Source organism: Lepidochelys olivacea (assembly GCF_965140295.1).
Source record: "Lepidochelys olivacea isolate rLepOli2 genome assembly, chromosome: 12".
Lineage (NCBI taxonomy): Eukaryota > Metazoa > Chordata > Testudines > Cheloniidae > Lepidochelys > Lepidochelys olivacea.
The window spans coordinates 2,227,067-2,329,666 of NC_140422.1; the positions used below are offsets into that span (position 1 = coordinate 2,227,067).

At 49.7% G+C, this 102,600-nt stretch overlaps 1 protein-coding gene across 1 annotated transcript; it reads right to left on the reverse strand.

The window, feature by feature from the left end:
* Window positions 1–10,754: 10,754 nt before the first annotated feature.
* On the reverse strand, window positions 10,755–84,320 carry CALB2 (calbindin 2). Its single transcript, XM_084644936.1, has 11 exons — window positions 84,151–84,320; window positions 48,137–48,213; window positions 43,078–43,167; window positions 26,905–26,985; window positions 22,235–22,291; window positions 20,222–20,299; window positions 17,970–18,025; window positions 17,005–17,044; window positions 16,852–16,905; window positions 15,347–15,418; window positions 10,755–11,304 (listed from the first exon to the last, which is right to left on the reverse strand). The coding sequence occupies exons 1-11, from the start codon at window positions 84,239–84,241 to the stop codon at window positions 11,188–11,190; spliced, it is 813 nt and encodes a 270-aa protein (XP_084501062.1). The 5' UTR covers window positions 84,242–84,320; the 3' UTR covers window positions 10,755–11,187.
* Between the last annotated feature and the right edge of the window lie 18,280 nt (window positions 84,321–102,600).

The following is a 102,600-nucleotide window of genomic DNA, read 5'->3' on the forward strand; positions in this document are numbered from 1 at the left end:
TAAGTGGTAGGGTCCCTTTGATGTGGCATGGCAGGCAGGGCCCAGGGATTATGAAATCTGTTTGCCCAGGCAGCGAAAGGTGATACGAATGTACCTTGTGAACCTCCTGAAAGCCTGGAAGGCCAATGAAGGCCTCCTGATTGCCCTTTGCCCTCTGAAACCAGAACTGGGGCCTCTAGTCAAGGGACCTGTGGATACGAGTGTGACACTGCACCCCATAATCTTCACAGTGATATTATTATGATAGGTTAATGGCATAATTATGTTGCATTTTGCACTAGGTAAGTCATGTTAGGTGTCATAGGAAAAGTTATGATTTACTTAATATGATTGTCCTATGTGTATGCCTGTATAACTTTTGTATCTGAAGTTATGAATATTGATTATGTATCTGTACTTCAAATGTAGTTACATCTGGGTAACGCCCACTTGACAAGATGCTGTCAGCCTCGATAGTGGGTGGGGAAGGGCCTATTCAGGGCAATGGGCCATAAGGAAAAAACAGGTCTTGGGAGAAGCTTATCTCCCACCTGGTGAGCCTTCCTGTGAATACTACAGACAGCCTGTGAGTGATGGCTGCTATGACTCTACAAGGACATGTGACCAGGCTACATGATGCTGGACTTCATCTTGGGATGTCAGTATTTTTCCACAGATTGGTCTGGGAACCAAGCTTTGGAACAGGGTTCCCACCACATGTAAAAGCTTTATAAGGCAGGGAGTGACATCATTTGTGGTTCTTCACTCCCCACACAAGAGGTCTCCTGAAAACACCTGAGAAATAAAGACTGAAGGGAAGTGGTGGACCAGGCTAAAGGGATTTCTAGCCAGTGTATGAAACACCTGGGGATTCCAAGCTGCAAAGCAAGTGTGACTTGCCCCTTAAGCATCTGTGCAGCCTGTTTGTATCATTTCTCAGAGTGAGAATCTGCTATTCATATCCAATCTAGCTAGTATATTAAGCTTAGTTGGCATTTTTTGTTTATTTGCTAGGTAATCTGCTTTGATCGGTTTGCTATCACTTAAATCTATCTTTTGGAGTTAATAAACTTGTTTTATTTTAATCTAAACCAATGAGCTTTGACTGGAGTGCTTGGGGAAAAGCTCTGCTTGGTTACCACAAGTGTGCATTGTCCTCTTCACATTGAGGGAGAGGTGGACCAGGTGTTAAACCCACATACTGGCCACATTTGACCAGACCAGTCCTGCTCTGGGGTCTGAGGCTGGTGGTTAGAAAGCCTGCATGTGACTACAGCTGGGTGTGTCCCTACCTGTGTGGATGCTGGGGAAAGTGCAGGCTGGAGAGCTTTGCAGCTTGTCACAGCAGCACAGTGTGAGAGGGAGCCCAGGCTGGTGGGTCAGAGGGCTCCGTGGTACCCCAGTTCCAGGTGGCACCCCGGAGGAACTGGTCACAACGAAGCCCATGACAATTGGCCAAGAGCTCAACTCCGAGCAGCAGGAACAGCTACAGTGGTTAGTGCAGGCCTTCTGAAATGTCCTGTTGGCCCTGGACAAATGTAATGAGCCACCACATCACCAGGTCAGAAGGTATTCAACAACCACTGGCCCCTCCCTAAGAAGATGTGGGAAGCCATCCAGAAAGAGCTAGAGATGATCCTGGGGGTTGTGGAGGAATCAGGGAGTGAGTGCAGCGCTCAATAGTCTGTTCCTAAATCCAATGGGGTCATCCAATTTGCATTGATTTCTGGAAAGTCAACGCTATTTCCTGATTCAACACCTGCCCCATGTCCCAGGTAGAAGAGCTCCTGGAATGGTTCGGCGGGGCCAAGTTCCTTTCCACCTTAGATTTGACCAAAGGGTATCTGCAAATATCCCTGAGGCCAAACTCGCAGGCAAAGACAGCCTTCCCTACGCCGTTTGGCCTGTTCCAATTCGTAACAATGCCATTCAGGCTTCATGGAGCAGCTGCCAGATTCCAATGGCTGATGAACCAGATACTGCAGTCACATGATCAGTATGCTGCGGCCTATATCAACAATATTGTGATCTACAGTGCCAGCTGGGAAGACCACCTCACCAACATACTGCAAGCCCTCAAGAAAGCAGGTCTCACTGTGAATCCAGCCAACTGTCATTTTTGGGCAAATGGAGGTGATCTACTTGGGGAACACAGTGGAGGAGGAAAGTTACAGCCCTTGGTAGATAAAGTACCTGGTGGTGTGGACCCTGTTTAAGGGCCCTAGACACCATTTGACCCTTTCTCTCTCTATGGCATAATAAAAGAAAGCTCATTTAGATTCAATGGAGAGTCTTGTTACCTGCTGCAGAGCTGAAATCACTGGTACCTAGGTCTAAGTATTAGACCTACTTTAGGATAGCACCTCTATTGCAATAGACTGCCCAGAGTGCAGGAGCCTCACTGCTGATGCACAAACAGCTGAAATCACTGAGAACTGTGTTAAGGGGGGGGCCCTGAAGACATCTTGGCAAGTGGCCAGTAGGGAGGCTGGTGGAGAGGGCCAGAGCAGAGCCCACAGAGAGGTGCGGCAATCGGCCGTTGGGGCGATGAGCGAGTGACCAAGCAGTAGAAAGTGTAAGGTGCCTCCTAAACCCCTTCCACCTAGGGTTGGAGGTGAACTCTCTGGATGAACTTCTGAACTCTGGGGCTTCACTGGCCAAGGACAGCAACTGTGAGTGGGGTACAGAGAAAGAATGGGCACATTAAAGGGACTTTTGGGTGGCTGGACTTAAGAACTTGAGGGGAAAAGGACACTGCCCAACTTACTTGGGGGTGGGTCTTTTGCTCATGGTTTATGTTATGAACCCTAATTGTGGTGTTTTCCCAAGTTAATGCTGAGTTACTTCCCTCCTCTTATTAAAAGTTTTTGCTACACTCAGACTCTGTTCTTACAAGAGGGGAAGTATTGGCTCTTAGAGGCACCCAGGGGGTGGTGTGTAATTGTCCCAGGTCGCTGGGTGGGGGCTCGACCCGGTTTTGTGTTGTATTGTTGAAAAGGAACCTCTAGATACTGAACCTGGCCCTTGTTGCTGCTGGCTCCACCTGCCAGAAGGGTTACAGATCAATGGTTTGGGGATCTGTCTGAATTAGCAACAATTATCCATGTAGAGGGAAATTATATGAATTCAAAGAAATTTGGACCCAGTTTCTTGATAGATTTGGATAAAATATGTGGAGACAGCGCAAATAATGCCAGACTTCCATTCCACATGACCCCTTCTATCCCCCAGTCACCTCTTCCCTTTTTGCCTACTTGATTTTGTCTTTTTCTTTCATTGTCCCCCTCCCTAACAGGTTGTGTCTGAACTCTGGTCTGATTTTTGTATTGTCTGGTCTTGCAGCTTTGACAAGTTTGTAAAGTTGCGTAATTACAGAATTTCATTGGCTAGGCTGTGAAATGAGCAGCATTTGGTGACATGTACAAGCAGTAAGGCTTTCCTATTGTTTGGCGTTTCTGTTTGTTTATGAAAATTAATTTTAAAAAATCACAAAAAAGAAAACCTGCCTTATTGTGATAGACTGAAGAGCTCTATCTATTTAGTTTCACAAAGAGAAGCTTGAGGGTGACTTGATCACAGATCATGAGTATCTACACAGGGAACGAATATTTGATACTGGGCTCTGCAGACAAAAGGTCTAACATGATCCAGTGGCTGAAAGTTGAAGCAATACAAATTCAGATTGGGAATAAGGTGTAAATTTCTAACTGAGGGTAATTAACCATTGGAACAATTTACCTGGGGTTGTGGTGGATTGTCTATCACTGGAAATTTTTACATCAATATTGGCTGTTTTTCTAAAAGCTCTGCTCTAATAATGATTTGGGGTAAGTCATGTGGCCTGTGTTATACATGATGTCAGACTAGATGATTGCAAGGCCAGAAGAGTCCATGGTAATCTATGACTCAAAAAAGGTGTGGTGTGTGTGTGTTTGTTTTTTTTTTATCCCCCCTCCCCCCCTTTAGAGACTCTCTACAGCTAAAAGGAAAGGGAACAGGGGATATTGTTAAGGCTTTCATTTGACTTAATACTTGCCACTGCAAATGCTTTAACTGTTTTCCCTTCTTTTCTGTAGTATTAAGAAAAGGTTAAACCTTTTAATGATCTTTGCCATGGTAACTAAGCAAGGTAAGTCTCTGTAAACCAAAGCCCAAACCTTCTTTAAAAGTGTTTAATGCTGGACAGTTACAGGATCAGGTTAGCACCTTTGACCCTGTTGTGTGATGGGGATTAATCCCCTATACTGTCAGAGAAAGTGTTACCTGAAACCAGAGAGCAATTAGCACTCCTGGTTGCACCTCCAGGATGGGTCAGACCCAATTCTGGATTAGGCCCAGCTGGGCAGGAGTTGGGTATCTAAATGAAGGATGAGTCCCAGCTGAGGATAGGGTTGCCAGGTGTCTGTTTTTTTAACCAGAACGTCTGCACCCCCAGATGGAGCCCTCACCCCCTCCTGCATCCCAACTCATTGCCTCAGCCTGGTGAAAATAAGCGAGTGAGAGAGGGTGGGGAGAGCAAGCGACAGAGGGAGTGAGCTGGGGGACAGAGCCTCAGAAAAGGGGCAGGGCGGAGATTCGGGAGGGTGGGGTAAGGGTGTTCAGTTTTGTGCGAGTAGAAAGTTGGCAGCCCTAGGTGAGGAGTTGGGTGACTAATAAAGGAAGCCCCTCAGGGCCATAGAGGAGAGGCTTGGGGGAGCATAGCCTTTGGGAGCTGCTCCTGAGACAGGCATTCTGGCAAAGGATAGGAGAGACACGGGGAAGCTACAGGGATGAGGGAGCCTTGACAGAAAGGCAGGGAGGTAGCCTGGAGGTTGGGTTTCCAGAGGAAAGCGACATGGACACACAGACTTGGGAGAGCCAGACAGGAGCTGTCCTCCATTGCTCAGAATGAGAGCTGGAAAGAAGTCCTAGGAAGGGGAGAAAAGCCAGTGCAGGAGTGAGCCAGGGAGGGCCTGGGGAAAAGGACCTAGAGACAGGCTGAGGGAGGAGGTGGGCCAGAGAGGCAGTGGGGAATCTGAGGAAGCAGAGATTAGCTGCTTATATAGGGTCCCTGGCCTGCAACCCAGAACAGAGGGAGGGCCTAGGTTTCCTTCCCAGCCACCGGGCAGCTGGTATGATGGAGTCCCCTGAGACAAGGAGTATAAGGACTACTGGGCCCTGTGCTGGGCTGAAGCCCTGGCATAAAGTCATTGGATTAGTGTATGTGTGTGTGTGGGGGGGATCTGTCTGCTACCCCAAAGGGACAGGGCTGAATGTGATCTGGGTGGAGGACCAAGCCATGAAAAGAAGCAGACCACTGCAAGGCTGGAGAGAGGCTGGTGCCAGAGGAGAAGCTTGCTATGCCATACATGGCCACGAGTGGGCAGCTGGCTGGCTGGTGAGTCACGCTCTTCTACACACTGTTTACATCAGTGGAATTCAGGAAGCATCGGTAGTTTCCACCACTGCAGGTGGCCATGTATACACAACAGGGACCACATTGCTGCCAGTCCTTGGCATGGAATGGGCATGTTTTGCCATTAGGTTTGTCAAGACCCCAGACATAGGGAAACATGCCAGCCTCTCACAGTGCCAGACAGCTGCTCTCTCTGCTCCCATTGCAGCTGTTTTCACCTGCTGCTGCTCCTCTTTATATCTCAGGCCATTCAGAGATTCCAAGTCGAGAAGGGACTCCTGTATTACACAAGCTAGAGACCTTCCCTGTATTGATTCTGGTTTGAATTAGAGCAGATCTTTCAGAAAACACCCAATCTTGATTTAAACATTGCCTGTGATGGAGAATCCACCCCTGGTAAATCATTCCAGTGCTAAGTACCCTCACTGTTAACATTTACACCGTTATTTTCTGTCTGAATTTGTCTAGTGTCAACTTCCAGCTGTTGGAGCTTGCACCCTCCCCAGGGTGAGGAGGGTGACAGACGTTCTCTCTCAGCCTACTGCAGGTAACTTTTTCTGATGACTAAATCTACATGGAAGAAATCCCAGTTGCCAGTCCTCAGGTTCAAAGGATTCACCTAGCCAGGGGCATGCACAAAGGGGGGCACAGGGTGGGGGGGCACAGCAGGTGCCCCTCCAAACACAGTAACATTTAAATTCCTGCACATGCCCCTCCACCTATCTGCCTGCAAAGGGTGGGCCTAAATTGCCCCTTCTCTCTTTGTGATGGTCCACATTTCCAGATTGTGGGCAAGTGCTCTTAGGGGATGCCATGTCTCTCGTTACTGAAGAGTCAGTTAAATCAGCCAGTGAAACCCACGATTCTGAGCTTTATTGATCACTTTGGCACTGCAGGGGAAGCCACATGGTGCTGACTAAGGCCCAGGTCCTGCAAACACTGAAGCATGAGCCTAAGCATCTGTAGCACTGGGGCCACGCACAATTCATTTGGTGTAAAAGCTGGACTCAGTCCTTCGGGGAAGAGCTCTCCTTTCATCATCCCAAAATCCTGGACAAAAGTCTAAGGAGTTATCCCCAGGATGTTACTGGGGACTAGTACAGAAACAGTGCCAGCGTACTTTGGATGTAGTCGCTCTGGGCTCATCTACAGAGCGAGTCTAAACTTGGGTCTACCGACTTGGGCTTGCTTTACGGCCCTAAAAATAGCCATGTCGTGGTTCCTGCTCAGGCTGGAGCTCAGGCTTCGAAGCCGGGGAGGGGGTCGTTTTCAGAGTCTGGACTCCAGCACTGTAGCATGAGCCCTGCAAACCTGAATCGGTAGACCTGGGCCCTGGGACTTGCTGCTGCCAGTGTTTATTTTGCAGTGTAGACATACCCAATATGGGGAGAGATGGAACAGTAAAGATAGCTGCTGCCTCTGCAGTCCCAGCTGTGCAGTGTCTAATGCAGGACAATTTCCATGTACTTCTAGCCCCTAGACTGTAAGTTCTCTGTAGCCAGGGCTACCCTCCCCTTTGCCTTCTGAAGTGCCAAGCACACTGTGGGTACTTAACAAGTAATGTTGATCCACTCCAGTGAGTCACTCCAGTTGCCACCATTATGCAGGACACAGGGCAATTCTGTCAGCATTGGGTGTTAAGAGATGGATACTATGATCCATCCTAGACACTCATGGGGGTGTAGGAAGAGTCGATGGGAGCGGGAGGAGAGTTCTCAAGCAGGATATTTCACAAAGCCCCTGGCCGGTTTGTTGCCTGTACAATGCCCAGTCATGTCAGCAGGTGGGATTCCAATCTAATGATGATCTCATTTCAATAGCATCTTTGATCCAGGAGGGTCCCAATGTATTTGTGGCCACATTCTCTCCTGGTGTAAATGGGTAAAACTCCACTGAGATCAGTGGAGCTATGCACTTTCACCCACAGAGAACTCATTTAAAAGATAGAATCATTTCTCCCAATCACTGAAGTGCAGCCACCTCTGGGGTGGATTAGGGCAGTATTTGAATAGCACAGAGCACCAGCTGTTTCACCATAAACATCCAATTTTTAAAGTAAATGACACCATCCCAATCTGCCATCCCAGAATGCAGGAAACTAGCTGCAGAGTTTAGGTTCATGGTGCACCTTTCCTAAGAGCTCAGAGCATTGGCTGTAACATACCTCTTGGAGGGAAAGTTTTTATCTACCCCTGGAATGGAGTGATTGGCTTATCCCCTGGCACATGCTGGTTTATGCTGGTTATTGACGTTTATCCTTATTAAAGATTTTGTATTTGAGGCCTGTGATGGGGTGACCAGCATCTGGGAGAAGTGGCACTGACCAAAGAGTAGAACAGAGGAGTGCCTGGGACTATTGTCCAATAGGACTTTGTTACCCTGAAAGAGGAGGACGATAGTAATCTGGCTAGAGGGCCAAGCCAAGAAGAGAGGGTGCGCTGAGTTGCAGAGAGAAAGAGGTAGCAGGGTGCACATATAAACAGCAGAAGCTGGAAGGTGCTAATCCCCAGAACAGCCAGGAGGAGGTGCCCTAGTGGTGAGTGAGTCCCATGACAAGGTCATATTTAATTAATAACTTTTTTGGCATTGACTGGAAAACAAAGTGGAGAGGAATACACATTTTTTGAAGAAAATTTCCCTTCCACTCAATATTTGATCAAGCTGGTCCAAAAAAATAGGAAAAATGGCAAAGATTTTTGTCATCTTTCCTGGTTTTTCCCCAAATTTCAGAAAGTTGCTGGAATAACATAAATGAATTTTGTTGAAATATAGTGGGCCAGAGCTGGTGCATCGTTCTGGTTCCTTGTACCTGGTACATCCCTGGCAAAATGCAATAGAAGCTGTTCAAACATATGACCTGCCATGCTGGAATAGACCAGAGATCACTGGTCTGTCTAGACTGGTACCGTGCCTCTGACACTGCTCACTCGTGGAAGCCTTTGTAAGGTAACTTGCAATTAACTTATTTTGTAGCTCTTGACTTTGTCATTTTAAATGGGAACTTTAGTGGTGCATTAACTTAGTTTATGTTTTTGGTTTTTTGGGTTTTTTTTTTTTTTTTTTGCATTTAATCTATGGCAATATCACTCTTAGAATTGCACTAAGTTATTTATTTCAGTGTCCTACAATAACAAGTTCCATAAATTACTATGTTGTGTATAAAATATTTTCTCTTATTGGCATTCAAGTGCATCTCTGATCTGCTCTGAAAGCAATTTTGTAGTCTGGCATTGTGGGGTTCCATACTTAGGCCTTTACACTAGAAAGGGTTGCTGATATAACTGCACGAGCAAACCCTCCTAGCATAGATGCAGCTAATGCTAGCAAAAGTTTCTTTGCAAGTACAGCTTATATCCACTCTCTGAATGACACCAGCTACCCCAGCTAAGGCCTTTTCCCCCTGGCATAACTGCATCTACATTCTGGCTTTTATTGGTGTCGAAATGTTATTAAAACACCCCACGTTCCGATGGGACATTACAATTCCAGCAGTGTCAAGTGTAGACCTTCCTGTAGCTTCTCAGTGACATCGGGGCAAGTATGCTTGGGTTACAAATTAAAGTATGTTATTTATAGGCTATGGCTACACTAGAGTTTACAGTGGCAGAGCTGCAGCGATGCAACGTCACTGCTGTAAGATAATGTAATCGCTCTAAGCTGATGGGAGGGACCTCTCCCGTCCGCTTCACTACTCCAGCTCTGTGCGTGGTGGTAGCTATGTCAGCAGGAGAAGCTCTCACGCCAGCATAGTGCTTCTAACCCACTCTTAGGTTGGTGTAGCTTACGTTCCTTTTTCACACCCGAGTGACATAAGTTATACTGCAGTAGGTGCTAGTGTAGACGTGGCCCTGCCGTCAGCTCACTCAGCAAAGAGAATCAAGGTGGGATCTTTCCTTCTCCTGCATCATCATCGGTGAAAATGTTCCTAAGGGCAAATGAGACCCCCCCTAGTACGTCTGCAACCCTGTTGTCTTCAGATCAGGTCCTCGGTTACATTTGTACAATCACCCTGCCATCCCTGGGTTTGCACAGGTGTCAGTGATTAGAACTTAGAACAGATCTATTGATGGTGCACGTGGGAGAATAGACCACGCAGCTCACTCTCTGCAGTGTGTTGACATGGCGGGGCTAGCAGCAGAAACAAGATGAGAGCTTATTTTTATCCGCTAACTCAAGCAGATGTGCTGGAGAGAAAACCACTCAGGCCCCAGTTCTCCCTTGCCTTGCTCCTTGTGTTCTCTCATATACCTGTGCTAAATGAGTGTCAGATGCTACCAAATAACAGTTGTTGGGCTAAATTCTCTGTAGGCATATTAGTACTGACCTCAGTGGAGTTATATCAGCAGATAATTTGCCTCTTGGTGATATGCCCCCCTCAGACAAGTATAAGTGATGACAAGGAGAAAATCTGATTAAGAAATCATTCTTGCATAGCTTCTTTTCAAACTAGAACCAGAGTTTTAAGACACTGGCAGTGGGACAAGCCAGCCCTATGGCTGCTGCAGGACCATAGAAACACTGACCAGCCTTCAAACCTGATCATGAATCTGAATTTCAGATGGCAAAAAATAATAAAATATCCCCCTATGGATTCAGATTTTCAGAAGAGCTCAGGGCTGGAATTTCAAGGGCTCAACACTACAGCCAGTGACTCTTTTTTTGCACTGAGACGGTTTTGAGGGAAGATTAGGTTTTTGACTAAATGACATTTTTAAACTAAAAGTATCTGCTTTCCACAGGGAAATTAATTCTTCCCCTCCCCACCCCTGCCATTGAAAAAACTGAAAACCCAAATACTTCAATTCAGAATTGCTGCCATGGTGCCTCATGGGAGTTGTCATTTCAGAGTCTCAAGCTTCTGTTCTCTTCTATGGGCTGGCCTCTCTGGTCAGACTATATTTCACATGATGCACCAAATCTATCAACTGCCATGATGTGCCACCTACCTTCACCAAGAGAGGAGATGGTGATGCATCATGGGAGAGGTAGTCTGACCAGGGAACCCAGCCTATAAATGAGAATGGGATCACAAGGCATCTGAACTACAACTCCCACTATACACCACAACATCAGTTTTGGGTTTTTTTGCAAATACCCCACCTCTTTCCCCCTCCCAAAACCTCTCTATTTTATGTGGCACCCCTCCCCAAGCACCACCACTTTCCAAACAGTTCTATTCAGTACCCAGCACCTTCTATACCCGTGACTCTTTAGGAGAGATTTTCAACTGAGTGCAGCACCCAGTGTGCTGAGCACTTAAGCACCAGTCGGATTTTTCCACACTGGAAACTGAGCTCTTTTGAAAAACCCAGTGCTTATTTGCTTGCAGGTGTGGCCTTCATCGTCCCGGAGAAAAGAGATCCAAGCGCAGCCTGTCAGCCCCGATAGCAGTACTAAGTTTATTTGTAAACTGTTCTTTGGTAAACAATAAGACAGAACTCGAAAAGACCAAAAAACAAATTATTCACTCCAGATTCAGGTATGTACAGGAAACAAACTACGCCAATGCAAGAGACACAGGCTGTATCCAGGAAGAGAACTGGACTATCACCCTACTGAACACTTAGCCTAAATCACAGAGCCACTGGTGGATGAGGTCATGCATCACTGTCCCTCTCACTACTGTTGGCGAAGCTTCTGTGACCCGGGTCACAAGCAGATCAGCAAGTCTAGCCTGGGGGGTTTGGAGTTTATTGGTCAGAGACCCATCCAGTTGCTCTCCCTCCTCATCCACTCACGCTTGCCCTCTCTAGTCATCTTTGTAGAAGGTGGCAGGGTGGGGGAGGTTTTGGAGGAGTGGGGCTGGTGCCTCTTTACATGGGGGGCTCGTTGCAGAGTACAATTTCCAGTTCCGTGCGGTATAGCTTCCCCCCATCGGAGAGGTTCATGATGCTCTTTCTGTAGTTGGTGAGCTGCTGGATGTTCATTTCCTGGCAGATGGGAACAGAAAGGAACATGATATAGAATGGCTGCACACACAGGACTAGATTTCAATGGGATGAGCTGGCCTTTGAAGTGGAATTCAAGGACCTCCCAGATAAGGTTGCCAACCTGGTAATATTTAAAAACTGGACACTCCACCAGGAGTGCCAGAACCTTCCCTGTCCCCCTCCCCCCGGTCACTCACTGCTTTTCCTCTCCCACCCCTCCTACCTGAATCAGGAGGGACTCGCCCGTGGAGCCGGGGCTGGGCGCTGCAGCTGCCCGACATAGGTAGGAGGCAGCCACGGCTGAGTATGGGGGGGCTGGAGCAGGTGAAGACCCGGCACCTCCCTCATCTACAGCAACCAGACTTTGAGTACCTGCCAGTAGATCTGACTGGACACTGGTCCCCTTTTTCAACTGAACTTTCCGGTTGAAAACTGGGCACCTGGCTACCCTACTTCCAGAGCAGAAGGATTCGGGGGATTGTAAGTGGCAGAGAGCATGGGCATTGTAGACTGGTAGCAAAGCATGCTGGGAAGAGAGGCAGTGTAAAGGTGGCTTGTGGCAGTCCCCCCTAGTGTGGGGGGAAAAAGAGGAGAGTTGGACCTCTCCGTGGGAGGAAGCTTGGAAGTGGGGAGACCTTGAGAAGGAGGGAGCAGAACCCCTCATAGGAGACCCTTGGGTGGAGGGCTAATGTGACTCAGCCAGCAAGGGGAAATGGACAGCGGTGGTGTCTGAAAGCAAGAGGTGAGCTGCTTTATTACTGAGTGGGGGCCAGGCCCACAGACTCTAACTCCACCGTGGTAGGCTGCTGCAACACCACTGAGAGCAGGGCAGTTTCCCCAGTGTAAAGCAGGAGTAAGATGGGTAAATCAGGCCCAGTCTCTGCATTTGTCCTACAAACTTGCTGTAGTTCACTTTGTACTCTTTCCTTAAGTACTTCTTGGACTCTGAAAAACAGCTGGAGCAGCTGTTTGTACTTTGGCCACAACTGCTTGGCTAGAATGACCCTCACCCCTGCACAGAGAGTCAGAAGCATGAAGCTTCCTCCCACGGACTCCTTCTTCCCCACCGCGGAGAGATCCAACTCTCCTCTTTTTTTCCCCCCGCACTAGGGGGAACTGTTCAGGAAGGACAGGCAGGGCAGAAAAGGTGGGGGAGTTGCACTTTATGTAAGGAAGCAGTATGACTGCTCAGAGCTCCAGTACGAAACTGCAGGAAAAGCTGAGAGTCTCTGGATTAAGTTTAGAAGCGTGAGAAACAAGGGTGATGTTGTGGTGGGAGTCTGCTATAGACCACCGGACCAGGGGGATGAAGTGGACGAGGCTTTTTTCTGGCAACTCACAGAAGTTACTAGATCGCAGGCCCTGGTTCTCATGGGAGACTTTAATCACCATGACATCTCCTGGGAGAGCAATACAGCGGTGCACAGACAATCCAAGAAGTTTTTGGAGAGGGTGGGGGACAATTTCCTGGTGCAAGTGCTGGAGGAACCAACTAAGGGCAGAGCTCTTCTTGACCTGCTGCTCACAAACAGGGAAGAATTAGTAGGGGAAGCAAAAGTGGATGGGAACCTGGGAGGCAGTGACCATGAGATGGTCGAGTTCAGGATCCTGACACAGGGAAGAAAGGAGAGCAGCAGAATACGGACCCTGGACTGCAGAAAAGCAGACTTTGACTCCCTCAGGGAACTGATGGGCAGGATCCCCTGGGAGAATAACATGAGGGGGAAAGGAGTCCAGGAGAGCTGGCTGTATTTTAAAGAATCTTTATTGAGGTTACTGGGACAAACCATCCCAATGTGTAGAAAGAATAGTAAATATGGCAGGCGACCAGCTTGGCTTAACAGTGAAATCCTTGCTGATCTTGAACACAAAAAAGAAGCTTACAAGAAGTGGAAGATTGGACAAATGACCAGGGAAGAGTATAAAAATATTGTTCGGGGATGCAGGAGTGAAATCAGGAAGGCCAAATCACACCTGGAGTTGCAGCTAGCAAGAGATGTTAAGAGTAACAAGAAGGGTTTCTTCAGGTATGTTAGCAACAAGAAGAAAGCCAAGGAAAGCGTGGGCCCCTTACTGAATGATGGAGGCAACCTAGTGACAGAGGATGTGGAAAAAGCTAATGTACTCAATGCTTTTTTTGCCTCTGTGTTCACAAACAAGGTCAGCTCCCAGACTACTGCCCTGGGCAGCACAGCATGGGGAGGAGGTGACCAGCCCTCTGTGGAGAAAGAAGTTGTTCGGGACTATTTAGAAAAGCTGGACGAGCACAAGTCTATGGGGCCGGATGCGCTGCATCCGAGAGTGCTAAAGGAGTTGGCGGATGTGATAGCAGAGCCATTGGCCATTATCTTTGAAAACTCATGGCGATCGGGGGAAGTCCCAGATGACTGGAAAAAGGCTTATGTAGTGCCCATCTTTAAAAAAGGGAAGAAGGAGGATCCGGGGAACTACAGGCCAGTCAGCCTCACCTCAGTCCCTGGACAAATCATGGAGCAGGTCCTCAAGGAATCAATTCTGAAGCACTTAGATGAGAGGAAAGTGATCAGGAACAGTCAGCATGGATTCACCAAAGGCAAGTCATGCCTGACTAATCTAATTGCCTTCTATGACGAGATAACTGGCTCTGTTGAGGGGAAAGCGGTGGACGTGTTGTTCCTTGACTTTAACAAAGCTTTTGACACTGTCTCCCACAGTATTCTTGCCAGCAAGTTAAAGAAGTATGGGCTGGATGAATGGACTATAAGGTGGATAGAAAGTGGATAGATTGTCGGGCTCAACGGGTAGTGATCAATGGCTCCATGTCTAGTTGGCAGCTGGTATCAAGCGGAGTGCCCCAAGGATCGGTCCTGGGGCCAGTTTTGTCCAATATCTTCATTAATGATCTGGAGGACGGCGTGGTGGAATCTCCTTCCTTAGAGGTTTTTAAGGTCAGGCTTGACAAAGCCCTGGCTGGGATGATTTAGTTGGGGATTGGTCCTGCTTTGAGCAGGGGGTTGGACTAGATGACCTCCTGAGGTCCCTTCCAACCCTGATAGTCTATGAACTCTTCAGAACAGAGCAGATGTGGGACTTCAGTGGAGCACAGGCCTCTGCACAGAGGCCAACTTTGTGCATTGAGTGGCCTGCAAGTAAGCACCCATGTCCTGACTTGGCAATGGGCCATATTCACCACTGCACAGTGCAATGGCTCCTTGGCTGGGTCATCTGCAGGGATTGAACCTGGAACCTGTGGATCTAAAACCATGAGCCTCTGCTGTCGGAGCTGCTTAGTAATAAACCTGCTTACTGGAAGTAGCAGCTTCCTTGTGCCACTCTGATTTAGCAGCACCTTGCACAGGGCCAAGCAAGCGCAGGGCAACAGTGATTCAAGCGCCTGGCCTCCACTGCTCCTACATTCCTCAGGGCAGACATTGCTGAGCACTGTGCAGGCTTATTACAGAATATCAGGGTTGGAAGGACCTCAGGAGGTCATCTAGTCCAACCACCTGCTCAAAAGCAGGACCAGTCCCCATTTTTTGCCCAGATCCCTAAATGGCCCCCTCAAGGACTGACTCACAACCCTGGATTTAGCAGGCCAATGCTCAAACCACTGAGCTCTGCTTCCCCCAAACCCACCTGATCAGTGTTGATCCGGTGCTATGCAAACCCCAGCTGCCCAGCACTAGCACTCTGGCCTACCTTCTGCACCCTGCAGGATTGAACCCTAAATGACCGGTCCAGCTAGGGCTCCAGCATGGCAAACTTTGGGCCAGATATTCCAGTGTACCTTCTGTGCACCACATGGGTCTGCAGCCACCATCCGGCTGGCCCCAAGAGGATTTCCCCATGCTTGCTGCTGGCATAAAGATGACGCTGTGATGCGCTTATCCGTGCCTAAGGCACTGCCCTGCACTTCATCCACCCATAAAACAAAGACTAGTCATGGAGGACGCAACAGCTGCTATGGCAGACCTAGGGAGCAAAGCTGCTCTAGTGGATTTGCCCACTGACTTTAACAGGAGCAGCCCTTAGGTTTGTCTCCATTTGTTCCTTGTCAGCTCACCTTCTTGTTCTTCTCATAGAGGTCTTTCAAAAGGGCATCCAGCTCGTTCTCATCAATGAAGCCGCTCCCATCCTGGTGAGCAGGAGAATACACACACATTAGGACACACTTCATCCAACCCACAGGGCCCTGCAATCATCTCCCTGCCTCTGCTCCCTAGGGCCGCAGTGGCCTTGCTGTCAACCACCCAGGAACAGCTCAGACCTGCCATTCCCCTGGATCACTCACAGGTTTGGGGGCCTGGAAGCTACAGGAAACCTGACACAGCTGGGAGCAGCACTCTCCTGAGTCCAGAGGGCAGCAGTGGGGAATTGGTTTCACTTTTGACTGTGTTCATAATGTGATGATGCAGCCATTGCAAACATTGCCACTCTCACTGGGGTAAGGCCCTGAGTCAAAGCTCATTGCTAGCACCAGAAAGGCTTTGAGTATATGGCCTGGTCCAGAGCCCATGGGCATGACTCCATTGAAATCAAGGGTGTTACACTGGTATAAGTGACAGGAGAATCCTGCCCTATATACAGGCTGGTGCCAGCTCTACTCACTATAACGGCTAGCAGCAGCAGTGGTCCAAAAAAGCAGGATTTCATTCTCCATTATTATTCTGTCTCTAAATCCACAAGTCAAACAAAAATGATTAGGGGACTGGAACACATGAGTTATGAGGAGAGGCTGAGGGAGCTGGGATTGTTTAGCCTGCAGAAGAGAAGAATGAGGGGGGATTTGATAGCTGCTTTCAACTACCTGAAAGGGGGTTCCAAAGAGGATGGCTCTAGACTGTTCTCAATGGTAGCAGATGACAGAACGAGGAGTAATGGTCTCAAGTTGCAGTGGGGGAGGTTTAGATTGGATATTAGGAAAAACTTTTTCACTAAGAGGGTGGTGAAACACTGGAATGCGTTACCTAGGGAGGTGGTAGAATCTCCTTCCTTAGAGGTTTTTAAGGTCAGGCTTGACAAAGCCCTGGCTGGGATGATTTAACTGGGAATTGGTCCTGCTTCGAGCAGGGGGTTGGACTAGATGACCTTCTGGGGTCCCTTCCAACCCTGATATTCTATGATTCTAAGTCCCCTGTGTTCAGGTGGGCAGCAGATCCCAGGATTCATAGGCTCTTTAAAATGTGCTCTTCTGTCCTCTACAGACAGAACTCCCCTACTCACATTGGAACAAGAGTCTCCTCCACACCCCCTCCATGAGCAGAGCAGTTGTCTACATGCTGTGGACTAGAACCCCAGCTAGCCTCAGTTGGCATAATTATGCTGCAACTTCATGGAGCCCTGCAGATTTAGACCAGCAGAGACTCTGGCTAGAGGATCTTTTATTCTGTGCTGGTTTTATGACGGTGAATGGGAGAGAATGCCAAAATGCCTTTCCCAGTTGCAGCAGGCTAGAGAGAACAGGGGAAATAAAGTGCTAGGAAGAGTTCTTCCTGAACCAAGCTCATAGGATTTCAAATCCCCTTGTGCTTCCCCTTCTTCCCCACCCCATCCACACAAGCCTCTTACCTTGTCATAAAATGCAAAGATAGCATTGAATTCCTCGGTCGCTAGTTTCATTCCCTGGACAATGACAGAAAGAATAAAGAAATGAGCCACGCACACAGGGAAGGATGCAAGGAAATACAATCACATGGGAAAAAGAAGAGCAATTTTTTTTACCTGAAATTTAAGTAGGAAGTTCTCCTGCACAGGTAAGAGTCTGCAGAGAGATTGTGAAAGGGTAAATAGGGAGCTGAGAGGAGACACTCACCCGGCACATGTGGCCACCGGGCGTATCATCCTCAGAGCTCTGCTCAGATGCTGCCCTGGAGCGATCGGCCTTGCCTGCTCTTCTGTGGATGTACTGCACTCAAGCTAGTTAGTGGAGCCCTGTAAAGATGGGCCTACAGCCTGCACCAACCAGCTTCTAAAAGGGAGGCCTCACTGTTTTGCCTCTCAGGAAGGGTAAGGTCTTCAACTCAGGGAGACCGAGGGTTAAAAGCTGTTGAGATTGATAGGATGGTCACAGCCCAGACTCCAGTGGATGTCTGTCTGCAATCTGATTTGGCATGATTAGGGGAGTCGGGCCAGAAGTGGAATAGCAATGGGTGCTACAGGTTGGGATTGAGGTGTATGGACAGAATTGGGCAGGAAGCAGTTTGTTTGTCCTACAGTCTGCCAGGCTGGAGCTATTGGTGATTGCTCCCCACTGCCCAGGCCTGGAGATTAATGTTGTTCTTTTTCAGAGGCCATAAGGCCAATGCCATTAGGCCTCATGGAATGCTTTTTCTGCAGTTGGGCAAGCCATAGTCGTCTCTTCCATTCCTGGTGCTGATTCCTCTCTGGCACTAGTGTGAAGGAGAAGTAACTCCGTGGAGCTCCATTGGTGCAAATGGGAAGGAAGCCAGGCCCCTGGACTTCAATAGCAGTCGGGTCTGAAGCCCTTTGTTTGGAATGGCTTTGAGGCAGGACGGGAGTGGCTTGTAGAACAAGTTCAGAGGATGCCTGGCTGCATGCAGATGGAGCTGTAATTCAGCAGCGGGGGAAGATGGGTTTGACTGGGGGGAGGGTCTATATTTTTCTTTGGCTCTTGCAGGGGGAAGACTAAGAAGCCCAAGTAGCAAGCAGTGCAAGAGGACCCTTACCGGGACATCTCCGACAGGCCCAGCTTCCCGTCCCCATTCATATCGAACATCCGCAGCTGATGGGACACAAACCAGCAGTCTGTTAGTGACCGGCTCTTCCCTCCACCAACAGCCCCAATTGGGATTGCAGCTAAGCCTTTGGCAAAGCAGGGGGTCAGCTGCCACAATGCCAGCTTTCTATTGGGGACTGGGAAATGGGGCCTGTTTAATTCAGTCACGGAGGAGGTAGGGTTGCCAGATGTCCGGTTTTCGACCAGAAAGTTCAGTCAAAAAGGGAATCCTGCAGTAACAGGACTCTGCCCGTACAGGGCGGGAAATGCAGCAGCTGGAGCCTGGAGGAGCTGTTCTCTGCTCGCGGAGAGAAGTGGCTGGCTGGCTCTCGGCAATCTCCAGCAGACAGACTGGGGTGTGTGTGGGAATCCTGTCAGCCCCCACCCGCCCCGCTCTGCCCTGATTTTCCCACCCTGGCCTCTTGCTCCAGGGACTGAGCCCCCTCAGCCCCGCCATGCCCCAAGCTGGGCGGGCGGGCAGGCAGACAGGCACCACATCAGCTCCTCCCAGCCCAGCTCTCCAGGTGGTAGGTGAGTCCCAGGACATGGGGGAGTGAGCAACAGGGGGGAGGAGCGAGCGGGAGGCAGGGCCTGGGAAAGAGGCAGGCCTTGGGGGTGGGGTCTGGGGGGAAGGGGCAGGGAAAGGGCAAAGGGTGGGGGTGGGTGCCCAGATTTCAGCAGTTAGAAAGTTGGCAACCCTAGGAGGAGGGCAGGCCTGGTTTAGGGTGTGTTAGGAAGAAAGCTCTCATCAGCCAGATAAGCTTGATTTTATAGCTAAGTGAACTGTAGGGAGAAAACGTAGAGCCAAACTGTTCCCTAGCGTAACTTCAATGGGCAACCCCCAGGGATAGATTGGGCCTGTTACGTGTGCGTCTTCATTTTACACTCAGTAAAGCCTGTGACAGGTTTAACAACACCAAGCTCTCACATAGCACTTTCAATCAGTAGATCTCAAAGCAATATAAACAGGAGGCCACTATCTTTATCCCCATTATACAGACCGTGAAACTGGGGCACAAGAGGGGAAGGGACTTGCCCAAGGTCACCTCACAGGTAAGTGCCAGAGCTGGACTAGGACCCCGCTCTCCACACTTCCAGTCTAGCGCACTCTTCGTTAGGACAGTCTCACCCCACTTTCCACATCACATGCCACTAGCCCGATTCTGTTGGCAATCTCAGCAGAGAGGCCAAGGAATTGCTGGGGGCCTAGACACTGACCTCCCCTTTCGTGCGAAGAGCGGACCTGATGGGGCAGTGGGGGAAGCCATTCTGTGGTTAGACACAGGCTAGTACCAGAACCCTCGGCGCTGGCCCCAGCCTGCCCTTTCCTGTGACTGAAGGGCCCAGCCCAAGGGCGTGCTGCTCATGCTCCTATAGCAGAGTCTCTGCTCCAGATTTCTTTCTGCCTGGGGGAGTCAGGGCAGGGAGTGCTGCAGAACGAGTGCACCAGCCCTCTGAGGGCCTACCATTGCTGTTAGATCGAGCAGCACTTCTGACAGGCTCTGGGAATCCCATCCACTCTTTTGGCTGGAAGATGGTAGCGGTGACGAGGGCTAGTGACCCTGGGGAGTCTCCGAGTCCTGAGACAGAACTAGAATGGCCCCAGCCCAAGCAGAAGAGATCATTCAGCCCAGTGCTTCTGCTACAGTCGCCATAAGCTCTTTGGGGCAGGAATTGGCTTTTCGTGACGTGTGTCCAGTGCATAGCACAGCGGGGGCCTGAGCAGGCCTCTTGGTGTTACCACAACACCGGTAAGAGAGAGTTCCCGGTGAGGCCAGGAGCTGCACTGCGGCACATGGGCTCCGGCACTGGTGTGGAGGGAGGAGAGGGCGAGGGACACATTCCCCACGTTGGCGAAAGGAGTGGACACAGGCTGGGGGAGCTCTCACTGCACCCGCTGAAGAGGAGGAGGGGTGTGTGTGTGGGGGGGCTGTTTGCCCAAACCAGGGGGAGGATGGGGGAGCATCTCTGATTTTAGCAGTGGGAAGAGGAGCTGTGTTCCCTAATCTAACCCCTTTGCTTTTCACCCTTCTGCTGGTGTCCCTCTTCAGGCAGCTGGACTCACGCAGACTGATTCCTCGTCCCCACAACTTCTCTGAGCTGGTTCCGCAGGCCGAATGGGCTCTGAATGGAGGGAGCTGGGGCAGCTGCCACAGGGGAGGCAGCAGCAGGACCCCCTCCCCTGGGATTGGGGTCACTTACTATGGTCTGTGTATATTCTTGCAGCTTTGGCTCATCGTAGGGCTTGTTCGCTTTCTTTAAGAGGTCTGACAGGAATCCCTGCGAGAGGAGAGGACCGTGTAAGATTCGTCACAGTTACAAACCCTGGCTTACCAAGGCAGAACTCCACCTGGGTTGCTGTAGTAACAACAGGCCCTTTGTTTTTCTTCACTGGCACGTCCACTGCTGGGCACTCTAGGAATGGCACTGATGGGTTGCAAAGAGACGCGTCACACCTGTCCAGTCAAGGGCTATAGCCACAACGCAAGAGCATGTCTGAAAATGTTAGTGTGGGAACTTCACGGGGACGCAGTGGTCACTGGCTAGTACCTTGGCACCCCCATCACTGTGCTAGTCTCAAAGCAGCAGAGTGCTTGGCACAAATTCCTCTAGGAGTAAACCTGGGAATGAGTGCCTATAGGGGACTGCCTCGTCCTCACATTCTCCATAGGAAGTAGCATCTCCTCCTGCCTCTTGGGGTCAGATTTAGCCCCAGTATACGTGGACATCAATGGGGCTGGACTCACTTCCACGGGGTGGAATTTGTCTTTAGATTTGTTGGTGTGATCCACAGTGAGCATTTCTTTCTCACAGCATCACTCTGGAGATTAGGCATTTCTCACTCTGAATCACCCCCAAAGGAACCTTCTTCAAAGAGCTCTAAATTCCCTTCCAGAATGGGAATTGCCTGATCCCCGCTTCATTCTATGTGCCTTGAGAAATACCCTGACCCAAAGGTAGTGTAAATTGCAACACAGCTCTAACGGACTCCTGTGCAGCCATGCTAGTTTACACCAGCCGAGGAGCTGGCTCAAAATGTCCTGCTGGCATTATCTGGTTCTGGCTCTTCACCCTCTGAAAGGTACATGGCACCCAGCCAAGGGGACTGGCCCAAATTATGTGCCCCGTCTCTCACAAGGGTTCTGAGATCAGGAGCACTTCAGCAACCCACTGAGTAAGGCAAACCTAGGCGTATGGGGCAGCTTCCAGCATTGTACATGTCTAATATCCTAAGATACAGTGAGAGCGACCGGAACAGCTGGTGTTAGTAGGCTCAGGTTTGTACGGTGCAGAGAGCCCTCAACAATCCTGGATGCTGATGGCAACTGAAGCTGCTAAGCACTTCACAGGAACAGCCCATTAGTTAAGAAGGGAATGAAGCTTTCTTGAAATGAGGCCACGGGCGCTGCAGAAGCCAGTCGATCACAGTCAGTGGAATTTTAAGATCAATATGTTAACACAGGCAGTCTGCAAACAGTCTTATAATGTGGGGTAATATAGACAATACACAGTGAAACCTGCCTTCAGCCACCACCCACGGGGCAAAGCAGAAACCAGTTGCCTACCTAGCAGCAGAGGCTCTTTAAAGACTACACCAAACTGCCATGGAAACTTTGGGGTTGCTTTACAGTGGTCACTTAAGACAATGCAGTGCCATCATGGAGTGGGTCCGTAGTGCAGATTCTACTGCTTGCATTTGTGCAACCCCATTGGCATTCAGTGGTGTTGCAGAGAAGTCACTGGGCAGGATTCGACCCTGGGTGTGTTTAGTGAGCTTTATTTCTAGTTGTTTCTGAACAGTTGCAGACCGCTGATCTTTATCAGCTCATCTCCCCAAGCTATTCTAATGGGAGACTCTGACTGAAGCTGTCTTACATCTGCCTGAGAGCCCAGCTCTGCTTCTGCCAGTGTCAATGACAGTTTTCCCATTTGACTTCAATGGCAGCAGGAGTAGGCACTATACTGTGAAGTACAATGCAGGCTGAAGTGATCAGGAGCTGCAAAGGGACAGTGTAAGCGATCAAGCCTAGCTTCTGATAGCCTGAGTAATCATAAGATATACAAGAGCTGCGGACATGCACACAAACTGCTTTTCTCAGAGAACGACTCTCAGGAGAGCTATGGTATGGTCTAAATGCCACCCTAGAATAGCCTCCACCAACAGGACAGCCCTTTAAAGTCATATCTCCAAGACACTCTTCAGTCATTCCCCACCTTGAGTTCATTGGCTTCTATATACCCGCTGCGGTCTGTGTCATATTTCCGCCAGGCCTGCAATGGAAATGCCACACATTAGTACAAGTGATCCCCCACTGAAAAAAGTAATAGATTTTGGATAGTGAGACAGTGATAGGTCTTTGATCTAGAAGACAAAGGTATAAATGCGATCTAATGGCTAGAAGCTGAAGCTAGACCAATTCAGGCAAGAAATAAGGAGAAAATTTAACATTAAGGGTAATTAACCACTGGAACAACTTACCTAGGGCATGATGGATTCTCCATCACTTGAAGTCTTTAAAGCTAGACGGGATGTCTTGCTAAAAGATCTACTATAAGTCAAACAGAAGTTATGGGCTCGGTGCAGAAATTACTTCATGAGTTCTATGGCCTGTGTTATACAGGTCAGACGAGACAGTCATAATGGTCCCTTCTGGCCATAGCAGCTTTATGACATACTTGTCAGGAATCCACTGATTTTACTGGGAACTGCATCCACTTACCATCCGGGCTGGATCTGGCCCGAGGCACATATGGAGACAGCAGTGAATGTACTGGGACTACTTCTGTCAGCTTTCCCTGTTCAGGTAGCCCCTCTCGTGGTACTGGGAATGGGAATGGGAATAACTAAAGCTGTCATGGCAACAGACCTACAACATGAGGTCCATTCTCCTAGTGATTTGTGTGTTGCCTCAACATCGGCACATCCATCTCAAATACAATAAGAACCACCCCACAACTATCTGCACCAAACTCAAACGAAACCCAATCCGTTAAGGAGTTTGGCTCACTGAGTGTGAACCTGTTCTGTAGCCGTGGAGGAGACAGACTGTTCCCCATGAACAACAGAGGTGACAAAGAGGGAGGGAAGGGCAGTAGAAATGTGCATTTTTCCCCACACTTGGTTCGCATTTATTGTAAGTTTCTGTCTATCTCAGGTCTAACACAGCATCCTTTACCATGACACCTGAGTCCCCAGTTGAAGTCAGGCCCTATAGATCAGGAGTCTGTTTACAGTCTCTCTCTGAGGAGTTGGTTGATCAAAGTATTTTCCTGCTTCCTGTGAAGACACTACCTTGTATCCCCCACACGGTATGTCAGAAGAGGTCTCCCTAAGTGCTTTTCTACTGCCTACTGTAGATTTCCATCACCATCTGGCATGAGGAGAGCCCAGCTCCTCATTGGTCTCTTGCGTTTTCTGAAGAGACTGGTTTTTGTCATGAGGGGAATTGGTTTACCAGAGCTGGGTGTACTCAGGTGAAAACAATGTCAAGAGTTCATGCTCATTATTATACTCGATATGGGTGGAGTGGGCTGAATTTAATATTTAATTGAATGTGCTTATTAAGCAATAAATCCACTTGTCTATTAAATGGCAATAGGTAGGCTCCTGTTTCATCGAATGGCATCACATTTGCATGTTGTACTCATTTTCCCATAATTGTTTTACACTCTTGCATAGTGTTGCTGTGCGTGGCTAAACAGCGGCTACATTTCACTAGCTGGTGAAAATTTTCATGTACATATCATATTTATGAAGAACTTTGGAATCTGTTAGACAGAGATGCCATATCACTTTATAATTTGAGAGGGTCTTTTATCCTCTCCTCTTAAAGAACTTTTCAAATATTAACTACTTACACCCAGAAATGTCCCTCTGAAGTAGATAAAGGAGATAAAGGTCATTTTACCCTCCTCGAAAATGCTGTCACTTCTGTGTGGAACACAGCCGCTGTTCGAGGGCACAAAGTAACACTACACGGTTTAGGACAGAAAGCGAAGAGGAGACCATCCAAATAACACTGGGAGTGAAATGTACGGAGGCAGAATATAAATATCTAACCTGCAATTTGGGCAAGTCACAGGGACTAACTTCCTTACTCTTCTGAGAAGTGACGTAAGACCCTTGATGATGACAAGGCTTCTGCACCTCACTCGCGTGTTTGGACCACACCTCCAATAGCACAGCAGCCATCGACAGCTGTGCCTCTGGACATTAATCACCTCCCGCAGCCCAGATCTATCTCCTTGCTCTTCCCCTCCTCTTCACATTCTTGGAAGAGGCTAAAGAACTGATTTAAAGCACCTGGCAATTTAGAACATTCTCTGGCAAAGTGAATTTCAGCAGCACAACACAAGGGAAGTCCTCCTCCCCTTCCACAAGGAAACACATCCCACTAATGAGCAGCACCTGGGTGTCAAGTCCAGATTCCTGGCTAGGACTTGGGAGTGATCAAAAAAGAGAGCTCCTGCCCAAAAACTCCATCCCAGGTTTTACAGTGTGACCTGGGCCAGTCCTTTGGGATTAGTGAGTGTTCATGGATGCCAGTGTTGTGCAGGTCTGATCAGTGAAGCTCCTCGATTGAAGGTGCGCCTTAGTCATTGGGACTTGGGGGTTAGAAACCAGCCAACCTATCACTCTGGGATGAGGGAGCAGGGATGTTCCCACAGTCCACTTTGTGCTTGTCATGAACTATCTGACTAGCCCAGGTACTTGCAGAATACCTGTCCCCTTAACAAAGTGCAGTATGACACCAGAATTATGCTGTAGGCTCTTTGTGGCAGGTCCTGTCTGTCTGTTTGTACAGCACCTCACTCAATATGGCCCCGATCCTGAACTGCTTAATACAAGCAACAAAAAGGACAAAACTACTGTGTGGATGTGTAGAGCTAAATGCCGCTCCCACTGAAGTCTATGGCAAAATGTCCCTGCACTTGAATGGCCTCAAGGTTTGGCCTGTTGTATCCATAGCTATAGCCTGCCTTCAGTGGGAGGATAGAATTACAGCTGGCATGTAGCTGTCTCTCCTCCAGGTAAAAACATTCAGAGGAAGCCAGCATGGCTGCTGGACAGAGAAACCACTCACCTAGAGAGTATGGCCGAGGATTTCGCCAGGCTGTATTCATTAGGAATAGCTTGTTACACAGTATGCCAACATTTTTATGGCTGACTTAGAACAACGCTTCCTCAGCTCTCATCCCCTAACGCCCCTACTCTACTTGCATTACATTGATGACATCTTCATCATCTGGACCCATGGGAAGGAGGCCCTTGAGGAATTCCACCAGGATTTCAACAATTTCCATCCCACCATCAACCTCAGCCTGGACCAGTCCACACAAGAGATCCACTTCCTGGACACTACCATGCTAATAAGCGATGGTCACATAAACACCACCCTATACCGGAAACTTGCTGACCGCTATTCCTACCTACATGCCTCCAGCTTTCATCCAGATCACACCATACGATCCATTGTCTACAGCCAAGCTCTATGATACAACCGCATTTGCTCCAACCCCTCAGACAGAGACAAACACCTACAAGATCTCTATCAAGCATTCTTACAACTACAATACTCACCTGCTGAAGTGAAGAAACAAATTGACAGAGCCAGAAGAGTACCCAGAAGTCACCTACTACAGGACAGGCCCAACAAAGAAAATAACAGACCACCACTAGCCATCACCTTCAGCCCCCAACTAAAACCTCTCCAACGCATCATCAAGGATCTACAACCTATCCTGAAGGACGACCCATCACTCTCACAGATCTTGGGAGACAGGCCAGTCCTTGCTTACAGACAGGCCTCCAACCTGAAGCAAATACTCACCAGCAACCACACACCACACAACAGAACCACTAACCCAGGAACCTATCCTTGCAACAAAGCCCATTGCCAACTGTGTCCACATATCTATTCAGGGGACACCATCATAGGGCCTAATCACATCTGCCACACTATCAGAGGCTCGTTCACCTGCACATCTACCAATGTGATATATGCCATCATGTGCCAGCAATGCTTCTCTGCCATGTACACTGGCCAAACTGGACAGTCTCTACGTAAAAGAATAAATGGACACAAATCAGACGTCAAGAATTATAACATTCAAAAACCAGTTGGAGAACACTTCCATCTCTTTGGTCACTCCATTACAGACCTAAAAGTGGCAATTCTTCAACAAAAAAACCTTCAAAAACAGACTCCAACGAGAGACTGCTGAATTGGAATTCATTTGCAAACTGGATACAAATAACTTAGGCTTGAATAAAGACTGGGAGTGGATGTGTCATTACACAAAGTAAAACTATTTCCCCCTGTTTATTCCCCCCCCCAGCCCGCAACTGTTCCTCAGACGTTCTTGTCAACTGCTGGAAATGGCCCACCTTGATTATCGCTACAAAAGGTCCACCCCCCCGCCCTGCTCTCCTGCTGGTAATAGCTCACCTTACCTGATCACTCTTGTTACAGTGTGTATGGTAACACCCATTGTTTCATGTTCTCTGTGTATATAAATCTCCCCACTGTATTTTCCACTGAATGCATCCGATGAAGTGAGCTGTAGCTCACAAAAGCTTATGTTCAAATAAATTTGTTAGTCTCTAAGGTGCCACAAGTCCTCCTTTTTTTTTTGTTAGACAATGCATTCCCCTGGTAATAGTTCAAGTATATTTCCCCGGCTCTGCCTGACTGCCTCATTCTCCCCCCACCCCCAGCCTCCTAACATGCAGGAGAAACATTCTACCTAACTCATCAGAATTAAAGAAATTACAGTCTGAATTCCTTATTCAGCTTTTGATGTCAGTGGAAATTTAGCCTAAGGATGGCTTCAGGAGCTGGTTCTGTTAGAATAATAATAATAAAAATCTGCTCTCTACTCACCTCCATGAATTCCAAGCTGGATCCAACATGCTGTCTGAAACACAACAGGAAGTTCTCCTCTGTGGGCAGGATCTGAGCCAGCTGGGGGCGGGAGAGGGACAGCAAAGCCATCAGTGAGCAGAGTAGAAGGTTAGTCACACAACATACACAGAATCCTTGGCCCATCCCACTGGTGCGTGTAGACGGTGACAGAATAGGATTGTGTTCCTTCTTACTGCATCTTTGTAATTCTTGCTGCTTTCACAGGCCACTGCCATTTTGTGAGGGAGAGTCAATGCAGCATGTTGCAGAGGAGACACATAATAATATGGTCGCTCTTTCTGCATGGAAAGAGCATAACAAGTCCCATCTCCATTGTTTGCAATAATTCCCTAGCGTCTCTTTCTGATGAAACACATTAGCAGAGTGCATGTTACATTCCTCTCTAATGGCTAGTCCACTAGGGAATAACAGCCTACTGCCGCTACCAGCTAACAGAGTTAAACTATTAGCTTCAGTGATTGAGGTCTGTGCTTTTGTGTTAAGGTCCTGGCCTTAAATTCTGCTGACAGCTAAGAATGAGGTTTGTTACAGTGTAATGCAACACACTTTCTCCATGCATTAATAAGGGAGTTTGAAAGTATTGTGGCTCTTTTTTACTTCCTTGTTTGTTGCACCTGCATCCTTGATGATGCTGAGCCCAGCTCTCAGAATCGTGTTAGGCAGTAAAGTGCTGCCACAGAACGAACTGGGGGAGGCTAGTCACACGAAACACTTTCTATGGCTAATAAATTTGTTAGTCGCTAAGGTGCCACAAGTCCTCCTCATTCCTTTTACTAAACACTTTGTTCTACCTAAAGCTTTTTTAAAAGTGACTGTTTTACACTTTAATTTTTGGTGATCAAGAAAAGGAGAATTTAAAAGTGGGGCAAAAAAAGTCCTTATGTGTACTATTGACACCACCTAGGATTACTGAATGCAAAAGAATCCTAAAAAATCCATTTTCATCATTGACACTGTTTACAATTTGAGCTTTTTTTCCATTTGGACTGGAAGCTAGACAAGTTCACATGTGCACTCCTAGTCAGTTTTAGACAGAAACTGTTTGGGTTTCAAGCACAGGAGGGAACTGTTTACATCCAGATAAAAAACTATTTTTAGTGACATTTTTAAAGGAAAACCCATGAAAACATTAGCAATGAGGTTGGGAACTTTTTAACAAAACCTTACATTTGAAGATCAAGGCAGTTAGGACCAAAGAGAATTGTTCCAAAGAAGATTAATAATTTGAAAGGACCATAGATAAAACTGAGACCTAAACTTTGTGAGGGTCCTCTGTTTTTTCAGTCAATTCAGTTCTCCTTGTCTGTCTGCCTTTCGGTGCCCTTTTCACAGCTGTCTTAACTTTGAGTCATTTCTCCCAAGATAGCGTCATTGTCTTAATCAAAGGGCTGGACAACTTTTAATAAGGCCTGGGCAAGCGAGCAGCTGGACAGAAGATTTCTTTAGAAGCTCAGATTGGCAGGAGCCCCCTTTTTATTAGGAAAATAATAAAGTGGAGCTTCCTGGTAAATCGAGAGAGCGGGCAACAGACCTTCAGGAGACAGTGACTGGCTTCCTTGATTTTTTCATTTAGCGGTAACAGCTGAAAGGAACCATGTCCTAGCCACTGAGAACATCCTGGCTATATAGCTGGCTTTGTCATGACAGCAACTCACCAGAGCAATTTCATTCCCTCTGCAGGTAGGGAAAATTTAGATCCGGTGTCACTCCACTGACTTCAATAGGGAGGACTTTGTCCTGACAAGTTCTCAGATACTATAAAGCTACAAGGATGTAGACTGCGGAGCAAAAGATCTTATAGCCCCCACTGCCCATGGTATGTACAAAAAGAACAGGAGGACTTGTGGCACCTTAGAGACTAACCAATTTATTTGAGCATAAGCTTTCGTGAGCAACAGCTCACTTCATCGGATGGTATATACAGTATCCCTGCCCCCCAGTCAGAGTCCTCCCCTCGGAAAGAGAAATGAAGTCTGGTTCTGCAAACCAACAGTGGATTCATGCAAATCCCACCCATTATGGATGTGACTGGCTTCAGCTGAATTGCTGCCATCCTAAGCCCTGCTTGGCTTCTGCTGTGCCCATGAGCAACTGTACATGAGATGCAGTTACATGAATACTGGTAATTCGTTGGTATGGTCATCAGGACGCACAGTGCGAAGCATGTTGGGATATGACAGAGTCAGGCCAATTACATATTACTGGTCCCCTCTGCATGTGCTGGCTCAAACGCAAGGCCCAGGCCTGGGGCCTGACTCATGCGGAGTAGCATTTTGGTCCACGAGTAGTTAATGGTACTAGTCAGTGTGCGTCAGGCTAGCAGGATCCGTGCTGACACAACAGTGCCTCCTTGATGGTCACAGGGAGGAAGCGGGTGGGAGGCAAAAATGCACAAGGCACAAGGGTGGGGAAAGGGATGAGGACAGGCGAGTCAGAATCACTGATGGCAAAGTGGGGAAGGGAATGTGAGGAGAGGCAGAGAACAGAAGGTAGAGACTGAAATACATCCTCTGGGAGCTAGTGCCTCATCACTCACAGGAAGGGAGGGCAGAGTACAGAAAAGCGAATCCACCTCTAGGGAAGCAGCCAGCTGGACATGCTGCCCTTATTTTAAAGGGACATCCCTTCCTTGGTGCCTAGCCTCCTACAGCACAGGGAGTTGCCAACATCGTCACAGTGTGTGGACCAGGGCCGGCCCACAACATTTTGGCACCTGAGGCGGGGAGCTCAAATGATGTCCCCATGCCCCCTCGGTTGGGCCAAAACTTTGAAAGGTCTCAATTCTTCCTTCTTCCTGTTCTACTCCTTTCATGGTGCTGCTCTGCTACTGACCCCGATAAAGGAGAACTAACAACTTAAAATGCCTTGTTCAAAAATTTTAAGTAACACTTCACTTTCTAATGCCAGAACAGCAAATGTAACTTTTCTTGTCTGGCATTTTAATCTTTTTGAATAATCAAAGTGGAGCTTTCCATGCCTTCTTGGTTGCAAAGATTTGAACTGCTTCCTGAAGGTCCACAGTCTGGGCCAGCTCATGCTCTGTTGAGATGGTTGCAAGGCCAATCAGCCTCTCCTGTGTCATTGTGGAGCGTAGATGTGTTTTTCTTAACTTCAGCTTGGAGAAGCTGCGTTCTCCACTGGCAACTGTTACAGGAAGTGTTAGAAGTATGCACAGAGCAACAAAAGCATTTGGAAAGAGGGTGGTCATCTTATTTGTGCACATATATTCCAGAACAGCCTTTGGAGTTGATCCTGCTGAAATGTATCTTGAAAGGACTTTCAGTTCATCACCTAAATCACTAGCATCAATATTGCGCATGTCATCATGTGTCTCTAGTGCCCTGCATTGCTGCTGTAGGTCTTCTTCAGGTATAGCGAGGAGTTTTGAGCTGCATGACATGTTCTTCAGCTGACTGTATTGCATAATCTAGCACCTGGTTAAAGAATTCAACTTTGAATTGTTGTTTGGGGTCTGTGACAGGGTCAGGCCAGATGGCTACAGGAGAGTAATCCTATTGGGATCCGGATGCTAAAGGATCCCCCCCCACAGCCAAAGAGGGGGATCCACAGGACCTGGACACCAAATAAATCCCAGGGACAACTAATGAAATAACAGGGACAGGAGACTGGTCAAAGGGTCAAACACAGGGAACCGGATGGGGACACCGAGCAGAGAACCCCAGACAGCGCCCACAGCTCCTCAAAGGCGTCAAGGGAGTCAGTGGACACCGCCCAGAGGAACTCTGCCCGGATACGTGAACGGACGGAGGATCAGAAATAGGCCCTACAGTCACAGGAGACTCCATCGGCCAACCACCTCACTCTGGTTTTATAGATGGCCATTTTAGCTAGGGCCAGGAGGAGGTTGACCAGGAGATCCCGTGACTTTGTGGGGCCACGGATAGGGAGTGCATAAATAAGAAGGTGAGGGGAAAAGTGCAACCAAAAACATAACAAAATATTTGTGAGGAGCCAGAATAGGGCTGCAGCCTGGCACACTCCAAATATATGTGTGCCAGGTTTCCCTCACGCCACAAAAGGGGCAAGTATCCGGGACGGGGTGAACCGCGCCAAGTACATGCCCATGCTCACGGCTCCGTGAAGGAGCCGCCAACTGATATCCACGGTGGGCCTCGGGACCAAAGTGGAATATAGGCTGGCCCACCGGGGCTCCTCACCCTCCAAAGGAGGCAGGCAGGGGAGGAGGGCGCCAAAGAGGGTGGGCTGGATGGGGGGACAATCAGGGGTTAGGGGTCAGTCGCCGACGTGGGGTGGAATTCTGGCTCCTCTAGCTGCACTGGGGGAGGGGGGATACAACAGCATTGGGGGTGCAGTGAAGAGGGTTTAAGCTAAAATGGGGAGTGGCACAAGTGCACGGGAGGGGGCATGGGCGCACGGAGCAAGGGGCTGAGCGGGCTGGAGTTAGGGCAGGGAAACCAAGGGGCTAGCTTCAGAGGCTGGGGCGGGGCAAACAAACAAAGGCTGAGGAGGGAAAACGGGCGGGGCAGGCAAACAAACTGAAGCTAGTAAGGGGGGGCTGGGGCTAAAGGGAAGCAAAAGCTGCAAGGGGCAAATGGGGCAGGTGGCAAGGGGAAAAGCTGTGGGGTGGGCAGTCCGGGGGGGGGGGCACCCACGTGTGCTTGCACAGAGTCAGTTGGGCTGGCTGCTGCTTCTGGCCCGAAGGGTGGAATCGGGGCGTGGGAAGCCAAGCAAGCAGCTGAGTCCAGAGGCAGGAGCTGAGGCAGATGGTAAACAGCCAGTGGGGGAGGTGGAGGGGGCAGCAGTGGTAGGGGCTGGGGGTTGGGGGGGACACAGATGGATCGGGGGGGCAGCTCCACGCCACACCCCTGTGTCCCTGCAAACACAGTCAAGACCCCCGCCACAAGAGCACAGTTCGAAAGATACTCAGTTCCAAAGGCCCCTCCATGGTGGTCTGCAAAGTCTCCAGGTGCTCCCCCACTGGTAGATGGTCCCCTTCTTCTCCTCCTCGGGGCTTCAGCAGCTCCAGGCAGCAGACTCCGCAGCAGCAGCTCCAGGAACTCCAGGTGATGGTCCGGGTTGGCAGAAAGGACCCCTCAGGTGGTGGTGGTGTCCACAACAGCAACAGCTGGGGCTGGGGTCCCTCACGCCCCCCTTCTGGGGAGCAGGCCCCCCCCAAGGGGCTGCAGTTGAAGCAGTAGCAGCACCCAAGGTGGGGGGTCCCGCAGCCGGGCAGCAACCAGGTAGCAGAGAAGGGGGATGGTATCTGGCCCAGCCAGGGAAGCAGCTGGAGCAGTAGCAGCAGAGAGAGCCCAGGGCCGAGCAGAAGCAGCCCTCTCCCTCCAGGCCAGAGGGCTACAGGAGGGGTATTTTTTGTTGTTGTTGTTGTTGAAGCAGAAAAGAATTTTATTTGTGTAACACTTACAAAGAATCACCAAAGAGGATAAAGCAAAACTATGCAACAAAACAAGAGCAAACAGAAGATATAACACAGCAGCCTTCAGGAGGGAGAAGTGTTCAGGCTAGCCTGGGCCCAGAGCGGGGGGGCTTCCTCGACACTCCTGGTCTTCCACCCCCTTGAGTTACCTAGTGCCATGCCCAGTGTCACTGATTATTCCTCTCCTGAGAGTGCCCGACAAGATGGGCACAGCTGCGGGGTGGGCGGTTTGGGGTGGGGAGGAGTACACCCACGTGTTATAGGACCCCTCCTAGGTGACAATGATGATGGTATCCACAGCGGCAACGGCTGGGGTTGGGGTCTCTCGCTCTTCCCCTCAATCAAGGGGTCAGGCAGAGGGAACCGGATGGGGTCACCGAGCAGAGAACCTCGGACAGCGCCCACCGCTGCTCGAAGGTGTCAAGAGAGTTGGTGGACGCCGCCCAGAGGAACTCCGCCCGGATACGTGAATGTACTGAGGATCGGAAAACGGCCCTACAATCGCAGGACACTTCATTAGCCAACCTCCCCTCTCTGGTTTTATAAATGGCTGTTTTAGCTAGGGCCAGGAGGAGGTTAACCAGGAGATCTCGCGATTTTGGGGGGCCACGGATGGGGAGTGTGTAGATAAAAAGGTGAGGGGAGAAGTGTAGCCAAAAGCGTAATAAAATATTCGTGAGGAGCCAGAAAAGGGGCTGCAATCTGGCACACTCTAAATATACGTGTGCCAGGGTTTCCCTCACATTGCAAAAAGGGCAAGTATCCGGGATGGGGGTGAACCGTGTCAAAAACACACCCATGCTCACAGCTCCGTGAAGGAGCCGCCAACTAATATCCCCAATGGGCCTCGGGACCAAGGTGGAATACAGGCTGACCCACTGAGGTTGCTCACCCTCCAAAGGTGGCAGGAGGTCCCGCCACTTTGTATCGGGGCGGGACACCAGGGTGTGGGCGTGAAGGGTGTGAAGCGTGAGTGTGTATAAATACGGTTGCTTCGGGGTTCGTGGGGGGTTCGGGTGATATCCGGGTAGAAGGGGCTTCCTCAGGGATCTCGGAGGGAAGGGTCTCCCGTGGAGGGGAGATTCTACCTTCCAATGCCATTCTATCTTGCCCTCCCGACACCAGCGGATGGATCTGACTCGTGAGCACAGCGGAAGGCTCAGTATCAGTGCCTCCCTTCCTGGTCTTCCGGGGGGCCTCCGCATCGGATGGGTGCAGCGGAGCTCGAGCCTTCCGCTTGCCTCGCTTCCCCTGGACTAGGGTCCAGCCCTCCATAGCGTCGTCTGGGGGTTGGTTAGCAGGGGTCATGTCGGGGGGCAGAGGTGATGGTTCAGGGGTTCGGGGGGGTAACGGTGAGGCAGCATGGGGGGCGGGGGGTTCTCCTTGGGGCGGGCCCTCTCCTATACCCGGTAATATCTTTGCTGCACCCTCCTCCATAGGCTCTGCTGGATTGTTGATAGCACCCACCCTCTGGGACTCCCTTGCTTATCTGGGTGTTGTAGGGGAGGTGTCTCTTGGGCCCGGGCAGGAGCAGCAGTGGGTCGAGTAGGAGGAGGGTTGGTTTCAGGTGCCGGGCGGCCAGGGGCGTCGGCAACGACGGAGCCGACGTCCTGCCGGGTCTCGGGTGCCCCTCCCCGCTGGGTCAAAGGGCAGTCTCTTCGGACAGGCCCTGCTGATCGGCAGAGGTAGCACCGGGCTTCTCCCGTGGAGTAAAAGACCCAATAGTGGGCTCCCTGATAGGGGACTAGGAAGGACCCCTCGAGCGCCTCTCCGTCACGCGCCGGCGGCAGCGGTAGAAGCTGCACCTGCCGGCGGAACGAGAGGACGTGACGGAGGGCGGGGTCTTTGCAGCCCAGCGGGAGAGGGCTGATGACAGAAACGAGTTTCCCGAGGGTGGAGAGAGCGGGTAACAGGGCGGCATTGGATAGAAAGGGAGGGACGGAGGTGAGGACTAGGCGAACGCCCAGGTCCCCTAGTGGCTCCTGGGGGACAAACACCCCCCCCACCGCCAGGCCATTCTCCACCGCCTCCTGGGCGGCAGCCTCCGATGCTAAGAAAAAGACGACCTTCCTATATATTTTGGAGGCCGCCACGATAGCCGTGGGTCCTACCACCCTCGCCAACGCCTGCACGTATGTCTCCACGTGGGGCGAGGTGGGCACCAGGAGGCAATGGACACCGTGCTTCCTGGTCATGGTGGGAAAGGGGCCCCGGCCGCTATTGATGGTAACGGAGGCGGTGGGCGGGCGAGATGACGAGGCGGCAGGCGGGGGGGGGGGTGCCACCGCCCGGGCATACGTCCTGGGGGCCGGGGGAGGGACGCTCGCAGAGCTGGTGGAGGGAACAGCGGGGAGGGACGCCATGGTTGATGACGAGACCACAGTGGTGGGGGCAGCCCCTGCCATGGAGGGCCTGGTGGTTTTAGCGGGGCCTTTTCCTTTCTTCACACCCTGGCCTTTCCGGCCAACTGGGGGGGTTTCCTAGAATCTGGGGGGGCGGTGGACGTTGCAGCGGCAGTAATCGCCCGGGTGCCTCTGGCTGCCCATGCCCCAGCGGGGGCGGTGGCAGATGTTTTGACAGCAGTGGTGGGGGGGAGGGCTGGGAGGTTGGGCAGGGGGGTAGGTGGGGGAGAGGCAACTGAGGTTGTTAGAGGGGCCTCTCCCATCTCATTCCCCGCCATTGTGAACAGGGAGAGACGGGGAGACACCAGAAGGAGGAGGGGGGAGGGGGAAGCAGATTAACCGCTCCTCCCTGCTGGGCTGCAGGCGGGGGGGGGGGGGGCCAAATGGGTCGGACTGGATGGGGGAGGAAAACAGGAGTTGGGGTCCGGTAATAGGGGCAATCTGTGGGGTAAACAGTCCGGGGGGGAGGAGGGGGACATGGACCCACACACGTTTGTCCAAAGAGTCTCATTTGGTCGGCTGTTGTGTTTGGTCTGAGCGGCAAAATTCAAAGCAAACAGCTGAATCCAAAGGCAAATGGCAAGTTGCCAGCAGGGACAGATGGTGGGGGGGGGCCATGACGGTCATAGTAGTGTTGGGGGGGGCCGATGGATCGGGGGGCAGCTCCATGCCACACCCCCTGTGCCCCCACAAATGCAATTAAAACACAGTCAAACTCCCCCCACACGAGAGTACAATTCAAAAGTTACTCAGTCTTACAGCCCCCTCCACGATGGTTCGTAGCTTCCCTGGGTGATTTTTTCTGTCGGCTATCTTCTCTTCTGGCTTTGTAATGAGGCTTTCAGCAGGCCAAGAATGTTGCAGAGATAAGAAGAATCTTCCTAGCTCGGTACGGGTTTAGAAATAACAGCAAAACGGCTGGGTCTGGGGGCTTCCACTCCCCTCCTCCGGGTAGCGGGTCGGCAGTCCTCCCCCCCTCCTCCGGGGATTTCAGCTGGGGCAAAAGCGGTGTCCGAGAGCAGGCGTGGGGGGGGGGGGGGGGCGTGGCAGCAAGCTGGCAACCGACCAGCACTTGAACGGCAGCAAAAAAACAGCAAAAAAACCAAAACAAAATGAAGAAAAAGCGTCTGGCCCGGTCGGGGCGGGTGGCGGGGGGAACTAAGCAGGGTCAAAAAGTAAGAAAATCCAGGCCAGGGGGCTTTAGGAGAGAATGGAAAGCAGATAGCGTAGCAGCAAGCGAAGGAGGTCCCTTTTCCCTGGGTAAGGGAACAGGGAAGGTTTTTTTTTTTTTTTTTTTTTTTACGTTTTATGAGCTAGTCTTTAATTAGGTGACCATAGACTATTTTTTCCACAGGACCTCTTTTAACATATATATATTGTGACAGGGTCAGGCCAGATGGCTACAGGAGAGTGACAGAAGGCAGATATATTAGCCCCAGGTTAAGTAGGTCCCTTTTCCCTGGGTAAGGGAACAGGGAAGGTTCCAGTATAATCAGGAACTTTCTGTAAACAATTAAGGCAGACAGGCTGATTAGAACACCTGCAGCCAATCAAGAAGCTGCTAGAATCAATTAAGGCAGGCTAATCAGGGGACCTGGGTTTAAAAAGGCTCTCACTCCAGGTAGTGAGGAGTGTGAGTGAGGAGCTGGGAGGAAAAGGCACAAGAAGCTGAGAGAGAAGGCGTACTACTGGAAGACTGAGAAGTACAAGCATCACCAGGAGGAAGGTCCTGTGGTGAGAATAAAGAAGGTGCCGGGAGGAGGCCATGGGGAAGTAGCCCAGGGACTTGTAGCTGTCAGTCAGCTGTTCCAGGAGCCACTGTAGACAGCTGCAATCCACAGGGCCCTGGGCTGGAACCTGGAGTAGAGGGCGGGCCCGGGTTCCCTCCAACTCCCTACTTGATACCGGAGGAGTTGAAAATGATTGTGGATTCCACCAGAGGGGAAGGTCTCCGGCCTGTTCCCCAATCCACTAAGTGGATCAGCAGAGACTGCAGGGATTGTTCTTCCTTTTCCCCAGGCTAGCCAGTGATGAGGCTAACTGAGTGAACGGCAGATTTGAGCCACAAAAGTGGCCAAACTGAGGGCTGCTGTGAACCTCTGAGGCGAGAAAATCTGCCAATAAGCACAGGACCCACCAAGGCAGAGGAGGAACTTTGTCACAGGTTTCCTATGGGATTATCCCGTGCCTTGTAATCAAAATGTCATCTTCGGTGACTCTTGAATGGGTGGGGAAAATAGCTTCAGTGTGAAGTTCCTCTGCCAACTTCTGTGCACTCTTCAGAACGTTTTGAAATCTCCCATCTGACCGGTAAGACTGTAGGTATGACTTTGCTTTGTCCAGTTGTTCCATTGCTCAAGGTCAACACCTTGAAGTCTCTTGCTTACAACATTTATTTCAAACAGTATGTCATGCCACAACACTAAGCCACACAGAAATGTGAAGTTATGTATGTTTCTGGTGATTCCATTTCCCTCTGCCACTGTTCTCCCACGAACAGTTCCTGTCATAGCATTAGCCTCCATAATGGCAACTATGGCATCATCTATCTTCCCAATTTGGTGTTTGATAGGCTTTATCGCCTCCACTCGACTTTCCCATTGTGTGGCACTCAGTGGTTTCAGTGTCAGGGAGGATGTTCCCAGATCTTCTCTAGAAGCTGATGCTGCATCACTGACCACCAAGTTCAATGAATGAGAACTGCATGGGACAAAAAAAGCTCGAGGGTTTAACTCTCGGATCCGTGTCTGCCCTCCTCTGTTCTTTCCTCTCACGTTGGCACCATTATCGTAGCCCTGACCTCTCATGTCAGCTATCGCAATTCCCGTATCTTCCAGCTTTTTAAGAAGCACATTTGTCATACCAGCTTCTGTAGGATCATCAATGTCAATAAATTCTAGAAAATGCTCTGACAGTCACCATTGCAGGGACATTTTCACTAGGTTCTGTTGTTGTTACAAAACGCACCATTAAAGTCATTTGTTCTGTATGGCTGATGTCAGGTGTGCCGTCCAGAACAACAGAGTAATATCGTGCTGACTTCAGATCTGCCACAATCTTCTGTTTGACTTTTTTGTTGCCAGTAACTGTATGGTCTCATTTTGAATGGTTTTTCCAAGGTAGTGGTGTGTGTGCCACGACTTGGGTGGTGACTCTTCTTAGATGCTCCTGGAGTACAGCATCAAACTGAGCCACCAGCTCCACAATTTTCAGGAAGTTTCCATTGTTTGGCACATACAGCTGATCTGCAGTGCCATGCAGGGCTAGGTTTTGGGTCGCAAGCATTGTCACAATGGCAATGAGCCTTTTCAGAGCATTTTGCCAGTAAAGAGACTGACGCAATCTTCTCTTGATGCTGATCATCCATGGTGGCCTTTAACCTTAGTCTCATCTCCAGCTCTTTCCAGCTGTGGAATGCTCTCTGGTGATTTGCTGCCTTCTCATGGCATGCCAGATTTCTAGTCAGATTTTTCCAGTCCTTTGGTTCCTGTAGAACCCAATGTGGCTGGAAGATTAGACTGGAAGAGTTTGCAACAAAACCAGTATGTAGCATCCTGGGTTTTGAGTACATAAGCCATGGACTCTCCACTTTCTCACCATTGGGGATTTCACGCCAGTAACGTGTTGGATGGAAACTTCTATTTTCATTGTCTTTGGGGAACATGAAGTTTTCCACTTGCTGTGGCCTGCGCAGTACAAGGAAGTCCCTTAGGCTTCTGCTCAAGCGGGTCCACAGTCCTGGATCCTCTGGACTCAAGGAACTAAACTCAGCAGCAGTTGTTTCTTGTGCCTCCACCACACTCTTCTGATCTGCACTTTTCTTCAGGACTGTGCATGGTTACATCCACTTGAGATGGAGATATGGATGCTACAGCAGCTGCCAGGTCACCTGCACTCTGACTGGAAGATCAGGCATCTCCTCACCACTCACATCCTCACTGGGGCCGGAAGGCTCACCGTGAACATTTGTGTCTACATATCTCAGGAGAACTCCTTCCTGCTTAGATAGAAAAGCTTCCTTTGCTTTCTTTCTTTTTCTGAATGCTGCCCCAGAGGGGCGTTTTCTTCTTTCACTCATGGCTGCTGTTCTATGCTAGAGTGGCTCTCAACACTCAGTTGAAGGGGAGAAATAAGCAGGCTGGTAGCAGGGCCTGAGTGAGGGAAGAGATCAGCGTCTTAGGGCCTAACTGGCTCCTACTACTCCAGTTGACGGCCTGTTCTCCTCAAGTGGGTTCAGGGAAGCAGCAGGACACAGGAAGCTCCCTGAGAAGCTGGGGTTAATCAGTCCAGGCTCCTGGGGGGCTAGAGAGGTACATAAGAGGCTCCTCCTCCTCTCTCCCCCTGCAGCTCCTGCTGCTTTCTGTTATTCCCGCTCCCCTTTTCTCCTGCCTGCCTGTTCTGTCTCTTGTGCCCTCCTTCCTCCAGCCCAGCACTCCCCCATCTCTGTGTGTCTCGAGCAGAGCGAATACAGATGCACCAGCAGCAGACACCATTTTCTACACTCTGGGTCCTTGTGGCGCCATTTTCCCCCCCCCAGAGTCTGGCACCTGAGGTGGCCGCCTCAGTTCACCTCCTGGCAAGGCCAGCCCTGGTGTGGACCACACCATAACAGGGAGCGTCTCTCTACCACCATCTTCTCTCCCATTCATCACTGTGTGCACCTAACTCTCCTGCTGAACAGCTGCCCTGTGGCAACCACAGTAACGGCGTGTGTAGCCACGTACGTGGGGCAGTCATGGGATTCGAATCTAGGACCTACTGAGCAGAAAGCAGAATGGAAGTGGGGGGGCTGGCCCCCCACTGAAACTTAGTGGGGTTTTGGTCGGCTCCCACCCACTATCGAAAGAAAGGGGAAGGGCCAAAGAGAAATCAGGATCGAGAGACTGTCAGTCCCCGGGGCCAATGGGGAGAGGCCAACACTCCGAATCCACCCAGTTGAAAAGGCAGGTGAGGGAGTCAGGAGCCTGGGGCTCTGTCCTCCCTGTGAGGTGGAGCTGCCTGGGTCACAGTAGGGCTGAGCTAAGGAGAGCAGCAGCCTGAGCTGAGCTGGAGGCAGAGCAGCAGCAGCATGGAGTCAGAGCTGGACCTGGTGCAGTGCAGACCAGGCGTGCCGACAGGAGCCAGGGCTGAGCTGGGATAGCAGGCATCTGCTATGCCACGAGCAACACCGGAGAAGAGAGTGGTGAGCGGCTGGGGAGAGCAAGGGGGCTATGGGAGAGGGCCCAGCGAGGGGACACATTGCTAGGCTCAGAGCCGGCTGTGTGTGGTGCCCCCAGGCCCGGGGGGGGGGGTTTCTTGTTCCTTTAACCTTTTCCATTTTTCTTAGTTGCTGTTTAGTAAATTGTATTTAGTTTAGTATGAGTAATGATCAGTGGGCTAGGGCTGTGGCTGGTGCAGAGAGAATACCCCTACCCCTTGGCCTAAGTGACCATGACAAGACTAGGGTTAAACCTCCCAGGAATCCTGGGCCCAGCTTTATTGGGGGTAACAAGCTCTCTGCCACATGGGAGCGTGAAAGAACTGTCCTTAAGGTCCGGCAGGTTTCTGGGTAAAGGAAGTGGGAGTGAGGACTCAGGTCTTTTCGCTATCTGATTCCACTGGGGTAGTGCAGAAGCCAGGAAAGGCCCTCACAATAGTGGGACCATTCCCCCCACTTGCAATGAGCTTCCACCACTTGAGCTAGAGAAGTCCGCATTCGCAGACTCGTACACCTTTTATGGGACGCAGTGTGGTCTAGCAGACAGAGCACTGAACTGGGAATCAGGAGACCTTGGTTATATTCCCAGCTCTGTCACTGGCCTGGTGGGTGACGTTGCGCAAGTCACTTTGCTGCGTTGTGCCTCTGTTTCCCCATCTGTCAAATGGGGATTATGATGATCAGTGTAAGAGCCTGCTATTATGTAGATCAGCCACTACAGGGCAACAGATTGAGATTCCTTACTACCCAGAGTGCAGATCACACTTACACTCAGCACTAATATTGCCTGCCCAGGTATTTCTATCTTATTTTAATGCAGCGCAGCAGCTGGAAACACGGAGAAGCCAAATCCGTGGGACCAGCCAACTCCCCACTTGTCACCATGAAGAGCTCTGCAGACCGTAGTCTGGGACTACTGCTTCATTAAAAAATATGCCACACAGTTCTCTCTCATATTTCAACAATCATGCAAAATAGATACAACTCTGATACCTCATCCCAGGTATGAGTTTATACCACTGGCCCTGAAAGATCAGCTTCATCTTTGACCTGACAGTTGATGTAAGAGTTTATAGCCCTTCTCAAACCTTATTCTAGCTACGCCATTTTTATTGTTCCTATCAATGTCTAATCCTTTTCTACATCCCACTAAGCTCTTGGATTTAATAATTTCCTGCAGCAGTGAGAACCAGGCCTCCTGGGTTCAGTTCTTGTCCCTCTGATAGAGCAGAAATAGAAATGGTCCAGGAAAAGGCAGCAGAAATTATTAGAAGCCTGTAGAGCCTATATGAAGATAAATTAAAAAGATTAAGATGCTTTTCTTTAGAGAGGAGATGAATGAGGGGGAATATAAAATAATTACTGGGAGAGAGGAGGGTTCCCATTTATCCAATCTCATAACTTGGGAGCAAAGGGGCAGACAATGAAATGTAAATCAACAACTTCTACAGGGAAATTCTGTTTTATGCAATGCATAGTTAGCCAGTGGAACTCCCTGCCACAATATGTTAGTGGGATAGAAGGAGGACTTAAACATGTATATGAATAGTGAGAACATCAGCAGCTGTTACACTAGCTGGGATAACAATCCATAATGAGCATCCACTCGTGCATCAGGACAAAAGGCAGCCACATTAGTTGCCAGGGGTTCAGAAGATGTTTCTCCCATGGCTATTGGATTCATAGAATCATAGAATATTAGGGTTGGAAGGGACCTCAGGAGGTCATCTAGTCCAACCCCCTGCTCAAAGCAGGACCGATCCCCAACTAAATCATCCCAGCCAGGGCTTTGTCAAGACTGATCTTAAAAACCTCTAATGAAAGCGATTCCATCACCTCCCTAGGTAACCCATTCCAGTGCTTCACCACCCTCCTAGTGAAAAAGTTTTACCTAATATCCAACCTAAACCTCACCCACTGCTACTTGAGACCATTACTCCTTGTTCTGCCATCTAGTACCACTGAGAACAGTCTAGATCCATCCTCTTTAGAACCCCCTTTCAGGTAGTTGAAAGCAGCTATCAAATCCCCCCTCATTCTTCTCTTCTGCAGACTAAACAATCCCAGTTCCCTCAGCCTCTCCTCATAAATCATGTGTTCCAGCCCCCTAATAATTTCTGTTGCCCTTCGCTGGACTCTTCCCAGTTTTTCCACATCCTTCTTGTAGCATGGGGCCCAAAACTGGACACAGTACTCCAGATGAGGCCTCACCAATGTCAAATAGAGGGGAACGATCACGTCCCTCGATCTGCTGGCAATGCCCGTACTTATACATCCCAAAATGCCATTGTCCTTCTTGGCAACAATGACATACTGTTGACTCATATCCAGCTTCTTGTCCACCACAACCCCTAGGTCCTTTTCTGCAGAACTGCCGCCTAGCCACTCGGTCCCTAGTCTGTAGCGGTGCATGGGATTCTTCTATCCTAAGTGGAGAACTCTGCACTTGTCCCTTTTGCATAGGTGCCAACTTCTCCTGGTGCCGGTGGGTGCTCATGTTCTCCTGCCCTCACCCCAACTCCACCTCTGCCCTTCCCCCCATTCCAACCCCTTCCCCAAAGTCCCTACCCCAACTCCGCCCCCTCCCTGCCCCTATTGGACTCCTTCCCCAAATCCCCACCTCTTCCGTGCCTCCTCCCCTGAGCACGCCACGTTCCCGCTACTCCCCGCTCCCTCCCACAGCCTGTTACGCCGTGAAACAGCTGTTTCGTGGCGGCAAGTGCTGGGAGGAGAAGCAGGGAAGGTGTGCTCATGGGAGGAGGCAGAGGTGAGCTGGGGTGGGGCGGGGAGCTGCATTTTCAAAGGTGCCTAAGGGAATCAGGTGCTCAGATCTCATGGAAATCCAATGGGATCTGGACACCTGACTCCCTGAGGCTACTTTGACAAGGCAGCCTAATGCAACATGTGGCAAGATTCACACTCCCCACCTCTGGAGTGCAAGAGGATCCATGTGTCCATGCTAGGATCTAATCCCCCAGCATCGGTGGGACATCCTGGTCCCAATGAAGCCAATGACAAGTCTCTCACTGACTTCAGGGGGCCAGGATTTCCCCCTGAGCATAGTAGTATTGATGAGAGCAGCTTGCGGGTGCGATGCTGGCCTGAGCACCACTCACCTCTGCCATTTCAATTCTGCCATCTGCGTTCTTGTCATACTTCTGCATGAACTCCTTCATCTTCTCTGCAAAGTTGCCATTCTTAGAGTCCTGTGAACAAAGCGAGAAGGTTGTCCCTCTTGCACTCCAGCAGGGCCTCTGTGCCTCCCGCACTGTGTCTGGTCAGTGCATTGGCTTCGAGCCATGAAATAATGAGAGAGAACAGCAAATGGGAAGGACACTGCTTGGACGTCGAACAAGCCAGTACATCAGCAAGGAGTCCCTTTCTCTCTTAGCCCAAGGCAGGAGAGCCAACGGAATATCCTACCTCAACGCATTTGGGTTAAATGATTATTACAATTGTGCCTATGCGCCCCATTGCGCTAGGCACTGTACACACACACACACACAGACAGACCCTGCCTGGAAGAGTTTACAATGTAACTAGACAAGAAGAATTAGTCTCATTCCCGGCTAAGAAGCTGAGGCACAGTGAGACTGAGGGAGACTCAGGGCAGCAAGGGCAGAGCTAGGATCTGAATCAGATTTGCTGCACTGAGGTCAGTGCCTTAACCCCAAGAGTGCTCCCATCTAATCCAAGAGAGCAGACTGGCAGCTTGCAGGGAACACTAATCTCAATGAGTTTGAGGTGAGTAACAACCCAGCCTCACATCAAACCAGGAAAGGGAGCTGCCCATGTATCCCTGGCCAGCTAATGCCAGTGTCAGGGTTCCCTCCCCACTCTGAACTCTAGGCAGTTCAGATATGGGGACCTGGATGAAAGACCCCCTAAGCTTATTTCTACCAGTTTAGGTTAAAACTTTCCCAAGGCACAAATTCTTTGCCCTTGGACAGTCTGCTGCCACCACCAAGTGATTTAACAAAGAATCAGGGAAAGGACTACTTGGAGTTCCTATCCCCCCAAACCCCTTCACCCCCTTCCCTGGGGAGGCTTGAGAATAATACCCCAACCAATTGGTTACAAAGTGATCACAGACCCAAACCCCTGGGTCTTAGGACAATAGAGAAATCAGTCAGGTTCTTAAAAGAAGGATTTTATTTAAAAATAAAAATCACCTCTGTAAAATCAGGATGGAAAATAACTTTACAGGGTAACAAAAGATTCAAAAACACAGCAGAACTTCATCTTGGCTTAGTTTCAAAGTTACGAAAAACAGGAATAAACCTCCCTCCAGCAAAGGAAAAATTCACAAGCAAAAAACAAAAGATAATCTAACACACCTTGCCTGGCTTTTACTTACAATTTTTGTAATATGAGGGACTTTTAGGATGGTTTATAGGAGAAGGAGTTTTCTGACCTGATGTTTCTCTGCTTCCCAAGAGAACACACAAAAAACAAAAGCCTTCCCCCCAAGATTTGAAAGTATCTTCTTTCCCCATTGGTCCTTTTGGTCAGGTGCCAACCAGGTTATTTGAACTACTTCACTCCTCACAGGTAAGGAGGAATTCTAGGCTACCCTTAGCTGTATGGTTATGACAGCCAGCTTTACAGATTACTCTGTAAAGGCTGCAAACCCTTACTAGTGAGCGTAACACTCACTACCCAGAGCAGTCCTTTTAATGGCATTGGGGATCCTCTGGGCGGGGAGAGGTTGCAGGGTCAGGTTTTATTAATATAACTTTTGCTAAGGCGACTCTGTCTAAAGCTCCTGTTGACTCCAACGTTAACTCAACATTGCCAACTCTTGTGATTTATTGTGAGGCTCACACTGTTTGGTGTTTTCTCGTCAAGCCCCAGCTCCTGGAGTCATGTGATAATAGGAGAATTGCAGCTTGCATTTAAAAAAAAGTAGGATTTGAGCCCTTGGGTGTGTGGAGAAAAGCTGGAAAATGTGACGCCCCTAAAGGCTCCAACGACAAATATAAAGACCCCAGATCTATTATTTTTGTGATTGGGCGGGGGGGCGCTGGCCTGTGATTTTTGCGGGGTTGGCAATGTTGTTAATGACCCAAAAATGGCAAAGTAGATTTTGCAGAAACTTTCCTAAACAAACATCACCTTGGGGCTGAGACCAAGCCTGGAGGACTAGATACTGGAGACACTTATGACATGGGCAAGCAGAATATTGTGTGTACCAGGGGAGAAAGACAATCAAACTACCCACATCCAGCTCTACTCAGATTGCAAGTCATAGGAGCTGGAAAACAATAACCCAGCCTTTCCCCAAGCAGCAGATTGAAGTTTAATGGTCACCCTCTTTTCAGAACCCTCTGCCTTAGTTGGCTTGTCATTTACTCTCTGAAAACAAGAGAAAAGATCACGAGTTATGAGGCTTTGTTGCTAGATTTCAGAGTAACAGCCGTGTTAGTCTGTATTCGCAAAAATAAAAGGAGTACTTGTGGCACCTTAGAGACTAAAGTGAGCTGTAGCTCACGAAAGCTTATGCTCAAATAAATTGGTTAGTCTCTAAGGTGCCACAAGTCCTCCTTTTCTTTTTGTTGCTAGAGTGTCTCAGCCATTAGAAGAGACCAAATTAGATGCTAAAAAACTGCTCGGTAGAGGAAGTGCAGTCCAGTGGTTAGAGGAGCGGGAACTAGGTGCTAGTGCTCCTGAATACTGTTCCTGATTCAGCCACTGACTTGCTCTGTGGCCTTAACCAAGTCTCTTCACCTTCCTTGTGCCTCATTTTCCCTATTGTTAAAAATGGGGCTAATCCTATTTCTCTCTTAGGATCGCTGTACAGCTTAATTAACCTCCATACACACAGTGGCTGGAGATCCTCAAATGCCAGGTACTATTAAAATTGTATTGACTTTTGTTTGGGGCCAGTTCTTCCATATGCGAATAATCGGATGGGTGGGTCCCTCTTTAAAGCAGCTTGGGTTTGCCATGCCTTTTTACCTTCTGGCCTTTGCACAGCCAAAGCAGTAGGAAAGGCCACCTGGGCTAAACCCAAGGAGGCCTTGGTTAGGCAAGGGGTTTTGATTGGCCAGCAGGGGGCAGTGTAATGATTGGGGCTGAGCAGTGTTTGGTCAGCAGGGGATGATGGGCAATGGATCCGCTAAGGAACAGGCACACAATAGGTGTCTGCACTCACGCCATGTCAAATGGCTTGGCCTGAGTGAGCAAACCTTGGCTGATGGGGACCCCAAACTGTGTGTGGAGGGGACAGCAGCACAAAGTGGAGCTAGTTTGCTGCCCTCTCAGCGCTTACATCCAACCCCCTGTAAAGGGAGCACAGCCCCAGAAGGAAAGAACAGTCAAAGCAGCAGTCTGGTTATGCCACAGCCCCTCCGAGGCAGTGAGGCCCTGCTCTCCAAGGCTGTTTGGAAGAAGTGGAGATCGTGTTTGCAGTGATTCCATAATTTATGCTGTCAGTTCCATCTGCAGCCTTGCATATGCTCCAATGAATATTGCACAGACATCTGCCAGCAGGCTGCCAGGCTCAGTGCCACCTGTGCCAGCCTGATGATCACATGGCAGCGGGCAAGCCTAGTTCAGTCTCACACTGGTGTGAGAAAGGGGGCTGTGTTGTAGGGAAAGCTCGTCTCTGGCTTGCCTTGGCCAGAGAGACGGCACCATGACCCAGAATACGAGGGTGATATTGGGGAGGAGGGGAGCAGAAAATGAGAGGAATAAATGAGGCTCTTTAGGGATTACCCCTTCCACACACCCCTTCCCAAAACCCATCTGTGGATGTTAGGGCTAGAATAAAAGTTTCATAAGGAAGGAGATAAGAGCTGGCTTGGTGGCAGGGCTCTGTGCTGTCACGCGGGACAAGTGGCTTCAGGGTCCAGTTTGGACTAGCAGAGACTGGACTCACACTGCAGAGCTGGTAGCTAGGGTCTGAAAATAGCAAATACCCTGAGTTGCTCAGCAGCGGCTCTCTCAGCTGGCTGAGGCGTGAATGGATTTCAGCCTGGTCCTTAGCCAGCGAGGACTGGCGCCTGAACCCACCCCAGATGCTTAAAAATCACAAGTCCGCCCCCCCCCAAAATCAGGAGACTGGCTTAGAAATCACGAGTTTTTGGAAAAAATAACCCATTGGGGGTGATTTTTATTTGCCTGCTGATATTGGAAGCTTAAGGTTGTCCTCGTGTCACGTTCTCAAGCTGCTCTTTGCAAAGCCTGAGGGCTAGAAACGCGTTCGTATCGACCATTTTAAAACTGTTCTTTACTAACCACAAGCAGCCATGACCTGAATTTCCAATGTCAACTGCAATACGGCCCTGCGAGCTGCTGGGGCCTTAACATCAGTGGTGACGCAGAAGCGTGAGCGACCGCCCTGCTCCTTGCAGCACTGCGCTGCTAGCTCTATGCTGGGCCAGCGGGGTCAAACGTGACGCAAAGGGGAGTACACCACCGACAGAACCTGTCACACACACAACCCCTTCTTGTAGCTGGGGCACCGGGGTTGCAACACGTTCTCATGTAATCACTTGACTCCAGTAGCTGGGGCTTTAGGTAAAACATCAAATACTGCGAGGCACGATAAAGTCACGGGAGTTGGCAACACAGATCGTGCAGCCTACAAACGCATATTTGCAGCAGATGTTTCCAGTGTTTACAGAGAGGCCATAGTTTTTTTAAACCCAACTGTGTAATAATGTGAACATATGGGGGAAATACCCTAACTTCTCATTACATGGAAATACTTGCCCAAGTATAAATTGGTAAGGCACATATTGATTCCTAGCCAAATCCTGCTGACTTTGAAGAGTCAGGACCAATCATCATCAAGAGGTTTAGCTTGGCACCCACACTGGGATTTTAGGTACCCTAGAAGTAGGCCTGAGATACGGAGTTCAGAACCAGACTTTTCCAACATCCAGAGCTGTTTGGAGCCAGGACTGGGACCCCACGCCAATCTCAGGTCAGACCCAAGCCCCTGAGTCCTTTTGAAATTTGCTTGTCACTACTGGGCATGGCCCCTAAAACTTGCAGGTGATGGGCAGAGATTCCAGCTCCCTGAGAATGGCTCTTCGTTGCAGCTCTCATAGGGAATGAGGCAACACTGAGCTGTGCAGGAGACTCAGATCAGGAGAAGAACAGGAAAGGAGGGAACAAAGAAGAGGAGGAAGAACAGCAGGAAGAGGAAAGGAAATGTATTTTTCTTACCACTCCAGCACCCTTCCTAGCACTTTCCAGCTCCTGGAAGAAGTTTTCCAGCTCCTTGCCTTCAATGTAGCCATTTCCTGCAAGGAAAACAAACATATGGTTAATAGTGGTTGAGCCAGTGATGGGCATAAGGCAGTGCCGGATTAAGGCCTGTGTGGAGAGGCCCAGCTCCTGGAGTCATGTGATTACATCAGAATTTAAACATTCAGAAAAAAAAAACCAAAATGAATTTCTAGCCTTTGTGGTTGGAAAAAAAAGCTTGAAAACATGGCCCAAGTGTAACCAACGCAGTGATGTCTGCCTGAGTCTGCAGAGAGTCTACGACAATTGCTTGGAGTGGGGAAACTGCCCCTTGTTTCTCAAAAGGGGGCTATCTCCAAGACCTTTTGCTCCAGGGCAACCCACCAAACCTGATTTGGCAGAGGGCTGGATGTAACAGGAGGAATAGAATGCAGCTGGCCTAGCCCACATATCTAACTAGTTTCACCGGGCTGCTGAAGTATGTCCGGAATGCCCCCACAGCCTACCCCGCTGCTCTTGGTGGAGACAACGGGGCTCCATACCGCTTCTCTTGCCTCTCTGGGAGTGGAGGCCCCCCTGCCACCTCTACTCCCAGCCGGGGCTGGGCCAGGGCACAGGGTTCTGGGGATACAGCCATGGAGGGCCTGGTACCATAGTGTGCCTGTGGGCCCAGATTGCCTTATTATCCATCCCCAGTCCATTGAACCGGAGGAGCTCTGTGTGTCTATGGAGTTCCCTTGCCACACTTCCCTGACCCCTGAGCAGAGGCAGGAAGGAGGCTCTTCAGCTACTCTCCCTTAAGCTCAGCTTGGGCGTCAGTAACTCAGCAGGGGCAGGGAGCAGGCTCAGGAGAGAGCAGCACAGATTCAGGCAGTGTCTGTTCTCTGGATTTCCCTTTGGCATTATTCACTCCTGCGAGGGCAGACTGGCGTTACTGGTGCTCAAGCCTTCCAAAATAGGCCCAGAAGTTGGGCCAAAGGGCCGGGGCTTGCTTACAGCATCAGGAGAGAACTGGATATGGGCCCCCGGCACAACATTTTAGATCCAGGTCTGAAGTGTGAGGCTGTTGTAGCCAGGCTCTTGCCTCATGATTGGAAGACAGGCAGAACTCGGATGGGCTGGGTTGAAAGCAGACCGATAGACACAGCCTCTGCTAACTGAAAGCATCGCATCTGGTGCACCTCCAGGCAACACTTTGCTCCAACACGTGCCTCAGTTTAACCCTCACCCTGTCTCATCCCATCCCCTCCTGCCCATCACACCCCAGTGACAGCTCAACCCCTGCCACACCCCACACCCCTGCCCAGCACACAGCATATGGGGTGTCACACTTTTGCATCTAACTGCAGGGTTAGAAGGGACAGCAAGGTTCCTCTAGTCCCGGGTTTCAGTTCACCACCATGATATGAATATGTCGTGTTTGTACAAAGGATGCCTTGTGAGGTCTCATTTTGTAAGTCTTGATTTGTTGAACAAGAATATCCTGTTGGATTATGTATGCTACCACTGTGTGCAAAGCTCTGAGGTATTGCTAGATGTGATACTGAAATGTGGTGTGAGGTTGGGAACACCGTTACAACAAAGGAGTAGCCATCAATAGCCAGCTGGTTGTTAATGGCTCATCAACGCACAATCCACTCTTCCAGAGCCTTCTCAGAGAAGGCACGTACACAATGGAGCCTGCTTGAGCAATGGAGACTGCCTGACCCGCATGTCACAGCGAGGACCTTTTTGGCAGCTGGAAGAAGGTATAAAAAGAGAGCCTCTTCCCCGCCCCCACCCAACTCAACACCCGGAAGAAGGTCTGGAGGACAAAGACTTTGAACTGGGGGAGTTTGGTCCCAGGCTGGGGGTTCCCAGCTTGTGTATTACAAAACTGTACCCTGCTTGTACCGTCCGTCAGGGTGAGAAAAGCTGTTTCGTTCAACTCTTGCTTAGACTAAATGTTTAGGATTTAGAATGCGTGTTACCTTTTTATTTTCTTCTTTATTTTCTTAACTATCTCTGATCTTTATGCCTACCACTTACAATCACGTCAAATCTCTCTCTGTCGTTAATAAATTTACTTTTAATGTTGGGAAATCTGCTCATGTTACAAAGGCTGACACCAGCCCACTTTCCTTTGACGAAGTGGGGAACTAGGTAATGAACTTACACTGGCCAGGCTCCTGACCAGTGCAAACTAGTACAGTTCTGGGGTGCAAGACTGGGGAGCTGGCGGGGGGGAATTGACTGGAGCCTCCCCATTGTGGGGTCATGAGTGGCTGCGAGACCATTCATGCAGCTCAGTTGGGTGTGTCCCTGCCAGTGGACGGCTGTGTGAGTGCAGGGCCTGTTAGTATCACCGTGTGAGAGACAGCCCAGGGTGGTGGCTTTGGAGGACTCAGTGAGTTCACAGTCCAGGATGCGCCTCGGAGACCTGCCAGACCACGTCGACAACCTGGCAAGATCTCATACAGAGATTTACTAGGTGCCATGCTGCATAGCAAGACCTAGCCTGTCAGCCTCCCAGGTTAGCCTGTTTGGGCCAGCTACAGCAGCAAGGTGACTCAAAGCCTTTCCAGAAGTTCAGATCTATAGCCCTAAGCAGGCCTGTGGGCTGTTGTAACGTGCAGCAGTGGGCTAGTCTACTGTTCTATGGTACTTATATGGCCCCCAATACCGTAGTGTCTGAGCACCTCACTGTCTATTACCATATTTATCCACATAACACCCTGGGACATAGGGAAGTGCTATTATCTCATTTTACAAATGGAGCTAAGTGACTTGCACAAGGTCACATGGGAAGTCTGTGGCACAGCAGTAGGTCTCCTCTGTACTATGCTACTGCTCTAACGGCTGAACCATCCACCCCCTCGTATCGAGCAGACAGGTGGCTGGCTGGCTAGGGCTGATGTGTGACGTGATAAGTGTCAATGTATGACGGAACCCAGTAGATTTGGAACCTCCTCACCATGTTTGAAAGAATCCCCTCTCTCTCCTGGTCTCCAAGAGCACAAAACAAAAGTCAGGTCTGGAACAAAGGTTCAGGGCTCTCTTACATTGGGTCGATCTGGGGCCTATGTAGCTTTGTTCCAACCCAGGCTCTGTAGTTAATAGTGTAGCAGCATTTCCATTATAAACCCTCATTTCAGGGGTATACAGCTCAGCCCCAAGTGCTCGGTCTGGGCTGTGACTTGCCGCACAAGTTGTCAGTCAACCAACCTACTTCTCTCTTCTTACCAATCTGAGGCTATGTCTACACTAAGTTACGCTACTCCAACTACGTGAATAACACAGCTGGAGTGGACATAGCTTAGGTTGACTTACTGCGGTATCTACTACTTGCCCCTCTCGTTTGGGGTGGAGTACTTGGGTTGACCGGACGGCGATCTACGGTCGATTCGGTGGGGCTTCACTAGACCCACTAAATCAACTTCCAGTATGTCAACCGCTGGAGCATGGATCCGGCTATAGTGTAGACATAGTCTAAGAGCATTAACTACAGCCCTTTTTGAAATTGCAGGAGAGAGGGGAAAAAAGAAAGATGGATCCAATTGAGATCCTTCTTAGAAGTCAGGCTCCAAAAATGGCTTTGTTTTTTTTTGTTAAAAAGAGGAAATGTGGGAAGTGAGTCTCCCTCAACTTGATCAGATCATTGCTTCTATGTTGAGATTGGACGTCGGTCAATGCACAACTAGTAAACGAAAATCAGCCACTGAATATGCAGCAACTTGTCTTCAAAGCTCTTTCCTATGCGGTCTGACGGTGCATCATGGCACCTTGCACGGACATTGCTCTTTCCTAGAGCCTTGAAAGACTGAAGAATCAGAGGAATTATTTTGATCACCACTAAAATGCAGCCACTTCAGGTGTGGCATGTGGCAGTCTGTAGCCATTTTACAGTCCATTAAATACAAACCCAGGATATTAAAACAGCAACAAGCCCCTCTACATGGAAACTAGCCAGGAAGAAGGAAACATAACCAAAATCTCCACAACCTGGACTCCCAAGAAGAGGCCATACTGCAACAGCGCCCAAATATCATTCAGAAAGATGGAGTCTGCAGCATGCCCCAAGGGTCAGGCTGGGACTATTTCAGACAGGGAATTTCTACGGGGGGGGGAGGGAGGAGGGAATTCCTAAGTCAATAGGTGCTCATGGAAAACGCACTGTCAGAAGCGCACACCCTCTTTTCAACCAACTTGGTCGTTCACAACGGGGGCAGCAGCGCGGCAAAGTTCTAGAGCCTCTCTCACTTCTTAATAATCCCTAGCTCTTATCTAGTACGTTCCAGCTGTAGCTCCCAAAGCACTCTACAAAGGATGTTAGAATCATTATCCTCACAGTGGATGGGGAAACTGAGGCACAGAGAAGGGAAATGACTTGCCTAAGGTCACCCAGCAAGCCAGTGGCAGAGCTGGATAGAACTGAGGTCTCCCGAGTCCCAGTCCAGTGCTCCATCCATTAGATCACCCTGCCTTTGAGATCCCAGACTTCGTAGGTCAACAACACCACCTTGCACTCCACTCAGAAACCAACAAGCAGCCATTGCTGATCATGGATGGTTCGTTCTTGCTCACATGCTAAGGGTCTAACTGATCACCATATATAGGGTCAGGAAAGAGTTTTCCCCTGGGTCAGATTGGCAGTAACCATGGGGGTTTTAACCTTCCTCTGTAGTGTGTGGGTGCAGGTCACTTGCCAGGATTATCTGGGCATATCTCAGTTAATCAGTTCTCTGCCCTCGTAGGGGCCTTCTGTTCCCTGCCTGTGGCACATCATAGTTTGGTTTCCTGGGGGCCGTAATACCTTGGTCTCATTTCTCTCGTTGTGTCAGTGTGCAGGTGGCCTGTGCTATACAGGGAGTCAGACTGGATGATCTGGTGCTCCCTTCTGGTCTGGAACTCTATGACTCTATAATGGCAAGTACTCCACGTAGCAAACTGACTGCTGCATTCTGCGTCAGCTTCCACATGGAGTTAAGGTGGCTATGTAGAGCGTCGACCCTAGAGGTCATAAAGACATGGATCAGTTTAGGGAGGCAGGATATAATTCCCCAACCTGGAATTTGTCCAGGACACTGAGACCAGCATCCCTGCCCTGATGATAGGTACTTGTCCCTTCCCATCTCATCTGAATGCTGAATATTGACTCGGGTGTTACCAGCCCACAGGCTGGAACGGCCCCAGAGATCTGCCTGGCTAAATAGCCCTAAGCACCGTTTGGAATTCTTTGCCAACTGATGGAGAGAACATCTATGGATGTAAAAAGCTGCCTTAATTCATATTTATCCAACTTCCAGAAATGGCTCAGGAATCTCTCTCATGAAAGACTCACAACAAAATTAAATACAACCTCCCACCTGTGATGTCGAACAGCGTGTATCCTGATGCTCTACATTACAATCATTCTTTGTTGGGAATGGAAGGGTTGGGCGGGAGATAAGGTAGGATGCCAGGGTTGAAGCCTAGAGTTACAGAAAGCTTTACTATGGTTTCAAACTTGAAACTCGACTCAGGTTTGCCAAAAGATTCTTAAAACTGGGCCAAGATTCCAATAACCCTGGGCTGGTATTAAGTTTTTGGACTGCAACCATGTCCGATCCTCTGGATTCACTCATTTTTAATTCCAACCCAGGCAAAACCTCGGTCTTTATTCCTCTCCAAGAGAGACAATGTCTGGAAGTTGAAGCTAGACAAATTCAGACTGTAACAAAGGTGTATGATTTAGCAGTGAAGTAACTAACCATTGGAGCAATGTCCTGAGAGCCATGGTGTCCTGCGTGACCTTGTGGAAGGCCTTTAGCCTCTCTGTGCAATGGGGATAATAATGCTTCCCTGCCTGACACAGGTGTTGTGAAGATAAATACATTAAAGATTGTGACATGCCTTGAGCTGTTCAATGCAAAGTGCTATACAGGAAATAGGTATTTATTATTTATTAGGATTACGGTGGCTTCTCCATCAGTGGCAATTTTTAAAATCAAGACCAGATGTTTTTCTAAAAGATCTGCTCCAGTTCAAGCAAGTGTTAGTTCAGGGAAGGGCTAAGTGTTCTGCAGGGAGGTCACAGTGGTCCCTTCTGTCCTTAGAATCTATGAGTTGTGCTAGGTGCTGTAAGCACATATAGTGAGAGACAGTCTCTGGCCCACAGCCTAAACAGATACGCGTCACGGGCAACTGAGGCCTGGAGAGGAGAAGGGTTTTGCCCAAGGTCACACAGCAGGTCAGGGATCATGCCAAGAAACCAGGCAGGGTTGCCAACTCCACATAGCAGGAAGTCACTGTACAAACCTTGAAAAATGGCTAGATGTTGCTGTTTAAGCACTCAAAAGGAGTCAAAAATGTCACTAAACAAAATGTCCAGAGAATTCAACATCTATCTATCTATCTATCTATCTCTATCTATCTGTATATGCACCCAGGCAAGTTTAGTCACAAAATCATTGACAAGCAGCTCAGTAATGTTAATAAAATCCATTCCATGCTCTTCTTACTACATTCTGTTGCACACCAAGCCAATGTCATTATGTCTCAGTTGAGCACGTCCTTGGAAGGAATCACATTCTTGGGCTGAGATCACTATAATCTGCAGGCGAGGAAAAGAAGTTTGTGGAGGCTAATTAAATAGTTTGCTAAAGCCAGGCACACTTTGGTGAGAGCAGCAGATTAGCCAGGGCTTGTTTTTAGCCACGTGTCTTCTTTCTTGCTGCTCTGTAGTAGGTAGCACAGCCTGTGAGGCAGGGAAAGCTGGCTAATGAAGTGGGCAGGGCTGGGGAGGCAGGTTCGCCAGTGAGGAGAGCCGCATGGATGGAAGGTGGGGTGGAATGAGACAGGGCCATGTGCCCCAATGGGGCAGGGGGCACTGTGCCTCCACGGTTGAAGCCCTTACTACAGGACTGAATGTGGAGTTAGCTTGATTTTGGCTCCCCTTTACTCCTTCCCCTGGCTGGCCTGGGGTTAGCTGCCCAGCTGGGGGGACTGGGAAGGGGTCCAGCTAGCAGATTTTTGTTTTAAAATCTACTTTCTTGGTTCCCTGCAGCACCGAGCACAGGTCAGGTGAATACCCTGGCTCTCCCTTTCACTAACCTGTCGGCTCAAATCCAGGCTGGCAAGAAAGTGAGGCTCAGCTGAAATTAACCAACCCCAGCCCTGTCTGAAGCACTTGCATGAGAGGAAAGTGATCAGGAACAGCCAGCATGGATTCACCAAGGGAAGGTCATGCCTGACTAATCTAATCGCCTTTTATGATGAGATTACTGGTTCTGTGGATGAAGGGAAAGCAGTGGATGTATTGTTTCTTGACTTTAGCAAAGCTTTTGACACGGTCTCCCACAGTATTCTTGTCAGCAAGTTAAGGAAGTATGGGCTGGATGAATGCACTACAAGGTGGGTAGAAAGCTGGCTAGATTGTCGGGCTCAACGGGTAGTGATCAATGGCTCCATATCTAGTTGGCAGCCGGTATCAAGTGGAGTGCCCCAAGGGTCGGTCCTGGGGCCAGTTTTGTTCAATATCTTCATAAATGATCTGGAGGATGGTGTGGATTGCACTCTCAGCAAATTTGCAGATGATACTAAACTGGGAGGAGTGGTAGATACGCTGGAGGGGAGGGATAGGATACAGAAGGACCTAGACAAATTGGAGGATTGGGCCAAAAGAAATCTGGTGAGGTTCAATAAGGATAAGTGCAGGGTCCTGCACTTAGGATGGAAGAACCCAATGCACAGCTACAGACTAGGGACCGAATGGCTAGGCAGCAGTTCTGCGGAAAAGGACCTAGGGGTAACAGTGGACGAGAAGCTGGATATGAGTCAGCAGTGTGCCCTTGTTGCCAAGAAGGTCAATGGCATTTTGGGATGTATAAGTAGGGGCATAGCGAGCAGATCGAGGGACGTGATCGTTCCCCTCTATTCGACATTGGTGAGGCCTCATCTGGAGTACTGTGTCCAGTTTTGGGCCCCACACTTCAAGAAGGATGTGGATAAATTGGAGAGAGTCCAGCGAAGGGCAACAAAAATGATTAGGGGACTGGAACACATGAGTTACGAGGAGAGGCTGAGGGAGCTGGGATTGTTTAGCCTGCAGAAGAGAAGAATGAGGGGGGATTTGATAGCTGCTTTCAACTACCTGAAAGGGGGTTCCAAAGAGGATGACTCTAGACTGTTCTCAATGGTAGCAGATGACAGAACGAGGAGTAATGGTCTCAAGTTGCAGTGGGGGAGGTTTAGATTGGATATTAGGAAAAACTTTTTCACTAAGAGGGTGGTGAAACACTGGAATGCGTTACCTAGGGAGGTGGTAGAATCTCCTTCCTTTGAGGTTTTTAAGGTCAGGCTTGACAAAGCCCTGGCTGGGATGATTTAACTGGGAATTGGTCCTGCTTTGAGCAGGGGGTTGGACTATTTGACCTTCTGGGGTCCCTTCCAACCCTGATATTCTATGATTCTATGATTCTATGAACCAGGCTTAACGTGGTAATTTACAAAAGTAAACCGCCCAGGTTAGTTACACCAGTGGAGATTTCTCTAATATGGGCAGGGGCATAATGTGGGCATGTTTTAACAGAGCCACAGATTGGGCCAGCAAGGCCGGGAGGTCCGCCTGGCTGGAGGGCTGAGCTGTGAGATGGGACAGACCAGTGCAGGCTGAGAAGGCTGTGGACAGGGGATGCTAGAGCTGAGGAGGAGGATGCAGCATGGCTTGCCATGAGGGTGTGCACTGGCTAGGGAGTGACCCCGCCACACATATCCCTCACCCCTGCATTAGACTGTAAGCACTCCAGGGCTGGCCCTTTCCTTTTATATTTCTTGTATATTTATGTTTATGGGCTGACTGTGTGCTTGGTGCTGTAACTGCAATGAATGTGGCCGCTGTGGGGGTCAGGGGCAGTTTGCTGTAATGTCCCAGGCAGGTCAGATACATAGAATCATAGAATATCAGGGTTGGAAGGGACCTCAGGTCATCTAGTCCAACCCCTTGCTCAAAGCAGGACCAATCCCCAACTAAATCATGATCTATTGCTGCCAGATGAAATGGTCTAATGGAAATGCACATACCCTCATTAGCTGCTCTTCTCTCTTGCACCAGTTCCTGTTCACTGGGAAGGTAGTTCTTGGGGCCTGTTTCTTCTCTGCTTCTTGTGTGAGGAATTGCTCCCAGTGTCATGGCGCTGAGGCTTAGCTACAGAACATTGAACTTGAAAATGCCTGATGAAGCCCTGGCATGTGGGTCACTGGGAGAAACTGCAGCAGAGAGAGGAAGCTGATGTGGGGGGAATCTCGGAGAGCCTCTGCTGCTACCCAGGTACAGCCATTGCTAGGACACCAGAATGAAGCTCTTATGGAGAGCTCCTTCTGTGTGCGTCCCTCTCCATGACTGGGTAACCCCGGCAGGGCCTCTTGGGACAGTATTGCTGCGAGTCGCCATTAAAGCATCTGCACTCCCATGATGGGATAAGCCCTTACTCAAGTTAAAAATCATCCTGAAGGTGATGGGAATTCTGCCTGTGAAAGGACTGGGAGGATACCAGGAACTTGCCCATTTGTTATATCTATCAATGGTATTTACATGGCCGCTGTAACAGGGTGACTGGCCCTTTAAGGGGAAACAGCTGCAGTGCCCACCTGTGATGCTTAATTCATGCCCCAAGTGCAGAAAATGAGCAGTCAGGTCCCATGTCTAAATCAGATCCTCTGGGGTGGAGAGCAAACAGAAGCCTGTGGCCAGCCAGAGAGAATCCACATTCTGGGAGCTGCTGTCGGATAGAGAGGAGAGAGAGACTAGGGGTACCAAAAAGCCCTGCAGTAGCAAGTCTCCGAGTCTGGGTCAATGGACTTTGCTAAAAGGAGCAGTGTAGCCATTCTGCCTGGGTTGGAGCCTTCATTCTCGGAGTGTGTTGTCTGCAGCGCCTCCTGCTGGTGTCCCTCCGCACCTAGACCTGCCTCTTCACTAGCTCCTCCTCCTTCGAAGCTGTCTTTGTGGCAGAATGTAGGGGGTGACTGCAGAGACAAAAGATGCCTTTGACCAGGGGAGAGGGAGATCAGATAGTGGCCAGCTGCAGTCTGCAGGCACGGGTGCTGTTAACCTCAAGCTCTCATTGTTTTAATGTAAAGAACACCACGCTCCCTGCATGATGGTCTCTTGCTGGGTATGACCGAGCTGCAGCTCCTCCCTGAGACAAGTCAGCTCAGCTACCCACCCAGTGCATGCTGTCCAGCCACAGGGCTGCCGGTGAGACCTCCAGGGTGTGCTCAGGGTCCGCCTCAGAATTATAGCCTAGGCTCACAGAGCGAGCGGTGGAAGGAGCCAACTGTAGCGACTCATCCAGTCCATTCCCATTCCCTAGGGCAGGGATGGGCCACTTTAAGGTAGCAGAGGGCCACAAAAATCTACTAAAACCCTTTGGCGGGTTGGGATAGTTGGGTCTTGCCTCCAGGTGAGGTGATGTGATGTGGGCGGGGGGGGGGGGGGGGGAAGGTCGGGTCTTGCTCCGGGGGAGTGGATTTGGTGACCAAGATGCCCTGTGCAAATCCTGCAGCAGCAGCTCCTTCCCACAGGACTGGGCACAGCTTCCTGCGCTGGCCCATTGGATCTTGCCACAGTGTCACATGACATACGTGTCCCCCTTTGGGCAGGGCTCATTCCTCGCCCTGCCCCCTTGCTGGCCCTAGATGTGCCAGATCACCTGCCCCAACCTGGACTGTGGCGGGCCAAATCAAATGACCTGGCAGGCTGGATGCAGCTCCTATGCCACCAATTGCCCATCCCTGCCCTAGGGTATCCAGCGTTTGCGTTTATAATGAGGTAGCACCCAACAGCCACAGCCAAGTTGGGCCCCACTGTGCTAGGACCTGTGCAAATCTATCATAAATTACAGTCCATGCCCTAAAAGACCATTGCCTGGTCGCTCTCTCCTTCCCCACATGGCAGCTCTTTGCTGAACACCTGGCATTGGTTGATTGGCATGAAGGACTTTGTGGGACTTACCTAGTGCAAAGACTGGGGTCAAGGAGTGAGATGGGATATGACTGAGGAATTCAGTTACAAATGGCACAGTGAAAAGTGACCAGTTCCTTCTTTCTCCATAATGAGAATGGTGGGGGTCAGCAGCTGGAAATGCTTCTCCCCATAGGGTGGAGTTCATGGCTGCAGAAGGCCATTGTGTCAGGCGCTGACCCAGATGATTTTATCAAGAACATCTGCAGCTATTGCAAGCAAAAGATAAATCAGTCTCATGCTTCAAGGGCTGGGCATACGCTGGTTGCTGCTATGGTCAGGAGGAATTACATACTTATCCCTCAACCTCCCATAGACTGCACAGGTGTTCCTATGCATCATTAGGAGTTCTTATCTTCCTCTGAGCTCTCTAGCATTGACTGCTTTTGGAAGAAGTTTATTGATGGCCCAATGGGCTGGTGCCCCAGTGCTTTGTGACATGCTGCAGTAACAGAGATTCACTTGTTAAAATTCCCAAGGAGATAAATAGCTCCTCGTGATAACTGCTGAATTTCCTTAGTTATAGAAAAACAGCCCGTATGTTCTGTAAACGACACAACTTGGTGTTTAGGCAGTGCCAAGTTTCTTTAAACATAGACATTCAGTATCTATCACTAGAACTCTTTGTTTACTTACTTTTGACCAAAAAAAGAGACTGTTTTTACACAATGCATAATTAGCCGGTGGAACTCATTGCTACAAATATCACTGAGGCCAAGAGCTTACCGGGATTCAGAAAAGACTCAAACATTTATATAGCTAGTGAGAACATCCACATTTAGATTAACTAGGACTATACATGCACCAACTCCAGAACAGGGAAGGGCTAGAAGCCTGCGTTGCTTCAGGGCCTAAACCAACATCTCATGGAGGAGTTAATTAGAAACTTCTCTTGAGGGTTGGTCATTAACAAATGTCCACTGGTGGGTCCTGCTATGGCCCCTATTATCTGAGCACCTCACAATGTTAACCAGAGTTGTCCTGGCAGCTCCCCTGGGAGGCAGGGAAGTGCTATTACCCTTGTCTGACAGATGAGGAAGTGAGGCACAGAGACAGACTAAGGCCCTTCTTCAGGGTCACACAGAGACCAATAGCAGAGCAAGGAATCGGACCTGGGTGTGTCTCAGTCGCCGGGATCATTGCTGATGTGCGTGGGGGAGGCTTGTACTGCCACAGCCCCTGTGGCAACTAGCTCGTGGGGCTAGAAGACATCAGTCTCCATGACTGGCATGCTGGCACCTTTCATCCACGCAGAGTTCCACTCGATGGCACCACTAACTCGCTCAGTGTCCTCTTGGAGCAATGCACGTTGCCCAGGATTCTCTGCTTGCTGTCTCCTTGTAGATCCCTTGTTTTCCTCCCAGGACCTGCACCCCCCTTCCTCTTTTGTTTTTTGCTGGCTCCTGTGTTCTTTTGACCTCTTTGTTTTCACGGGCAGAGCCCCACCACACACTGATCAAAAAGGCTGGTGCCCTGCACCCACACATACATCCAAGCAGTGTCCCACTAGTTCCCTTCTTCTTGTCTGGGGGTCTCCGCCTGGTGCCTCGCACGGATGCTCTTCTGTTGTACCTTTGACCCATCTCTGCACTGTTCATTTGTCCCATTAGTTGACCTCAGGGTTTTTCTGGCTCTTCCCCACGCCGAAGTGGATGGCCCTCCCTTCACTGGAGATCAAAGAGCCCAGAGCCTTTCGCTAGCATTGAAAAGTACTTTGAAAATTCCAGTCCCTTGCTGAGCTCCTTTTGGCAACTTGGCGCTGGGGCCTCAATCCACAGGGCTGCACGAGTGGTTTCCTGGAAAGGACCACCTCTCTTTGCTGCCCTGCCAGAAATAGTCCTCCCAGGAAGGGCGCAGGCAAGCCATTGCCAGTCGAGCCTCACGCGGATCTTGCAGCAGCCTTTCCCCAGTCGCTGGGCAGCCAGGTTGGAAGGGTCAGTGAACAAAATATGGCTGGCTGCTTTGGCCCTGGAAGGAGCTGCCGTCTGGCTTGCAAAACATTTAACGGCCTTCTACGCTGCTGTACACTTAAAGCTGGGGTTCCTATGGTAACAATGCCTGCTCTCTCTCTTAATGAATTCATTCCCAATTAGTTTCCGTTCGGTCTCCCTTCCTTTCTCTCTCTAACTCCAGTTCATCTCTCTGCCGTCACTTTCTAATTGCCATCTGAAAGGCTCCCGTGTTCGGGTGTTCTCATGTGGAGCAGAGCAAGCAGGGTGAGGCTCCATCAAAGACTGAATAAAGCGGCCGGGGGGTGCGGCGCTCAGCCAGGAATCCGGGGAGCGGGGAGCAGTGATCGCTATCTCCCGCCACCTTCCTATCCAAGCCGGCTACACAAAGAGAGATGCCACTGACATCCCCTCCGCGCCCCTCCCCCACCCAGCAGCTGGGCGTGTGAGTGCACCAGGCCCCTAGAAACAACGAGCAATCGCATCGTGTCTGCGCTTTCCCAGCACGGTGAGTAATGAGGCTTGTCCTGCAACCGTGCCTGGAATGACACACACGTACAAGGCCTGGTCTGCATTGCACAGCGCTACGCTGGGACTGGAAAGGAAGAAACGCGGACAGATCTGAGCTCCTTTACCCACCTAGAATACAGAAGAGGAAGCTGTGACGAGATTTTCTCTCGGCTGCACCAAAGAGAAGCTCTGGAGAACGAAACACCCAAAGGCAAGAACTAAGGAGACACCTGCTTGTCTCCCCCGGCCCCCTCTACCTTCTTACTGAACTGTTTGGGAATGACTAACTCCTCTATGGCTATACTGCAATTAGACACCCGCGGATCAGGCTCGGGGCTAAGGGGCTGTTTAATTGTGATGTAGACGTTCAGGCTAGGACTGCAGCCCGGGCTCTAGGACTCTGCAAGGGCATTAACATGGCAATTAAACAGCCCCTGAGCCCGAGCCCCGCGAGCCCGAGCCAGCTGGCATGGGCCAGCCGTGGTGTCTAGTTGCAGTGCAGGCATATCCTAAGACTATTAGGGCTTGAAGGTTGTGCCGTGTATTACTGGAAAGGTCATCTTTCATGCATGCTAAAGTACCAGCTTAGAGTGCTTCCATTCCTGCCTCTCAGAGCCCAGGGCACTGGGGTAAGCAATTGCTCACCCAGTCCGCTGGTTCCTGTATGTGGGGTTTCCATTGTCACCCACCCTTGACTGATGGTGGGTCTGTACGGTTACTAGGACAAGTAGCGTGAGCATTTGGGGCCGACGCACCATCACTGTGCCGATGACATTTGGCTCTGTCCCTCATTCAGTGGACACCATGTGTGGACCCTGCTTTCCCAGTGGGCCTGCCGAAGGGTGAGCTGCAATCCAGATGGAGGTGCAATCCTGATAAGATGGAGGCAATGCTAGCTGGTTGGGGGAATGCAACTGAGCTGACACCTAGCCCATGAGAAATCCAGCCTGCCCACCAGCCTGTGGCCACGAGCAGGGGCTGCTTCCAGTGCCCAACTGGGATCTGTTAAGGGCACTCCACCTTTCTGGAACTGTGAGACACCTTTTTGGTTTTGGTGTCCACAGCCTCTATCTCCACCCAACCCACTGACAGCCTCCAACCACACCTCCATGCTGAGGGTTCATATTACAGGCTTAACTGATCGTTCTCCAAAGAAGATCGCTTTGCTGCTGCGGGTCACGGTGGCATTCTCAAAAGGGTGTACTGGAGGTTCATCTTGCCCCATGAAGCTGGTACATGCACTGGGGCAGCTCATGCCAATAGAGAGAGATGAGGGAGATACAAAGATATCAGGAGTGCTCATTACTTGTTCTAAGCAGTACCAGGGATTCTGTGAGCCCTATCTAGTATTTCTGCTGGTGTGCTCAGAAGCAGTGTCTCTCGGAGGAGGAAATTAGTGTCCGTCTAATAATTAGTCACATGTCTACTCTCGCAGGGTATTTGGTTTCAAGAATGTTGAAGGCATGCTTCACAAATCTCCCTTTTTATCTCTGAATCATAGAATCATAGAATCATAGAATATCAGGGTTGGAAGGGACCTCAGGAGGTCATCTAGTCCAACCCCCTGCTCAAAGCAGGATCAATCCCCAATTAAATCATCCCAGCCAGGGCTTTGTCAAGCCTGACCTTAAAAACTTCTAAGGAAGGAGATTCTACCACCTCCCTAGGTAACGCATTCCAGTGTTTCACCACCCTCCTAGTGAAAAAGTTTTTCCTAATATCCAACCTAAACTTTCCCCACTGCAACTTGAGACCATTACTCCTTGTCCTGTCCTCTTCTACCACTGAGAATAGTCTAGAACCATCCTCTCTGGAACCACCTCTCAGGTAGTTGAAAGCAGCTATCAAATCCCCCCTCATTCTTCTCTTCTGCAGACTAAACAAGCCCAGTTCCCTCAGCCTCTCCTCATAAGTCATGTGTTCCAGACCCCTAATCATTTTTGTTGCCCTTCGCTGGACTCTCTCCAATTTATCCACATCCTTCTTGTAGTGTGGGGCCCAAAACTGGACACAGTTCTCCAGATGAGGCCTCACCAATGTCGAATAGAGGGGGACGATCACGCCCCTCGATCTGCTGGCTATGCCCCTACTTATACATCCCAAAATGCCATTGACCTTCTTGGCAACAAGGGCACACTGCTGGCTCATATCCAGCTTCTCGTCCACTGTCACCCCTAGGTCCTTTTCCGCAGAACTGCTGCCTAGTCATTCGGTCCCTAGTCTGTAGCGGTGCGTTGGGTTCTTCCGTCCTAAGTGCAGAACCCTGCACTTTTCCTTATTGAACCTCATCAGATTTCTTTTGGCCCAATCCTCCAATTTGTCTAGGTCCCTCTGTATCCTATCCCTGCCCTCCAGAGTATCTACCTCTCCTCCTAGTTTAGTATCATCCGCAAATTTGCTGAGAGTGCAATCCATACCATCCTCCAGATCATTTATGAAGATATTGAACAAAACCGGCCCCAGGACCGACCCCTGGGGCACTCCACTTGACACCGGCTGCCAACTAGACATGGAGCCATTGATCACTACCTGTTGAGCCCGACAATCTAGCCAGCTTCCTACCCACCTTATAGTGCATTCATCCAGCCCATACTTCTTTAACTTGCTGACAAGAATACAGTGGGAGACAGTGTCAAAAGCTTTGCTAAAGTCAAGAAACAATACATCCACTCCTTTCCCTTCATCCACAGAACCAGTAATCTCATCACAGAAGGCGATTTGATTAGTCAGGCATGACCTTCCCTTGGTGAATCCATGCTGACTGTTCCTGATCACTTTCCTCTCATGTAAGTGCTTCAGGATTGATTCTTTGAGGACCTGCTCCATGATTTTTCTGGGAACTGAGGTGAGGCTGACTGGCCTGTAGTTCCCAGGATCCTCCTTCTTCCCTTTTTTAAAGATTGGCACTACATTAGCCTTTTTCCAGTCATCCGGGACTTCCCCGGTTCGCCACGAGTTTTCGAAGATAATGGCCAATGGCTCTGCAATCACAGCCACCAATTCCTTTAGCACTCTCAGATGCAACGCGTCCGGCCCCATGGACTTGTGCACATCCAGCTTTTCTAAATAGTCCCTAACCACCTCTTTCTCCACAGAGGGCTGGCCATCTACTCCCCATGCTGTGATGCCCAGGGCAGCTGTCTGGGAGCTGACCTTGTTAGTGAAGACAGAGGCAAAAAAAGCATTGAGTACATTAGCTTTTTCCACATCCTCTGTCACTAGGTTGCCTCCCTCATTCAGTAAGGGGCCCATACTTTCCTTGGCTTTCTTCTTGTTGCCAACATCCCTGAAGAAACCCTTCTTGTTTTTCTTGACATCTCTTGCTAGCTGCAGCTCCAGGTGCGATTTGGCCCTCCTGATTTCATTCCTACATGCCCGAGCAATATTTTTATACTCTTCCCTGGTCATATGTCCAACCTTCCACTGCTTGTAAGCTTCTTTTTTATGTTTAAGATCCACTAGGATTTCACCTTTAAGCCAAGATGGTCGCCTGCCATATTTACTATTCTTTCGACACATCGGGATGGTTTGTCCCTGTAACCTCAACAGGGATTCCTTGAAATACAGCCAGCTCTCCTGGACTCCTTTCCCCTTCATGTTAGTCCCCTACGGGATCCTACCCATCCGTTCCCTGGGGGAGTCGAAGTCTGCTTTTCTGAAGTCCAGGGTCCGTATCCTGCTGCTTACCTCTCTTCCCTGTGTCAGGATCCTGAACTCAACCAACTCATGGTCACTGCCTCCCAGATTCCCATCCACTTTTGCTTCCCCCACTAATTCTTCCCGGTTTGTGAGCAGCAGGTCAAGAAAAGCTCCCCCCCAGTTGGCCCATGCATTGCCATGTCAGCCTTCTTCTGATAAATTTGTTAGTCTCTAAGGTCCCACAAGTACTCCTGTTCTTTTTGTGGATACAGACTAACACGGCTGCTACTCTGAAACCTTCATTTCCCCTGGCTCTCTTGAGCTCTCTTTACTGGATGTTCTTGGGGAATCAGAGCTGCAGTCCAGTACATTATCCAGGCTAAGGGATTCGCAGAACAGCAGTTGTTTATCAGGTGAAGCCTCCTAACCGAGAGCCTTAGGGAGGATTGACAACGAGACTGTTGGAGCTACTATGTGGCCATCTCCTCAAAGAGTTGTCCTGAAAGCTGCTGAGAGAGAATGAATTGGAAACAGATCCTATTTGTCCTTGCAACCATTTATTCTGCAGGTTAATGTTCCACTCATTGAGCTCTTGCTTCCATGGGCTCTGGATTCTTATCTTCCAAGGAAGAGGAAAGGTCAATTTACAGCTTCAGCTTCTCTGCCCTCTATTCTCAGACACCAGCCCATCCAAAAATCATCAGTAACCTGCGAGCTAAGTAGCCACCCAGCCGGACCCTACCTGCCTTATGAAGTATAAGGAGATCAGAGGCTAAAGTGATATGGCTGTAGACAACCACTATTTTACCCAGAGAGCCTACATTGGCCATTCCTTTCAATACTGTATGCTCAGTCCCGACAAGGTCATTTCTGCCTTCAGGAAGAGAGTTGCTTCCAGTGTCAAAAGGAACACTAGGAGTTAGAACGTAAATGAGTTAATACACACCCCTTAATCTCTCTCTTGCCAGGTCTGCTCAGGTAAGGCTGACGGCTAGCAAAACTGTACTGATGCCCACAGACAGTGTATTCTCCTCTGCCCGTCCAAAAGAGTAACGGTTACCACCCCCATTAGCACTGTCTGCCTGCCTAGCACAGGGTTCTACAGTCCCATCTATCACCATGGTGTTCGGGCTTCTTCCAGTAGAACCAGTATCAACAGCCAAATCCCGAGTGGGCTTCATGGATTCTCCAGAACTAATGGAAGACAGATGAGTAGTCCACCCTCCTGCTCATCTCCCAAATTGCAGCATGACCCAAGGAGCCAGGTACACATGACATGGTGCCAGGTGATCAGCCCCCATGAAAGGTCTGCATTATAAAGTGACTAAGTTAACAGCAAGAACATATCATTACTAAGGGTGAACAAAATGGTCCAAGTAGATCCTTGGTATAACTCCATCAATGTTCCCCAGAGCATTATAGATAGAAGAAACGGAATGGCCAAGGCCACTCTTAAATGCTCCTTTGCTGCCAAAGGCTGATCCTCAGTTTTTGAAGACCTTACAAATTCAGGCCCATCTGACAAAGGCCTGTCTTAAGTGCTACGGCTCTGTGGCAACCAGATGGTCTCCTCCGCCCAACTGTGCCCAGTGTCTATGGCAATTCGAATTCTGCCTCTCATTGGCAGGATCATTCACTGGTGTAAGCAGTATGGCCATAGAGCATCAGGCTGGTGAATAATTTTAAGGTTTCCATTTCACCTAAGGGAACTGGAAGGGTTTAGCAGGTAGACAACAGAATGTAAGGGGACTGTTGTCCCCTTGCTAAAACTCAGTGGGGGGGTTTGGTTGCTAGCTCACAGTACCAAAAGAAAGGGGAAGGGTCGATGGGAAATCAGGACCTGAAGACCTACAGTCCCCAGGGCGATAGAGAGAGGCCAATGCTCCAGGTCAGCCTGATGGACAGGGCGGGCAGGCTAATGAGGGAGTCAGGAGGCCAAGGGGTCCCGTCCTCTGTGTGAGCTATTGCCTGGGTCAGACAGAGTGGGGCTGAGCTAAGGAGAGAGCAGGGGCCCGAGCTGAGCTGGGGAGCAGAGCTGTGCTGGCCAGAGGGGCCAGAGCAGCAGCCCAGGGAGCGGATCTGTGCTGGGAGCAGAGTCCCAGAAGCAGCCCAGGGAGCAGACGTGTGCTGGGAGCGGAGCTGCAGCAACCAGAGCCAGAGGGGCCAGAGCAGCAGCCCAGGGAGCTGGAGGCAGGGCAGCAGCAGCACTGAGGCAGAGTGGTGGAGCCCGGGCTGGGGCTGGAGCTGTCCGGAGCCGGGTGCGGTGAGCAGCTGGGGAGAGCGAGGGGGACGCTGGGCAGCGGGCCCAGCACAGGCCAGACTTGGGGGATCAGAACCCTGACGGGGCGGGGGCGATGCCGAGAAGCAGGGCCCTGCCACCTAAAGCCTGAGGGTGTGTGGCCACCACCAGAGCAAGTGTCCGACCCGCAGCATCCCTGCAGCACAGCCAGGGCCGGAGAAGGGGCCTGGGACGTGTGAGGAACAGACTGAACTGCCCTGACATCCCAGAGATGCTGGTTGTGACGTCCCCGGGCCGCAGAGCTGGGTGATGGGTTTTCCTTTCACCTTTGCCATTTTCTCCTTATTTTTTAATTAGTTGCTATTTAATAAATTCTATTTGCTTAAACTATATGTAATGTAATGGTTTTGTTCAATATCTTCATTAATGATCTAGAGGATGGTGTGGATTGCACCCTCAGCAAGTTTGCAGATGACACTAAAGTGGGAGGAGAGGTAGATACGCTGGAGGGTAGGGGTAGGCTACAGAGGGACCTAGACAAATTAGAGGATTGGGCCAAAAGAAATCTGATGAGGTTCAACAAGGACAAGTGCAGAGTCCTGCACTTAGGACGAAAGAATCCCATGCACCGCTACAGGCTGGGGACCGAATGGCTCGGCAGCAGTTCTGCAGAAAAGGACCTAGGGGTTACAGTGGATGAGAAGCTGGATATGAGTCAACAGTGTGCCCTTGTTGCCAAGAAGGCCAATGGCATTTTGGGGTGTATAAGTAGGGGTATAGCCAGCAGATCAAGGGACGTGATCATTCCCCTCTATTCGACATTGGTGAGGCCTCATCTGGAGTACTGTGTCCAGTTTTGGGCCCCACACTACAAGAAGGATGTGGAAAAATTGGAAAGAGTCCAGCAAAGGGCAACAGAAATGATTAGGGGACTGGAACACATGACTTATGAGAAGAGGCTGAGGGAACTGGGGATGTTTAGTCTGCAGAAGAGAAGAGTGAGGGGGGAATTTGATAGCTGCTTTCAACTAGCTGAAAGGGGGTTCCAAAGAGATGGATCTAGACTGTTCAGTGGTACCAGATTACAGAACAAGGAGTAATGGTCTCAGGTAGCAGTGGGGGAGGTTTAGGTTGGATGTTACGAAAAACTTTTTCACTAGGAGGGTGGTGAAGCACTGGAATGCGTTACCTAGGGAGGTGGTGGAATCTCTTTCCTGAGAGGTTTTCAAGATCAGGTTTGACAAAGCCCTGGCTGGGATGATTTAGTTGGGGATTGGTCCTGCTTTGAGCAGGAGGTTGGTCTAGATGTCCTCCTGAGGTCCCTTTCAACCTGATATTCTAGGATTCAGTGGGTCAGGGAAGCGTCCAGAGTGGAAAGAGCACCCTGGAGTGGGGACACCCGAGCCCTGCCTAAGTGACCACGACAAGGTTGGGGCTCGAGTCCCCCAGGAATCCTGGACCCAGCCTTGTTGGGGTTATGAGGACTCTGCCACACAGGAGAGTGGAAGGGGAGCTCTCAAGGGCAGGCAGGTCTCTGGGTAAAGGAAGTGGGAGCGAGGACTCAGATCCTTTCGCTAGCCCATTTCATCGGGGTAGTGTGTAAGACAGGAAAGTTCCCCACAATAGTGGGACCATTCCCCCGGTTACAAGAAGTTGGTGGATTTGTCATCTTTATGTAAAATCTGTCTAGATACTTCTATGGATCACAGCACCTTTGTTTCTGGATTGAGCTTCACAACGCCCCCTGCCCCCAACAGTCCCATTTTACAGATGGGAAACTGAGACACAGAGCAAATGCCGTGACCTCCCAAAGATCACACAGGAAATTTTTGGCACCACTAGGAAGATAACCTGAGCCCCAGGCCAGTGCCTGAACCAGGACACCATTCGTCCGCCTCTTTATCAATAAAAAATGCAGAGGAGCCCCAAGCACCTCTCAATTCAGTTAAAGAGCAGCAATTGGTTCAGCAAATTGAAAAGAAAAACAAGAAAAGCTCGAAGTTGCTGGATTATCTTTTGCCATGGCCACGTCAGAGCTCTCAGCAAAGCAGGTAGATCTTACCCTCCCACTACTGCACTGTAAATGACCCACAGCCCAGCGTCAGATCGCTTCAGAAGTTTCACCCATATGGTTATTTACAGTTGTGCCATGGGCAGAATGGCAGTTCAGATTCTGCTCTTCACTGACCTTTTTTTTTAAAACCATGGCTGCTGCTCAACTAAGTGGCTCAGTCCAGAATTTTGGTCTCCTTGCTAGAGTATGTATTTGTCCCCCATTACAGCATCTGAGCCCCTCCCAATCATTAATGTATTTACTCTCACAGTACCTCATGTGAGGTAGGGCTGTGCTATTATCTGCATTTTACAGAGAAGAAACTGAGACACAGAGACACTCGATGAATTTCCTAAGGTCACACAAGGAGTCTGTGGCAGAAGACACAATTGAACCCTGCTCTCCAGCTACTTCCGTAACCCCTGGGCCATCCTCCATCTCCTGTGCATCCCCTCCTCTGCGTCACCACAGAATCAAAGAGTACATGCCGTGCACTGAAAGCCTGGGGAGTTGGTTTGGTTTTCAGCCACTTCGGTCAGTAACTACATTTTGCACTGTGAGTTCTGTACACAGCTAGTACACATTCCTGCAGGATTCAGCTATCCACAGTGACTGTCAGAGGTGAAAGAGTGGCTGACAAGTGGACCTCATGCTGGCATCAGCCAGGCAGAGAGCTTTGCTGTCTATTTAACTGGAGTGAGAAGAACCTCGCCCTGGTATCTGTTTCCAGTGAGAAGAGAGGCTGGAGAGCTTGGTGGAGATTGCTTTGGCTATTTATTTCAGAGCCATCACTTTGAGTCCACCCTGTTCTTACATCAGATGAGTTTGATGGTGTCCATCCAACAAGGTTCAAATCATAGAATCATAGACTATCAGGGTTGGAAGGGACCTCAGGAGGTCATCTAGTCCAACCCCCTGCTCAAAGCAGGACCAACCCCAACTAAGTCATCCCAGCCAGGGCTTTATCAAGCCTGACCTTATAGAGCCCTCCTCCTGTGGGATCATAGCACAATGAGAATGCACTATCCTTTCACCGCCCATGGCCATGAGGGGACCAAGCCCAGTCCAAATCGTGGGTGCAGTGAGTTCAGTGCTATCATACAAATGGGTTTTAATCTCTGCTTAGGGGAGGCCAAGCACTGGAAATGCAGGGGTTGGCGACAGTCAGGCCTGAGGTGCCTTCGCAGAGCCGTTGGGGGAACTGGCCCACACCAGGCCGGTCCAATCAGTCTGACACACTAACATTCCCCAAAGCCTCCAGCAGCGGCCTGGAGTTGACTCCACCAGCAGAGCATTTGAACCTTTTCCCTACAGTGATGTCTTGCCACCAAGAAGAAGTTTCAGACCCACCCCTCTCATCAAGCCATAAGGAAGGGGAGGCTGATCATGACAATCTGGCTGGGATGATTTAATTGGGGATTGGTCCTGCTTTGAGCAGGGGGTTGGACTAGATGACCTCCTGAGGTCCCTTCCAACCCTGATATTCTATGATTCTATGACAACCCCTCCCCAGCCAAGAACCCCGCCACTACCTCAGTGGCTCATGAACAGACAAGAGCCTCCGTTTTTAGCGTGCTCTAGACCCAACCTCCCAGTAGCCTCAATGAGTCCTAGAGCTTAAGGTCAGTAGGGACCACCATTTCATCTCGCCGGACCTTCTGTAGATCACAAGCCTCCAACACCCGCACGCTGAGCCCAGCCATGGAAATGAGACCAACATGAAGGAGTTGTTTGTGCTTCTGCTGCTCTGCTGCTGTCCCACTGCATGCTGGCCTCTGCTTTGGAGCCCAGACAGAGGAGAGGCAGATGGTTATTGACACTGTCCCACAATGTTCTGAGGTCTGAACGGGCATAGCCAGAGGGGCAGCAGATTTATCCACAGTGACGGACTCTCAGCTGGGTCCCAAGAAGCCTGGTGCTTCAGAGCTGCCGTTCTTTTCCATATCAGCTGAGACAGTCTTCAAGCCAGTGAGCACAAAATAAAAGTGAATGAATGAATAGACTTAAGAGCTGCAGTGTCATTCACAAGGATAGACACAGCTGCCGTAATCAATCCTGCTGCCCTTGGGAGTACAATGGTCAGTGATTTATTGGTGGGTATCCTCACCAGGCAAAGGTCCGCGGCTGCAGGCTGAGCTAAATTAATGAGTTGCAGTATATTTAGTAAGTGATTGGGCACACCAAAGAGGGATGGGGTGGAAGTTGGGGGAAAAATACATTTCCCAGCTAGGAAATTCCCTTCATGAAAAAAATCTCTACAGCTGAGCAGCAGCCAGGGACAAAAAACACCCTCTTGGAACTTCATGATTACAGCAGGATAGAACTCAGATCTTCCTATTACAGAAAGCACAGGCACCTGCCATTGGAGCTAAGGGAAAATCTCCTCTAAGCAGAAGCAGTATAGAGTTAATGGCACACAATTGAGCAGTTCTGATTGCTGCCAGTAGAAGGCAGTCATGTACATACAAACCAATTCATTACAATAGCTTTATGGGAAATATAGGATGGTCCAGCGATCAGGGTGCTAGCCTGGGACTCCACAGAGCCTGGTCCAATGCCTTGGTCTGCCATAGACTTCTTGTGTGACCTTGGGAAAGTCACTTCGTCTCCTGTGCCTCAGTTTCCCATCCATAAAATAGGGTGAATAGTACTTTCCTGTGGGACAGGGGTGCTGTGAGGATAAATACACTGTGAGATACTCAGATACTAGAGTAACAGGGCCATGTGAGTCCCTGAAATAACTGAAGCTTCTTTCTCTAAAGCTCCTGGTGCTGTGGACAGAACCCTATGGGCCATTGGTCTTTTAGGTGATGGCAATTTCTAAGTTGATCCGTTCCCTTGTTTCAACAGTTTTTGAGCAATGGCTGCTTGGGAGTCGGGGGGTGAAAAGGAAAATGGATCTATCAATGGCTAGCTTTCCCCTTTTGTGTCTGAGCTGCAGGGAGTCCCAGCCAAGCCTGGCTCACATCTTTTTGAAATGATTTTTATACAATTTTTCCCTTTGTTGGCAAGAAGCGAACGTGGCTCTTTCCAGCTCTGGCTGGGCTCTTTGATGCAATAGTAATGGGCTGAACAGTCCTTGTTAAACAGCCTCTTTGCAAAGGTAAGGGATTTAGCTGCTGCTTTTCTGTTGGGTCTCGCTGCAGCTGTCTGCACTAGGGACATTTACCTTTCCAGTCGCCCACCATTGCAGTCACTGGGGAAGCCCAGCATGGTAGTGACGATGGGAGCCTTAATACAGACAAGCTGCTGGTGTGTTAACCACGGTGCTGGCTAATCCTGCCCAGAGCAAGTAGAGATGGCATGGTGCAGGCCATCTACACGCGCTGCCCTCTATTGCAACAGACTCACTGGTGGATTAGTGTTAGCAGGTGTGATAAATGAAGTGTGCGTGTGCGGGGTAGCTCCCTTTTATGGACACCCAGCCAGCCAGTTAGCTGTAAAATCCCTCTTGGTAGCTATTCTCTGCTTGCTTTACCTGTAAAAGGTTAAAAAGTCCCCCAGATAAAGAAAAGGGAGTGGGCACCTGACCAAAAGAGCCAATGGGAAGGCTAGAACTTTTTAAAGTTGGGAAAAGAGCCTTCCCTTTGTGTCTGTTGTGGCCCTCTGGGAAACAGAGAGCACCAGGAATGCTGCGTAAACCTTTAAGCCAGGTATGAGAAATCATCAGATCATACCTAGAATTACTTATTTGAAACCCCCCCAAATATGTAAGTAAATTAGGAATGTTTAGATAGAGGTGATCAGGTTTATTTCTTTATTTTGGCTTGTGGATCTCCTCTGTGCTAACCTCAGATGCTTTTGTTTTGCTTGTAACCTTTAAGCTGAACTCCCAAGAAAGCTATTTTGGGTGCTTAATTTTTGGAATTGCTCTTTTGAAATCTAGCAAAAGCCTAAATTCCAGATGTATTTTCTTGCTTTTTGTTTTTAATAAAATTTTATCTTTTTTAAGAACAGGATTTGGATTGTTGTGTCCTAAGAGGTTTGTGCCTATGCTGTTTGATTAGCTGTTGTCACCAGCTAATTTCCTTTGTTTTCTTTCTCAGCTCTTCCCTGGAGTGGGGGGTGAAAGGGCTTGAGAGTTCCCCACAGGGAGGAATTCCCAAGTGCTTCTTCCTGGATTCAAAGGGTTTTTTGCATTTGGGTGGTGGCAACGTTTACCAAGCCAAGGTCAGAGAGAAGCTGGAACCTTGGGAGTTTAATACCAGCCTGGAGTGGCCAGTATTAATTTTTGGAATCCTTGTGGGCCTCCACCTTCTGCACTCGAAGCGCCAGAGTGGGGAATCAGCCTTGACAGCAGGGGTGGGAAATGTGAAGGCTCTAGTGTAGACATGGCCTGTCCATGAATTAATTGGGCCCAGAGCGCACAATCCCACACACAACATCTGTGCCATAGAGCCACCTAGCTAGGCAAGGGCCCAGGGATGCCTCTGGGGTGTGTGAGTTCTCTGCAAAGCCATGCAGCTCTGAGCAGTTTGAGCCCAAACAGCCCCACGCAGGGCTAGGTAGACCCGTCACACCCTGATGGTGTTGGTGGGCACTCCCTTCTGCCCCTAGCAATGGGCGCTGAGGCCTGTGATTCCCCACTAACCGGTTGGGTCCTGGTTTCTACACAAATACAATTTATCTATGCTCTTGCAGTCTGCCCATCACCATGATCTCTGAACTTGGTAGCTTTTATAGCCCTTTTCATCAAAGCACTTTACAAGGGTGGTTAAGTATTATCCCCATTTTATATTTGGGGTAACTGAGGCAGAGAAGTTTAAGGCTAAATTTTTCAAGAGCAGCTACTGATCTTGGATACACAACTTCAGACACTTAGTGCCTGCTTTTCTAAGGTGCTGAGCACCCATGCCGATGGGTGGCGAGTCTATGGGCCCATGGTGGCTGGGCACCAGCAATATTCCTGTCCCAGGGTCCCGGCTCCAGCAAAGTTTCCCACCTACCGCCCCTGGGCGATTTAAAACAGCCCGGGGGCTCCCGCCACCACCCACAGCGCAGCGGGGCTGAGCGGCTTCCTGCGCGCTCGCTCCACGTGGCTGTCGGCAGGTCCTTGCAGTCCGTGTGAGGGGGTGTGGCACTGCGCGCTGCCCCCCCCAACACCCCTGCGGCCAATGGGAAGACAGCAGTGTGAGGAGACCTCCCGGCCTGTCCCGCCTAGGAGCGGCTGCCGGAGGAGGTGCCCCAGGTAAGCATCGAACCCCCCATCCACTTCCAGAGCCTGCACCCACACCCCCTCCGCAAACACACCCTTCAGCCCCCAAATTTCCTCCTGCACCCCCACCTCCTCTTGCCCCCAAACTCCCTCCCAGAGCCTGCACCCCCTCCCCCCTAATTCCCTCTTGCACTCCCACCCCTCCCCTGCACCTACTTTTGTCCCCAAACTCCCTCCCAGAGCCTGCACCCAGCACCCAAACTCATTCCCAGAGCCTGCACTCCAGACCCCCTCCCAGAGCCTGACTTCTCACCCCTTCTGCACCCAAATTCCCTTCTAGAGCCTGCACCCAGCACCCCTTCTGCACCCCAATCCCCTGCCCCAGCCCAGAGCCTGCACCCAAACTCCATCCCAGAGCCTGAACCCCAGACCTCCAACTCCCTCCCAGAGCCTTAGGCAGGTGTGTGTGGGGAGTTGGTGGTGGTGGTGGGGGGGGGGTTCTGAGTGTTCTGGGCACCACCAAAATTTCTACAAACCTGCAGCCCCTGCCCACGCCTCCCATTGACAGCAGCCGGAGCTGTAGGTGATTGATACATCTGGCAGGGGTCTCAGTGGTTACAACCCATGGCTCCATCTGTTAGTTCAATGCTTTATCCACTGAATCACGCTGCCCAAAGGTGTCTGTCACAGAGCGGCTGCCCCTTTAAGGGGAGTTGGGCCCAGCCTTACCTGTGACTGAGCAGCAACCTCCCAGCTGAGACTGATGGGTGATTATAAAAGCCAGCATACAGCCAGCTGGGAGGGAGCTGCCAGGGCACAGGAGGCTCTGGCTGAAAGCTCCTGGCTTAAGGGGAACAAGTATAAGAAGCAGATTGGCTCCTGTGGAGCCAGCGAACCCCCAACATATGGCCTATAGGAAGACTGGGAGAAAACTCTCCTTTGCATTACTGACAGGTTTCAGAGTAACAGCCGTGTTAGTCTGTATTCGCAAAAAGAAAAGGAGGACGTGTGGCACCTTAGAGACTAACCAATTTATTTGAGCATAAGCTTTCGTGAGCTACAGCTCACTTCATCGGATGCATACTGTGGAAACTGCAGAAGACAGCTGTGTTTGTCTTCTCCTTCATGGAGAATCTGAGCCAGACTTTGGGGTGTGGCCTCAGTCCTTCCAGGGCTATAGGAGACAGGGCAGCCGCCTATAGCGATCCTACAGATGGCTGGGTTAATCCCAACTGTGTGGCTCCCATGACTCTTGTTCACTACCCGCTAAGTAGGGGTGAATTTCTATTTTCCTGCACTGCAGAAATGTGTATCGTAGGGTGCCAAATACAGCAGGAAGGTCCCAAGTAGGGCTGGGCTGGGCAAATGGCGTCAAGCTATTATCTGCAAATATTGGTTTGAAATGGAGAGTGAAATTCAATAGTGCCAGATTAGCGACTGGCACTGGGAGAGTAACGAAAACGAATGAGCACTTTAAAAATCATGAAATTCTTCACGTTGTCTGCCAAAGACCTAGGGAATGCTTAGCTCAGACACGATCCCTAACCAGACTCTATTACCAGCCTCCTGCAACTGATCTTCCAGGGTGCAATTCATCCCTGAGCAAGCAGCTAGTGCCACAGGTAGGCATCACTTAAACCGTGCTTAGGTGGGATTTAAATAGTACCTCGGTCTTTGGCACAGTGGCCAGTGTCTCCCGCCAGGAGCCGAAGCCAGCTTTGTCTCCTAGACTAAAACCAACTTAAACTAAACAAGCTCATCTGCAGATTAGAGCAAGTTGTAACTGCTGATGACTTTTCATTCTTCCTGTGCTCCTCTGGCCACCAGGGAGACACTGCTTGAGCAGGACTGCGGCTCAACCCATGCTGAAAGAATTAAACACCGTGCAACGCACAAGCATCACCAATCTTGGCAGTGCCAGAGCTCAAGGGGGGAGTGCCCTGGGTAAGAATTCCCCCAGATTTGAATCTTGTTTGTGTTTTCTCTTTCCTGTGAATTCAACTTCTCAACACCAGGAGCAGGTCATGTACCCAAAGAGACGGGGCATTGCTGAAGTCAAACACACCAGGCTAGGCCCCACTTATCTCTCCCTCTCCCTTTTCTTGCAAGCTCCTGTCGACTTTGAATCAGTCCAGCAGACAGGATTTAACCGAACGCTCACCACGGGACAGCTGTGTCCAGCAACATTCCAATGGACACATGAGTTTTTACACACCACACACCACACCTTTACACACCACAGGGCTCCACTCCCAGAAGGAAAAATAGCTCCCACCAATTCAGCACAGAATTCATGTAGCGTTAGCCCCAGTCTTCCAACACAGAGACGGCAGGTCCAGCGTTTACTGCTAGATGCTCTGAGGCATCTACATTTTAAACAGAATTTTTGTCTGTCAACAAATAATTGTTGGCTTGGCTATCTTACAAGAGAGGGGGGCAGTAAAACCAAACTGGACAGTGCCTCCTCAGTCAGGATACCAGAGCTTTCAAGTTATTGGGCATGATGCAGGACTCGCGGGGCAAGGTTCTCTGACCAGTTACGCTGTGAGTTAGGGTCCATTCTGGCCTTCAGGTCTATGAAGAGACCCAGGCACCTATGACTCTTAGTAATCCTCCAAACTGGGAAAGAAAAGCAGAGGGTGGGGAGGCTATAACTGATGGAGAAAGCCAGCAGGGAAAAAACTCACCATTAGCAAGGTCTTATCTCAAGGCTTAGTGCTTTAAACCTAAAATTCCCCAGTGTGGGGTTCAACCCAGCCCGGTGAGCCCTGAGAATAGAGCCCAGCCTGCCCAAAGACCATATCCCTGGTACGGCTCAGACTCTTCCTTGAGCACCTGCCCACGCTGAGCTCAGCTTAACCCTTTGCTCACCAAGGACCAGGAAATGAGCACATTTTAGCCAGTGCTGCCAACATAGAATCATAGAATATCAGGGTTGGAAGGGACCTCAGGAGGTCATCTAGTCCAACCCCCTGCTCAAAAGCAGGACCAATCCCCAATTAAATCATCCTAGCCAGGGCTTTGTCAAGCCTGACCTTAAAAACTTCTAAGGAAGGAGATTCCACCACCTCCCTAGGCAACGCATTCCAGTGTTTCACCACCCTCCTCGTGAAAAAGTTTTTCCTAATATCCAACCTAAACCTCCCCCACTGCAACTTGAGACCATTACTCCTTGTCCTGTCCTCTTCTACCACTGAGAATAGTCTAGAACCATCCTCTCTGGAACCACCTCTCAGGTAGTTGAAAGCAGCTATCAAATCCCCCCTCATTCTTCTCTTCTGCAGACTAAACAAGCCCAGTTCCCTCAGCCTCTCCTCATAAGTCATGTGTTCCAGACCCCTAATCATTTTTGTTGCCCTTCGCTGGACTCTCTCCAATTTATCCACATCCTTCTTGTAGTGTGGGGCCCAAAACTGGACACAGTTCTCCAGATGAGGCCTCACCAATGTCGAATAGAGGGGGACGATCACGCCCCTCGATCTGCTGGCTATGCCCCTACTTATACATCCCAAAATGCCATTGGCCTTCTTGGCAACAAGGGCACACTGCTGGCTCATATCCAGCTTCTCGTCCACTGTCACCCCTAGGTCCTTTTCCGCAGAACTGCTGCCTAGCCATTCGGTCCCTAGTCTGTAGCGGTGCATTGGGTTCTTCTGTCCTAAGTGCAGAACCCTGCACTTATCCTTATTGAACCTCATCAGATTTCTTTTGGCCCAATCCTCCAATTTGTCTAGGTCCCTCTGTATCCTATCCCTGCCCTCCAGAATATCTACCTCTCCTCCTAGTTTAGTATCATCCGCAAATTTGCTGAGAGTGCAATCCATACCATCCTCCAGATCATTTATGAAGATATTGAACAAAACCGGCCCCAGGACCGACCCCTGGGGCACTCCACTTGACACCGGCTGCCAACTAGACATGGAGCCATTGATCACTACCCGTTGAGCCCGACAATCTCGCCAACTTTCTACCCACCTTATAGTGCATTCATCCAGCCCATACTTCTTTAACTTGCTGACAAGAATACAGTGGGAGATAGTGTCAAAAGTTTTGCTAAAGTCAAGAAACAATACATCCACTCCTTTCCCTTCATCCACAGAACCAGTAATCTCATCACAGAAGGCGATTTGATTAGTCAGGCATGACCTTCCCTTGGTGAATCTATGCTGGCTATCACTGTGAGAGGAAGCAGGGGTGCTACATGATGTGTCCTTTGCTCTTGGAGTCTATCAGCCAGGGTAGAATTTCAGCAGGGAGCTAGGGCACGCACACTGGGCATGGGTTGTCACGCCGTCCCGCCCCCATCTAGCACACACCGCAGCATATGGGACAAGCAGCAGGGGAGACTGGCCACACCTGATAGCCGGCAGGCCACAGCCCTTGGTGAACTGCCTGGCATTGTGCCTCCGAGCACTTGAGTACTCAATGAGACTCCTGCCCTGCAATGTGGGCAAAACCCCTCCCTCTCTTGACACTAGCAGGTCCAGGCAGCCCCAGGCAAGGCTGGGGGGTTCCCGTTTGCGGGAACTTAATTTAGGTACAAACACACACAAGCTGCTTTGCAAGGTAAGAGGACATAGGAAGGTCTTCCAGGAGCAAGGAATCTGCCAGTTGCCCAGAGGTGCCCAGGCCTTTCCATGCCAGTGTGCTGCCTGACTTGGCCAGCATTTCAAATGGGTGAGAACCCACGGCACTAGCTTTGTACATGGGAGGCTGCAGGGTTGCTCCTAACAGATTGGTTTCTTGTACCAGATATGGGCAGGCTACCAAGCCTCCTTCTCAGAGAGTGACACCGGAGATGTGTCTCCCATAAGATCCTTTAATGCCCTGCCAGGAATCACAGTTGTGAGCCTAAGCAAGGTGTGTTACACACGGCTCCACCTAGTGTCTGAACAATACGACACCGTTTCACATTCCATTGCACAGCTCAAACACACTGCGCAAGACAATGAATAAAGAGCTGCCAAGCAGGAACCGTTTGCAGAGTTCAGCCTAGGAGCAGCACCGCTTACTGGCATGTTATCCTATTAACTGGCTATGTACAGACAGCTCTTCCGCAGAGCAATCTTTCAACACTGTGCAAGGCAAATGGGAGTCTAGTTCGGCCCCAGGGCAGTGCGGGCCTGCTCTGAAACCCAGTGAACCCACTGGAAAGAATCCTATTGACTTCACTGGGATTTGTCTCAGCCCATGCATGAGTAACTAACTGAAGTCAGATAACTTTGTATCTTCCAAACGAGAAATGGAGCCCAAGGAGCAGAGGAGTTTGTAGCTGATGTTGAGACCTGGGAAATCAGAAAGAGAGAGACGGGGACTGAGTAAAAGAGGCAAGAGGCACAGGCAGAGGAAGAAACCCTGTGAGAGACAAAAGCTAGCTAGAAATTGACACATCTGTAAGATTTAAGGAGTGAATGAGGGACAGAGGATGAAATGACAAAGAGAAAGAAAACTCGAAGAAGAAAAGCAAGCTGGATTTTGCTTGTTGCTAATTGCACCTCATGTTTTAATTGAGAATTTCCCTGGCCATTTGACTCAATCCCTTGGCTGCCTCTAACCTGAAAATCTCCAACTCCGCTGGGGCTGAGAAATCATTTTAACTGGCTGCAAAAGTAAACAAGGTGCATCGACCCGCAAGACACCCGTGCTTTGTGCTGACCTGTCAGGTAAGCTCTGCCATTCTCATCTGCAAATGTAGTCCCCTCCAAGGGTCCAGCAGATGGGTTAATATTTTCATTTGCATGTGCAGCCACTGTTAAGAAGAGAAATGACCCAAATAGAGCAGTTCTGCACTCCCATGTTGCACTGAGCATGCTTCCCTTGGGGCCTACTGTGCGGCAGATGACAGAGACAACACATTTCCCCAAATCCCTCAGTAGAACTCCCCAGACCCTGCCATATAGGACCTCCCTAAAATCACTGGGTGAAATCTCTGGCCTATGTGTTACGGGAGGACAGGCTAGACTAGTACAACAGTCCCTTTTGGCCTTCGGGTCTGTGAGACTTAGTGGGAAAGGTTCTTGCTAATGTAAATTAAGGCAGTTTCAGTCCCAACTGTACTCCTTGCTTCTGATGTTGAGGAAGAATGTGGGTGAAGGGACGCTGCTGCAATGGGAACTGGAGTTGTTAAAACTCAGCCTTTTGCAGCATTCAGGATGCTGGCTGGAAAATGATTGAGCAGAAATTACACTGTGACATTCCACACTGAATCTCTCAGCAAATGCTGATCACATCTGCTCAGTTTATAAATCAAAAGAAGGCAGCGGAGGGCAAATCCTGTTCTTGGTGACAGTGGTGTAAATCCAAATCAAACCACTAATTTCAGTGACGTTACTCCAAATTTACACCAATGTAACTAGGAGCAACATTTGCCATGATTTTTCTCATAGCCGGCAGCATGGAAACCTCCAGCTGGGTTCTCTGCCTTTTCCATCATTGCTGGTAATAAAGTTTCTGCAGCCAGAACTCAGCTCACAAGTTTGTCGAGGAACAGACTAGAGTTGGTTCTGTTGGATGTTAACGAGAACCCAGCTAGCTCTCCCCTAGCTGTAAAGTGCCTCTGCCAGGGCAAAGAGCTCTGCAGTTATTTTGGCTCAGCCAGCAATGGTTCTTTGAATTGCTCTGCACTCAACATAAAGCATATTTTTCCTGACTGTCTGATTTAACATAATCACAAGTGCTTTACTTATCTAATAATTTCCAACTGAAATAGAAACTAATGTGGGCAGATTTTGAAAGCAAATGAACCCAAGCCACTCCCTTTTGCAAATGCTTCCCAAGATCACTTTTGCTGTTTGTTTACAGAGGCTTGTTGGGTTGTGGAGTGAGAGGCAAGTGTTTCTTCAGCAGGTGGCTTTGTTTAATTGGTCTCTGCAATGCCCTGAAGGGAGAGATGATAATCAGGAGAGGTTTCCTTCACAGGTCTTGGAAGGGAGAAGGAAGAGAAGGGCCTCAAAGACAAGGCTGAAAACAAAAAATGATGATTTGGATGAACAAACCTTGAGCCACAGGCTGAAAGAGATGGAGATAAAGGTGGATGGGACACTCCCATAGAATTTTTGTTCTAGCCTTGGATCTTACTTGATTCCTACTTCACTGGTGCCACTGACTTCTCTCCCTTGTTCCTGAGGCTTGCTGTTCACCTTGGTTCTTGCTACAGCATTTTAAATCTTCTTGTATTTTCCCGTCCCCAGTTTATGATCCCATTATAAATGCCCAAGTGCCTGGAGGCTCCCTGGACTTACAAGCAAAGACCACTCCACAATCATTCCCCAGTGCCCCCTTGTACTTCCCCCCCTAGATTCAACTTTTCACCCCAGCTTTACCATACTGCGGAGTTTCTGCTAGAGATGGGCTAATCTGGGATCATCTGGAGTCCCTCCAGATTCAGGGGTATTTCAATTTGGGGCTTTGCTTTGGGTGAACGTCTGCTTCTCGCCTTCTGCTCTAATTGCTGTCAAAGAGTGATGCAATGGCAAGGACATAGCTAATGATAAGCTAGCACGACAATAATAATTGGCAGCCATGCCCAATAAGTGCCCCCTGGTCTCCTGGGAAGTCCTCTGCTCTTCCTGCCCACTCCATATGTACCGATTCACTCATAAATTGCACAGTTGACGCGTCAACACCCTGTTTACTCAGACTGTGTGTGTTTATTGGCTGTCCCAGATGTATCAGGACTGATGTTTTAACCCCTCCACAAATACAAGGCTCCCCACCACTCTGTTCCAATTAGCAAATACTTCTAGAGATGAAAGCTCTACAAGGAGCTTTCCGAGGAGAGATTAAGTAGCTGAGTACCAGGTCACTGCATCTTGATGACCTGCACACCCATCACAGTGATGCTGTGCGTGGAACTCCCTGCCTTTTGCTAGTGGTCTGGCTTATTTCTGCAGGAATCCGAGTCTTTCTCCCCTTTCACAGCTGCTGTGTCCTTCTGATGGAAGCTACAGCTTCATGTCCCAGGAAAGCATTTCAGCACCTTTAGCCCATAGGTGGGAGCTTGAAACTAATAAGAAGTTTATTTATTGTAAACACTCAGGCAGCCTGTACATCAGCGCTGCCTTCTCCCCTTGGAGTCCTGGAGACATAAGATTCTACCCTGCCCTGTATGGGGCACAATTCCCACAAAGGACATTCTTTTTGTGCAGGATGCGTGGGATGTCAAGGTTTCAGGACCAGGTAAATGGACGGATTACAAGGGTCTGCAAGTGGCTATGATTCAGGGCTGGCTTACCTGGCTAACTATTCCTTGATAGCAGCTGTCCATGACAGAGAAGCTGGGCCCTTTGAAATAACAGCTGTATAGAGATCCTTCTGCACAGCCGAGCTCACTCCCTGCTTCAAGAAGGACCGGGAGAGGAAGTAAGGGGATCGGACATGCACAGGGGGGTTCTTTCTGCTCCACCAAAGCCATCCTCACATTAGGACAGATTTAAAGCCATTTTCATTTTCAGGTTGCATTGGCATCTCTGGGCTCAGGTGGGTCAAAGCTGCAAAAACTTCACTTGCCGTCTGGTTTTGAAGCCAACAGGTGACTGACAGGACACAACAGGCACCCCTAAACCTTCACCTAGGAGATGGTGCTGGCTGTCACGCCTGCAGACAGCTCACCCCATCCTAGCATACCCCTACCTGCTCAGGCATCCGCTCAGCATAGCTTGCTACCAACGTAGCCATCCACATTCCATCCCCCCTGCTACCTCACAGAGGACAAAAGTTACATATGACTGACCAAAGATCTGGACTCTTCACATAGAGATTTAAGACTGGGGTCAAATTGAGCCCAGGTGCAAACAGGTACAATGCCACCAACTTCAGCTAAATTATGCTGGGTTACCCTAGGCTTTAATTTCAGTCCAAGTGTCACTTTTATTCCCCATCAGATCTGGATCTTGCTGAACAACAAAGAACCAGCAGAAGGAGGATTACTGGGCTGCCTGACTTAGAACACAGAACAGTACCGTAAGGGATTGGAGTTAAGATTGGGGGAATCCAGTGAGCAAGAACTATTGGGGTAACAAAGCAAAATACGAGCCAGCTCCATATTTTAGAAGGCAGCTGCAAAGTTCCCACAAGGGCACAGCCTTGTTGCAAGCAAAGCCAGTCCCAGCACATTACAACAGGAATTTGTCCTGGTAGCAATGTCATACCAAACAGAGCAGATGGGCTGGGAGACTCCTATGTGCGATACCTCGTGCCAGGGTCTCCTAGCTGGGGCAGTGTCCATTGAAAAACTTTCCTCACAATTAATAACAACAAAAAGCCCCTTAAAATGTGCACTTAGGGAGGTTTTTTTTACAGATGTCCCAATAGAAAAATATACATTTCCAAAGCCCAAATGCACACAGATCTAACTCTATCAATAGTACACAGGGATGGGTTTTTATCAAATATTTAAGAGTTTTTTTTAAAAATCCTCCTAAAAGTATCTGAGATTTAAAAGAAGTTTTGGGGGTGAGGTTCTTACTGACCATCAGAATCGTAATGTTTCCAGATGTCCAGGAACTGGGATGCTGTGAGCTCAGCCAAGTGCAGGTAAGGGGCTTGCTGCTTCACCGCCATGGTCAGCTGCCAGGGCAACCCTCCGTGCTGCTCTGTCTCCTCTCTTCAGCTCCCCTGATCTCGCCACCAATATCTCTAGCCTCTCTCCGCTCGGCCTTTATATAAACCCTCCGGAGCGTGCACAGGGCCCTGGCAGCCATTAGAGGGCGCACAGTCTCCGAGAACCTAAAATATAGCCAGAAAAAGGGAGCGAATGCAAGAGAGAAATGGGTAGAGGGGGAGAGGTGTGGAGCGTAAGGGGTGATGAGATGAAGGGAGGATCTGAGTTTCTAGGATTTCGCTAACATCTGGAGGTTTCTGCATAGCAGCAGCCAACCGATCTAGTTAAAAAGACCCAGCTCTCTGGAATTCCTGCCATTGATCTATATGGCAGCCTGCTCAGAGGTCACCAGCCCTAGCATGGTACCCTCCCTATTGAAAGCGGCTCTGTGTGCTCCAGAGGGAACCGGCAGGCTTGCTGTGCTCTGGGATGAGACACGCCAGTGGAACCCATTGTAATGGAGTCCAGAGCAAACTGGGCCGAGCTCAAAGACTTTCAAGACTCCTCTGGGTTGTGGCACCCAAGCCCAGGGACAGGACCTGGGTAAGAGAATTCAGTGCTGTTCTGTCTTGGTCCAGCTGTGTAGTAAGGAGAAATAGTTATCCTGAGGACTGATCGATAACCACTGTGAATTGGGCTGGGAGGTCTCCGGCCAGCTCCACCTACCAGCTCTCCCAGCCAGTCCTTCCCCAGTGTACGTGTACGTAGCTGTGATACCCTGTGGTGGACAGCTCAGAGAGGATAAAAGATCTAGCCCTGCTGCACCCAACAAAGAATCCGTTTTGGCTGAAGTGGTAGAGATGTATCTTCATGGAGCCACGGGCTGGTGACTGCAAGAGGCCTTATTAGTGGCCTTCCTTACAAATTTCAGAGTAACAGCCGTGTTAGTCTGTATTCGCAAAAAGAAAAGGAGGACTTGTGGCACCTAAGAGACTAACCAATTTATTTGAGCATGAGCTTTCACATTGTAGGGAGAATGGTCACTTTGGATGAGCTATTTACCAGCAGGAGAGTGAGTTTGTGTGTGTGGTTTTTGGGAGGGGGGTGAGGGGGTGAGAGAACCTGGATTTGTGCAGGAAATGGCCCAACTTGATTATCATGCACATTGTGTAAAGAGTTGTCACTTTGGATGAGCTATCACCAGCAGGAGAGTGAATTTGTGTGGGGGGGTGGAGGGTGAGAAAACCTGGATTTTTGCTGGAAATGGCCCAACCTGATGATCACTTCAGATAAGCTATTACCAGCAGGACAGTGGGGTGGGAGGAGGTATTGTTTCATATTCTCTGTGTATATATAAAGTCTGCTGCAGTTTCCACGGTATGCATCCGATGAAGTGAGCTGTAGCTCACGAAAGCTCATGCTCAAATAAATTGGTTAGTCTCTAAGGTGCCACAAGTCCTCCTTTTCTTCCTTACAAAGCAGTCCTTCTAGAGAGTGGGACAAGCTCCTGGTGGGATCATTGCGCGGGTTGCTACTGCCTCTTCCCTTGATGTGCCTGTTCACTAGGGAGGGGATGCTGGTCTCTGGGGCTGTCAGTCCAGCACCTTACATAAGCATTGGCCATCGACAATCAAAAGAGACTTGGACTGCCCCAGCTGCTGTTCTGTATAACAAATGACATTCCGAGGGCTCCTCTACCGGACCAGAGACAGGTGGTGCTCAGTAGCACTGGGACAGACGTGATCCACACAGAGCAGGCCAGGCCAGGCCAGAGTGAGGGATGGAGCTTCGTTCCTGGCCCACCCTCAGAGAAGCATCTTGCTGTAACTAATCAGACTGAGCATGCCTTGGGAAATATCCCTGTCTGCTGATGAGAGGCCTGGACTCTCTGGTCTCTTGCTCTCCAACCCAGTAGGACCAGAAGGGCTGGCAGGTGGAAGCATGATCAACTTCCCGGTGGCCGGGTTACTGTCATGGCCTGCTAGAGAAATATCTGCCAGCTGATCATGCGCAACATTAACTGAGTTCTAAATAATAATGCTACCTAGCTCCTCTACTGAACTTTTCAGCCATGGATCTCAAAGCAAGGAAGGAGAGAAGCATCATTATCCTAATTTGACAGGTGGGGAAACTGAGGCACAGAGAGGTGAAGTGACTTGCCCAAGGTCAACCAGCAGGTCAGTGGTCTCATCTAATATAGAGACCGATGTGGTTATTGTCCCTATAAATGCCTGATCCTGTCTGTGAAATTACAAAACCCTTGGCACCTACAGCACCTTGTGGTAGCGGGTTCTATACGCCCGTTGTACATTTGGCAGGGAGGCACCTAGTGGAAGTGAGAAAGAAGCAGTTTGGGTAGGGGGCACTCTAGGCGAAAGGACTGAATCCAGTTCTGGTGTAAGAGAGCAGGACTGCACTGATGCTGAATTTGGCCCTAGAGAGTTCTGGGGTAATCAGAGTGTAACCCTTCTGCCAGGTGGAGCCAGCAGCAACCAGGGCCAGGTTCAATAGTTAGGGGTTCCTTTTCAACAGTACAACATAGAACCGGCTCGTGCCCCCACCCAGTAACCTGGGAAAATTCCACACCACCCCTGGGCATCTCTGAGAGGCCATACTTCCCCACTCACAAGCAGAGTCTGAGTGTAGCAAAGAAACTTTTAATGAAAGGAAGGAAGTCCCCCAACATTAATTAGGGAAAATGCCACAAGCAGGATTCACAATCATGAAACTGTGAGCAGGACGCCCCCCCCCGCCCCCCGAGTGCGTGGGGCAGGACGCCCCCCCCCGAGTGCGTGGGGCAGGACGCCCCCCCCCGCCCCCCGAGTGCGTGGGGCAGGACGCCCCCCCCCGAGTGCGTGGGGCAGGACGCCCCCCCCGCCCCCCGAGTGCGTGGGGCAGGACGCCCCCCCCGCCCTCCGAGTGCGTGGGGCAGGACGCCCCCCCCCGAGTGCGTGGGGCAGGACGCCCCCCCCCGAGTGCGTGGGGCAGGACGCCCCCCCCGAGTGCGTGGGGCAGGACGCCCCCCCCGAGTGCGTGGGGCAGGACGCCCCCCCCCGAGTGCGTGGGGCAGAGCCTTCTGCCCCCTGTTCTTGAGATCTACAACCAACAGTTCCTTTCCTGTGCCCCCTCTGCTCCCTCACCCCACCCCGCTCACAGGGGCTGTCCTAGGTCAGTGGGGACCCTGGATTCAGAGGTGCATATGGGTGAGTTCACTTCCCACCTCAGGAAAAAGACACCTAGAAGAAGACCTCGCCATCTGGCCACCCTGCCAGCCGCCGCTCCTTGCCACTTGGCTGCCCTGCTCACCGCTTTTGCTGGATGCTCATCAGTCACCTCGAGCTGCCACCTGCTGCTGTGCTGTGACCTCTGCAGGTCAGTATCTAAGGCTTTGTCTGCACGGCACAGCTTTTAGCGACATACCGTGTCACTAACCGTTGGGCAGTGTAAACGCTTTCAGCCCCTGCACATGGAGTTCATGTTGTGGACAGGAGAGCGCTCACACACGGCCACTTGTGTGATTTTTAGCTCTCAGCCGACTGGGCAGAAACACTGCCCCACCACAAGTGAGCTCAGCTCTCACCGAGTACTTAACGTAACAACAGGCTCTGAATAGAGCCTATTTAACTCTATCTTTAAACAACCAAACCAGGGACCCTTAGAGAGAGCCCATGACTCCTGGCTGAGGCACCTGTCTGCATTGTCACAGAGGTCTAGCATTTGAGCCCCTGACTTAGTAAGTTCCTTTCAGCTGAGCGTGACCCCTTCATTTGGGACAGGTTGAGCACAGTTCTGCTCCCCTTTATTCATACAATAAAGACAACATTGATAGCAGCATGTCACCCCCCTGCATTCAGTACTAAAGTGATTTGTAACCCAGCACCAGCCAAAGTTGATCTAGACTGCGGCTGCTGTACACCACTGCCTGAACCCCCCTTAACCCGCCAGCAGAGGGAATGCTCGCATGGTAGCTCTAATCCACCCCTCCAAGCCCTTGGTGCAGGGGATGCATTTTGGGACGGCCTGGGTGGTCCCTGGGACAGCCCTAGGAGGCCATTGGCAGCCAGCACAGTTACAGCACCTTCTGGCTCCTCTGATCTATGCTAAGGGGCCAGTCCAATGGTGGCTGAGGGTGGTGTACCCCCTACCCCTAAGCTTACTAATCTCTCTGCAGCCATAGGCCAGGGTCTGGCTGGCGTGGAGCTATCCTCAGGCCCAAGGGATCTCAATCCAAGGCACCAGTTCTGGCACCTCAGTGGGACTGTGCATGGAGGCAAGTTCTGCGCCAAGTGGGAGACAGGGCCTGACCCAGGGACTGGATGCCTGTGGTGAAAAGGAGACAATGGTGTTGGGCACAGACTTGGCAATGCCATGGCTTTGTGGGGGGAGGAAGGGTGGAGCTTGGTTTCTTTACTTGGATCGTTTGGGTTTGGTTTCAGTGTATGGGTGCTCTTCTCTGAGGGAAGTGTGGGGAGCAAGTGAGGAAGCCAAGCAGGTCAGAAGGTGGTTCTAAGGGTGGGAAAAAGCAGCGAGACAAAAGGGAAGGAGGACTTTGGCCCTGCACCAGCTCAGAAACCCAATGGCACAAAGGAGGGCTAAAGACCCCTTCTGAGCTGTGCCTCTTGATAGGTGCAGCCCAGGATATGTCTCATGGGGCTCAAGGCAAGCTCATAGCCAGATGGAGGGATTCACCAAGGAGAGCTCCCAAACACAAGCCGTGGAGGTGATGCTGGCCAGGCGCAGGGAGATGATTGGCTTTCAGATATTCATTCCCAAGGCTCTGGAGGGACTAAGGAATAGTAATGTGTGTGACATTGCACTATGTATGCTTTTATGAAAGTATGCTGATGAGTGTGAATATAATGTAACTAAAATATGCTTCATGCAAAAGATCTCTTGTAAGGTATCATTACAAAGCTTATAATCTACTGAGTGTGGTCATCCTATTTGTATAAATGTATCACTCTTGTATCTGAAACTGGAAATATGAAATATAACTCGGCAAAATTTGGGCCATTAACAGTGGTTTGGAATCTTGATGGCTCCTGTTAGGGGCTTATTCCTTCACCCGCTCACTTCCCTGGTCCTTCTCGCATGAACAGAGAGCAACAATACCCGAAGTCCAAAGGTGCAAACAATTCGATGTTTATTGGGGTGAACTTCCAGCAAGCAATGATTCCAATTTCCTTCCTTGGTGTCCCCCTTCCCAGCTCTGACACCACAGAAGCTTGCCTGTGTCCCTGTTCCCATTCCCCCCTTTAGCAAAACATGATTCCAATTTCCCCACCCCCATTCCCCGTTCCCATTCCCGCCCTTCCTTCCTGATTGACTGCAGACTGTATAGTAAAACTTGAGTTCTGCTTAGCTATACCTTAACCAATCATTTTACTGAAATTTAACTAACCATCCTAACATATTTTAAGGTGATTATTTAACCAATTATGTCCCACCACCTTAATTGGTTTACACCCAACAAAATTAATTATACAGCAGACGGGAACAATCACAGAACCAGACAGAGATTATACAGACAAACAATAGGGAAATGGGGACTACATTGATAGAACAACACAGAAATGCGGATTTCACATCCCAGCTATTGATAAGCGAGTTCTTGCCAGACAGGATGCTATCAAACTAAGTTTCCTTTTACATCTTCTTGGCTCTTCCCTTTTTCTGGAGGTGATAGGCATTATCAGGACAGGATTGTATCCTAACAGCCCAATAGCACCTTCTTTCAATGTGACTAGTTTGGAATGTGAGGAGGTGACCGGTCGCTTCCCAGCTTATCGCTGCCTCTGCTACTTAGCCAGAGGCCTTAGCCTAAGCACAGGGCCTCAGACTGTCACAATGAGAAAAGGCCCTTACACCGGCAGACAGTGATTTTGATTCTTTCTTTCTTTTATACCTCTATAACTAGCTAAATGATAAACATATACCTAAATTCTTAAAGTATAGGCTTTTGCAGACAGGCCTGAATATTTATATCCTAACAGCTCCCATCAACCAGGGCAACTGACTGTGGATGGCTCTGTTTGCAGACAGGCCTTTCTGTAGGTCAGGCTGGGAGGAATGAAGGCTTGGGGTCTCACAGGACATGTGATCATGTCACCTGAACTGGAATCCATTTTTAACCTGGTGTTTTTCCATTGAGAAGGAGGGTGGGAACCCAGAAGGACAAAGGATTCCTGCCTTATGCAAAAGATATATAAGTGGGTGGAACAGAACAAAAGGAGCGGCCATCATGAGAAATCCCCTCGCTACCACCTGAGCTGGAACAAGGGCTGTACTAGGGGAAAGGATTGTGCCCAGACTAGGAAGGCGTCCAGTCTGTGATAAAAGTTTACTGAAACATCTGAGGGTGAGATTTTATCTGTATTCAGTTTTCTTACTGTACTAGACTTAGACTTGCATATTTTATTTCATAGAATCATAGAATCATAGAATATCAGGGTTGGAAGGGACCTCAGGAGGTCATCTAGTCCAACCCCCTGCTCAAAGCAGGACCAATCCCCAATTAAATATTTTGCTTGGTAATTCACTTTGTTCTGTCTGTTACTACTTGGAACCACTTAAATCCTACTTTCTGTATTTAATAAAATCACTTTTTACTTATTAATTGCCCAGAGTATGTATTAATACCGGGGGGGGGGGGACAGCTGTGCATATCTCTATCAGTGTTATAGAGGGTGAACAATTTATGAGTTTACCTTGTATAAGCTTTATACAGGGTAAAATGGATTTATTTAGGGTTTGGACCCAACTGGGAGTTGGGCATCTGAGTGTCAAGGACAGGAACACTTCCTAAGTTGCTTTCAATTAAGCCTACAGCTGTTAGGGGACGTGGTTCAGACCTGGGTCTGGGTTTGCAGCCGGCTAGCGGGTCTGGCTTGAACGAAGCAGGACACTGAAGTCCCGAGCTAACAGGGCAGGAAAGCAGGAGCAGAAGGAGTCTTGGCACATCAGTTGGCAACCCCCAGGGGGTTTCTGTGATCCAGCCCGTCACAACGAGGCCCCCACATTCCACTTCTGTGGGAGGTGGAAGGAAATATCCCGGGGGGCAAAAGCACAGAAATGTGACCCCCACATTCCATGTTCTTGTCAGGAGAGGGGCAGAGGGGGCCTCTGAGACTGGTGCACAGCACCATGGGACTCACCTTCCCCACCCTCATGGGAGAACGACGGGGACAGGTGCAAGACCCCGTAACTCGTGGGGGGTGGGGGGGGGGCTAGCATCTGCAGTGCAGCAGCCTCCTGGGGTGGTTTCCATTATATCCAGGCTCAATGGCTCTCAGCACCCCCACAATACAAACTGTTCCAGCCCCCCTGAGCAGCATGGCAGCCACCTTTCACCAGATTCTTTCATTGACAATGAGATGTAAATAAACCCAGAGAGTGGCCTCTCTACTCTCCTCCCGTGGGGGTGCATCTGTTCCCTTTCTGAAAGGCTAAGTTAACACGTGTCTCAGCTAGCCATAGAATGGCACAGGCGAGAGAGGCCACCGGCCCATTTTTCAGGAACTGGGGAGGCATTCCATCAAGAGAGCTCTGAGCAACAGCATCGGTGCTGGAACTAGGGGTGCTCGGCATGCTGCCGCCCCCAGGCTTGATGTGGGTCCATCGTATACGGGGGTTCCAGTTCGGTTCTGTGGCTCTCAGCACCCCCACTATAATCATTTCCCCGGCACCCCTGAGCAATGTAACAACAAGGCACAGAGGGGAGACAGGGTATGTGCACGCACAGGGCACATAGCCATCGCCCAGGACGGGGGTGAGTCTGAGAGAGCTGTTTGGCTGGGCTGGTTGCTAACCCTTTCACATGGCAGCTCAGGCTGATGTTGCTGCTACCCTGCTGTGAAGTCCTCACCATTTCCTTCAGCAGCTCTTACAGTTCTCCTGCCCACCTGACGGCATCTGCCTCGCGAGAACCACCAGATGACCGGAATACTGATTCCAATGGAAAACCTGGATTTCAGCGCACCCTGATCAGGTGATCCTTCCCTTGGCAACTCTGCACCCAAGTGTCTTTAAGATAAACTGCTCCCATCTAAGTAGGTAGGAGTGTCTTTCCCTTGACTGGTTTCAGAGTAACAGCCGTGTTAGTCTGTATTCGCAAAAAGAAAAGGAGTACTTGTGGCACCTTAGAGACTAACCAATTTATTTGAGCATGAGCTTTCGTGAGCTACAGCTCACTTCATCGGATGCATGCCGTGGAAACTGCAGCAGACTTTATATATACACAGAGAATATGAAAAAATACCTCCTCCCACCCCACTGTCCAGCTGGTAATAGCTTATCTAAAGTGATCATCAGGTTGGGCCATTTCCAGCACAAATCCAGGTTTTCTCACATCCCCCCCACCCCCATACACACACAAACTCACTCTCCTGCTGGTAATAGCTCTCCAAGTTTAAATCCAAGTTAAACCAGAACATCTGGGGGGGGGGTAGGAAAAAACAAGAGGAAATAGGCTACCTTGCATAATGACTTAGCCACTCCCAGTCTCTATTTAAGCCTAAATTAATAGTATCCAATTTGCAAATGAATTCCAATTCAGCAGTTTCTCGCTGGAGTCTGGATTTGAAGTTTTTTTGTTTTAAGATAGGTATAGGGTGGTCACAATGGTCACATAAACACCACCCTATACTGGAAACCTACTGACCGCTATTCCTACCTGCATGCCTCCAGCTTTCACCCTGACCACACCACACGATCCATCGTCTACAGCCAAGCTCTGCGATACAACCGCATTTGCTCCAACCCCTCAGACAGAGACAAACACCTACAAGATCTCTGTCAAGCTTTCTTACAACTACAATACCCACCTGCAGAAGTAAAGAAACAGATTGATAGAGCCAGAAGAGTTCCCAGAAGTTACCTACTACAGGACAGGCCTAACAAAGAAAATAACAGAACGCCACTAGCCGTCACCTTCAGCCCCCAACTAAAACCCCTCCAACGCATTATTAAGGATCTACAACCTAGCCTAAAGGATGACCCAACACTCTCACAAATCTTGGGAGACAGGCCAGTCCTTGCCTACAGACAGCCCCGCAACCTGAAGCAAATACTCACCAACAACCACATACCACACAACAGAACCACTAACCCAGGAACCTATCCTTGCAACAAAGCCCGTTGCCAATTGTGCCCACATATCTATTCAGGGGACACCATCACAGGGCCTAATAACATCAGCCACACTATCAGAGCCTGCACATCCACCAATGTGATATATGCCATCATGTGCCAGCAATGCCCGTCTGCCATGTACATTGGTCAAACTGGACAGTCTCTACGTAAAAGAATAAATGGTCACAAATCAGATGTCAAGAATTATAACATTCATAAACCAGTCGGAGAACACTTCAATCTCTCTGGTCACGCAATCACAGACATGAAGGTCGCTATCTTAAAACAAAAAAACTTCAAATCCAGACTCCAGCGAGAAACTGCTGAATTGGAATTCATTTGCAAATTGGATACTATTAATTTAGGCTTAAATAGAGACTGGGAGTGGCTAAGTCATTATGCAAGGTAGCCTATTTCCTCTTGTTTTTTCCTACCCCCCCCCCCCCCCAGATGTTCTGGTTTAACTTGGATTTAAACTTGGAGAGCTATTACCAGCAGGAGAGTAAGTTTGTGTATGTATGGGGGTGGGAGGGATGTGAGAAAACCTGGATTTGTGCTGGAAATGGCCCACCTTAATTATGCACATTGTAGGGAGAATGGTCACTTTGGATGAGCTATTACCAGCAGGATAGTGAGTTTGTGTGTGTGGTTTTTGGGAGGGGGGTGAGGGGGTGAGAGAACCTGGATTTGTGCAGGAAATGGCCCAACTTTATTATCATGCACATTGTGTAAAGAGTTGTCACTTTGGATGGGCTATCACCAGCAGGAGAGTGAATTCGTGTGTGGGGGTGGAGGGTGAGAAAACCTGGATTTGTGGTGGAAATGGCCCACCTGATGATCACTTTAGATAAGCTATTACCAGCAGGACAGTGGGGTGGGAGGGGGTATTGTTTCATGGTCTCTGTGTATATATAAAGTCTGCTACAGTTTCCACGGCATGCATCCAATGAAGTGAGCTGTAGCTCACGAAAGCTCACGCTCAAATAAATTGGTTAGTCTCTAAGGTGCCACAAGTCCTCCTTTTCTTTTTCCCTTGACTGGCAGGTATTTCAGCCAATCCCTGCCCTACAGTAATGGAGTTTAACTCTGCTGCAGTGAGTATAAAGCACAGAGGTGGGTGGGAATCTCTGCTTTCAGGTCTGCTGCTTGGAAACTCAACCAGTTTCAGCAACTTCCCAGAAGCCCAGTAACGGAAATTCCTGGACTGGACAGCATTGCCACACAGGCTAAAAACATAGGAGTGGCCCTGTCAGAACTGACCCATGGTTCTTCCAGTCCATTGTCCTGTGTCTTAGGACAGGCAGCACTGAGGCTCCAGGGGACTGTCTAAAACCCTCCTACTGCAGCTGTTTGTGCAGTATTAGCCCATGACAGGAATTTCTTCCTGATCACAGGGATAAATAGTTTCTGCCCAGGAGCAGGATTAACAGCCATTCTCACTGGGTTATATTAGGTTATTTTTCTTTAGGGGACAAGCTCTCAACTGGCTTTTGTATCACTCATCCTTTTAAATACCCGTGGACTGCCTCATTATTTCCCTTTCCAAACTAAGGCCCTGATCTTGTAAACACTTAGGCATGCATTTGACTGTAAGCATATGAATAGTTTCATTGAAGTCAATGGGGCTACTCACGTGAGTAAATTTAACCATGCATGTAACTGTTTGCAGAAGCAGGGAGCTACTTCCTGCAGCTAGACCCCTGCACTCAAAACGAGCCTCTCGTTGAAGACTCCACACAGACTCAGAGGTCTGTTTGCATAGAACAGCTTGCAGGGCCTATGGAGTTGTAGTTCGAATGATGTAAGCAAGCAGTCTAAGAGTACAGTGGAGTCTTTATTCAAGCAGCTCCAAAAATATACGACTCTCTGCTATCTTGAAAATGTCCTCTCCTTGCTCTCCCTTCCGAAATTTCCCATGGGTGTCTTTGCATTTAGCAATGTTTACTTTTCTTCAATTAGGATTAAATCCTAATAAAGTCCTAGAGTCTGATTCTCCTCTCCCACCAGTGTAAATGAGAAATAGATTCTATGAAATCAGTGCAGCTAAATTGGTATGAATGAGAGGAAAGAGCAGACCTCTAAAGGCCAGAGCCAATGGGAGTTAGTTGCCTAAATACTTTTGAGGATCTGGGACTAAATCTTTGAGATCTTCTTTGGAAGACATTCTCATGCAAGGAAAACTATATACAGAAGTTGGGTCAGCAGCAAATTATGCATGAGATCTTTTTTCCCCTCACCCAGATCCAATTAACATCAAGTCAGATTATTGGTGGATTTTTTTTTTACTTCCTGTCAGCTTCAGAATTATAGGAAGATTTCCAGACCCAAACAAACAGGTGAAACCTGAGGTTTGTCACTTGCTCTAACAAAACATGCCTTGGGGAAGAAATGTTGCCATGGATACAGTAACCCAGATCCAAAGAGGAGGTTTGTCCAAAGTAAGTGGTAAATAAAAAATTAAAGGAATATAGAAAAGTTCATACAGGCAGAGAACAGAAAACTAATCACTGGCAAACAGATACTAAGTTATCTGTAGAGAATTTATTATCGTAAGATGTCTAGGACTTCATGCCACATGCAATGGCATTTTGGATTTTGGCAAGGATGGGGCTAGATCTCCTTTTCCTTCCTCCGAAAAGCACAAGCAGTGATTGGTTGAACCAAAGAAGAACTTCGGTTGGCGCTGTAGGGACTGTAAGCCACAGCTGAGCAGCGCTACTTCTGTCCTTAGAAGACAGTGATTAACGCACTCAGACTAGCCCCTCTGTTACAATATTTGTATTGAAAGTTTAGGTTGGGGAGGAGAATAAAAGGCAAAGATATAGTGAGAAATTAATTCAGTTTAGGGAAAAACAAAATCAGGACAGTCCAGGCTGGATATTAGGAAACACTATTTCATTAGGAGGGTGGGGAAGCACGGGAATGAGTCACCTAGGGAAGTGGTGGAATCTTCATCCTTAGAGGTTTGTAAGGCTTGACAAAGCCCTGGCTGGGATGATTTAGTTGGGGATTGGTCCTGCTTTGAGCAGGGGGTTGGACTAGATGACCTCCTGAGGTCCCTTCCAACCTGATCTTCTATGATTCTATATTTCATGAGCCCTAGCCCAGAGCAGCATGGGTTGTCCTGACCATTTGCTCTGTGGTTCTGTTTGGCCAAACAGCACCACAGGGCACATGCACAGCAAGTAGGAGACAGGAGACTGCTGCCCTGCAACCAGCCTGGATGCGTGGTGGTTTTGTGTACAGAAGAGGGCACATACTGCACTGGCCAGTGAGTTACACACGCCCTTACTCAAGATGGGATCTTTTCACCCTGTTATGCTAGTTTTACATCAATTTTAAAGTTCACAGGCAACTGCTTTCCCTACTGTCATGATTAAAGGGCAGGCTATGCTTTAGACCCTTTTACAATCTCTCCAATTGCACCCCACAGATGACAGGTTTCACTACCTTTGCCCAGGGCCAACCTTACATGTGGGTGACATGAGCAACTGGTCAGGGGGGCACCATGGTCAGGAGGGCATCATGGGCACTCTCCCGCCCCCCCATACACCCAGCCCAAGACCCCTTTAATCACCAAGCTCTGTGTCTGGAGTTAGGGAGAAACTCCTACCATGTGCCGGGCTCCTGCTGTTAGTCCCAGCCAGGATGGGGAGAGACAGCAGTTCCTCTTCCCCTGCACAGGTCCACAGACCTGTCAGACCCACCCCCTGGAACTTCCCCCAGCTGCAGAAAGCTCTGCCCCTCAACCCCACTTCCTGCCCCCATTGCTCCTCAGTCGTCGGGGGAGCGGTCACTGTACTGTGAGCTGCCTCATCCCTTCCCTTCCCTTCCCTTCCCTCGTCCGCCCAGGGCTCCGTTTTCCTAAAGCCAGCCCTGCTTCTCCCCTCTCTGGGTGGAGCCCCAGAGACCCACCAGAGTCTCTGGGCTTCAGGTCCCCAGTTTACTACCTGAGATAAACTGGCAGGCTCAGCTGTATTTGTCGCTTGCAGGAACTTACCTCTGGGAGCCTGTGATCGGTGGCTGATTAAAGTAACTCAAAACACCTCCTTGAAAACCAAGTATTATTTCTACACCCACAGGTATGTAGCATTCAGAGAAGTGAGTTAACACAACAGAAGTCTGTATGCATCTGGTCTCACCTAAATGTTATTCTCTGCAGATTTTGGCAAGCTCCGCTTAACCCAGATACCCCTAGTCCTGGGTTAGGAGAGATAGACAATCTTAGCAGAGTTCTCTGCCTCTTGCTGTGTGTCGCCTGAGCAGCGACTGCCCACTCACCCTGTCCTTCCTCTCTAGCCGGGCTTTTTGATCCTGGGCTCAGACCAATGAAGAATAAACCTGCAAGCCTGACTGCAGCCAGGAAGATGGGCATTTCCCAATTAATAGTGCCTTCGTTGTTCCTTTAAGTCCCGTTGGTATTTTCCTTTTAGTTATCTCTCTTAGTCATTGTTTCATTTTCTGCTTGGCTCTCCCTATCAGCATCCTTTGATTTGATTCCATGTCGTCAGACGAAATAATCTTAAGCAGGTAAACTGAGGCACACATGCTATTAATAAAAAATACATTCGCCACAGCTACAAATGTACATTCCCAGCAGTGTATGCTGTGTGAGCTCTGGTTCCCCCGCGTACTGCTGCTACAGTCCTTCATCAATTCTCATAACAAATGAGACTTGCTCTGGGATAGTGCCAAGGCGGGTGACACAGGCTTTCCTAATACCATTGGGTAAGGTGTGTCCATAAGGCGGGGAGGGAAGTGTGTACAATAGGAGTAGAAGTAGACGGGGGGCTAACTAACTTGTTTCTGTTAGGCTGTGTTCAGTGCTGCAGCACATGTCCCATAATGCTCTGTTCCCCATGGAGCGCCCATCCTTGCCACAGAAAGCAGCACAGAAGTGATATGTTGTTTCTACTAGCTCTCATCACTGTGAGGAGCAATTATAACCCACCCCCCACGCCCCCAGCATGGTGCGCTGTCTATTCTATTGTATTTTGTACAGGTTCTTATACCACACTCATCTCAGGGATAGCTGGGCCACATAGAGAGGTTGATGAGCTTACTACAGCCTTAGCAAGTAGAGCTGGGTCTCTTAGATCAGGCAGTAGTAGCTCATGTTTTAAGATTCAGAGATCCCAGGTGTGATCCCTGCAGCTCTTGGGCACCTTTCCCTCCCCTGGGTGCAGTGTTACACAATGGAAGAGTCCTTTCTGATTCCCATCAGATTGGCTGCAGTTGAGGACTGGAGTGCTTTAGCACAATGCTTCTCAGTGTGCACTACTGCCTGGCTCTGGTCTGTGACTTCCACCTTCTCAAATAACCATATGTGACAAAGAGGGGTTCCCCCCTTGTTATGTTGTATGTGAGTTTTACTGTTTTCCATGAATATTGTGTGTGCTTAGATTCCCTCTGTATTGCACCAAAGCCTAGGTGGTGGGAATATGGGTATGTGACATTTGCTGAGGCCCTCAGGGGCAGGGGAGGCTGCCCAGCTCCCTGCATATTAGGAATAGATGGTGCCCATCATAACCTGAGAACCAGGAGGGAGATGTGACCAGGTGACACTTTGCCAGGGAAGCCAGACAAAGACTGGAGGAGGAGCAATGGACTTGTTGGAGGCCAGGTGATTGGGTCCAGTCAGGCTCCAGTTTGGGATTTGGATGGGGGGTATTCAGGGGCACTAGGCCCTGGGTCCCCCCAGGTGGACTTTGCTGAAAGTTCCTGATTTCTGTACTAGCAAACCGTGTTATGCTATGTTCATGGCTGACTGCAAAGTTGGGGTGCAGGGCCTGCTGTGGATGTGCACAATGAGAACAGGGGTGCTGAATGCTCTGAGGTCACCGTCAGATCCAGGAAGGCCATAGCCAAGGGGGTTTTGTGCCCTGGACAATGTGCCCTGAGGGGAGTCACGCTACACCAGAGTCCTGGCTGGCTTCACACAGAGCAGTTCCAGAGCATCAGACCTGTGACTCTGTAACACCATGAAGTAAAAATACCTGTCACAGTAGCTGGGCCTGAGTCTCATCTATGGTAAGGACTCTCTCCCCGGCTCTGCTGTGCAAAAGGGCCTTAATGTGGGTGCACAAAGGTATAAAGGGGTCTTAGAGTAATGAGAATCAGACCCTTTATCTTTGGAGGGTATCTACTTAGCACTGACTTGGGCCTGCCCCTGTGGAGTCCTGCTGCATGGAGGATCTCTGCTGTGTCCATTTAAGTGTGTGGGGAAGGCTTCATTTTCCCCTCTCTGGGGTTTCTCTTTTCTTGTTCCTGCCATCTGCCCTTATCTGGGAACCTGAGCCGGCTTCTTTTCCCTGTGTGTCTTCATCCTCCAGGAGAGAATGCTTCCGTAATCCAGGAGTGGAAACTCATCACTCTCTCTGAGCTGACCTCAATAGCAGCCTCCCCAGCTCACATGCATGCAGCACAGTATTGGCCAAAGAGAGGTCAGAGCATGTGAACATTGATCCTCTAAGTACCAACCCCATCATGTGGCTGATTTACGAAGCCGCTTGATGCCAGTCACCATCAGCCCTGGGGCCATTTGAGCTGCTGGGTGCCAGACCCTTTGCCCTGGTTTTCGTGGCTCACTGCAAGGAGAGCAGCTCTACACTCTCCGAACTGCTTTAAAAAGAGGTTATTGCTGCACATTAGTTGGCAGAGAGTTTCCAGATCTTATCTCTAGCACAAGACAAGTGGGTCATTCATGGAAACAGAGACCTCCTGAAGGGGAACTGAAACCAAGAGGGAGGAGGATATAGATCCAGGTTGGCTGGTTGGGTCAGCACACTCTGTGGGATCAACGGTCTTATTGCCGTTACTCTGCTGCAGTGAATCCTGCGGCTGGGATGATGAGGACGGGGAGGTTAGCGCTCGAGGGGTGCAGGGGGAGGTGGAACTGGGCTGAAAAAATTAGACCAACCACTTGTCATCTTTTCTAAAATCAGCCTTTGGGATCTTTGGCCTCTCTGTTTACATGGGAAGCTCACTGGGTCAAGGACCCACTTTGTGTTCTGTGCCTGGACAAAGCCTAGCACAATGGGGTCCTGGACTGGGACTAGGACTGCTAAGCTCTGACGTGAGACAAGTAAATAACAGTAATAATGTGTATGTGGCCCACTCAGCATGGTGTTCTGTCCCTCTCTAGTGGTGGCTCTCTCATCTCAAATCACCTTCCATGGCCATCGCCTTTCTGACTCTGTGCTTTGAAGGGCTGGGTAAGGACAGTGTCTTAGTGAACCAGGTCCTCCTCTCAGGCCAGGTACCAAGTACCTTACTGCATGGATAGGAACCACTGTGGCTCCTGCCCTCCTTCTTGGCCTCCTCCCTGCTGCTAGTCAGAGGAAACAGCTTTTAATTGAGCCTGTTATATTCATTACCTCAGGGAAATAACTGAGACAGAGAGTTTCCAAGAAAGGATTAGATAAAAGGGGGAGAATGGGGTTGAGGCTATAGCCCAAGACTACAAGGCAGGAGACCCGGATTCTAACACCGCTTGTACCACTGACTGTGTGACTTTGGGCCTCTTTGGACCTCAGTTTCCCCATTTGAAAATGAGGGATTACTCTACTTCTCCAGGGGCTGAGACTCTGATTGCTCTGAGCTCTTGCTGGTAACAAAGAGCAAGATTTACTGACAGCCCAGCTAGCTAAGTCAGAAATTGCTGTGGGGTGGGAGGGTCATAGTCTCCCACCGGTCATGGTATCATGTTGCCCTTTTATACAGCAGTGGCAAGGAAGGGAAGGGTCACCATTCTCCAGAACATCCAATGTCAGCCACTGTCTGAGGCCAAACGAAATGGCCCAAAGATCTGGGGCTAAACTTCCCACTCCTGTAAGTGGGTGCAGCTCCATTGGTTTCAATGAAGTTGTACTTGCATGACTTTAGTCTCTGATCAGGCCATTAGTACCCTGCTTCTGGGAACCAGTCACCTCAGTCCCTACTCTGGTGCTTGGGATGCCAGGGCTCCTAGGTCCCCCAGTCTCACTCCAACACAACAGCTGAGCAGTCATCGTATCTGCCATCAGTTCTCAGCTCAGACACACCAGGGGCCCAGTGAGTAAACATGGAGTTGCTCTAAAACACCAAGGATGGGTAGCAAACTTAGGACCAAATCCTGAGATCCTCCCTCAGTGTCTACTCCCTGCTTACTTGGGCAAGATGCCTTCTGAGGGCAGGGAGAGTTTTGCCTGTGTGCAAACTGAATAAGGATCTGAAGGATTTGGCTCAAGGAATTTACTTGCACAATGCAATATTTTTAATAAAAAATTGAACTACAAAATAGCAAACCTGGGCCAGAGTTTGTTCTCAGCTATACCTGAGTAATCGCTCAGGGAGTGAGAGAGTGAATTTAAGCACAGATGGTCAAAACTACCAGTGTCTTAAACCTACTGCAGGATGGTGTAATTAGTGCAGGTGCTCATCTCTGTGCAGTCACCACACAGGGTGCCACGTCCACTGATTAGCCACAGTCAACGCGGTTGATTCCAAAGACAGCACCAAGGCCTGTTTTAATAGCGGGCCTTTATTCCCCCTCCCTGACAGCGAAACACCAGGAGGGAGACCTCTCAACTGAGCTGCAGTTTGGCAGAACAGGAGAGAGAGAGAGCTGCAGGCCATTGCTCCTGAATTCATCTGGGTTTACTAATTGGCAGGACTTCTGTTCAGGTACCTGGGGTTGGTCTTTTCACTCAGCAGAAACTGAGCCTGATTCCTCCTTCCCATCCTCCACCATTTGTTTCTTCTCCTGGCTCTTTTAAAGCTGATTTTGACATGTTAAAAAGTTCAGGCCTGACTGATGTTTGAGGCAGCGAAGATGCTCACCTTCTGGTTGCAAGGCCTAGAATGCTACAGCTCACTTCTGAGGGCTCAGGCTGGTTTCCATGGAAACAGATGCAGAGTTGCTGGGCACTGCCAGGTATCCAATGGATAGTGAGGAACCGCACTGCCCAGCGTATAATGCAACGTGACAGGGAGAGGAAAACCAGCTAGATCTAAACCTATTCCAGAACTGCATGTGCTTGCATTTGTGTGCAGGTACAAATACAGCTGTCTCCATATCTGAGGGAGAACGGTGTGGTGTAAAGCATATAGCATCATGCGTTTGGGATAAGCACATTATTCGCTTGTAATAATGTGCTACTAATTCGCTTCGTTGTGGTGGTGCACTTGTTCTGTAAGGTTCAGGAAGGCAACCAGCATGTGTGAATTCCTCCTCATCCTAGGATCAGTATCTGTGGGACAGTGGAGCTGG

What these genes read in the sequence shown, in the direction of transcription:
- CALB2 (XM_084644936.1), bottom strand. Translation starts at nt 84,241, where the DNA reads ATGGCGGTGAAGCAGCAAGCCCCTTACCTGCACTTGGCTGAGCTCACA. An exon ending in ACTTCCTACTTAAATTTCAG is followed by an intron (nt 16,906 to 17,004) that starts GTAAAAAAAATT and finishes GTCATTGTCCAG; the next exon opens with GGAATGAAACTAGCGACCGA. An exon ending in TCTATGAGAAGAACAAGAAG is followed by an intron (nt 11,305 to 15,346) that starts GTGAGCTGACAA and finishes CCCATCTGCCAG; the next exon opens with GAAATGAACATCCAGCAGCT.